This window comes from Lepus europaeus, chromosome 20, assembly GCF_033115175.1.
Source record: "Lepus europaeus isolate LE1 chromosome 20, mLepTim1.pri, whole genome shotgun sequence".
Classification (NCBI taxonomy): domain Eukaryota; kingdom Metazoa; phylum Chordata; class Mammalia; order Lagomorpha; family Leporidae; genus Lepus; species Lepus europaeus.
In genome coordinates, this window is record NC_084846.1 from 53,886,603 (window position 1) to 54,030,781 (window position 144,179).

General features: G+C 40.3%; 1 protein-coding gene across 1 annotated transcript; it reads left to right on the plus strand.

Moving 5' to 3' along the window:
- The first annotated feature begins 52,612 nt into the window (after positions 1-52,612).
- CALCR (calcitonin receptor) lies at positions 52,613-100,392 on the plus strand. The gene is made up of 12 exons (XM_062178596.1): positions 52,613-52,702; positions 59,434-59,587; positions 62,628-62,738; positions 66,962-67,074; positions 70,326-70,417; positions 80,772-80,898; positions 86,763-86,916; positions 90,182-90,242; positions 90,324-90,390; positions 92,733-92,951; positions 94,238-94,279; positions 100,143-100,392. The coding sequence occupies exons 1-12, from the start codon at positions 52,652-52,654 to the stop codon at positions 100,374-100,376; spliced, it is 1,425 nt and encodes a 474-aa protein (XP_062034580.1). The 5' UTR covers positions 52,613-52,651; the 3' UTR covers positions 100,377-100,392.
- Positions 100,393-144,179: the final 43,787 nt, after the last annotated feature.

Consider the following 144,179-nt stretch of genomic DNA (forward strand, 5'->3'; position numbering starts at 1 on the left):
CCTTGCAAATATATCTTTAAAAGGAAATTTTTTGCACCAAAATAAGCTTTTCTGTTAGCTCCATTTTCCATAAACTTTTTGAAATTCTCTCATATAAAATCTTACATAATGAATTTTTTTCTAAAAGGAAAAATACTCAGTATGCTTGACATATTTCTAAATGGTTTCCCATTAGTCTTCTAAAATTACATTTTCTAATAAAATAATTAATTTTGATATGTTTATAGACTAATTTTTAGAGCTTATTTACATGATTCCATAACATTCAAAATTTTCAGCAATTTGCCAAATGTGCTTTGAGTATATGTGTATTTTTAAAGATTTATTTATCCATTTGAAAGGCAGAGTTACAGAGAGGCAGAGGCAGAGGCAGAGGCAGAGGCAGAGGCAGAGGCAGAGGCAGAGGCAGAGAGAGAGAGAGAGAGAGAGAGAGAGAGAGAGAGAGAGAAAGTCTTCCATCTACTAGTTCACGCCCCAAATGGCTGCAGCATCCTGAGCGGGGCTGATCTGAAGCCAGGAGCTTCTTCCGGGTCTCCCATGTGGGTCCAGGGGTCCAGGGATTTGGGCCATTCTTCTACTGCTTTCCCAGGCAATGGCAGAGAGCAGGATTGGAAGTGGCACTGCCAGGACTTGAACCAGTGGCCACATGGGATGCCAGCACTGCAGGCAGCAGCTTTACCCAGTACGCCACAGTGCCAGCCCCTGAGTATATTTTCAAGCAGACAGTGGTCTAAGCTCCAACAATGCAGAGATGAGTAGTACAACAGTGAGTTTGAGCATGTTCAGGCTTTTGTTAGGTGCAAACTTTATTTTAACATGGGCTATCTTTTGGACTAACCAGAGGTCTCAGAACATCTTCTGAACAGTTTTAGAATGAGGGAAAAACACTACCATTTCAGAGTTATAGACACTGGCATCATACAATGAAACTTCAAATTACCCATTAAGTTTCATACAACTTTAATATGCTTACTAAATTAAATTTAAAAGTTTGATACTCGGAGGCATTGAATAACAATAACTTCACCCCTAAAATTAAAACTGCTCTCTCCAAAGATGCCTTAGCTTTAATCATGTTAACCCTGAAGATAGCATTTCCTTTCTCACCAGAACAAACGTAGGTAAAGGAGCAGAGAGTGCTGACTGATGAAGTCAGCCGGTGATTGGCGAAATGCTTCTGTTGTCTGTGTCCATCTCAGAATAGCTGTGGACCCTCGGGTCATTTCAGGAACCTCTACAGGGTTGTCCCTAGACTATATGAGTCTGAAGTGGGCGGAGTTTGGCTGCTGTCTTCCCACCACTGTTCAGTCCTTTGTTGAAGAGGTCTTCAGTTTTTCATCTTTAATCAGAGAACCTAAAAAGTTTAAAAAATGTGTTACTCAAAGGCCAGCGCCGCGGCTCACTAGGCTAATCCTCCGCCTTGCGGCGCCGGCACACCGGGTTCTAGTCCCGGTTGGGGCGCCGGATTCTGTCCCGGTTGCCCCTCTTCCAGGCCAGCTCTCTGCTGTGGCCCGGACAGGCAGTGGAGGGTGGCCCAAGTGCTTGGGCCCTGCACCCCATGGGAGACCAGGAGAAGCACCTGGCTCCTGGCCTCGGATCAGCGCAGTGCGCCGGCCACAGTGCGCCTACCGCAGCGGCCATTGGGTGGTGAACCAACGGCAAAAGGAAGACCATTCTCTCTGTCTCTCTCTCACTGTCCACTCTGCCTGTAAAAAATAAATAAATAAATAAATAAAAAATAAAAAAATGTGTTACTCAAATAGCTCAAAACTAAGTAAATATAAAATAATTTAAATTAAATTTTCAAAAAGTATTTTTGTAAATTTGTATTATTCATGGCTTAGAATTAATCAAAGCTTAAAATTATGCTAAGACTTGAGATCTTCCTATAAATAGAAAGATAATAGACGTAATTTAACATAACATTATATTCAACATAAATCTATGTATTAAATCATAAAGTTATGTGCAATATGTACATTTGTATAAACATGTATTAGACATTTAGTATAAAGAAATGTAAATATTGGCTGGCGCCGTGGCTCAACAGGCTAATCCTCCGCCTGTGGCACCGGCACACTGGGTTCTAGTCCCGGTCGGGGTGCCGGATTCTATCCTGGTTGCCCCTCTTCTAGGCCAGCTCTCTGCTATGGCCCGGGAAGGCAGTGGAGGGGGCCCAAGTCCTTGGGCCCTGCACCCGCATGGGAGACCAGGAGAAGCACCTGGCTCCTGGCTTCAGGTCAGCGTGGTGCGCCGGCCGCAGCGGCCTTGGAGGGTGAACCAATGGCAAAAAGGAAGACCTTTCTCTCTGTCTCTCTCTCTCTTTCACTATCCACTCTACCTGTCCAAAAAAAAAAAAAAGAAATGTAAATATTACATGAATATAAATATATATATTCTCTGAAATTCACCTATTTGCCAGTATACCTACTTGATAGATCAGGAAGAAGATATATTATCAAGTTAATTTGAAGTTGTCCTAAAATCTAAAAGCTTTAGAAAAGATATTTTCTACTTAATTACTCCTTGTAAGTGTGTGTGTATGTATGTCATAATAAATATCCAAAGCTGAGAGAAAGAATAGGCTTAAGGAAAAATGTAGACTTTTCTCCAAAATCCATTTAATTTTGGTCCTCAATTTTATGCTCCTTGGAATGATTTAATTCACCTTATATCAAAAGTAGCTAACCTAATGCTATGTATTCACCCAAAGCTAGAATTTTAGTATCCTGTATTTGTTTATAATCCATGCTATAAAATTTCTCTTTCCTATAAAAAGAAAAGTTGGGATCATAAGGAATTATGTTGAATAAATTTCTAAAACTAATGTACTTAATAATTATCATATTATCTCTCTACATACTAAACACATAGTATTATGCAATAACTGTGTTTAAACTGCATGATTTTCCTGGTGGAGTACATTTCATGAGTTATCACTTTATGCTATCTTTCATAGTCTAGGATATGTTGAAAATCTTCTGATTAGCATTCTTTATGACCACACAGATAAATAACTCATATACAGATCTATGTGATACAAAATGTCAATTACAAGTTGCAGTCTAATCTTTTCTTTCATCTTATCTCAGAGTCAATATTGGTAGTACTCCAAGTCAATACACCTCATTACACTGTCTAGAGTGGGTATCAGTCATTTAACTCCGAAGGACAAGTATCAGTGTGATGGATTGGTGTGACAAAAGGATGAGTGCCAAGGGGTGTGGTATGTCATCCATGCTCTGCTTCTATTTAGCAATGTCATCTTGGAGAAAATCCCTTTATCACTCAAGATCCATGTTTTCCTACTCAAACAGAAAAGGATCTAATTCACATAGGCAGACACTAAGTCCCTTTCTGTATCTTACTGCCACTGAGTCACTTTGGAATAGTGGCTTCTAATCAGAGTCCTCATAAGTTACTGAGAAGTCTTTAAATAGCCACTATTTGTGGTCACAATTCAACTAGATCTGTTTCCTATTTTGCATCTCACGGCTTCATAAAAATTAAAAGTGACAGTGCAAATGGAAGTTGAATTACATATTTGCCCACATATTCCACTAAGATTAAGCATTATACACACAAAGTCATTCTTTTTCCAAAACTTATTCAGTCACTTTTGAATTAACTTAATATGAAACAAGTCTCTAAACTACATAATTAATGTTACCCAAAGAAATATGTTTTAAGACAGTACTGATGTATTTTATATTCAAAGACATAATAATTTAAGGATTAATGTTCATTGACCATTATCAATCTATTTCCTAACTAGATATTCAACAGTAAGTGGACAAACTTAGTGACATAAATCTCTAGACAAAGATCTCCACCCATCTTCTCAATGAAAAAAGTCAGGATTTGGGATTACTATTTGACCACCAAATTTTATCACTAACAATAATTAAAACTTATAGTTATGAAGTGCCTTTTTGTGTGTCAGGTAATCTCTAAGTATTTCACATGCACTGTGTCTTCCAAACAACTCTAAAAGATTAATATGCACTTTAGCCTTTGACTTTTGAAGATCAAGAGGTCAGCGCTTTCAGACGTGATGCAACTTTCCCTAATGACTTCAGTTTTATAATAGAAAGTAGTAAGGACACAAATCTACATTATAGACACTTTATTAGAATTATTGAAATTAATTTTCTAGAAAAAGTAGAGTTTCATCTGCTTAGGGACAAAAGGTTGGCTATAGAGATATTAAGAATTACAAACACCTCCATGTGTATTACTTTCATTTTTCATTTCTGAGACCAATTACATATTCAAGTTTGTTGTGGGAGAAAGACACAATCGGTATGTTTATGGAACAACTAGGACGTATATTTGCTTACTTAGTCCTAGAAAGCATTTTTCTTCCCAAGCAGAAGCGTTAATAAAATATGATACATTACATTACAATTACAGTTTGATTATAACTTAGAAAAAAATCACAAATATAAATGCTTAAAAATTAGAAGGAAACAGACAAAAATATTGGAAGTAGTTGTTTGGGGTTTTAAGACTTCAGCCAGTTTTCTTCCTTATATATTTTCCATTTTATTTAATGGATGTTTGTTACCTCTACGATGCAAAATATTTGCATATAGAAATAGGAAATGTACTTATGTAGTGACATAACGAGATCTTTAAAGTTATGAGTGTACTATCTAGAATTAATTTCTATAAATATGGGCATTCACTATAGAATTTTATTTTAAAGATTTTATTTATTTGAGAGGCAGAGTTACAGTCAGAGAGAGGGAGAGACAGAGAGAAAGGTCTTCCATCCACTGGTTTACTCTCCAAATGGCCACAATGGCCAGAGCTGGGCTGATCCGAAGCCAGGAGCCAGGAACTTCTTCTGGGTCTCCCACGTGGGTGCAGGGGCTCAAGTGCTTGGGCCATTTTCCACTGATTTCTCAGGACATAGAAGAAAGTTGAATTGGAAGAGGAGCATCTGGGACTACAACTGGCGTCCATATGGGATGCCAGCACTGCAGGAGGAAGATTAACTTACTGCACCACAGCTCCAGACCCAGAAATTGTTAAACAAAAGGCACATCTGTTTGATTTTAAATCTCAGAAACTCACTACTTAAAAAAGACATACCTCATTATCAAAATATTAGATTTGGGGTTTCTAAAATCTGATTATTGGAAACTTCTTTGGATTGGCCTAAATTTTATTTCATTATAGTGGTATACACTTACAAAATAGGAAAAATCTCTGGGTTTAAAAAAGTGATCAAGGGGAATGTTTCATTCATTGACTAGTATTTTTGACGTGGTGCTTTATTCAAAGCATTCTGCTACGCACTATTTAGGGCTTAACAAGAGCAATAGTATGTGATTCCTGGTCTCAGAGAGCACCTCTTCTACTTGAATACATGAACCATATGCTATATTAGTCTCTTTTCAGGTACAGGAAAGTATGGGAAAAGCATCTTAGGAAAGAAGAGGGTTTATTTAAGCTTTCAGTTTTGGAGGTTCATAGCTCACGATCCAGCAGCCTCAATTCACTCGTCTGATGGGGATGATGAGTGGAAGAATATGTGTGCAGATGGTGAGCCAGGAGGCAGACAGAGCCTAAGCCAAACTCCACCTACATAACCAAGCCAGTAACAAAAACTACCTTCCAAAGATGTACCTCTGTGACCTAAAGATCTCCCACCGAGTTCAACTCCTAGATGCTACAGTTAGATCAGGTATCCATCCACAACCCATTAACCATTCACAATGCATATGGGGACCTAACCCCCAACACATGAGCCTTTGTGGGGTTTATGCAAACCACAACATATACCTAAATAGGAGTTGGGGGGTGGGGGAAGCAGACAAGACTTCATTCGCTGATCTGTTCTGCAAACAGTATTGAATACCTAATAGATGCTGGGAGTAGAGCATCAAGTAGAATACAAACTCTGCCCTAGAAAATGTCATAGTCCAGTAGAGGAACTAAGTAAGAAATTCAGTGATTATTGTGAGACAAATACATCTTAGTTCATTTTAATGATTTTAAGGGTCCTCTGCATATCTTACCAAGAAAGTGGGGAAATCTATGTACGGTACAGAAGCGTATCAGAATCAAGTTCCTCTTGAGAAGAATTGACTCTCTTCAGTAGAGTAGGCAACAAGTGGCATTTGAAGCTATTGAAGAGAATATTCAAAGCAATTCTTCAATGTTTTAAGTGGTAACAAAAAATAAATAAATAAAGACCTGATTAATCCAGGGACAACTCCACAAAGGAAGTGTTCTTGAGCAGTCACTTATAAATTACTGTATTTCAGGCACCAGCACTGTGGCGCAGTAAGTTAACCCCCTGCCTGTAGCGCCAGCACCCGTATGGCACCGGTTCTAGTCCTGGCTGATCCCTCTTCCAATCCAGCTCTCAGCTATGGTCTGGGAAGGCAGTAGAAGATGATCCAAGCCCTTGGGCCCTTGCACCCAGGTGGGAGACTGAGAAGAAGCTCCTGGCTCCTGGCTTCAGATCAGCCCAGCTCCAGCCATTGCAACCATTTGGGGAGTGAACCAATGGAAGGAAGACCTTTCTCTCTGTCTCTCCCTCTCAATGTCTGTAACTCTACCTCTCAAATAAATAAATTAAATTAAATCTTTAAATTACTGTATTTCAAAGAGATCAGTATTTTGAAGCAACATTTTTAGTAATGCTACTTTATCACATGAACTTCAATAATGAAGTAGTAGAATTATCTCAATTTTCTCAGCAGATTTTCCACAAATTGGAAAAAAGGATATAATAAGCTCAGTAAAAAGAAGTTGGTCATGCCCTATCCTTTGGTTTTTGCTTCCAAATATTTAACAATAGCTTGGGAGTACATGAAATTTTAAGAAAATGTGTTGCTATTTCCTAAATGCCAGTTTTTATTTAATAATATATATCATCATTCAACATGAGAACTGTAAAAAACAAGATGGGATGATGGACTTGGCAAAAGCCCAAACCACAGATAGCAATGCTAGACTTTTTCTAGTTGTTCCTATGTGTGCAAACCACCCAAGCCCTCTGTGGCTTGGTTTACCCAGCTCCAAAGTGTGAAAATTTTGAAGGTAACTATAAAAATAACTACCCTGTAGCTTTAAAGTACTTCACTTTTTAAAAAATATTTATTTGATTTATTTGAAAGAGTTACAGAGAGAGGTAGAGAGAGAGAGAGATCTTCCATCTGCTGGTTCACTTTCCAAAGGGCCAGAGCTAGGCCGATCTGAAACTAGGAGACAGGAGCTTCTTCCAGATCTCCCATGCAGGTGCAGGGGCCCAAAGACTTGGACCATCCTCTGCTGCTTTCCCAGGTGCATTATCAGGGAGCAGGATCAGAAGTGGAGCAGCTGGGACTTAAACTGGTGTCCATAAGGGATGCCGGCACTGCAGGCCAGGGCTTTAACCCCCTGCACCACAATGCTGGCCTCAAATGCTTCACTTTTATAAGGTAAATCCTTAGCAACTAAAAAATTACATGAGAAGGACAAAGATAGGTAGGTAAGCAGGTAGGTAGGTAGGTAGGTAGATAGATAGACAGATAGATAATTTTGAAATAGATAATATGATTACTTGCAGTCTCCAGTTTCTGAGAGCTCTTCAAAGGCCCAGAGAACCAAAAACTTGAAATGGAAAAATGTTTTATGCCCATACATTATCTAAAGCAAGCAATCACGGAGTATCCAATTTAATGAGAAAATACTACACTTTGTATAGAAAAATGAAATGGTATCAAATGTTTTACAAGTCAGTACCTGAGTAGCAACATTTGAGAGCTTTAAAGTAACTTTGTTTTTACTAGATTTAGCAATTAAAGAATTGGATACTCATTTACAAAAATTTATTTGAAAGGCAGAGGGAGAGAGAGGGAAAAGTAGATCAGCTGGGGCAGGGTGGGGGTGGCAGAAGCCAGAGAGAGAATTTCCATCATCTGGCTCACTCCCCAAATGGCCACAACTGCTAGGGCTGGGTCAGGCCAGATGGAGTGGTGGCAAGGGCCCCAAGTACTTGGGCCATCCTCTGCAGATTTCTCAAATGCTTTAGCAAGGAGCTGGATCAGAAGCGGGGAAGCAAGTACTCGAACCAGTGCTCCAACATGGGATGCTGGCATTCAAGCAGCAGCTTAACCCACTGCTCTGCAACACCTCCAGATACTCAGATTTTAAACTGATGAGAAGAATCTAGCTTCCTGCTTGATGTGAGTGAACTGCTTCACATCAAGATAAAAACAATTCCCACTCACAGACACACACATCCACTTAGAGTTTTGTGACACAAATGAGGCATGTTATCTCTGAATGCTTGTTTAAAAAATAAAACAAAGGTATTGAGGGAAGAGAGACAGAATTCACTGAGAACTATAAAGTGCAGAAATTTCTCTGTAGCTTTCTGATTGCTCCAAGAATGTTACCACAAAATCAGAGCCTGGTCACAGGACAACAATTTAGCAGGTGGAATATCGCAGCCCTCAGGACTTCAGTAAAGAGAAAGTATCGATAAAGCAGGTTTGCGATGGTTGTCATGGAGTCTGAAATGATTATGTAATGGATACATAATAGACCCAGAGATATCTGTGCATCTTCATCAAGGATTCTTCACAGATCTGAATTGGAAAGAGTCCCCAGAAATGTATTTATATGGATACCAAATGAATGGTTTGGAAAAAAGGAAAATCTAGACTCTATAATGAAAGCTAAAAGAAGAAATAGCCCTATAATTTTTACTTGTCAATAGCTGGTTCTCCCTCTAGTTTTTTATTTTTTTAAATTAGGAGACAACTTCTTGATGCCTTAGGTTTTTTGATTAATTTTTAAAAAATTATTGAGAAATGAGGCTATACAGTCTTTGACACGTGGCTCATTCCTCTGTTCATATGCAAATGAAGTGTCTCCTACTCATCAGTAGGGTCTGTATTGGGTACCACGTCTCACTTAGAGAAGCGGCTGATTGCCACTGGATGCGACATGTTCTCCCCAGGTGCCACAAGAGTTACAGCTTCAAATCTAACTTCAGGCCAAACCTAACTTCAGCTTCCCTGGCACCACATCAGGAAAGCGACTGGAGCTCTGAAGTACTGGAACATACGGACCCTAGAGCTATTTACTAAACTAGAGCTAAAAGTGGCGAATTGTTGGGCGTCCTCAATAACCTTACATCTGCCAGGTCAGGGGTTTAGACCTTTCACAGGCTGTGAAACACAAGAGAGAAAATATGCCTCCTACACAGGGGGCCCACCAAGAAATACCACAGGTTTGTTTTTATAGTCAGGCCTCTTAATAAACTCTATTTTTCAGGAAGTCATTGTGACCTTTCTCAAATTGCATATGTTCATTGCTAATGGACTCCAACACTGTTTAAAGTGGACATAAAAGATATAAACATAGAAACACCTGCCAAATTGTGACCTTTGCCGCTTTAAACTCAGGTCTCAGAGTGAAAGGCCCACAAGAAAATTGGACACATTGAAAGGTGGAAAGTACAGCCTGTACTGTTTACAATAAGTAAATAAAAATGGGGCAATTTATATAGGAAAAAAACCCTGCATTTCTCATCAGAATATCTGTAGCTATAGTTAGATCTCTCCTTGATAAATAAACAAATTTTTGTCGAGTTGACTTTTTCTCTTTTCCATCTATTGATGGAATTATGACGCATCAAGCAGGGTGGGAGGAGAGCTAAAACTTTGCTAGAAATAAACTTCCCAAGTGTAGCAGCATGAACTTGTACAAATGCAAACTCACATAACAAGGAACGCTGAGGACTGTGAAAAAATGGTGATGGAGGTTCTTCTGATGCAACATTTGAAACATACTGCGTCTAACTCTCCAAGAGCACATCATGGTATCAGTGAGAGGTAGAGGAAGCAGCTAGGCAAAAGGCCACGTCATTTTGTGCACATCACATTTGAGGGAGGGATGATTAACTGGCGGCACTGAGGCCTTTGTGCACCTGTAACCCCATTCCTACTGGGTTACTCAGCACTTTTTTCTCATTTTCTTTGTGAACCCACTTGGGTAATTGGGATTCACATCAATCACCTTGCTTTCTTTCATAATCGTCTACAAGCTGTTTCCCAGTCATTTCCACCCGAGAAACTGAAGATGAAATGTGGAACTCTGATGTTTTCAACAAATGAGAAGTCTTCAGCAATAATAGCAATTTATTCTTTTTTTAAACACATTTTGGAAGTTGTTCATATTTGAAGGCCACACTATATATTAGAACTTAAATAGACAATATATTTCAAAAATTTTTAAAAATATTTTTGTATATTTAAGTTGGGCAAGTTTCATGTGTTTCATATATACAAGTTTAGGAGCATAGTGATACTTCCCTGCCAAATCTCCCTCATCCTTCCTTTCTTATTTTAATTTTTACAATAACATACTTTCAGTTTTATAATCATAAGATTCACCCTCCATTAAGTAGAGAATTCAACAAATAATAATAAGAAAAAAAAGACCAGTGTTCCTCAACAATAGAGTTGAACGACTTCCAAAATGTGTTTAAAAAAGAGTAGCTATTATTGCTGAAGATTTCTTATTTGTTGAAAACATCAGAGTTCACATATCACCTTCAGTTTCTCAGGAAGAAATGAATGAATGTTCCAAAGATGGGAAATAGCTTATAAATGATTATAAAAGAAAGAAAGATTATCAGATGTGCACTGTAAATAATAATTAAGTCTCAAAATGTCAACTTGACTCCTTTACATTATATTTTTATACTCTATTAGTTTCCACAGATCAGAGAGAAAATATGGTATTTGTCTTTTGGGGACTGGCTTATTTCATTAAGTATGATGATTTCTAGTTATATCCATTTTGTTGCAAAAGACAGGATTTCTTTCTTTTTATGGCTGAGTAGTAGTCCATAGTGTATATGTGCCACATTTTCTTTATCCAGTCATCAGTTGACGACATCTAAGCTGATTCCATATCTTAGCCTCTGTGAATTGAGCTGCAAGACACATAGGGATACAGATAACTCTTTCATATGTTGATTTCATTGCCTTTGGGTAAATTCCCAGGAGTAAGGTTACTGGGTCACATGTTAGATCTATTTTCAGGTGTCTGATGAATCTCTAAACTGTCTTCCACAATAGCTGTACTAGTTTTCATTCCCACCAACAGTGGACTTGAGTACCTTTTCCCCCAGTTTCTCACCAGCATTGATTGTTGATTTCTGTATTTGACCCATTCTAACAGAGATGAGGTCAAACCTCATTGTTTTGATTTGCATTTCCCTGATAGCTAGTGATCCTGAGCACTTTTTTCATGTTTCTGTTGGCCATTTGAATTTCCTTTTTAGAAAAACCCATGTTCAAATCCTATGCCCATTTCTTAACTGGATTGTTTGTTTTGTTGTTGATGAGTTTCTAGAGCTCTTTATAGATTCTGGATATTAATAGTTTATCAGTTGCGTAGTTTGAAATTGTTTTCTCCCTTTCTGTGAATGGACTTTTCACTGTGTTAAGTGTTGCCTTTGCAGGGCAGACGCTTCTTAGCTTGATGTAATTCCCATGTGTCAATTTTGGCTTTGATTGCCTGTGCTTCTGAGGTCTTTTCCAAGAAGTGTTTGCCTAAGCCAATGTCTTGCAGAATATCCCCAATGTTCTCCTCTAGTAATTTGATGGTATCCGGTCATAGATTTAGATCCTTGATCATTTTGAATGGACTTTTGTATCAGGTATAAGGGAGTCTTATTTCATACTTCTGCACACAAAGATCCAATTTCCCCAGCACCATTTGTTGAAGACTCTGTTCTTTCTCCAGGTAATGATTTTAACTCCTTTATCAAAGATTAGTTGGTTGTAGATGCATGCATTGATTTCTGGGATTTCTATTCTGTTCCGTAGGTTTACATGTCTATTATTGGACCAGTACCAGGCTATTTTGGTGTTCACTGCCCTATAGGATGTCATGCAATGTGGTATTGGTATTTACCCACTGTGGTGTAGTGGGTAAAGCTGCCGCCTGGAGTGCCAGCATCCCATATGGGCACCAGTTCAAGTCCCAGCAGCTTCTCTTCTGATCCAGCTCTCTGCTGTGGCCTGGGAAAGCAAAAGATGGCCCAAGTCCTTAAGCCCCTATGCACACATGAGAGACCTGGAAGAAACTCCTAGCTTTGGATCGGTCTGGCTCCTCTGGCTGTTGCAGCCATTTGGAGAGTGAACCAGCAGATGGAAGACCTTCCTACCTACTTCCCTCTCGCTCTCTCTCTGCCTCTACATCTGCCTCTGACTCTCTGTAACTCTGTCTTTCAAATAAATAATCTTTTTAAAAAGATATGGCTTTAGCTGTTCAGAATCTCTTATGTTTCCATATGAAATTTAGCATTTTTTCTTCTAAATCTGAGAAGAATATCATTTATATTTTAGTTGGGATTGAACTGAATCTGTAAATTGCTTTCATTTATATGGACATTTTGATGATACTCTTTCAATCCATGAACATGGAAGGTTCTTCTATTTTTTGTATCTTATTTATTTCTTTAATATTTTTGTGATTTTCATTGTAGTGATCTTTTGTCTGCTTCATCAAATTTATTCCAAGGTATTTAAATTTTTTGTATCTATTGTGAGTGGTAATGATCTTACAAGTTCTTTCTCAGCCATAACATTGTGAATACAAAGGCTGTTGAGTTTTGTGTGGTGATTTTATATCCTTCAACTTTACCAAACTCTCTTATGAGTTCCAGTAGTCTCTTGGTAGAGTCTTTTGGTATCCATCTATATAGGATCATGTCATCTGCAAATGGATAATTTGAATTCCTCCTTCCAGTTGGTATCCCATTGATATCTTTTCTTGCCTACTGGACGTCCTTGTCTGGTTCTGGATCCTAGTATATAAATGCTTCTATCTGTTCCTCATTCACATCAATGCTGGATGTGTGTTTGTCATATATTGCCTTGATTGTTTTAAGGAATTTTTCTTCTCTACCCAATTTGCTGAAGGTTTTCGTTATGAAAGAGTGTTGTATTTTATCATAGGCTTTCTCTGCATTTATTGAGGAAATCATGTGATTTTTATTTTTCAATTTATGTATTAGACTCACTGATTCACATATGTTGAACCATCCCTGTATACCAGGGGTAAATCCCATTTAGTTCAAGTGAATGATCTTTCTGATGTATTGTTGGATTCAATTAGCTAGTATTCTGTTGGGGACTTCTACATGTATGTTCATCAATGGTATTGGTCTATAGTTTCTTGCTTTGTATCTTTTTCTGGTTTTGGAATTAAGGTGATGCCTCATAAAAGGAGTTTGAAAGGATTCCCCCTCTTTCAGTTGTTTTGAATAGTTTGAGAAGACTTGGAATTAGTTCTGATTTAGAAGTTTGGTGGAATTCAGCAGTGAAGCTCTCTGGTGCTGGGTCTGTTTTGGGAAGGTCTTTATTACTGATTCAGTCTCCATCTTGGTTATTGGCCTACTTGGTTTTCTGTGTCTTCATGGCTCAGTTTTTGTAGATTGTGTGTGTCCAGAGATCTATCCATTTCTTCTAGATTTTCCAATTTGTTGGCATATAGTTGTTTGTAGTAATTCCTGATGAATATTTTTATTTATGTGGTATCCATTATAACATCTCCTTTTTAAATCTCTGATTTTATTAATTTGGGTCTTTTTTTGATTAGTTGGGCCAATATTGTATAAATTTTGTTTACTTTTTTAAAAAAATACAGCTATTCATTTCATTGATCTTTTGTATCTTTTTTCGTTTCAGTCTTGTTTATTTCTTCCATAATTTTAAATATTTCTTTCCTACTCCTAATTTTGGGTTTGGTATGTTGTTTTTTCAGGTTCTTGACATGCATTATTAGATCATTTATTTGATGCCTTTCCAATTTCTTGATGTAGGCACTGATTGCTATAAACTTCCTTCTTTACACTGCTTTTGCTGTATCCCATATGTATTATCCCATACTGTGTTACTGTGATGTTTTCTCACTTATATTTGTTTCCAGAAACTTTTTGATTTCCCTTTTGATTTCTTCTATGACCCACGTTCATTCAGGAGCATGTTGTTCAGTCTCATGTGTTTGCATATTTTCTTTATGTTTTACTGTTGAAAGTTTGACTATAGTGTGTCATGGTGAAGATCTTTTCTAGTCATGTCTATTAGGAGTTCTATGTGCTTCCTATACTGAGATGTCCCTTTGTTTCTCTAAACTAGGGAAGTTTTCTGCTATTATTTCACTGAATAGGCCTTCTAATCCCTTCTCTCTTTCCACACATTCAGGAACTGCTAAGACCCGTATGTTGGGCCATTTGATAGTACCCCATAAATCTCAAGAACTATTTTTAATTTTTCTGATGTCTTCTTCTTCCTCCATCTTCTCCTTCTCCTCATGTTCCTTATCTTCTCCTCCTCCTCCCTCTCTTGCTCCCCTCTTTCTCCCTCTTCTTACTGAGATATTCCCAAAGATTTGTCTTCTAGCTCAAACATTCTTTCTTCTGCTTCACCTAGTCTGTTGTTGAGGCTTTCTACTGTAATTTTTATTTGACATACTAAGCTGTTCATTTCTAATATTTCAGTTTGATTTCTCATATCTCTGTCTCACAGGATAATTTTTCATCTATGTCATGTATGGATTTCTTTAACTTATGAATTCACCTTTAAAATCTGCACATGAAATAAAGTCTGAATATCAGATCTTTTTTTATATGAGTGGCAGAGAGATGGATTTCCCACCTGCTGATTCATGCCCAAGATGCTCACAATGGCCAGGACTTGACCAGGCTGCACCTGGGAGCCAGGAAGTCAAACCAGGCCCCCCAAATGGATCAGCAGGGACCCAATTACTTGAGTCATCCTGTTGCCTCCCAGGGAATACATTAGTATGAAGCTGGAGCCAGGATCTGAAAGTCAAACCCAAATATTCTGCTGTGGGCTAGGGGCATCTTAGCTGTGAGGCTAAATGTCTACCTGAAAATATTTTTAACATTTTTAATAAATAATTATTTTGAGCACATTCATGGACAAGCTAAATACAAGAAATACAATTAATGTAGATTTAGTAGGAGCAACAGACTGATTTAAATGTTAATATGTTGCCACAATTTATATTGCATTTCTATATTTTCTTACTGAAGTTTTTATTTACAGTGAGTGAATATACATTTAAGACAGGGAATGTGAAATTGAAAGATGTCAGTCACAAGATATCATATTTCTCTCCTTTCTACTCTAGCATATAGTAGCCCTTGTTGAGCATGCAAGAAAAACACATTTTTGGTGATATTTTTACATCTTAATTGAGCACAGGAATAAAATATAGACTATGTCAACAAGTAGACACCAATTCCAGCATGTTAACTACCTGTCCTTTACTTTGTGCCTCATGTAGTAACTGCCTTGAAGGTTGATAAAAATCTAGATAACTATGATTCTACAGACTCACTCTCTCTCACTGTGCCCAGCCTGTGATCTGGGGAAAAATTCTGTACTTCAGGAGTTTCTCATTACTACATCTCCCAAGTTTATTGACTAGCAGAAGGTTTGAAGCATTCATTTTTTGTTGACAGGTAGAGTTAGTGAGAGAGAGAGAGACAGACAGACAGAAAGGTCTTCCTTCCATTGGTTCACCCCCCCAAATGGCCACTACGGCTGGCGCTGTGCCGATCTGAAGCCAGGAGCCAGGTACTTCCTCCTGGTCTCCCATGCAGGTGCAGGTACCCAAGCACATGGACCATCCTCCACTGCCTTCCTGGGCCACAGCAGAGAGCTGGACTAGAAGAGAAGCAACTGGGACTAGAACCGGTGCCCACATGGAATGCCGGCACCAAAGGCGAAGGATTAGCCAAGTGAGCCATGGTTCCGGCCCCTGAAGCATTCTTCATGGCTCCTCACTGTGGCAGCCATCAAGGGGAAGGCTTTACTACTGCAGACAGAATGCAGGACAGGGAACTTTTAAGTCTTCTGTTCTGCTTATATGTGTGAAAACCACTGCTTAATATCCTTTGATTTGGGTGCTAATGTATATTCCTTTTTCTTTCCCTGCTTTGAGCTCTTATTTCAGCAAAGGAAAAAGAGGAGAAATAAGCCATGCTGGTCTGTTTCTAACTACAGTTGCATAAGAAAATTTTAGTTACAGGGTTCCAGAAAAATAGATGGCCCCCAGAGCAGCGAGAAAAGGGGAACCCAGCATACATTCCACTACAATGGGCAGGCCCACATTGGGGTCTGAATTAAAATTTTTACAAATGAGGAAAAACTCACTTGCTATGTTTATTTCCATTGTGGGTGAATACAGAACATAGCAATGGATGTATGACCGGACCTAATGACTTCAAAATTCAACCTGAAGCTGCCTCTGATATCATAGAAGCTTCACAATATCCAGAAAGAATGTGGACCTCCTACTGGAAATATTTGGATTTTAACACTTATAATTTGAAAAACAATTTCAAATTTCTTGGGGTCCTAGTCCTCCATCTGCACTTTATATAGATGGAAAGACATGAACAAGTTCCTCCTATTTGAGCCTCATGTCCCTTGTCTATAAAATGAATATTTTTGCATCTGCTGTCCCTATTAAGGCATGTTATAAGATACAGTTGTGGTCATGTGTGTGGGAGTCGTTATATTATTGCAAAATATAATGTACTGTAAGTTTCAAAGATTCAGACAATGCATTGGTAGGGATGCTAATCTCTTGTATGAATCCTGTTAACTATCACTTCTTAGCCTTTTGGCTAAGATCAAGTGTGAATCCTGCTCATACCTTTCTGTTTTCTATGGGTATGAGATACCTGTTGGTATGTAAGGAAATCAAGACTGGTTCAAATGTGCTAAGTACTCTGTAGAAGCACTGTGCTCCTAAAATACCCTTATAATAACAAAGACGTTCTTTGTCCCTTCCCTTACACAAATAGTGGATGGTTATTTTTGTATGGAGGGAAGACATAATTCCACTACAACAGACCCTCTTTATCTTGCTCATAAAACTGGAACTTACTAATTCTTTTATTAAGTGAATATGATAGCATAAACATATAACCCAGTCAGCAGAGTGGCGCAGATTAGATCTATAGAATGTTTTCAAGGCAAATTAAATTTCTCATGCCTTATTTTCAATGACTAAGACAAGAAGCTGGCCCCGTGGGTGGAGGTCAAGTGCAATTTTATAAGGAACTTGGTCTCAAAATATATTAAAGATCAGAACAACCTATTAAAGATTAGGATGCAGTTTTTTGAACTGTTAGGAGAACTAGAGGATATCGAATTTCAAGGGGCTTCAGACACCAGCTAATAAAACTTTTTCATTTTATAGATAGGAATCTCGAACAGTGTATTGATTAGCCTGAGATGAGATGAGTACAGTAAGTGGCAAAACCAAGACAAGAGTATGGGTCAATAATACTTGAATGTTATTATTTGTAATTCCAATAGCGATATATCTAAGTCTCCCTCTAATTTTAGTTATAAATGCTGTTTCATAGGTGCGTAGGACACTCTCTAAATTGTTTTCTCCTTCTCTCCATGACATGCAGCTGGCCCTATCTGTTGAGAGATATACTGAAAGGAAGTTTTCCCCAGAGAAGAGGAGCAGGAATGCTGTGACTCTGTTAGTTTCATTATTCATCTCCCCAATCTTGCTCTTCATGGCTTTCATTTGAACAGTCTTTGCTCGGTGGCTTCCAGGGCGTTGAGGGCAGCATGCCTTAATATTGTGCTCCAGGACATGCCGTGTCAATGGCATTTCCTCTCTGAGTATCTCTGTTTCTCACTTTTATGTCTGTGAAATGGGGTGATAGCAATATCTACCCCATCTATTACTATGAGGATTAAATAGATGGCATACATAAAACACTTTGAACATTGCTAATACATCACTGATAGTATTAGCTATTATTACTATTGCTTTGTTGTTAATATTTTCTAAACTCTTTCCTCAAATAATGGTAATGAGATGAATTCCAGTTTTTAAGATAGTAATAGTATCTGGAAAAATCTGACCAAGTATTCTCAATATAATATTTGAGATTATTCAAAAAGACAAGTTTGTTGGCAAAAAAAAATTCCATTGAAGATTGTTCCTTTTTAATTATAATAATTGAAGATGATATAGAAGATAGTATGTATATGAATAGAATAATATTTTAATGTGTTTAATATTCAGTTATAAAAGGAAAAATCTACCAAAAACCTGCAAAAATAGTCCACGAAATGTGCAAATTTTCCCCAACAATTTGATTGCACAAGGAATCAAAGGTGATTTTTTTAATTCTGTAAGCTCTCCAGGGACTTTCTACTTCTCTGTTTCTGCCCTTTCCCTGATTTATTAGGCTTTCTGGAGGCTACATTCTTTTTTTTAAAGATTTATTTGAGAGGCAAAGTTACCAACAGAGAGAGGGAGAGACAGAGAGAGAGAGAAGACTTCCATGTGCTGGTTCACTCCTCAAATGGCTGCAATGGCCAGAGCTTAGCCAATCTGAAGCCAGGAGCCAGGAGCTTCTTCCAGGCTTCCCACGTGGGTGCAGGGGTCCAAGGACTTGGGCCATCTTCCACTGCTTTCCCAGGCCATAGCGGAGAGCTGGATCGGAAGAGGAACAGCTGGGACACAAACCATGGGCCATATGGAATGCTGGTGCAGCAGGTGGAGGCTGATCACACTACATCACAGTGCCAGCCCAGAGGCTACATTCTTAAATTATGGTTTACCATCAAAGAGAAGTGGAGAAGACCCAGGTCACAATAAAAAATGAGTGTCTGTACATTAGATACTTAATATTTATAAGATGCTTTATGGATCTAACCTCCTCGACATTCACACAAACACTGCAAAATAAGCGTTATGATCCCATTTTTCAAATGAGAATAGAGCCTGCAAAACGTTAACTGGGTTTCCTAAGATCACATGGCTTATCAACACTATGGTAAAAATTCAGACTTAGTCACTCCAAGATGCCATGTGTAAAGTTAAATGGTCTTATTGCAAAATCAACATTTTACAAAATAGTATCTTTGGAAATACATATGAAGACATTAAGACTAAAACATAGCTGAGCAACTCAAGTGAATGGGAATAGAAAAACAGAAGAAATAAGCTTTTAAGCCAGTTGTCTGTAAAAACCAGTGGTTCTATATTGCAGCATTTGACAGTGTTCTAGGGAAAAATACATACATAGATATTTGTACACATGCACACACTTTTAGCAGTAGATGTCATTAGAAAAAAGTTTTAATTTAAACATTTATTAACATGAGTGACTAGCTTCATCCTCTCGAAAATGAAGATGTTTCCATAGTCCCTATAGTACTCCTGAGACTGCTAGTTGTCATCAGGAACTACTTTTGACCCATTTTCCTTGGAAGCCAGGACATACTGCTTTAAGACTATCCCAATAGTGACATGAGAAGAGGAGCCAGCATTCATAGACAGGTGAAGATCACATTAATAGGGTTCTAGTGGTTACAGAAGCCACCTGCACTGGCTCTGTGTCTGGACTGGGTCATGAAAATCAGCCTTAAAAATGTAAATCGTCACTCCAGTCCTCCATGAGGTATCCAGCTTACCCAAAACATCTTGCTTCGTTGTAAAGCAGGCTTTACTGCCTTCTTCCTTAGATGCTGGCTCCTGAGTATGGTGGTCATTTGTTGGAAGGAGAATGGTTATCATAACAGTGCTGCCATTTATGGAGAAAAAATGCTCATGAGTACCATTTAGAACCATGTTGTTTTTTTCAGAGATACCTTTATACACAAGATACCCTTGTGTATAAGGGACAAAGGGAGCCAGGCGACATGGTGCTCCTCCAGAACTCAAGAGTCTCTTCCACTTTGAAAGAGCTGCTGCTTTTTAATTAGACTTTTCAGGTTGTCTGTGAAAGTCACAGTAATTCATTCTTTCAAGAGATATAATTCTTTTAAATAGTTTAGGATCTCCAGCTGGACTTAATTAAGCAAGCGGGTACCCCATGCTTTGCTTACCAGATGGTTGCTGATTCCATGTAGATTTTACTAAAGCCTCATGTTATCTCCATTTTTAAGGCGCTGACTTAATTTTATTACAAACTGTGGTAGCATAAAAACAAAAGCAGGCTTTTCTAAAAAGAGGAAACAGCATTCGAGACTGGGGAAAGAAATCATGGGCTGCGGCGTCCTAAAGACTTGGACTTGAATGTAGACCCTAAGTCTTGCGAAACAGAAGGCCTGGGAGAAGTCTCTTCACCTCTCTGGGGTGTAGTCACGTCCTCAATAAAATGAAGATTGTGTGATCCATGCAGGGTGATAGTGAAAAGTGAGTAGTCTGCTGCCTGACCACACCAAGTGACCAACAATGTTGAATTCCCTTCTGTAGTGGAGACAGAGCATACTGATCCGGTCAACGAGTTAGAGGACTGAATGGCATTCCACCTAACACCACTAGTGAGACTGTAGTTACTTTGTGTTTCATCAGACATTAATCTTCTGCTAAAGAAGAGCATTAAGCTTGGCTGAGTCTAAAAAAGCGTTCCAACTGCAAGGGTTGAAACCGGTGCACTTAACTGGGGAATCAGATTGTGACCCCAGCATGCTTACATTTTAATGCTAGTAGTCCATGCCTACAGAAAAGAGAATCTTTTCTATTTGAAAAAAAAAAAAATTTAGGGGTCGGCGCTGTTGCACAGTGGGTTAATGCTCTGGCCTGAAGCGCTAGCATCCCATATGGACGCTGATTCAAGACCCAGCTGCTCCACTTCCAATCCAGCTCTCTGCTATGGCCTGGGATAGCAGTAGAAGGGGGTCCAAGGAAGAGGCTCCTGGCTCCTGGCTTTGTATCTGCACAGTTCCGTCCATTGCAGCCAATTGGGGAGTGAACCAGCGGATGGAAGACCTCTCTCTATCTCTGCCTCTCCTCTCTCTCTGTAACTCTGACTTTCAAATAAATAAATAAATCTTAAAAAATTTTATTTTGATTGTAATTAGTTTTTAACAGATTCATTGTGATTTGTATATATAATTCTAAGAACATAATGATACCCCTCTCTCCTGAGAATCTTTCCTTTCATGGGGTCCAATCTGCCATTAAGCCCATCTAGTGAATTTCTGTTTTGGATACAGGATTTTTCATACCTAAAATTCCCATTTTGTAGTTTGTTCAATTTTTTTAGAATCTCTCCTGAAATTCCCTACCACTTGATCCACTGTAGCCATCATTCACCATAGTTTCACCCACTATGTCCATAATGTAGCTTTAGTGGTTATTTTTTTTTTAATTTTTTATTTAGTAAATATAAATTTCCAAAGTACAGTTTATGGATTACAATGGCTCCCCCCCAAAACTTTCCTCCCATCCGCACCCCTCCCATCTCCTGCTCCCTCTCTCATTCCATTCACATCAAGATTCATTTTTAATTATCTTTTTTTTTTATTTTTGACAGACAGAGTGGACAGTGAGAGAGAGACAGAGAGAAAGGTCTTCCTTATTGCCGTTGGTTAACCCTCCAATGGCTGCCGCGGTAGGCGCGCTGCGGCCGGCGCACCGCGCTGATCCAATGGCAGGAGCCAGGTGCTTCTCCTGGTCTCCCATGGGGTGCGGGGCCCAAGGACTTGGGCCATCCTCCACTGCACTCCCTGGCCACAGCAGAGAGCTGGCCTGGAAGAGGGGCAACCGGGACAGGATCGGTGCCCCAACCGGGACTAGAACCCGGTGTGCCAGCGCCGCAAGGCAGAGGATTAGCCTAGTGAGCCGCGGCACCGGCTCATTTTCAATTATCTTTATATACAAAAGATTGATTAGTATGTATTAAGTAAAGATTTCATCAGTTTGCACCCACACAGAACATAAAGTGTAAAATACTATTTCAGTACTAGTTATAGCATTAATTCACACTGAACAACACATTAAGGACAGAGATCCCACATGAGGAGTAAGTGCACAGTGACTCCTGTTGTTGACTTAACAATTTGACACTCTTGTTTATGGCGTCAGTAATCTCCCTAGGCTCTAGTCGTGAGTTGCCAAGGCTATGGAAGCCTTTAGGGTTCGCCGACTTCGATCTTATTCCGACAGGGTCATAGTCAAAATGGAAGTTCTCTCCTCCCTTCAGAGAAAGGTACCTCCTCCTTTGATGGCCCTGTTCTTTCCACTGGGATCTCACTAACAGAGATCTTTGATTTAGGGTTTTTTTTTTTTGTTTTTGTTTTTGTTTTTTTTTTCCAGAGTGTCTTGGCTTTCCATGCCTAAAATATTCTCATGGGCTCTTCAGCCAGATCTGAATGCCTTAAGGGCTGATTCTGAGGCCAGAGTGCTGTTTAGAACATCTGCCATTCTATGAATCTGCTGTTTATCCCGCTTCCCCTGTTGGATCATTCTCTTCCTTTTTGATTCTGTCAGTTAGTATTAGCAGACACTAGTCTTGTTTGTGTGATCCCTTTGACTCTTAGACCTGTCATTATGATCTATTGTGACTTGAAATTGATCACTTTGACTAGTGAGATGGCATTGGTACATGCCACCTTGATGGGATTATATTGGAATCCCCTGGCACGTTTCTAACTCCACCATTTGGGGCAAGTCCAATTGAGCATGTCCCAAATTGTACATCTCCTCCCTGTTTTATTTCCGCTCTTATATTTAACAGGGATCACTTTTCAGGTAAAATTTAAACACCTAAGAATAATTGTGTGTTAATTACAGAGTTCAACCACTAGTACTAGAACAAAAAAATACTAAAAAGGATAAAGTATTAAATTGTACATCAACATTCAGAACAAGGGCTGATCAAGTCACTGTTTCTCATAGTGTCCCTTTCACTTCAACAGGTTTCCTTTTTTGTGCTTAGTTAGTTGTCACCGATCAGGGAGAATATATGATATTTGAAAGTTTTTGTCAGGTGAGTTGAGTCCAGCAACCCCATTGTCTATGAGTCTACTTCTAACTGACTTTTTCCTCTTAATTATGAATTACACTATCCTGATTCTTCACATTTAGTCATGTTTCATTGTAGCTTATCTTCACCTCAGCATATACTGAGTTTTCAATAAATTCTTGATGAATTCATTGTTATAAAAATCCATGGAAGCCTTGATTCAGATTTCTGTTATTAACAATGGGAGATTTAAACTCCCCTAAGTATTAGTTTATCAGATTATATATCACTTTACTGTTTTAAGGGGTTTGTGTTGTCTTGAGTAGATACAGAATGCTTCTTTTTTTTTTTTAAAGAGAAGTATTTTATTATTTGAAAGGCAGAGTTACACAGAGAGAGAAAGACAGAGAGATCTTCCAACTGCTGGTTCACTCCCCAGATGTCCTGCAACAGCCAAGTCTGGGCCAGACTGAAGCCAGGAGCTTCTTTTGGGTCTCCCATGTGGGTGCAGGGGCCAAAACACTTGGGCCATCCTCCACTGCTTTCCCAGACCATTAGCAGGGAGCAGGATTGGAAATGAAGCAGTTGGGACTCGAACCAGCTACAACACAGTGCCAGCCCTGCTGCTGCTACTGCTTGTTTTTGTTTGTTTGTTTGTTTGTTTTTAGACTTATCTTACTCACTTGAAGGCAGAGTTAGAGAGGTAATCTCCAGATGTGAGTATCCAAAATTTTACTTTGGCCAAAATAAAAGAAAACAAAGCCACTTTCTGCTTTGAAGGCAGTTCACCTCCAAAGTAGGAGATTGATTCTAAATTGGAATTTTTTGCTGAGTTGTTCTGAAAGTTTTTTCATTTTATTTTGTTTTTGTGCTCTATAGTAAAAGGTCCAACAGGACTTGAGGCTTGTGTTTATTTATAATGTTTGAGGTTAGAAAACCTGTTAGCTCTTAAACACCCTATTAGGGTTTTCTTCTTCCCAGATAATAGTATGTTTCTAATACTGAGCCTTAAGGAGTTGCCAGAGACCTTGAGAGAATGGTTCCCCAAATTAGATTTTCAGTAATGTGCAAGGTAAGAATTCATCATTTCCTGCCTGAACACCAATATTATTGGGGACAATTTAAGAGATTTGGAGGAAACATTTTCCCTTGGAGTGTTACGGATTCTCTCTCCCTTGTTGTCATCTGATCCAACGTGGCACCAAGGGGCCCAGCTTTGCCCACAGTCCAGTTTTCAATCTCCTAATGGCAAAGTCCAATCCCTAGAAACAAAACTTTATTCCCTCACTAAACCTGGGTCACCTTCAAGTGAAGACATTCAATCTGATTTGCTGAGGGTCACCCTCATGTTTCCTGGGCAGTTGGGCTAGTGATCCCAAGAATGACCATGAAACAAACTGATGGCCATTTCTGTGGTATAATCTTCCTTATGGTTCAACTGAGTCACAGCCTCACAGCTTGGTGTTTTCCTTTATTCCATAGTTCATTTCTGCCACACGTAACTTCTTGGATTTTCTATGATCAACAAATAGGAATCAAATAGTATTTATCCCTCTAAATAGCTAGTTCCCTATTTTCAGTTTAGGATCATTTTGTTTATAAAAAACAGAAAAGCATGCAAATACTTTCCTCCCTTCTCTGGTTCTCCTCAGAGAAAGATCTCTCAGGAAGTGGAGGGCAAAAGTAGCATGAAGAGCTAAGAGAGAAAGAGATCCAGCCAGCTGCGCCCAGCAACTTCCAGTATGTTTCCTTATAAACCCCTGGGCCACGCCCACATAATCAGCATCTTGAGGGTGGCCCCAGGAAGCTGGTGTGCTTCTGAAGTTCTCCATGTACCTCTAATGTGGAAGCCCTGGAGTGTCCAAGGGTGAGACAATGTTGATTCTGTCCCATGTCCCCAGCCCGCACCTCCTACTCCACATTATCTGTGTTGATATTGTCTGTACTGTTTCTCTAGCTAGACTGTTGAGATGGTGAGTGATGACAGCCACTCTACTTTTTCATCATAAAACCACAAGCAAAAATGCTTACCTTCCATACAGCAGTTACTGCTGTTTGAAGATGTTGTGAATGCGAATCAACTCAGTGGAATTTGGATGACCAGATTACTGTTTCCGTTCTATATGCTCTGTCATAATTAAAACTCACAAGTTATTTAATTATTGCTATACTTTGATTTATGTTAGTTTTTTTTATTCATTCATCAAATATTCATAGAATATAGCTCATGATATTTCTTTATTTAGAATATTCCATCACAGACTCACGGATCCTGGGGCTAGAAGGGACTGACTGCAGTTTTTCTAATTAGAAGATGAAAATAATTCAGATCCATATGGATGTTGTGATTTATTCAAGACCAGTTATACCAGGTTAACATAACTAGTTAGTGGCAGAACTAGAAATAGACCTTGACACTTTTCTTTATTTTTCTGAAGCCATTGAGCCATATTGTACTACAGTTCTCCGTGGCTGTACAACCAATCACCTACTATATAGCAGTTTGAAACAATAAAAATAATTTGTCTCTCTCAGCAAAAGCTGGAAGACTTACAGGGATGGACTTGTAGACCCATCTCGGAGCTCTTTGCTCACAGGTGTAGCACTTGGTGCTTGTACTGTCAATCAGAACACCCATACTTAGCCCTCACTTGTGTTACAGCCTGGGCTTCCTTGCAACATGGTGGTTGGGTTCCAAAGGTAAATGTATTAAGGAAAAGAGACAGCCAAGCAGATCTCATATTGCCTTTTATAGATGAGACCAGAAAGTCGTGTTTGCTGTATACTCTGTTGGTCAAATAAGTTACTCACGTGCAGCATTGTTATATTTGGGGCAACACGGCACAGTTCCAACAAGAAGAAGGCCCTGAGAAGTCTGAAGCCAATCATACTTTAATGCCATATGCCCTCAACATTTAGTGTTTTGATTTATGTTATATCTTCATGCTCTGGCTCGTTAATGCAATACAAATTCTTTAGATGGTGGTAAGAGCCTTCAGAGAGCAGAGAATAATTTTTTTTCCCACAATGTTTGGAAAGAGAAAGTGACTTCAGCAACTCATAGGATGTTGGATGTGCTCCTGGAATCTAGAACTTTCCCCTCCATCATACATTTCACAACCGACTTCCTATTTTCTTCCCCTTATTCTTTTGCATAATAGCTCTGAGTCGGAGTTTCTTGTGCCTTTCTCTTTGTGTTGTACTTGTAGAACCAGAAGAGTCTTCTGCTAAGACATTTTATCTATTTTCAGCAATATTGGTGGGGGTATGTGTGTGTGCATGCTAAGAAAAATACCAAAATACTTATTTTTATTTTGATTATGTTTCCTATTATGTATTATGGGACTGTAGAATTTTTTTGGCTTTGTTTCCAACTTGAGTAGGTTCATAGTCCAAACACATGAAAGATTTATTACACAAAGTGAAATTAGAAAATCTCTCCTTATTCTGTAATCTTAAGGAATCTATACAAATACTGAGATTTAAGAATCATTAACAAACAAGGTTTAAAACTCAATGATATATTTTCTATTGTGATTAAAACAAAGTAATCAGAGGGGCGAGCGTTGTGACACAGCAGTTAAGCTACTCTCTGCAGTGCTGACATCCCATATGGGCGCCGGTTTGGGTCCTGTCTGTTCTACTTCTGATCCAGCTCCCTGCTAATGACCTGGGAAAGCAATGAAGGATGGCACAAATCCTTGGGACCCTGCTCCCACATGGGAGACCTGGAAGAAGCTCTTGGCTCCTGGCTTCAGCCTGGCCCAACCCCTGACCATTGCAGACATTTTGGGAGTGAACCAGTGGATGGAAGATTCTCCCTGTCTCTCATCTCTCTTTCTGTAACTCTTTCAAATAAATAAATAAATCTTAAAAAAAGCATCATAATCAGAAAAGTTAAAACACATTAACTAAATGGTTTTTATGATAGATAAACCTTAGTTTTTATTTATAAAACTGACTTTATTGACATCTTTTTTTAACAAAATTATTGTTTTCAACACTGTTTCTTGGTCATTGTGCCAATATCAACATATTTTGGAGAGGTAGATTCAAACATGCAATTGCCAGTTTGGCTACTGACATGGTAGGCCCTGCTAGCTTATGCGAAAACTGTTATATTACATGTAACTTAAATGCATGGGTAAAGATATTATTGAAAAGTGTGGGAGCCGGCATTCTGGCGTAGCAGGTTAAGCTGCGGCCTGCAGTGCTGGCATCCCATTTGGGCGCTGGTTCGAGACCCAGCTGCTTTACTTCTGATCCAGCTCTCTGCTATGGGAAAGCAGTAAAAGATGGTGCAAGTGCTTGGGTCCCTGCTCCCGTGTGGAAGACCCAGAAGAAGCTCCTGGCTCTGGATGGGGGCAGCTCCAGCCATTGCAGCCAATTACATAGTGAACCAGTGGATGGAAGACCTCACTCTCCCTCTCTGGCTCTCTTTCTCTCTGTGTGTAAATCTGACTTTCAAATAAAGAAATAAATCTTTAAAAAAGAAAGAAAAGTATGATGACAAATCTCCCTAATCCTTTCAGTTTAATGCCAAAGTAAATTTATTATGTAAGTCCTGAGGAAAGAGCATCCTTACTAACTTGTGGTTTCTAACCACTAAATATATAGCTGGCCTAAGTCTTTGTTCTCTCAAACTTCAAGGTTTTCTGAATGTATTGGGGGGGGGAATTATTTTCTAAATATTTTAAGAACTAAAAACAAAGCCCTTGAACAAAAATATGTAGCTGGGACAGAGGCCTTATTTAAAGAATCATTAATTGATTAACCCTAAAGTCAAACCTCAACTGAAGAATTCTTAAACTTGAATTCTAAAATACATTCTTAAAGAAGTACATATATAAAATATTTAATCTTACATACTATGATTAAATGTAATGTTGATTCATAGTTCTTAAATCACCCAATCGTGACAATTATATACTACATCTTATAAAAAAAAACTTTTGATCATATATGTCTTACTATCATTCATCAGAATGCTGTACTCTATGATTTTGATTTATCTTAAGTTTAAAGACATTTTTTAGAAACAATCTGGTACTTTGATTTTTTAAATGAAGATCAGAAGATTTTGTAGATGGCTTGTGAAATTTTCTCTGTTAACATCAATGTTTATGATTTGTTTGCATGTAATTATTGTCCATAGTTTTATTGTTAGCCAGGACTAATAACACATTTTTTCTGTCAGTTCTAAAAAGAATATGTAGGGGCCAGCGCCATGGCTCACTTGGCTAATCCTCCGCCTGCAGCGCCAGCATCCCATATGGGCGCCGGATTCTGTCCTGGTTGCTCCTCTTCCAGTCCAGCTCTCTGCTGTGGTCCAGGGAGGCAGTGGAGGATGGCCCAAGTGCTTGGGCGCCTGCACCAGTGTGGAAGACCAGGAGGAAGCACCTGGCTCCTGGCTTCGGATCGGCACAGCGCTGGCCATAGCAGCCATTTGGGGGTTGAACCAATGGAAGGAAGACCTTTCTCTCTGTCTCTCTCTTTCACTGTCTATCTCTATCTGTCAAAAAAAAAAAAAGAATATGTATATAATGAGTGTTCATGTGTACTGCCACATGCAACAGAAATCATAAATGTGTGAGACAGAAAAGTCTTGAATTTCTGCAGATGAACCCAGGTACCTAGTTTGGAAATGTGAAACTCACATCCATATAGTATTGAATGCCTGGTTTGCTTCACTTTTTCACTTCATTGATTGATTCAGTCTCTTCTGGCTCATACTTTAGTAATGTAGTCTACTTGAAATTAATTTCCAAATGTCCTGATTGTTGAGGGTACAGGTTGTTTTGTGGCTACTGAGGAGGCAGAAAAATCTTAGCCAGTTTTTTGCTGTACTGAGTACTTAGTTTATTTCATTTGAGCAAGAGAATAGGAGGAGACAACCCATATTCCCGATTATTAATCACTTATTTAGAAACTACTTCTCTGAAATCAGGGTGAAGTTACTGGGTAATCACCAAGTACGAGGGCTCTAAGATCTTAGAGACATGTCACTGAGTTCTAGCTCAGAACCCTCTCCCATGCAACCCCCTCTCTGGGGCTGTTGAGAGTGTTAAATCAGGTAATGAAAATCAAGAGCTTAAACATTGCTCCAGGCCCACAGCTATTATCATAAGAAATAACTACAAAGGCCAGCTGCCAGGAATCTTAGTTCTTCATCTGTAATGCCCATCACCAAACATTCCTTTCAAACAATATTAATGAAAAGTGAATCAATACCTGCTAGACCATTCAAATACTATTTATAGTCATAGTCCTCATGTCCAGTTTGTTTATTGCTACATGAAAGTACAATGTCAGTAGAAGCAAAAGTAAGGTTTAAATTCAAAGTGGCATCAAAAAGTAATCCCACTTAATGCTTTGATTGTGTTAAAGAATCTACCTTTTCGTGAATTCACATGTACTCAAATAGCCACACTTTCAAGAGAGTAGAATGCCCAACTGGAAATACATTGCATTTTGCTTTGATTCATCCCTGCCTTATATTAATTAAGTACATTGAAATTGGGATAAAATATCCAGTGTGTCCCCATAAATTAGAAGTCTGTTTTGTCAGTATTGGTGTAATAAGTATATATGTATTTGTCTTTGGATATATACCGAATGGCAATTAAGTTTTGTGTTTAAATTATGATTATAATTGTGTTATGTTTCTGTAAGATTCTCTAAGAGCATCTTATAACCTATTTCACACTGACTTGGAAACTTTTTTTTTTTTTTTTTGACAGGCAGAGTGGACAGTGAGAGAGAGACAGAGAGAAAGGTCTTCCTTTGCCGTTGGTTCACCCTCCAATGGCCGCCGCGGTAGCGCGCTGCGGCCGGCACACCGCGCTGATCCGATGGCAGGAGCCAGGTGCTTATCCTGGTCTCCCATGGGGTGCAGAGCCCAGACACTTGGGCCATCCTCCACTACACTCCCTGGCCACAGCAGAGAGCTGGCCTGGAAGAGGGGCAACCGGGACAGGATCGGTGCCCCGACCGGGACTAGAACCCGGTGTGCCGGCGCCGCAAGGCGGAGGATTAGCCTGTTGAGCCACGGCGCCGGCCTGACTTGGAAACTTTTAACTTAATCAGAGATTCTGGCTTTCACGAAGTTGGAAGTATTGATTCTCACAGAGGAAAACAGAAAAGTTGCCTTTTTTCATCAGGGTGTCTGTGAACACTTAAAAGTAAAGGCAGGAGGAGTTGTGTCACAAAGGATTAAGCCGTTGCCTGAGAAGCCTGCGTTCCTTATCAGAGGGCCTGGTTTAAGCGCTGGGTTCTCCATTTCTGATTCAGTTTCTTAAAATGTTCACTGTGGAGGCATCAGAAGATGACCCAAGCAATGAGGCCCCTGCCACCCACATGGAAACCCAGATGAAGCTGTAGGCTCCTGGCTTTGGCCTGAACAAACCTTGGCTGTGGCAGACATCTTGCCTCTCCCGCATTAAAATCAAAGCCTCTGGGGGCTTTTATAATGTGTTACGTTGTGTGGGCCCCACCACAGTGCCACACACTGAGTAGTTTAACCAACATTTAGTTTGGCAACATCAAGGTGTCCAGTCTCTTTGGTCTGTAGATAGCCGTGTTCTCTCAATGTCTTTACATAGTCTTTTCTCTGTACGTCTAAGTTCCTCTTCTTATAAAAACATGAGGACCCAGACACCAATGACTTCATTTCATCTTAATCACCTCCGTAAGGGTCCTAACTTCAAACATAGTCACATTCTGAGAGCTCAGAGTTAGAACTTCAAATAAGAATCTTAGGGAGCAGAGGGCTTGGGCCACTATTCAGCCCATAACGTATGGCTTGTGCATGGTCTGACCCCAGCTCGCAGGGATCTTGAATTCCCTGATACTCTGCAGTATTTTTCCTGTTGTTTCTGGAACCAGGAGCTCTGTCCCTTCTGCTTGGGTAAACTGCTGTTCCCTCAAAGCTAACTTAATTGATGCTATTTGGGGGAAATTCCCCACCTATGCTTGCTGCTTTGCCAGGTAAACTCCTGCCTTGGAGACTACTAGATCTCCAAGAGCCCTCTGTAGCACTTACTATAATTGGGATTTTACATTTATCTCTCAACTCCCTTCATTATTGTGTGTCACTTTGTAACCCATGCTGTCAGGAATCTCCTGTGCTCTTGTGTAGCATTGCTTTTCCATTAATTAGCACGAATTAGAAACTCAACAAATATATTCTTATTTCAATAAATGAATTGACTCCACAAGTTTCCTGTGTTTGTTAACTATTATAATCAATTGAATAAAGTAAGCATAAGGATATAGTGTACCTTCTGGAGCTTCTATTATACTATAACACTATAATAGGAATAAAAGATCAAGCAAAATTTAACATAGGAATCTGTTTCTCACCATTATTGGACTCCCACAGGCCATGCATCTGTAATAATTAAGCAATTCATTCATGACTTCTTTTGACTCAGTTTTGTTGAAAATCCCTGGCTGGTGCCGCAGCTCCCTAGGCTAATCCACCGCCTGGGGCACCAGCACCCCAGGTTCTAGTCCCGGTCGGGGCACCAGTTCTGTCCCAGCTGCTCCTCTTCCAGTCCAGCTCTCTGCTGTGGCCTGGGAGGGCAGTGGAGGATGGCCCAGATCCTTGGGCCCTGCACCCGCATGGGAGACCAGGAGGAAGCACCTGGCTCCTAGCTTCGGATTGGTGCAGTGCGCCGGCCGCAGCTGCCGACCGTAGCAGCCACTTGTGGGGGTGAACCAATGGAAAAAGGAAGACCTTTCTCTCTCTCTCTCTCTCTCTCTCTCTCTCTCTCTCTCTAACTCTGCCTGTCAAAAAAAAACCTCTTTACTTTATGACTTAATTTTATTGATGCTTTTTTCTGTCTTTGTAATGCTAACTTCACCACTCTCCATCCAGATGCTTCTTGACACAGAAAACCACCCCATCGAAGCATTTTCATGACACAGCATTGTTTCTGATGGTTGCTCCAGGCAGCATATGTACTTGTTGCTCTTTCAGGATGAATTCTGTCCAGACCATGTCCAAAGGGAAAAAACGAAGAGATATTAAACTAACGCCTTGATTCAGTGACTTTTCTTTCTTGGCTGCATCCCAGAGTCCTCCAGAAGTGGCACCCTCTTAATTCTTTTCCAGCCATCTCTGGGGAAGTAAGGCATCGGCTCCTCTCCAACCAGTGTCTTTGTGTTGAGCGTCATTGTTTGGGCCGTGGACACCCAAAGCAGGGCGTGATCTTGCCTCTTAGGGAGACAGAGAAAGGTACAAGGTGTCCTCTAGGTTCTACAATCCTATTTATAACAGAGGATTAGTCTGTCACTTGCTAGGAAGTCTTTTTTTTTAACTATTTTTTATTTTATTTTGACAGGTAGAGTTATAGACAGAGAGAGAGAGAGAGAGAGAGAGAGAGAGAGAGGTCTTCCTTCCATTGGTTCACTCCCCAAATGGCCGCTATGACCGGCACTGCACTGGCCCGAAGCCAGGAGTCAGGTGCTTTTTCCTGGTCTCCCATGCAGGTACAGGGGCCCAAGCACTTGGGCCATCCTCCGCTGCCTTCCTGGGCCACGGCACAGAGCTGGACTGGAAGAGTAGCAACTGGGACTAGAACCCAGCGCCTATATGGGATGCTGGCGCCGCAGGTGGAGGATTAACCAAGTGAGCCACGGCGCCGGCCCCAGAAAGTCTTTCCTGCTTCTTCTTCCCACCATCCCTCAATGCTGAGTATTGCAGTGCTTGTCTTCAATTTTCTACTCAGCATTGCCCAACTTCATAGAATTTTAGAGTTAGCAAAACGTATGCGAGTTTATAGTACAGTCTGTCATATTCATGTCTGAAGTCCACATCTTTCCCCAGACCACGCAAGTAGCCAATAGCAGGGCTGGATCTTGGATGCATATCCAGGTACCCACTCACCGTGCTTCTCTTAGCCACCACCCCACCAGTTACTTTCCCTTCCCCACTGTTGCAGTGTGAACTCTAAGTTATGCTAGTTATTTGGAGCTTTTTCCCCTGATATTATTATCATTATTCTTTTTTTAAGATTTTATTTATTTGAAAGAGTTACAAAGAGGAGAGGCAGAGAGAGAGAGAGAGAGAGGTCTTCCATCCAATGGTTCACTCCCCAGCTAGCTGCAGTGGCCGGAGTTGCGCTGATCCGAAGCCAGGAGCTTCTTCTGGGTCTCCCACGTGGGTACAGGGGCCCAAGGATTTGGGCCATCTTCTACTGCTTTCCCAGGCCATAGCATGAGCTGGATCAGAAGAGGAGCAGCCAGGACTAGAACCAGTGCCCACATGGGATGCCGGTGCTTCAGGCCAGGGCTTTAACCTGCTGTGTCACAGAGCTGGCCCCTATTATCATTATTCTTAATTGTGGTAAAATACATATAAATAATTTGTAATCTCAACCATTTTTAAACAAAAGTACATTGCTACTAAGGGCACCAAATTTTTGCATCCTGCAAAACTGAAACACTTTACCACTTCTATAATAAGTTCCCATTCCTGTTTCCTCCAGCCCATGAGTTTGACTACAAATACCTCATACAACTGCAGTCTTGCAGTGTCTGTCCTTTTTGATTCACTTTACTTAATATAAAGCCTTCAAAGTTCATCATGATATACTACGAGTCAAAATTTCCTTTCTTTTTAGGGTTCAGTTGTATTCCATTGTCTGTATATGCCACATATCACTTAGGCATTCATCTATTGATAGATACTTCACTTGGTTGGACCTTTGGCTATTGTGAAAAATGTTACTGTAGGCCTGTGTATACAACATCTCTTTGACATCCTGATTTCAATTACTTTCACTATTATACCCAGAGATATGATAGCTAGATCATTTTGCAATACTGTTTTTAGTTTCAGGAGGACCCAACATGCTCTTTTTGATAGGAACTGTATCATTTTATATTTCCACCAAGAATGCACAAGGATTTCAAATTCTCCACATACTTGCCAACATTTATGTTCTATTTTTACTTTGTTCTTATGTATGATATCCATCCCAGTGAGTGTGAGGTGGTATCTCATTGTTTTGATTTACATGTCTCTGATGACTAATAATGTGAAGCATCTTTTCATGTACTTATGGGCCATTTGTATACTTTGGAAAATATCTAGTCATGATCTTTGCCCACTTCTAAATTTTCTTTTTAATGTTTTGATGGGATTTTTTTCTCTTTTCATAGCTTATATAACATCTGTTTCCTCTTAAGAAATGTCATGCTACAAAATATGATATCATGATAAAGCATGGTGGAAAATCACTGAAAATCATCAATCTGGAATCTTTGGTTGAAGATATATCACAGGTGTAGCACAGTACCTGAAATATAGTAGGTACTCTAAATGTTCATGGAGTTCATTCTTGACTCTTGATCTCATGTCTAGATCTAGAAACAGCCCAGAGAGATACATAAGATAATGAAAGCAATTTATTGAAAAAAGAATTAATCTGGTGCTAATTATTAGAATCTTAAAATAAATTTTTGAAGGAAGCATTTAAGTCTACATAAACTGCACCAGTGAAATCAGTTGACTTTATATATGGTATGAAGATTATACCCTTACAGGCATATATTTCTAAATGATCTATTAGGTCTGTAATTCAACATTTTTACACCTACTGAAGGGACCCTGGTTCCCGTAAGCAATGAAAAGATTTTGTTGTAATAGAGATCCAATTTATTTTGTACAACAAAATCACGTTCCCATATATTTTCATAAATTGATAGTTATTTGTGCCCATATCCTTCAAATAATCATCTGAAATATTTTAAAATGTATTAGTTCAACCAAGTGAAGGTCATTATATCTCTCATTCAACAAATCAGAGAGCCATCTACTTTTGTTTGGCATTGGATCAGATAAGATCACAATTTGGCTACTCAAAGTGTATTTTTAAAAATAGGCTATAGTTCACAGTAAGTGCTGGCTTATGTCTTTGCGTCTTTTCTGGTGGTAGTTCTGTCAGCTTTACTCTTGGGAGGGAAATGGGTTGTGGACAGTGCAACACTGAAATTGAATCACTAGAGCCCTTGTGTGAGTGTGGTCTGACCTTTTCTGCTTGCATGAACTTGGACATGTCTCAGTCTTCCCAAGAGAGTATCAGCGAGGAATAACTAGACAAATTTTACTTTAATCTTATGGTATGGCATTATTTTGTGTCAGGGAAACAAATTCTCTGCTGTACCAAATTGGAAAAGAGTATGAAGTTTTGCATGGGGAGAGTGGAGAAAAGAGATGGTAATTGAGGACATTGAACATTTTGGACATTTATTTCTCCTAGATCTTAAAACCTTAAGTCTTCTGGCAGACATAGACACTGATCTTATTCGCAATAATCTGTGAGTATCTGCCCACAACGTCAGATCACACATTTTACATACAGCAGGAAAAAGAAAAAGATAGTGCTGAACAAAAGAAATAATGTGGTTAAAGAATTCCTGCTGGTGTTTTTAAGTAGCAAATATTGCTGAGGTTAGATATTGTAACTATCTTATGATCTATTATTTTCCAATTAGGGATTTCTTTATTTCAAGCGCAGATGTTGCAAAATTTAACTGTTTTTTGCCATAGTTAAATATGTTACAATGATAGTGTATAGTAAGGAAGGCAAATGTGAAATGTAAGATAGAATTTGTTGGTTTCTGTTTGTTGGAAATTTCCAAAGAAGCAAAACAGTGATAAGAATTAACCAGGGAAACTCAGGTAATTTTCTCTGATAGCACTGAATGTTTTCTGTATGTGTTCGTTTCTTGTTGGGAGTTGCTATTTGAATGTATTATGACTATTCATTGGCCATGGAGATTTATTTCCTTTTATAGTTTTGAAATTACACCTATGAAATAATTTTTAACACCTAACAACAATCAGGGCACTCTTAAGAGATGTAATTAGAAAGCCCATCAGACATTCCATCTTAAAAACACTGCTAATTAGTACCAAGGTTTTTTTTTATTGCTACTTGCTGTTGGTCCCATGAATGAAGCTCTAATTATAGAGAATGGTTTTCACTGAAATGGCATTCCCCTTTGTTTAAGTGCCTTTCAGTTTGTGTATTGGTTTTCACTGAGGATTATTGTCTTATTTTTAAGATATAGACTTCCAGAGACTGGCATTGCGGTTCAGCAGGTTAAGCTGAAGATGTTACAGTGATTGTGTGTATTAATAAGTACAGGCCAGCCACTCCTCTTCCAAATCCAGGTTCCTGCTGATGTACCCGGGAGGCTCCAGATGATGGCTCAAATACTTGAGTCACTGCCAGTCACATGAGGAAAAGGCATTTGGGGGGGTGGACGTGTATGGAAGACCTCTCGCTCTCTCTTTCTCTGCCCCTCTCCCTCTCTGGCACTCTGCCTTTCAAAAATAAATATTTTACATGTTTATATAATATACCTTATGTATTATATTTCTATATAGCTCTAGTTTACACATCATACATTTAAGTAATATTTATATAATATATGTTTTTACTTCCATTTACCTGATGACAGATTGACAGGACAGGTGTAGCTTCTCCTCCCGCCTACCACATCCTTGGTTTGCTCAAAAAGTGACTGCACAGGGAGCAGTCCTGGCCGTAACCGCTGAGGAAAGCACCAGCAAGGGCCACGGCCTTCGTTTGTCTCTTTTGCCCCGCTTCTGTCTTCCAGAGTGATTCTTGTATACTGTGAAAATTAGAAAACAGAGGCAAGCCAAAGAAAATAAAGTTGCTGTGATCCCAGAGAGGTCCCAGTGCCACCCAGATCCTCTGTCACCCTGCTGTGGAGACCTGTGTAAAATTTCTCCCTCCTCCTCCTCCAGCTACCACTACCACCACCACCACCGCCGCCACCACCACCACCACCACCACCACCACCACCACCACCACCATCTCCTCCTCCTCCTCCTCTTCCTCCTCCTCCTCCTCCTCCTCCTCCACTATCACCACCCTTCCTCCTCTTCCTCCTCTTCCTCCAACTTCTTCACCTATCACCAGCCCCGCCCCTCCTCCTCCCCTTACGGCGCAGTGCTGGCCGTAGCGGCCATTTGGGGAGTGAACCAACGGAAGGAAGACCTTTCTCTCTGTCTCTCTCTCACTGTCTGTAACTCTAACTTTTAAATTAAAAAAAAATGAGATAATGCTATGAATCCAGTCGATAATTCCTTTTTAAGTAATGACATACAATGAACATTAATCTAGGTGATTAAATACTCTAATACACAATTTTTAATGGTCACAGAGTATTTGTGTAGGTATACCACATGTTATTTAACAAATCCATTATGTTGAGTGCTTATTCAGAATTCCACTACAGTGGAAAAGTTTATAATGAATATTTCTACAATCAAATGTGGGCAGTTTATAATTATATGCAGAGGGGAAAACCTTGGTCAATGGGTCTGGATGCTTTAAGAATTTTGACACCTATTATAAATAAAAATCATAATTTATAAGCTTAGGTAGTTAATAAAGCAAAACTTAGCCTGAATTTGGCTACATTTCCCTATTGCTATGATTTCCATATTTAAAACTTCCTAATGGCAAAACCCATTGTTGTGTGAAAATCTAAGATTCCTTATATTGAAGTATTTTTTCCTGCCTTCTTTATTTTAGCTCCCCCAGAAGTCATTATCAAAACAACTCATTTTAGCCAGCGCTGCAGCTCACTAGGCTAATTCTCCACCTGCGGCACCGGCATCCTGGGTTCTAGTCCCGGTTGGGGCTCTGGGTTCTGTCCCAATTGCTCTTCTTCCAGTCCAGCTCCCTGCTGTGGCCCAGGAGGGCAGTGGAGGATGGCTCAAGTGCTTGTGCCCTGCACTCACATGGAAGACCAGGAGGAAGCACCTGGCTCCTGGCTTTGAATCGGCGCAGCGTGCCGGCCGTAGCAGCCATTTGGAGAGTGAACCAACAGAAGGAAGACCTCTCTCTCTCTCTCTCACTAACTCCGCCTGTCAAAAAAATAATAATTTATTTTGATATCAGGGAAAATGTGCTATATAAAATAGCATCATCTGGTGGAGTAGTAGGACGCACTTGAACTGCAGACCCCAGCTGTTCATAGGACTGAAATATGTGATAATCAGACTCTTCTATACTATCTTATTTAAAAAAAAAATAGGCCTTATATTTGTTTTTCAGGAAGCATTGAGTTACAACTTAAAAAAAAAAACATTAAAGACACTTCAGTAGGGCTGTCATATACACCCCTCTCTCTTATGTAAATCAAAGAAACAGTCTAGGCTATGTTTCCTGTTCCCACAAGTATCACCAGACCATGGGATCCTGTGTATTCTCTTCCTGTCAATCAAGTGTGTATGTGTTGATAGATGGTATAGGTGTTAGAGTAAACTTTTTAATGCCCCCCCCCTTTTTAAAAGATTTATTATTTGAATGGGTTACACAGAGAGAGGAGAGGCAGAGAGAGTGAGAGAGGTCTTCCATCCAATGGTTCATTCCCCAATTGACTGCAATGGCCAGAGCTGTGCCGATCCGAAGCCAGGAGCCGGCAGCTTCTTCCAGGTATCCTATTTGGATGCAGGGACCCAAGAACTTGGGCCATCTCCTACTGCTTTCCCAGGACATGGCAGAGAGCTGGATCAGAAGTAGAGCAGCCAGGTCTCGAACTGGCATCTATGTGGGATGCCAGCGCTTCAGGCCAGGGCGTTAACCCATTGCGCCACAGCTCCAGCTTCTGTCCCCCCCTTTTAAAAGATTCATTTATTTGCAAGGCACAGTGACAGAGAGGGAGAGCCAGGCAAAGACCTTCCATCCACTGGTTCATTCCCCAAATGGCCACAATGGATGGGACTTGTCCAGTCTGAAGCTAGGACCCTGGGACTCCATCTAGGTCTCCCATCTGGGTGCCAGGAGCCCAAGTACTTGAGTCATCAACAGCTGCTTTCCCAAGTGCATTAGCAGGGAGCTGGGTTGGAAGTGGAGCAGCTAGGACTAAAAAGGGTGTCCATATGGGATACTGACATCGTAGGTGGCAGCTCAACTCGCACCACAATGCAAGTCCCTGTTTGCTGCCACTTTTAAGCACTGTCTGTTATATGCACAAAGCCTTATGAAAAATAACTTTCTGTTCTAGAAAGACAAACCATAATTGAACTGCAATTAATCCAGTGACAGACTGTGAACCTCTATACTACTAAACAAAATAGTAACTGATGACAGTGCGAGGAAATTACTCATAAAAGTGTTGCTCTTTATGTTTGAAAATTCCATTGAGTTATGCATTTGTTCTAATGCACTTCTCTCTTTAACATTTCCTTGGCAATGCTTAATTAAGATAATTCTAAATTAATATTCAGTATGGGCCAGATGGGAGCATTTAGCTGGCTATATTTTCCATAGTACTTTGGTTTAGGAGGAAAGTGGGAGTGCAGTCTGTAGGCATTAGTAATTTATATTCTATTAACTATTATACTTTACACATCATGGGGGGGGTGTGGCAGACAAAGTTAAGAAAATCCTTGGGCTGGCGCCGCGGCTCACTAGGCTAATCCTCCGCCTACCGGCACCCTTGGTTCTAGTCCCGGTCGGGGCGCCAGATTCTGTCCCGGTTGCTCCTCTTCCAGTCCAGCTCTCTGCTGTGGCCCGGGAAGGCAGTGGAGGATGGTCCAAGTCCTTGGGCCCCTGCACCTGCATAGGAGACTGGGAGGAAGCACCTGGCTCCTGGCTTTGGATCGGCGCAGCGCGCTGGCCGTAGCAGCCATTTGAGGAGTGAACCAACAGAAGGAAGACCTTTCTCTCTGTCTCTAAGTTTGCCTGTCAAAGAAAGAAAAGAAAAAATCCTTGATAAACTCACAAGTATTTTCATTTGGGTTTTATTATCTTTGGTTTTATAGGCTCTACATTTCATTCTGATAAAATGAAGATGCTATAGTATTCTAGTTTTAAGTCACGTACTATTGGAATATTGAAAGAGTTACATCAAGGACTATTAGTTGGAAGCTAGCCCAGTAACCCATTGGCCGTTCTTAGACGTGTCACAATTCTGCAGAGACCAACTTTGAGACTGAAATTGAAGAATTTGTGAATAATTATTTCAATAGAGTCCAATTAGAAAAAAATCTGGATAAGTATGTAAGTTAGGCTTTTGTGTCTTAAAAATATTTATTTATACGTTTGGAAGTCAGAATTACAGAGAGAGAGAGATCTTGTATCTGCTCAGTCACTCCCCGGATGCTTACAACAGCCAGGTATGGGCCAGACCCAAGTCAGGATCCAGGAACCGCATTCAGGTCTGGCACCTGGGAGGCAGGGGCCCCAGTACTTGAGGCATCATCAAGGGCCTCTCTAGCACACTAGCAGGAAGCTGGGTTGGAAGAAGAGGAGCTGTGACTTGAACCAGCATTCTGATACAGCATGCAGCTTTCCCAAGTCTCAGCACCTGTCAGGCTTTTTGTTTCTTTAATTAAAATATAGGGTAGGAGCAAAGTAGGAGGGAAGGTTTATTTCAGCTTACAGTTTGGAAGTTCATGGTCCAAGCTCAGGGGACCCATGGAATTTGGTCTGGAATTTGGTAGCGGCTCACAAAGGCAGAACATGGGTGGAGGTGATCCCATGGTGATCCAGGAAGCAGAGACACAGGAACCCGCTCCTCTACTCTGCTGTGTGGTCTCTCCTCCTAATGCCTGCATCGTTGACTCAGGTGTCTCCACCCAAGAAACCTAACCTGATCTGATAACTTCCCAGAGGCCCCCATCTTCAGATGCCATATTGGCAAGGTCAAGCCTCCTCCTGAATCCATCAACTGTTAGCATTAATCCATCAATTTGGGGTTTCAGCCTCTCTCTCAGTTTGGGGAGCCACATCTTGTTCAATCCATAACAATGATTTACATTTGTCTCACAGTAATAATCATTCCAAGGTTTGATTATCAGTTTAAATGCATGGTTTATATAAAAGTCAACAGTCAGTATGGTTGTCCTTGGAAAAGAGCACTTGCCTATGTTTTTAAAATGAGTCACCATAAATCTCTTATTGCCTTTTAGATGTGAGCCTTATTAGAGGTTTTCACTGGATCTAATGGGTTGTTAATGAGAGGCTTAACCTACTACACCACAGTGCAGGTCCCTGAACTTCATATTTTTCCTAAATAAAAAATTAGAATCTTTAAGGGGCAGTCAATTAAAGAGAGAAATCATTGATAACTTATTTTCAGACTATCATTACCCAATATTTATTTTAAATATACAGGTTTCTAGAGTCAATGTGCAATATGGGAAGAGAATAGATTTGGAAGTAGGAGCTATTGTTGAATTCATTCTCTGCCATTTACTGACTGTGAGATCTTAGCTTATTTAACCTCTGTGAACCTCTTTTTCCTTGTACATAAATAGATATAAATTGCTTGCTTGCATTTGATCTGAGGATGATGTAATATACATGATTTGCTTGGCTCTTTGTACGTGCTCAGTTCATTTTAATTCCCTCATTCCTTTCCCACTGGTTCCCTCTACTCTCATCCCTCTGAGAAAGGAATTCGTTTTATTTATTTTTAAAAAACATTTATTTATTTACTTGAAAGTCAGAATTACACATAGAGAAGGCGAGGCAGAGAGAGAGGTCTTCCATTCCAGTGGTTCACTCCCCCATTGACTGCAACAGCTGGAGCTGTGCCGATCCAAAGCAAGGAGCCAGGAGCTTCTTCCGGGTCTCCCATGTGGGTGCAGGGGCCCAAGGACTTGGGGCATCTTCTGCTTTCCTAGGCCACAGCAGAGAGCTGGATCAGAAGTGGAGCAGCTGGGACTAGAACTGCCACCCATATGGGATGCCAGCACTGCAGGCAGTGGCTTTACCTACTATGCCACAGTACCAGCCCCAGGAATTCATTTTAATATAGTTTAATTTGGCTATAGATTACCGTATAGTCTTCTGTATTAATTGACCAGGAAAACAGGTGACTTTTCTTTATAAGCACTGGATTCCCCATACATCTTTGCAAAGAACATTGCAATTTCCCTGGGCTGAGAACAGAGGAAAAGGGAAGAGTTCTGTTGCCTGTCATATGCCTGCCCTCAGAGAGTTAAAGTCCCAGGGAAACCTCCTCATTATCACTGCTGCCATTAGCAACAGTGGGGGAGCAGTGAGCTTATGTTAAAGCCAGCGTGTCCTTGGAGAAGCTGTTGTTAGTCGGGGTTGCTTTAGAAGAGAGCTGCAGCTCCTCTTCAGGTTCCTTCTTGGTCACCTTGCCGTTCTACTTCACTTCATCAGCTCTGTAGTTCCAGCTCTTCTGCACTGCTTGCTCTGGCTCCTCTCACTGAAGCCATACCACCACCAGAGGGAGGCATGGGGACACAAAACGTCCTGGGAATGTAGTCAGATCGCAGGAAAATATGAATGGGAATTGCCCATGGACCTGAGGGACCTCAGTGCCCCAAGACACATCCTGAAATGACAACTTTGGCAGTGTATGCTTCTCCGTTCTTATCCCATCTTCGTCCCCAAACTAAATCACGTCAATTAAGATGACTTATTTGGCATTCCTAATTAAGCTTGTTGTTGGCTAACTCTGGGTGTACACACTCTAACTTCTTAAAAACTCATTTTTTGAAAGTTAGCTGGCAAGCTGCATCATATGTCAATTCCTTATTAATAAAATGGATGCTCATTTCACCTGACGAGCTAAGTTGACACAGTGACATTGACTTTGACGCCAGCATTTTAGGTAACAGACCTTCAGGTCAGAGCTTGACTATTCTCTTTGGGTGATGGTGGGCAGCAACTGCTATGATGAACACTATTTGCATCACAGCTGATGTTCAGAGATCCAACTCTGCTGGCCATCGCTGATGTCATTAATCCCACTTAATCTCTCTGTTTTTCAGGGAAATCTAGCTAATTTTGCAGAACCTTTTGAATTGTTTGCACAGCCCAGCAAAAAAGGATCATTTCCAAATCATCCAAAGTTCAGGGAAATGGATCATTTAATAGGAAGAAAAGCAAAGTTTGATTAAGTTACATTCGGTGGTGCTTTTTCTCTATTAGTAGATGTGTGCTCCAGAATGGGAAATGCAGGAGCAAGCTTGTCCCTTCAGAGGTTCACAATGAAATATCTTTGGAATCCCACAAGTGGTGAGAGGATTAGAAGATGTGTATGTTAAGGGGGTGATAAGGATAGCACCCCCTTGTGCATTCACTGCAGTGCATAAAGATTCCATAAGACTAAGTACTGAATCTGACTCAGTAGATTTTTGATGAGTGAATATATAAATACAGTGACCCCTGCCTCATTCCATCCCTCCTCTGTGACAGCAAGCACAAGTTAGAAAGATAGATACACAATGGATAGCAAGGTCGTGGGGGAGAAACGGAACGTAAACAATGACAGCAGATGTGTGCTTGGTGGATGTTTCAGTAGCATTAAATATTTTAATGTCCCACAGGCCTCTATTTAACAATTCAACTCAAGTTTAAGTTCCTTCTATCCTGGCCGGCACCATGGCTCACTTGGCTAATCCTTCCCCTGTGGCACCGGCACCCCAGGTTCTAGTCCCGGTTGGGGTGCCGGATTCTGTGCCGGTTGCTCCTCTTCCAGTCCAGCTCTCTGCTGTGGCCTGGGAGTGCAGTGGAGGATGGCTCAAGTCCTTGGGCCCTGCACCTGCATGGAAGACCAGGTGGCTCCTGGCTTCGGATCGGCACAGTGCACCAGCCATAGCGGCCATTTTGGGGGTGAACCAACGGAAGGAAGACCTTTTTTTCTCTCTCTCTCTCTCTCACTGTCTAACTCTGCCTGTCAAAAAAAAATTATTTGTATCCTAAGATATCCTTGACAAGAACATGCAGTTAGTTGAAATCTAGGATAGAGGTTTGACCAGAGCTCTTCCATTAACTTTCCCACAGAAGTGACAGAAATTATTTCAGCCCATTTTCATTAGCTCTAGACATGAGAAGCTTAGGATATTTAAATTCTATGATAACTTCCAGCTTCAGCATCTGATTAAATCAGCCATACCAAGATTCTTTCAGCAATGTTTGTATAAGGACACAATATATTATGGTTGGTAGAACTCTATCTTAATCCTACCATTTAAAATTCCTATTGGTAGTTATGGAATAGTTTTATGTATGTGTGGAATTGAATACTGTGTAAATATTTTAAAATTTGGCTTAAAAATGTCAACATGTTTGTCTGCCACTGTAGTCTCTGGTGTAGAAGAGAATGCTTTTCAAACCTCTAAATTTGTGGGGGAGGGAAACACTCATTTAAATCAATCATATCTTCAACAGTTTCAAGAAGCTAGACAAGTATGACAAAGTCTATCAATCCTATTCCAATGTAATAAAGCTAGTAAGTCTACAACATATGCCTTTTATTATAGCCTGTTTTGCTAATCAAGAGAGTAATATATCTTTCATTCATGGAAATCAGTGGAATTCAACTATTAACGAAGCTTGTCTATTCAATCTCAGTATTTGTTACATATTAATATTAGTAAATACAATTAGAAAAAGCAGCTAATTGAAATGAACTTACTGAAAGAATCCAATGTTGCAGCACTTCTCAGAACCTTGAGTATCCAAACATTTATGAATTTTCCAGAAAAGAGCATATGATAGTCCACATGTCTCAATCTTTGTTACAATGAACTCTTTCTCTTTTTTTGTTATTAAATGAGTATTCATTGGGGCCTGGTGCTGTGCTCACTTGGTTAATCCTCTGCCTGCAGTGCCAGCATCCCATATGGACACCAGGTTCTAGTCCCGGTTGCTCCTCTTCCAGTCCAGCTCTGTGCTGTGGCCCGGGAGTGCAGTGGAGGATGGCCCAAGTGCTTGGGCCCCTGTACCTGCATGGGAGACCGGGAGGAAGTGCCTGGCTCCTGGCTTCAGATCAGCGTAGTGCCGGCCATAGTGGCCATTTGGGGAGTGAACCAACGGAAGGAAGACCCCTCTCTCTCTCTCTCTCTCTCTGTAACTCTGCCTGTCAAATAAAAAAAAAAATGAGTATTCACAAGAATTGTATTTTTGAGAACACAATGTTGAAAATTCTATTTTCACTTATTTTCCTTAGAAAATCAAGTAAACTCAATAATTATCTATAAATTGCTATCCTGTTTACCAATACATTTTTTATATTTTATTGAAGTTCAAATTATAGCACGTGTTGGAATGACAAGGACCCTTAATTGTGGTTCAATTGTCTGATTTTATAACTATGAAATAGATGCCCAGAGGGTACAGGAACATATTTAAGAGTTATATAATGAGCTTGAGATTATTCTGGGTTAAGAATATGAATCCTTTATTCCTTACCCTAGTATTTTTTTTATTCTAACTCCATGAATCTTTGTTCCACACTTGCCATAGCTGATCTCAAAAGTGCTGATAAACAAATATTGAATATAAGACTCTATAGAGAATTGCAATATTGTAGATTTTCCAAATAAAAAGGCCTTCCTGACAATTCAAATTCCATTTATCCTCAGATTAGTTTTAATTAGCCAATTTTAAGCTAGTTATTAATAATATTAATTTGAGGATTGGCATACTTTTGAACTCCCAGTGATTCTGAACCATTTCTCTAAGATCTTCTCGTTTATTAATGTTGCCTTGCCAACTGCTTAAGGCCAAAGCATTTGGTTCACTCAATAAAAATTTATTGAGCACTTACTATGAGCAAGGCTCTATACTGCACCTTATAATAACTATTCTGTTAAACAGGTTATGGTGCCCAGAATAAAAGTAAAATATTTTTTGAAAGCTTCCATCAAGCCAGCATTCATCATTGTTTAATTTTATATATTTTAAAATCTTTTTTGTTTCCAAGTAATAACTGTGTTTACAAGTACTTAAATAGATTTCAGAGTAGAAAATATTCAAGGAAATGAAACCAGTAACTTTTAAAAATATGTCACATAATTTATAATGTCTCAACCTGGATTAGTCTATCACCTTTTTTTTAAGATTTATTTATTTATTTGAAAGTCAGAGTTACACAGAGTGTTGTGAGGCGGGTGGGGAGGGGTTGGTCTTCCATCCTTCCATCTGCTGGTTCACTCCCCAGATGGCCGCAATGGCCAGAGCTGCGCCAATCCGAAGCCAGGAGCCAGGAGCTTCTTCTGGGTCTCCCATTGGGTGCAGGGGCCCAAGGACTTGGGCCATCTTCTACTGCTTCCCCAGGCCATAGCAGAGAGCTGGATTGGAAGAGGAACAGCCGGGATTAGAACCGGCACCCATATGGGATGCCAGCACTTCAGGCCAGGGTGTTAATCCTCTGCGCCAAGCGCCGGCCCCAGTCTACCACCTTATAGTATCTTTCTATCACTGTTCCCTTAATAACTAGAAAAATATGTCCATGCTGAATTATTCCCACCAGTAATCCCTGAATTGTTGGCTTTTGATCCTTTAACTTTTAGGCAGTGGTAATAGAAACATCATTTTTGTGCTTAAAAATAACAGTGAAAAATTACTTATATTGAATTGATGAACAGAGCAGGAGTGATTTAAGACCTGCACTGGCCTTGAAACCCTGGAAAGATATGAAGAGTGTGACTGTTACATCTCCCTTTCCTTCATACATACAATGTCTGATGTCAAAGGCCTTGGACTCTTTGTAGTGAGGGCTATCATTAGGACATAGTCCTTGGCCTCAAGATGTAGGTTAGTAGCTGGGAAAACAACTCTGAGGCATTAGAAGGGTCTTGGAGCTGTAGTGAGAACACCAGTTTATGCACTCCATAGTTGCAGGAATAGAAACTGATCTCCTTGAGTCTTCATTGGCTCATCCAAAAACTGAGCATACAAGGAGAATCTACAATATTTTGTTGAGAGGACAAAATTGAAAAACACATGTAGAATTTCATAGCATTTTTTGCAAAGATGAATATAGTAATTATCAAATGCTACTTTAAATGTTCATACCTAATGTAAGGTGGAAATGATTAAGTCTGTAATAGTTTTGTGAGCCTGACTCTAATGAAAAACTACATGGCTAAGTTAGGTCATTGACATAAAAAAGTCAAAAGTCTCTGTCTCTCAGTATGCATCATTTTTATTCTAATCATCTGTCATCTGAATTCTTTTTTGTACCTGTGTGCCATGCTGTTAACTAAGTGTAGCTCTCCAATGCAGAGAGTACCAGAATTTTTATCTCCTAGACTTAGAGCTTGGATTGAGATGGACAGTTTAAACTCATGATGAGAGGCAGGAAGTCACTCTGTTTTGCTTAATGTGGCAACATAAACTGAGCTTGTGACAACATTAGGCCTTGGCAAATTAGTTGCTGTCATAATGAAAAATGACTTTCAAATGGGTTATATAATCAAGGAGTTGTCCACATCAGATATGGCCAAGGCAGCCAAACAGCCTCCCTTGTGGTCCACAAAATTCACTTACCTGCTCACTCACAGTACATCCAACAGAACACATTAAATGGAGCTGTCTTAGAAATGCCACAGTTTAATTCTTAAACATATTCTAGAGCTTAGGTGACAAAAGCCCACAATTGTCTCTAAGCAACGCCTGCCTCTTCCTTTTTCCTATTCTTTTCCCATCCACCTCATCCTACTCCTTGTTTTCACAGCCAGTCCTGGTAGAAAGGTCCTTGACAAATAATGCTGCAAAGAAACCTATGAGATGCCTATTGTAACTTTTGGCTTTCTAACAAGGCTAGGGGATGTTGAAGACCTCAGAGATTCCATTTTTGCTCCACAGAGAAGCCACAAAGGGCTTATTGAGTAAAAGGGCAGCTCATTCTCATGTCTTGGAGGCTTAATCAACTAGGGTAGATTGGAAATTGCCAATGAATGAAAAGAGCATTTCCCAAAGTATAGTTTATTGATGGGCTATTCATTGTTATCACCCACAAACATGGTGAGCGTTTCTTGATCAAGCACATTTGGGGAATGAGGAGTTAAAAGTCAAATGCTTATTTTAGTATAGGAGAATTAGAGTATTTTTTTAAAGATTTATTTATTTATTTGAAAGTCAGAGTTACACAGAGTAGAGGCAGAGAGAGGTCTTCCATCCGTTGGTTCACTTCCCAGTTGGCTGCAACGGCCGGAGCTGCGCCCTTCCGAAGCCAGGAGCCAGAAGCTTCCTCTGGGTCTCCCACGTGGGTGCAGGGGCCCAAGGACCTGGGCTCTCCTCCACTGCTTTCCCAGGCCACAGCAGAGAGCTGGATCAGAAGTAGAGCAGCCAGGACCAGACCTGGTAGCCCCTATGGGATGCCAGGGCTGCAGGCCAGGGAGTTAACCCGCTGTACCACAGCGCTGGCCCCCAAATTAGAGTTTAAAGTGTTAATGTCTGTAGGAAATCTTTAAGAAGACTATTGGAAGTGCATAATTTCCTTATCTTATTTGGTCATGGTAACTGCTTTATACTGCTTCTCATGGGATTGCTACTCTTCTATGAAACACACAGTTAGAAATGCTGATCTATGAAAATAGATACTGTTTTCAGACATTGTCATTTCATTCACATAAAATAAAAATAATATAACCATACTTTGCAAGGAAATTTCTTCCCCTTAAGTGGTGATTATTATATTCAGTCATTATCATTGAATTAGTGATTTAGACTCTCAGGAAGAATGATTCCTACTGAGCGGCCCACTCTTGCCACCCAGGAATGCAACCTTCTAGAGAGAGATTAGTGGTGAGTGCCCGCTTGTGCATCTAGAGCAGTGTGCAGTCTGCTGTCCCACCAGAAGTGGGACCTCTGGCAATGGTTTCACCTGTGTGTTCTAAATCAGCCTCCGTAGTTAGGTTTTCAGCACCACAGTGGTCTGGTTTAGCTACAGACCTCCCACAGGAGTTTTTGTTTGAAAAGTGACTAGAAGATACACTGGAAAACACTACCCTAAGTTATCAGACTGCCAAGAAGGTGCAGGGGGTCCATATGCTTCCCTTGTGTAAGTTCCTCATCATTCTGCAGGTAGGATACTGGCATAGAGGCTCTTTGCCACACACTAGAGCAATCATAGATGCAGAAGCAGAAATTAAAATTCCTTGGCACAACAAAGAGGGCTTTTTTAAAAGACAAATTCTTCTGGTCCTACTAGATTCCCAGATTGTCATTCCCTAGCTTCTGCCCCCATATATCCCATAACCCAAGCAAGCAGGCTTTACTGAGCATTGACGAAGTTCCAGGCTCTTTTCTAGGATCTAAAAGTGCAAGGGTGATCAAAGTCTTTGTTGGGGAGAAGAGTCTTCATTAGGAAGCAGGTAAACAAATAATCTGATGTAAAGTTAAGCCTCATCTTCCCTGCTTACCAGGTGACTGTCTCATCACTGGTCATCTGTCACACCTGTTTTTGTTCCAAATTGAATGTTTCCAAGGCTGCATTTTATCTCCACTAACTGCCATTTGTCTGATGTCCTTTCTACTTGGACCTAACTTTCACACTCTAAGCCTCAGGTCACAATGACCTTCTCTTTGAGGTCTATCGCGAGCGCCTACTATCACGCAGCTCTACAGTAGCAAGTGCGACGTACAACTTGTCAGTCATGGGGAAGAAAGGAACACCAGGACACAAGACTGTCTTTCCAATGAGATTTTATTGCTTACACACCAGGACCAGGTTTTGTTTTTTTGTTTTTTTATCACACTACTCATCGGCATGCTCATTGAGGTCAATACACTTATCAGTATCAATATACTTATCAGTCTATACTATTTACTACACTTATCAATAAACTTAACACCACTACTTAATCATGACTTACTTAACTACTTAGCTTAACATAACTACTTAGCTTAACTACTTAGCTTAACATAACTACTTATCTTCTACTTAACTTACTTATAATACTTAACTATCAGAGCTCCACCGCCTCTCCTTATTTCCTGCTTCTGAATTTCTTTACTCTCTATCCTTTTACCAGGCTAGAAACCCAGGAGATAGTTTTAATTTCTCTTTGTTTCTCTCCATAATCATATCAGCATTTGATACTATAAGAGTGCATATATATATATATATATATATATGACATATAAGATACTATATTACTCTCCTAACCAAGTATTTTAGTGCATTTACTTAGATTGTAGGGAATTGTCAAAGAAGGACATAATTATACTCATTTGGTATGGAAAATATATATGTTGTAGATCAAGACCAGAAGCAGGGAAACTGTTCTGGAGGCAGGATCCTGGCAGGGTCTGGACAAGAACCATGATGGAGAGGTGTCTATTCGCTTCTCTGCCTTGTGGCTGAGATCAAGTGTGGAGAGGCGTGGACCTTCTCAAGAAGATAACAAAATGAAGATACAGTCAGAGAGTCTGGAGACCAGATGTGGCAATGAAGAAGTGGGTGAAATCAAGGAAGGTTGTTTCCTAGTTTTGCATTCAGACAATTTATGAATAATTGTACAAGTCACTGCTATGGTAAATGCAAGAAACCAGATAAGGAAAATGATACATTCAGTTTGCTAATGTGGTGTGGTAAGGATGCAATTGTAAACGTCATAGTTCTCAGTTTCATTTAATTTATTAGCTCACAAATCACCATCATTATCAATAATAGTAATAATCATATGTAATCAATCGTGTGAGATGCCAGAGACATAGATAATTATCTAAAAGGGATTTAACATCAAGTAAGGTTGTGAGAATGTGTGCATACAAAGTGCTCAAAGAGTGGCTTGGGTAGTAAACTTCCTAAACACACAACATCTGATTTGCTAACTTTATTTCCACATTCTGAGAGGCTCTATACTCCAGCTAAATCAAACTATTGTATTCATTATTCTTAAGTGACCCTAAAGTCTCTAATATCCATATATTGTTTTTGTCTGCTGGCTTTGCCTACTAGGTCTTCATTTTGCAAAAATACTAATGAAGTTTCAAATTGTATCTCAAGGTGTAAATCTGCCCTACTTCCCCATCCCACCCTCCTCCAGTCAGTTATCTGGCTTCTCGAAAGAAGCTCCTTATGTATGTAATTTTCTTTAACTTCTTACCTAGTCTGTTTTACCACATCTTGTATCATTCGTCCCTACCCTGTCTACCCAACATGTGCTCAGCTGCTTGCCATGGAACCATTCCTCACCCAGCTCACCCATATTTACATCCCAATGCACCTTAGCATGTTTTAGGTGTATATTTGTGTTTTTAATTTACTGTGTAGACTGGAAGTGAATCAGAAACAATGAATAATGATCAGCACATAAGATGACACCATTTCCACCATACTGATAAATAGATGAAATATAATTTGCTCTTTAGAGGGCAAGTATATTGGGTACACATTGTAGATCCCTAGCTGAATATATAGAATCTGTGACACAATTAGTAGTGCAAGAAGCAGCGACGTGACCTACCATACAGTCGTAACCACAAATCCATAGTTGAAATATGGTTTCACACCAATCCTACTAACAAAAAGAAATATAGGTTAAATTGTCACCCTGTATAATATTATTTGCAGAGTAATGACAAACTGATACTTGTGGCAAAGCATCCTATTCTGTTGTGTTCTTGAGTAGGAATGGTGAGTAGTTAGGGGACATACTCAATCCTTGCTAAAGAAATTTTTTTTTTTTTTTTGTAACAGCAACTTGAACCTTCAAGAAATAGTTATTGGAAAGAAAATACTCAAAGCTCTAAATAAGACTATTTTTACAGTTGACATTGATTAGTTAACTACCTTATTCATTCAAGAGTCAGAGAGAGACAGGGTAAGACAGAGCTTCTATCCACTATTTCAGCTGCAAATGTCTGCACCAACCAGGGTTGGTCCGAGGCGTAAGACTGGGACTAGGAACTCAGTTCAAGTCTTCCACGTGAGTAGCATGGACCATTACCTGAGCCATCACTACCACCTTCTAGTGTCTGATTTAGCAGGAACATGGAGTCAGGAGCTAGAGCCCAGCACCAAACCTGGGTACTCTGGTATGAGATTTAGGCATCTTAATTGACATTTTTACCACTAAGCCAAATGTCCACTGCTTAAATGGCATGCTGGGCTGAACTATTAATCCTTCTCACCCCAGCAGAAGGAGCAGGCCATCAAGGAGAGAGGCACCTTTCTCCAAAGGGAGGAAGGAAACTCGGCTGTGATACGGCCTTGACTAAACAAGTTCAGAGTCGGTGAACTCAAGGGGCTTCCATAGCCTAGACAGCTCATAGCAAGAGTCTCAGGTGATTGCTGACGTCATAAATAAGAGTGCCAATTGTTAAATCAACAACGGGAGTCACTGGGTACATGCTCCCCACGTAGGATCTCTGTCCTTAATGTGTTTTACTATGAAACAAAAACAACACTACTAGTCAAACAATACCCTATACCTGTGCGGTTGTGTGAATGCAGCCTGTTGAAATCCTTGCTTAGTATATACTAAGTTGATCTTCAGTACATGAAGGTAATTGAAAATGAAACTCGATGAAGGACAGGATGGGAGAGGGAGTGGGAGAGAGGAGGGCCATGGGATGGAGGGAGGTTGGGGGGGGGGAACCACAACAATACAAAAGTTGCACTTTGTAAATTCACATTTATTAAATAAAAAAATAACTATATAACAAACAAACAAAAAAAATCCTTCTCAAAGGATTTGTGTTTGTTCATATCCAGTGAGGTGACTTTTTAGATGTCACTATTGCCAATGTCAGCAGTTCTGTTGATAATACATGCTCATTGAAGTCAACATGGATTATTCTTGAATCCTTAGAATTCCTGTATTTCCCTTTTGATGGGCAAGGGTAGCTCCAAAATTTCTTATAGGAGAGTCTTATGAACAAATCTTATTGGCAAGAAGGACAATGGAACCTGTGACTGCATTGGCATTACAAGTACATAATTCTTCCCTGCATTTCATTTAGGGTGTCTGGGGACATTCATCTTATCCAAGCCAAATGGAAAGGAGAGAACAAGCCACAGTTGAGATTAGAGCTACAGTAATTTAAATCTTTGTTACTTTCATATTTTTCTAGGACAAAGAGAGATCTTCAGAAACCAAAAATGAAGTTCACTCTTACGTGGCGGTGCTTTGCACTGTTCCTTCTTCTACATGTGAGTAAGACAAAATTATTCTGAGTCACTTTAATTAAAAATGCTGAGTAAGGAAGGATGGTCGGGGTGTGGTGGAACATTTGCTGGGAACGCATTATTCCCCGTAAGCCAAAGCTAATTTCCTCAAAACTATAGTTTTCCTTACTATTTTATCAACAAATCTCCCCTCTACACTTTCACTAATTTAAATATGTGTTATGGTTTACCCAGAAATTTGAACCTTGTTTGTTTACGGAAATTTAGTATTGATCTGAGAAATCCTCATATTGTTATGGAAGTTAACATAGATGGTTAATGATGTTCTTGGATAAAATGTCTTTTGTTCTTGGATAAAATGTTTTTTGTTTTTCTGTGTGTTTGACATGTGGATTTGAATCATAGTTTCTGGAGGACTTTTCAATATCTGTACTCAGTCTTATTACTGATTTCAAATGTATTTCTCTATCTTTATATTCCACTATCATTCCAGAACCCTTTCTCCAGCTTTTAAGATAATGTTCAATTAATGTAATTTATATTGTTTTATTCCTAAAGGATTTAACTAGTTACAAGTATAATTATTTGAGAAAACACTATCAAATGCCTGTTTACTTATGTCAACATTTTTAACCCACCCTCATCACATCAAATTCAAAAGTACGTGAAAGGGAGATGAGTAAATTTTACTTGACTCAGTTTGTAGTTATCTTGATCCTCATCCTTTTGATCACATCAAAATAATATTTGCCAATGAATTACAGCTGACAGTGAAGACCACTCAGTATCTTGTATTGTGAAACTGACCCAAGCAAAGCTTACATAGGGTTCTAGAATTTCCGTTACTCATTCATGTGTAGGGATAGGCTTAGGGTTCCACCTAAACTGTTTCTCTTTACATTATTCAAGAAAAAACCTCACTGCTGTTCCACAAATGTTAATTTAATTTGTAAGGGAATTTTTATTTTGTAATGTGATAATCACATAAGTAGCATATGGGAATGATTGTTAATGCAACCCTTTTACACCTATATAGATAAAGGCATAGATTCATTTTATTATCTCAGACTATCATATTTTAACTTATGTTTTTCTTTATATAAATTACAGTATAATTTTCTAAAACGAATCCAGTATTTAGAAATGTGGGTTACTTTATGCCATTTGAAATATAACAAAAATACTTAAACAAGAAAATTATGTAAACTAATAGAATATTTTAATTTCTCAATAAATGCCAAAGTTTTATATACTATAGATGCAGAAATATTGACGTACATTATTCATAAATTTATATTGTTATTTCTTATAGTTCAAATAAAATTAAATGTTAGAGTACATATGAATATTTCTGAATAACTGTTTAATAAAGCAAATAATTATATTGGCATAATAGAAGAAAACCTAAAGAAACCACTAAATACTAACAAAACAGAATTGTCTAATCACCTTTTTTTACTATGAAGACTATAGATAATTGTTGGTATATTAAACTAAAGTCATTCACAGTCAAAGCTTTCACTTAGTATATAATATAATAATTATATATTATAATATATAATAATAATTCAAATACTGACAAAGTGCGTAGATTTCCATGGGCCATGAACAGAATGCTTTTTTTGGTTGGTTTATTTTTTTGGTTTGTGGACAGCCCATAGCAGCTAACCTAACTAAACAGAGCACTTAAATGCCTATGTGCTGCCTTTGCTGTGACAGAGAGAAATGTGCCTCTCTGGCTTTATTTGAATAACATATTTAATTTAGAGAACTTGTTCATAAGACAGAATTTAACACACCAATTTCCTTCAAAGAATTGGAAATGTTCTGCAGTGATGCTCATCAAAGAAAAGGCAAATTTTTAAAATGACAATGTTCTTATAATTAATCTCAAATATGATTTTTAGACAACATATTATTGTAAAAAAACAGTATATTTATTAAATTCTATTGATTTGATGTCCAGGTGGCCTATGATGATCAGTTTCAGCCCTCACTTCTCATTAGTCTTCTCCATTATCACAAATTACTCATTTCCTGTCCCTGCTCAGAGGTAATACAACAGGCTCAGAGCAGTGGTTGGGCACAGAGAGCACCAAAACACGCTCATGATGATGACAGTTTTGGTAGTATTGTTTGTTTCCGTAGCTGTCTTTCCCCAGGATGTATACAGGGCACCTACAGCAAGATCCAGAGCTAATATTTTACAAAGTTACATTTTATCCCTGTGGTATTTGGAAGTGTAAGTACATGGACACCACAAGTAATTCTAACCAGTAGTATCATGACTGTATTAAGGATAGTGACATAGAAATCCTGTTGGTTACATCCATTTGTGGATTCTGGATTCTCATTCGTTTAGAGCAGTCTATAGCATATTAGCATACGTCTGAACGGCACAGTCAGTGGGCTTGAACCTAAGAAGTGATTGGCCATTTGTCAAAGTTCCAAAAGGACCATTCTGTAACTCTTCTTTGTGCCTCTAGAAACCACCTGTAACCCAATAGCAGATTTACTGTCTTACGTAAAAGTAAGGAATTTCCAAAGCACATGGTAATTTGAAATCCAATGGTTTTCCTCAGGAGTACATGATTAATGCAGATGAAGCTGTCTAGTCTGTAAGCTCCATGAGAGCAGGGACCTTGTCAGTCTTGTTCACTGTTGAATTTCCAGAAAGTAGAACAGTGCCTGGTATGTGGAAGGCACTTAAAGTATGTATTGTGCAAAAGAACCAGTGTGATGTTTGTGCTGCTTGACTACCTGTTGGTGGCAGCTTGGTGGTCGTATGTGTGGTGCCATTCACTTGAACCTTTAGGGGTGACATCACATATACGGTGGCTAAACTGCTACAAAGGACAACGAGTGTTTGTTTGTAGAAGAATCACATAGATGGTTTGCATGTGAAACACTGAACTCATCTTTATTCATGCAAGCAATATGCCCCCCATGTCTCATTTCTATCTTTGAGCACAGAATCATATATTTATTTAAATCCTCAAATAAACAGTATAGACTCATATACAGTATTCCACTTGGTAAGTGGAATATGTATGTCTTTTACATTGCTTGGTAGTGTTTTTTTTAATATATAATCACTAATGGTTTTATTTTGCCTCTTCATTGATGAAACCAATACCACTTAACTAGCATTTTTTGTTTGCATGAAATTGTCAGCAAAATGTTTAATGTGTTTATGAACTCTATGCAGTTTGTATATTATTTTAAGCACTATTAATTCTGTAATTGAAGTTGTATGTATTTATATATTTATGTTATCTATCTATAAAAAGGATGCTCCAATGTGTACATTATTTTAGGAAGAAAGTCACGGAGACATTTCAGCTACCACTGGTTGAATTCCATCCTCAGTGCTCAAATGTGGTCAAGACCAGAAGTGGGCTCAGCTGACTGTGGCTCTCCTAACAGCAGAGGTTCTGATTTCCCATTCCTTCAGTGTTGAAACATCCTCTATTGAACAGGGCTTTCAACCAAGTTCACTGGAGTTTGTTTCAATATTGCAAGAATGATAAGATGGAAGCTACTGTCATCGGCTTGAACTATTCCTACTCTTACCCAGATGACCATATCTCCACTGTGACTGATGTTAAAACTGCAATAACCAAATAAAGATATGATTGAAAACCCAAGTGTAGAGTTTTTCACTTGCTGTCCTTGCACATACTATTTCCCAATGGCTTCCATGAAATCCCAGGAACAGTTCTTAATTAGTTGTCAGCCATGTAAAGATAAAACTCATAATGATACTTTTGTAAAGAAAGCCAACCTGTGCGAAATAGTCCCTCATGTCCAAATTACATAGTACAAGTGGCACAGATGGTTTATATGTGATGCTATACAAGAGAGAGATAATATTCTAACTTAATTTGAAGATGGTAGGAATATGGCCCAGAAATTGAACGTTTGTCTTGATAATTCTCATATCAACTGCAGATTCTAAGAATACAGCTACAAAAGAAGAATCTAAAGCGTATACATACACTAAACCAACTATTACTCTCTCTATTGTGAGAGCATCAGGATCTTTCCCTACTTTGGCATTTCAAGATATTTAGTTGAATTTTGAAACACAAACACATACGCATTTATACAAATATCATCTAATTAAACATAAAAAGAGGCCTTAACATAGAATCTCTTCAAAATACTTTTCTTTAAATTTCTTAAACCATGTTCCAATTCCTAACTGAGTATCTGAGAATTTTATGGCTGACGATGATTCTTTGTTGTTCACAATTGCTATTGTCAGGGAACTAGTGGTCTGCTTGCTAGCGTGTAAGCTCTGTGAGCACAGGACTGTGTCTTCTGCATCTAACAATGTTTGGATCATCATATTGCCAGCCGATGGGTCTGAAAGCCGGTGGGCAAAAGAGCAAAGTGGCAACAGAGTTGTCTTCAGCTACACTGCTCAAGGATTTGCATATTTTGAAGTCATTTGTGTGGATTCATTTCTCTCTCTCTCTCTCTCTCTCCCTCTCCTTCTCCCTCTCCCTCTCTCTCTCCCTCTCTTCCTCCCTCTCTCCCTCTCTCCCTCCCCTCTAACCCCCCTCTTTTCCCGCCTCCCTCCTTCCTTTCCTGCTATAACATTCACAAGGCATGACAATCAGAACTACTGTACACATTTAAAGTTGTGACATTTAGAGTTACAGCAGTAGTAGTCTAAGGGTAGTACGCGTCGCTCTCCTTTGTTAGTCATCTCTGCTGAGATGGTTTGCTGGCCTCTCCAAAACAGAACTTGCCTTCTCCATCCTAATTAGGTTTGCCTTCCCCAGCACCTCCCCTTTCCTAGGGCACTACCAACCTTTTCCCAATTATATAAATTAAATATCTGGACTTTTTGATTGTTACTGTTCTCTGTGTTTTACATTCAGATACACCACCTTGTTTTTATTATTTGTTCCCACATAGGGTGATCTAGTCCAGGTGTCAACTTCTTGGCTGTCCTCCCCGATTTTCACCTGTGGACTTCTGATGGCTCCCGCCTGAGTTTTTCTAAAATTCTCCTTTCACAACCTTCACTGATCAAAAATCTGGAAAGCATGTTTATTTTAATATCACTTTTCAGTATTAACTGAAGGGTACTGAGCCATTCATATCTCAGGCACTTTGTTTTCTTGGTTTTTTTTTTTTTTATCCTTATGTCATCCATAAAGGATAAATATTAATATTGCTATTCTCATTTAACAAATGAGGAATTGCAGGCTAGAAAGTTTTCTAGCCTGTTCAAAGTGACAAAAGGAGTTTTACTTCTTTCCCTCCCTTGCCTTTTCCCTTCCCTTTCTTCCTTTCTTTCAAGCATTCAAGGCTCCGCGTAACCCGGCCCTCCCTGACGCCATTTATTCCGTATGGTTACTCTACAAGGTGGTTCCCTGCCAGTCTCACAGGTGCCAATTCCAGTCTCTGGACTTCTGTGCATCCCATTCCTTCCCTTATGAAAGTCTTCCTTCTCCTCTCTGCTGATTCAGACAACACCTGTACCCAAGGTCCAGTCCAGATTCTGCATTGACTCTGTAGCCCTTCCTGGCTCTCTTTGCTCCGTCCTCTCTCCCACCTCTGAATTGTGGTTGTGTTGTATACTATATCATGTAGCGATTAGTGATATGCTGTTACATTGAACATACACAGTGAGGTATACCGGAGAACACTGAGACTCCACCAGGATTAGCCTGGGTAGACAGGTCAATTTAGCACGATTTTTGTGTTAGGTACGGTGGATAACGTACAAAAGAACATAACACTATTACTGCCAGAAATACACTTGGGAAAACATCAATCTCGGAACAATGTTGATAGATTGAGGCCAAATTAGTGTGTATTTCAATGGGTATAGTAGAGAGCAAGCAATATTCCTACATCAGAAGGAAAACTAGAGCAGGCTGAGGTTGGAAGGTTTTTTATCCCCCCAAGAAAATCTCTGTACACAACATTGACTTCAAAATATCACAGATTTATGAGCATCACCAAGAACATCAGTCACAGCCACAAAAGAAATTTTAAATCTATATAAATATGGGTTAGAAAGGACCGTATGTCAGACAGTATTTTTTTTCACACACACATATCTACTCTGAAAGAGCTCTGTAATGGTGATGATGATTAACTGAAACTCAAAGAACTAATGTCAATCTGTAGCAAAAATGCTACAAGTGCTCACAAAACCAATTTAAAGAGATTAAAATCGATTATCAGAGGCAGAAAACACATTTTGTGTCCTCTGTGAAATAAATAGGGTATATTTCTGGCAGTGTACACAATCCAAACACAAATAAATTTTAGCTGAAAAAAAATTAAAGAAAAAGCATATTTACTATGTTTTGTCTATGCTTAATAACTTGACCTATGATTCTTTAGAGTTCCAAACAAGACAAAGTTAATGTAATACTGGTAATTTTTTTTTTTGGAAATTAGATTATTTTCTTTGTTTACTCTAAACTTTACAAGGATAATAAAATTCAAATCATCTGTAGATGATAAAGAGTTACATGAGTATGTGTGGGTGTTATGTATTTTTAACAGTAAATGGAAAATAACACAAATACTAAATTTATAAGTGTAATTTGTTGATGAAATGTAAATATAATCTATGGTTATGAAGCAAAAAGACATTCTCCATGGAGGCATAAATAAATATTGCTTGCTTAAAGAAAAAAATTAATGTTTTCCATGTTTTGATTGGCTCATTTAATGCTCATGCATTCCTCTTCTCTGTAAGTGACTGATTTTCCTTTTTAACACAGCAACCAATGCCAGTTAACCCTGCCTCTTCAAATGACACCCATCCAACAGTTGAACCTGAGCCATTTCTGTACGTCATAGGACGCAAGAAGCTGATGGATGCACAGTACAAATGCTATGACCGAATGGAACAGCTACCTCCGTACCAAGGAGAAGGTAAAGAGAAGGATGCGTGTGGACCTGTCTGAAACATCAGTGAGACTTGTTTTCTTCCATGGGTAAAAACGTGTTGAATAATTTAAATGTAATATGCCTGTGGTTTTCACACGATGGTAGGTGTGTTTATCTCAAGCAGCAGAAATGCCTGCTTCCAATGCTCAGGTTCATCTGCCTTCCGTCTGGCTAATGTCTTCTCTCATGATAAAATTACTGCAATAAGTCCATATTCACACCCAGCGAGCAGGAGGAAGACAGGACTTGGTGAGGAAGGGGAAGAGGGAATTGTGAGCAGAAAGCTTGCCTGAGGTAGAACCTGTGAAAATCCTGTAGGATTGGGTCAGTTAGGCAGTATCTGCCCTTAACTGTCAATTGGCTGGCAACCCATGCCATTTCTTCCCCCTTTTCAAGAGAAGTAGAGATAGATACCTCCTAGGCAGACATTGTTTATCTCTTACCTTCTCTAGAATGCTTAGTGTGACTGCCCAAATGTGTTCAGGGCTAAGCATATACTACTCCCTGGAGACGACCCAGAGGAACATGACAGGAAGATGTGATGGCCAAGCATGGCAACATCCATTATGTTCTCTCTGGCCCTTAACCCATTTAAAGACGGCCCTACTCAGTAGAGAGCAAATGGCCAAGTATATTCTGTAACCACACATGGTTTCCTTTCAAATAGTTCAAGTCTTAATTTGTAATTCCTACTTTTAGCATTTCCTTTGCAACAAGCAGCAAGTCCATGGAAAGATGGCTACATATTATTCTTCAGTTTGCATCATTTCAGTGTTTATCAAGAACTGAAAAGGCATTGGATGCAGCTGTACCCAAAGGATTTCTCTAAAGTAAATGAGACAAGAAAAAAAAAAAAAAACAGGCTGGGAGGGGACGAGAATACCTTTATATTCTTAGAATGATATCCATGAACTGCACTGAATCTTTTCTCTTGGTATTAATAGCACATTAATAGGGAAAAAGTGAAAAAAGAGAACTGAACTGGTATTTTCAGAAACCAAGTGAGTTCAGTCTCTTTCACTTAGATCTTGGCCAACTTGGAGAATTGAACTTTTTAAAAAGTTTTTATTTATATAAGGTGAACAAATTTCATGTATTTCATATATACAGGTTTAAGAGCCTAATGATACTCCCATCATACTCTCCTGCCTGCCTATGCTCCCACCCCACCTCCTCCTTCCTTTCTTATTTTTTTCTTTTAATTTTACAATGATGAACTTTCAGTTTATAATAGTAAGTTTAACCCTTCACTGAATAAATAATTCAATTCAAAATAGTAACTAGAAAAGCCACTTTTCCTCAAGAGTATAGGAAAGAGCTGTAAACAATCATCAAATCTCAAAATGTCGTATAGATTTCATTTTTTTGTCTGTGTATTAGTTATCACAAATCAAGGAAAACCTATGATGTTTGTCTTTTGGAGACTGGCTTATTGCAGTGAACTTTTGTGTTGCCTGGACTGCCTTCCAACACTCTTGCTCATTCTTCTGTATTCTGTTATTGAGGCAAATCTTGATGTTTTAGGTTAGATTTAGTTTTGAAACCAGCAGGAAAGCACTTGGAAGCAGTGTTGATTAATACATACATGATCAAACTGGGTATTCTTTTATTCAGTAACAAAGTATAATTCTAAAATATATGATTCATTAACTACCTGCAAATGCTTGTCCATTCAGAATTTGGAGCAATGACCTCACCCTTAGATTAAAATAGAACTGTACAAGCAATTCCTCTGAAGGCAGTAGTAGGTCCGAGTGTTCCAAAGCCATTTCAGCTTTTCAAGGCAAGCCTCTATCCAGGGCTGAAATCACATACACTTTCACAACAGTCCCTTTGTACCATTTCTGGATATATGAGGGGTTTTCAAAATGTTCATTATGAAAATACTCAGCATGTATCTGAACATTTTTGTACCAAAATATATTTATCTTTTCGCTCCATTTTCCACAAATGTTCTGAACTATACTCGTATTTTAAAGGAATGTTTTTGGAGGAAAGAGTGAATACATAGAGCATGTGCAACAAGAGCAAACAGAGAAACTCCTACAAAGGTGTAAATTCCATTAGTGCAGGTGAAGTGGACGCCTTCATTTTGCTGCTGTTTTTCGCTGTCTCCGTGCCCAAGTGGAAAGTCCCAGAAGAACATATGCTCAGTGTCTATGAGCTGTGAAATCCTGTTGAGGATTCCACTATTTTTTGACAACTTTTAAAGTCTCTTGTTTAGTTTAAACCTGGACTCCAAATAAAATATTTGGTTGTAAGAACCAGACTGCCAAGGACAAATTCCCTGGAGAAAATTCAGGGACCTTTTGTCAGTTCCTGGATTTCATTGTTTCCGAATAAAATAAATAACATATAGAATTAGTTTTCTCATTAATATTAATAAGTGATCAAATGCAAAATGCTGATAAATGTTGCAAAATCTTTTAACAATATCCCCACCCTTGATAAATGTTGCAAAATCTTTTAACAATATCCCCACCCTTGAAATTTTTTTCAAGGTACTGAATAAGTAATTGTCATCAGTTTTGTCAATATTGTCTTATAGGATCATTCTTCAGATCCTTCTGTCCATAATGATGTAAAAACAGCACCTCTTACAGCAACTGCAAGACCTATTAAACCAAATCCAATTTAGTTTAAAGGATAAAGTGTTGGGAAATTACAACTTAGCACAAATCTCAAAACCCACTTGATTAATATCCAACCTATACCCCAGAGTTACCTCACTTACTATTTAAGAAATAGCAGAGTGAAACATAATCGTTAGGGTTGCTTGCTCTTTGAGAAGCACAGTTTGAAACTTCTTACAAAGTAGGTCCTGAAAACTGCTTGTTATCCAGTGAGATCATTTCATGGGAGATATGCTAAGGCTATTTGAAACTTTGTTTCCAAAATAAATGACTTGGTTTGAAATGTGGGCAATGAGCGAAATAGATGGTTCACCTACCTGTAAGATGTCTGGGATCCTCTTCTGCTGTTAAATCCACATGCCTTCAATATTCATTTGCTTCTCCACGGACAGGTCCCTACTGCAACCGGACCTGGGATGGATGGATGTGCTGGGACGACACTCCGGCTGGAGTCCTGAGCTTCCAGTACTGCCCAGATTATTTTCCAGACTTTGATCCAACAGGTATAGTATTGATTTCCACTTTGTTTTTCCTATGAAGCTTGCAGAGTTTCCATGTTTCTGAAAAGAAAATCAAATATAAAATGTACCTACCTAATCATACTCCACATTTTAGCACATTCTGAAGGTGTTCTGTAATTCAGATATTATTCAGTCGTACAGACATGGCCCGTTGTCCTTAGTTTTAGAATTATATTGCTGCTCAGCTGTGCATATTGTTATCAAATTTTGGTTTATAAAATTTGTTTTTTTAAAAAACCTTGTGAATAGCCTTATTTAAATGTGGGGCTTTTAAAATGTTTTTAATTGTCTCATATTTGTCATATGCAAATACTTGACCTTGAATTTGTTTATACTGTGCTGGCATAACATGTACAATGAAAACTTTAAATAACCTTGAAAATTAAATTCAACTGTCATGCTTAATGGAAAATAAAGAAGGTGTAACTCTTGATATACCATTTCTGTTCCAGTAGCAGATTTTAAAATTCATTTGGTAAGAAAGATAAATACCACAGTGATTGGTCATACCAACACCCAGTTCTGTGCCTGGGTTGACTGGGACAGATGTCTGTTATGTAAGTGAGTGGTCCCAAATTGACTTGAGTTGTGGAAGTTATAAAGGAATGCTTTTCTTTCAATATCACTTTTTCAAAATATTTTCACACATGTTTTCTCATGTTAAACTCACTAAGTTGGACACAGAACTGCAAGTGAATTTAGTCAAGACTTTACAGCTAATACCTGACCTTCTCTATATAATCAAGCACAGCAGTCTAGAAAGTCATTTGTGGAATAGTATTTCTCAATCTGTGTACAAACTTGTACAAGTTGAAATACTTCTAGAACATTGAAGAGCGGACTCCGTATTCCTTGAGGATCCAGGTGGCCATACTGGTTTTGTTAGGAGCTAGACTGGGGTTCTCCAGCAAGGTGAAGGTGTAGTAGAGTATGAGATTCTGAGTGGAGTGAGCAGTGAGGGGGGTAAAGTTGTGCATCTCAGGCTCATCAGGGATGCAGACCCATGGGAGGTCTGCAGTTGGAGGCTTCCCCATGGTGTGTGCTCAGCAACCACACACAGGAACTTGGGTAGGTTGTGTGACAGCCCCAATCCAGAGAGCAGGCAGATGTACACAGTGAGTGATTCTCAGCTTGGCTGGGAAACTATAAATGGAGAGATTGAGAGATTGAGAGATTGAGAGATTGAGAGATTGAGAGAGAGAGAGAGAGAGAGAGAGAGATTGAGAGAGAGAGAGACAGAGAGACAGAGAGACAGAGAGAGAGAGAGAGAGATTGAGATTGAGATTGAGATTCCTAATGCTGAATAGCCCCCCCCCCCCCCTGGATTCTGATCTAATTTGTTTGGAGATCAGGACTTTTGAAAGTTTTACATGTGAATAAATGTGCAGCCAAGATGAAACTGTGTAGTCAACAATGAAATAAATCCCAATGAGAAGGTGGCCAGGACCAGGGAGGCTCAACCAAGTGCATTAAGTAGCTGTGCCAGTGGGAGCCAGAGCCCAGCCTCAGATGTGACTGATACTGGGAACAAGGAAGGGTACTTCAGGGTGGGGTTGGGGAGGGGGTGTTAGCAGCCCAGATCCAGGAACCGGGTTTCAGGGACAGAAAAGTTTTGTTTTAAGAAACCAGATAGGAAATCTGCCTGATTGCAATACATCTGGGGTAAGGTACTGAAAAGGGGTCTAAATCTTAGTTATAAAGGAGACCCAAGTGCTAAAACAAGTGGAATCGACAACAAACACAACATGGAGTCCTTGTTGGGGGAGAGATTTGTACTCAAGGGGGAAGTAATCCAGAGCCAGCAGAGAGTGCTTAAATTGCTCTAGGATCCCAGTTAGAGCAGAGAGAGGAATCTGCATGAGATGATGTTTGGAAAATGCTCTTTGGACTCTCCGTGGCCACCACCACCTCACTGAGGTATAGGTAAAGGAAATGGGATGGCAGAGGGGCTCTTTCCAAAGCAGAGCAGGCCAGAAACTTCTGGGAATGCCCCTTTTGGATGGCAAAGTTGGGACGTGCAGAAAGGGGGCTCGGCTCAGCGCCTGGCTCCGCGCTGCATTCCTGTGAACTCACTACATACCATTTGATGATAATGCTTTAGGCTCTCCCTCTCTCTCCCCAATAATGGATGCTCCGTTATCTTTGATTTGACAACTACAGTAGAGGTAACATCAATGGCTCAAAGAGCAGTGCTGCAGTTGAGGCTACTTGGCCAGTTCCAAAGTGGCAACCATCTCTCGCCAAAGCAGCTGTAACTGTCGACCGAAGGGCAAGGTTTTGATCAGCAGAACAGGGATCTCCAGGCAGAGATCCATCTTCCAGCCTGGTTTAGATAGCTCGCAGCTGGGGGATGATCCACATCAAAGGAAATAATAACGTGCATTCAGTATGTCTGTTCACAAAGCTGTATCTGATCCAACGCACTCAAATAAAAAATAGGGCTTTTATTATTGACTTGAATTCTTTTTTTTTTTTTTAAGATTCATTTATCTGAAAGGCAGAGGGAGGAGGAGCGAGAGAGAGAGATTGATTTTTCATCTGCTGGTTCACTCCCTAAATGGCCATTATAGTCAGGTCTGGGTCAGGCTGAAACCAGGAGCCAGGAACTCTATCCAAGTCTCCTGAATGGGTAGCAGAGGCCCAAGTACTTGGCCCATTTTCCACTGCCTTTCCAGGTGCATTAGCAGGAAGCTGCATCGGAAGTGGAGAAGAGGGGACTCAAACCAGTGTTCCAATGTAGGATGTAGGGGTTGCAAGCAGGGGCTTAACCCACTGCTCCACAACACCAACGCGTATTGACCTACATCTTAGTGATGCACAAAACACGTTAGCAAAAATGTCAGGGATTTCATTTTGAAAAAAAAAAAAGTGATTGATAATAGAGTGAATAATACTGAAATTCAAAAGAGCTGACAGGATGAAGGAAGATGCAAGAATGTAAAAACCAAAGTTTCAGAGGAGTCATTTGCTTAGAGTAAAATATTCAATTAACATTCTTCAAATATTGAAAGAGTTGTCAGGTGCAGGAGGACAAATTCTCCGTAAGTGCAACAGTTAAAATGAGGAAATGGCTCAGTCCAGACTTCCGTTAAAGCAATAATGTTTCTTCCAGTTTAATCCATGAGTGGAACGGGCTTCTTCCCCCATACATGGGTGCATAACTTTGTTAAACCAATTTATTTTCATCTTGATTTTAAAATAATACATTCTGGGACAGGCATCTGACGCAGCAGGTCAGATGCTGCTTGGGAGAACCACATCGCATATCTGAGTGCCTGGGTTCCAGTCCTGGCTGTTCTCTGGATTCCAGCTTCCTGCTGGTGTGCACCCTGGGAGGTAGCAAATGATGGCCCAGGGAGTTAGGTCCCTGCCACCCACGTAGGAGACCTAGACTGAGCCCCAGCCTCCCCAGACCTAACTATTGTAGGCATTTGGGGAGTGAACCAACAAACGGAGATTTCTCTTTGTCTTCTGTCTCTGTCTGCCTTTCAAAATAAATAAATTTTGAGAATATTGCTTTCTTACAAGATAACAAAGTGTTGCCATTACAAACACCTTTTTAAAATCACAGGTAAGATTAGATTGGTTATCATCAATCCCAGGATCTTTTCTGTGATATGAAGAGAGATGATTTAAGTGAAATCTTTATGAGAGGCAAGAAAAATATGACTTCCTGACATATCTTTTAGTTTTGAATTTCTTTGTTCTATTGGCTTTAACCATAGGAATTGCTAATCTTTGACCATTTGATCCACAAAAACTAATTTCATGCCATTGGCCTAATAAAAACATTGCATATAAATGAAGTAAGCCATGGTTTTGATCTTCTCATGTAGTCCCTACTGTAATCAGAAGTGAGTCTGTTAAAAATTGAATTCAGGTATAGCTATATATAACTTTGGAGTCTGATAGCCTTGGATTTAAATTCTGGCTCAGTCCTAGTGATGTTTTTAAAACTGTAGAACCTCTGCCACTATTTGTAAAGTGGAGTTGGCGATGCCTGCTTCACAGTGAGCCTGCTGCAGATGGCATGAGACGAGCATATTAACTCATCTGGGATGATACACGACTCATGTAGTTTCTATGAGCTTATATTCACATTCAAGTGAATACACCTTTGAAATGGCTTTTAGGATTTAACTGATTATTTTTCCTTCTTGGAAAATTTTTGGTATACTAATGGAACTATTATGTTTCCTTAACAGAAAAGGTTACAAAATATTGTGATGAAACAGGAGTTTGGTTTAAACACCCTGGGAACAACCAGACCTGGTCCAACTATACTATGTGTAATGCGTTCACTCCTGAGAAACTGCAGGTAGGCTGGGTTTCACATCTCAGCGTGGGGTGAGAATGCCATTAGGTGTGCATGGAAATGGATGCATAACTGTGCAGTATCTGCTACCCAGAAGCCAGGATTCTTTACCAAAGGAAATCAGATGATGACCTGTTAAGTTCTAGGTTCTCCATGCAATGGCATTAGAGCAAATAATGTTTCACTTCTTGCTTGTCACTCAGTGACAATGGACATTCCATGTGCAGATGGAATCAGGTGATTTATGGCAAAGGAATTGTGTCCACAGAGCAGTTGATGGGATTCTCACTGACGCCAGAAACTAGGTAGCATTTTCAAGGGCTCCCTAACATCTCTCCCCTTCCAGAAGACTTCTAAAACTACAGATTTTTCCACAAGGCACAAGCTAATGGTTGCCTCTCCGTGTTGGAGACGGTGTTAGTTTTACTATCAGACTTCGAAGAAATCCCTAAAATGGGACTTCTTGTCAGCCCATGGATACAGGGTGGCTGTTTACATTATTTCCAGAAGGAGCCCATTCTGATTTGTTAGCACTTATGTCTTGGTGGCAGTTAAATATTTTGACATCATCTCTGGTAGAAACATTTATTTAAGCAAATGGGGGGGGGGGGAGGAGAAAGCCCAGATCTTCGATGAGATCCATTGGAAATGTGAAAAGATCACTAAGCCTGCAATTAGCCTTCCTAGTCCATGGACCTGGGAGAAACAGTTAGTCAAGTTTCCCTATCTCTGAGAATCCTGCCGGCTGCAGCAGAAACCTACAGTAGTGTTCCCTTCAAGGTGGGGCAGTGAACTCATTTCTGGGCTGGAAGCTAAAAGCACATCATGCTTCTGTTTTCTCTTAAGAAGCATGGGAGTATAGGAAACTTTCCTTTTATTAAAAACAGAACAAACAACAGCAAAAGGTAAGCAAGTTGATTAGATTAGCCACCAGTTGATTGGAAGGACCCCTTGTCACAAGCATAGACAGAGAGCACTAAAGCCAATGACCTCTTCACAAACTGCCGAGTCTACCCTGAAAATCAGATGCATGTCTACACCCTAACGGAGAACTGTTGACTTGCTAAAGTCTGATTGAAATGACAGGTTACAGTTAGGAATTTCCTAAATGAGTGCTGGATGTGACTTCACAAATATATATGTGTATATATATATATATATATATATATATGTATGTATATGTATATATTTAGTTAATATATGTATATATATTTAGTTAACGCTATATATATATACATATATATATATATATATATATATATAAAACCATGTTAACTGAGTTAGAAATAGTGCAAGTTCAGATAAACAGTTCTCGAGTGTTGCCATGTTTGACCTTCTCACATTGGTCTCATCTGAGAAGGAAGTAAAGAATTCTAAGATATGTTCCCTTCTATAATGTTTAAAATTATTTACACAAATCTTCCATATAAATATTGTCACAAAAACTGAGGAAACCAACCTAGAATGTAATTTTTAAAAATTTTATTCAGTCCTGAGAGACAGAAAGATGGCACCTGAGTTATGAGCTGCTGGTTTAGGTTTAGTCTCACCCAGTCTGACCCTAATTCAGAGGAATACGTTTGTTTTTTGCTTTTTTAAGTGAGGGAAACTTTATATTTTTAAGTGAGGGCAACTCTGAAGGCAACTAAAACCAGGAGTCCATTTATAGAAGTTGTCTTTCAAAAATAGCTGGGAATTATGTGAATTTTCTTGGAAAATAGCCAGAAAACAAATTCCTGGGAGAAAAGACAGACGCTGAAAAGACTCTTAAATTCTACCGACCCAAGGAAACTATCTGAATGTGTTTTTTTGTTTCAGCTCCAGTTATAAACCAACTATTCCAACTTTGTTATCATTATTTGTGAGGATTTAAATACTGTTAGGAAATTGATATCAACACAGAAAATGGGCACCAATATGTAAATGCCCCGTCAGATGGTATAATGGGCACAATTCAGGAGAAGCTGATTAGTCCACTTGGAAATTTTGAGGACTAAGCAGGGAATATTTGTCTCAGGACAGCAATAATGCACGTAACCAAAGAGTTCTATGAGCTTTGAGAGTGTCTTACTAGAATTGGTGTTTCAATCTCAGACCTTTCACAAGGCGATTAACAAGAATGGGAATGTTCCAGGTTATGTGACTCTTCCATATTTATCTACACTACATTTGTGTTCATACCAAGACCCCAATAAACTGTGGAAGAAACTTCAAATAAGTCAAGCAGTAAAAACACAACTACAACATTATACACAAAGTATGCTTCATTAAGAAAAAGAGCAAGTGAAAACAAACACCCCCAGCTCCAACAGATTCCTCTCTACTTCAGTTATAACTGATGAAATGAAATAATACTAATTGCAAAAGCTGGTGTCAAAATTGTGTGTGTATGTATGCGAGAGACAGAGGCAGAGACCGAGAGAGATGGATGACTGGATCAATCTCTTCTTTTTGTATGGTGAAAATGAAATCTCTTCTCTCTGTATGATGACTAGGCTAAAGATGCTATGGTATGCCATTAATGAAGGAAGACATTCTTTTGGAGGCAACTAACATACAACTATAAGCGAAGAACTAACATTAAGCATGACTATGGGAAAAAAGAATTAACAAATGGCTGTCAAGGAGAAAAGTTTTGGTTCTTCAACCAGCTACATTTTAATGATACTGTTTTTTTTATTTTTCAAATTTCCTTTTTTAATTGACATATAAAATTGTTTGTATTTTAATCCTAGGTTAAGCAAAATCACCTGCCACCATACTTTCTGCTCCCTCTGTTTATACCTAGTGCTGAGAGACAGGAGAATACGGATATTAGATTACTATTCTGCCAGGTCTGTGAAGTAGACATGGCCAATGTCTATGATAAGACTCCCGAAATTAAACCTAGCCTGCATCATTTGCTGGGCATAAAGAATGATAATTTTTAACGCTTTGAAAACTTACATATAATTTTTATGTGTCTGTTAAGAAACTTGAAAATAATAATAATAAAGCTAGTTCTGAAATATATTTTTAAATTAGTTTAATTCATCTCAAGCCACTTTATTCTTTAAAATCAATTGTTTCTATTAAATAATGAGTAAAGATTAAAAATAATTTCATTCTCTGAAATATTTGTTGTAATTTTAGTATCCTTTTTTAAAGGAGGAAACAATGTATTGATTTATACTTGTATTTAGAAGCAGAAGCTATTTCCCCTTTTTATAATTATTTACTCATCTGTGGCTTCTACACTTTTTTCTGTGTTCCAGAATGCATACGCACTATACTATCTGGCTATTGTGGGTCATTCTCTGTCGATTTTTACCTTGGTGATTTCCCTGGGGATTTTTATGTGTTTCAGGTGAGTACGCGGACTGCCTCTGCTTTTTATTCTAAATTATTGAAGTAATTGGTAAATTCTGCAAGAGTGAGGTTGAGGATTACCCGCTAATCACAAGAAACAGGCAACTGTAGGAGCCATGAAGTAGCCAGAAAATTAAATGAATAACATGGTTTTTTAACCCCATCTTTGAGGCTAACAGGGCATGCTCGCTATCACTGTCAAAGGCAGTATTCCTCCTCAAAATCATACATCATCCTTGTGAGCCCGGGAGTATACTGTGGTAAGAGAGTAAAGGTACCACTTACTGTGGCTAAGGCTCCTCTTGGGGATCTTCCACCTTCTCTTATCCCCACTCAAATAGAGGAAGACCACAGACACCAGTTCAGATGCACTCTGCCCGCAGTGAGCTATGTCACAAGGAGATTTGGCCAGAAAAGAAATGGGGCTGGGAAGGCCAAGAAGGGGTTGCCTGGGAAAGAAGCTGAGTCCCGAGTCTCTCTGCTGGCATTAGCTCACACTGTGCGGAGGAAGGAGAGCTTCTGGAAGATGGCAGCATGTTGTCTAGGGTCAGTTCTGTGCCCTTGCAAGCCTATTGTTGTTAACCACAGTCATCTTCCAAAACTCGCCAATGAGCCTGTGATTATAAAGTAAATTGAAATTATGTTATGCAAAAATTGAAGGAACAAAAAAGAAAGAAATGAAGGAGACTGGATTGAGCAAGGGAGAGAGGGAAGTGTGGTTATCTTAGAATTATATCTATGAAATGCATTAAATCTGTTTTTTTAGGTTAATAAAATTTTTAAAAAGACATTAAGAAGAATAAAATTCCAATGAGGATTTAGAATGAGACTGAGTCTATGTACTTGACTGATTATCTACAACAAAATGATTAAGCTAATACCGACACTGATTTTACAAAAATGGAGAATTTAGGATGTTGATTCTAATTTTCAGGAAAGACCTCAAAACGATGTGAGGCAGTAACATTGTTGTGTTAATTTGGTGTTATGTCTTTAAATGAGAGGTCTGAGGTATTACACTAACCCATTTTTTGTTGTTTGTGTAGTAAGTTTTTATTTATATAAGGTGAACAAATTTCATGTACTTCAGATACACAGATTTAGGAGCTTGGCGATACTACCCACCCTACCTCCCTACTGCCCTGTGCCCACCCTCCCTCCTCCTTCCTTCCTTAGTCTTTCTTTTAATTTTTACAATGGCATACTCTGTTTGTTTGTTTTTTTAAGATTTATTTATTTATTTGAAAGTCAGAATTACAGAGAGAAAGAGAGGCCAAGAGAGAAAGAGAGAGAGGTCTTCCATCCACTGGATCACTCCCAAATTGGCTGCAACAGCTGTAGCTGCTCTGATCTGAAGCCAGGAGCTTTTTCTGGGTCTCCCACGCAGGTGCAGGGGCCTGAGGATCTGGGCCATCTTCTGCTTTCTCAGGCCATAGCAGAGAGCTGGATTGGAAGTGGAGCAGCGGGGTCTCAAACTGGCGCCCATTTGGGATGCCAACACTGCAGGCGGTGGCCTTACCCACTATGCCACAGCACCAGCCTCTCTCTGTTTTATACTCATAAGCTTAACCCTCCACAAAGTAAAGAATTCAACAAAGAGTAAGAAGAAAAAACACTGTTCCTCAACAGTAGAGACAAGGGCTGTAAATAATAATTAAACCTCAAAATGTCAGTTTCAGTCACATATATTACATAAATTTTTTGTACTTTACTAGTTATCACAGATCAGAGAAAACATATGATATTTGTCTTTTTAGGACTGGCTTATTTCACTAAGTATAATGGTTTCCCAGTTGCATCCATTTTGTTGCAAAAGATAGGATTTCACTCTTTTTTTACAGCTGAGTAGTGTTCCACAGTGTATATATATTTACATTTTCTTTACCCAGCCATTAGTTAGTAGACATCTGGGTTGATTCCATATCTTAGCGATTGTGGATTGAGCTGCGGTAAACATGAGGGTACAGATAACTCTTTCATGTGCTGATTTCATTTACCTTGGGTAAATTTCCTAGAGTGCGATGGCTGGGCCATATGGTAGACATGTTTACAGCTTTCTGAGGTATCTCCATATTGTCTCCACGGTGGCTGCACCAGTTTACCTTCCCACCAAGAGAAGACTCGGGTACCTTTCTCCACATCCTTGGCAGCATTCATTGTTGATTTCTGTATGAGAGCCATTCTAACTGGGTTGAGGTAAAACCTCACTGTGGACTTATTTACATTTCCCTGACAGCTGGTGATCTTGAGCATTTTTTCATGTGTCTCTTGGCCATTTGAATGTCATTGCCCCTTCTTGCAAACACAGACTAAGTTCTACACTACTATGGTATCTTACACTTCTTACACTTTCATACTTTCCCTCTCCTACAGTTTCTGCTTTTCAATGTGGAGAATGAAATTGGCTAGGAAAAAGAATCTTGATATTCTGTTCTCTATTGTTTGGATTTGGTGGCAGCTAAATAGCTAATAAGTACCTGTTCAGCTAAATATCTTACATGTGTGTAAATATCTGATATGGGAACATGCCTCATGGACTTATATAGGCAGAGGGACTGTTCATTTTGTTCAAGCTGAAGACTCCTTCATCAGAGATCCCTACAGGCATGAGCTAACTTAGGTGGGGATCAACAAGCTCTAGAGCCAAGATAGCTCTGACAATCGCTGTCTGATGGTGCTGCTCAGCTAACACTCCAAGACAATACTGTTTGGAGACGTCAGATTAAGAAGAAAACCATCAGAGTGTGTTTCTACAAAACTTAATTCACAGATGCTTGCTTCTTTAGGTTTTATGTCTACATGATTATACTAGAAAGCGACATATGAGAAAACACGTAACAACTTGAATACTTGAAAATGTTTGTCATCTTTAGAGCAATGTAAAACCAGAGCTTTTCAGCTAGCTGTATATTTAAGTGAAACTGCAAAATATGCTTGAATCACAGCAAACCCTAGTAATAAGAAAGCAGGCATACCCCACACTGGCTTTCTAAAGTGTACTCACAGATGTAGATTCAGAGTGAGCTAGCCACGTGTTCTTTAGAGATGTACCAAGTTTAGTAGTTATGCTTGAACGTGAAATCAATTCTATAGAAATAATACAGGTAAGGTACCTGGATTCGTGTCTGACACAAAACAGGTGAAGTGCAAGAATTTGGTATCACTATTAGGATCATCATTTTTTTGGTACTGATGATGGTTGTGGTGGTGCAATACAAATGGTGAAGAAAAGCTTGTATAGGCTCAGACTACTATAAATAATGCTCCGTACTTCCAAGATGTGTATGTAATTAAATATGCAATGATTCATATGTCTTAACTTGATTTTTATTAAAATATCACCATGACTAAACTAAAGAAAATTAAACCAAAGGGAGAAAACCACCTACAAACCTGTCCTTAGCACATTCACTATTTCTTCCAAAACCGTTTTAACTTTTGTATACATCTTGGTCAAGATTCTTATGCTGGGTAAGCAGTATAACTGAACATTAAATAACAGCGTAAATAAACAATGAGGTTCTCCTAGAAGTGGTTTAATAGAGGAAATATCGATAAACAAAGCAACAAGACATGAGTTATTAATTACTAGAATTAGAACAGAAGAGTACTTTCAATTATAGTGGTCAGAACACAGCAGTGTAATCATCACATAGCATGATTAGTCTTGGAATGTTGGTTCATTTTTTAATGCATTTCACCATGATGAATAAATACATCACCACACAACCTTTGTTAAAAAGGCTTCGGCTAAAAGTCTGTTTTTAAGGGATTCTTAATGTGATCATAAGAAAATTGAAAGAAAAAAAATCCCTGAAATTTATAAGCAAGCAACTGATAAACATAGTCCAGACTTAGGTCAGTTTGAAGGGAGCATTTCTTAACTTCTTATTTTTCTAGTCACTTAAGTGATAAGATGTGAGAGTCAAGGAAGAATGTTTTTTTCCAAGTATCATCTATATTAAGCGACTAAAAGTGAGTGTTTAAAACTGCAGCACATAGACAAATTAAGACATTTCTTAACTCCAGTTGGTCCCAAAGCAATAAGACTTCAGTTAAACCCTTGAGAAAATAAGGGGAAAGATCATGTTGGAAGCATCTGATTTTGTCTCGGTACCTCTCAGTTCCAAGAGCTCGCCTGAAAAACATCTCAAATCTGGGAAGGGATCATAAGTTTTATCAGTTTAAAATCTAACTCTAATAAATAATGAGAAGATATAAACTTAAATAGCTAGGTCTCCAAAGAAGAGACAACAAGAAATGAATAAGATATGAAAAATACATGCTAAAATGCCAAATAGGTTCTTAAACCTTTCCAAACTAAAAATATCAGGGATGTCTGTTTTCTTAAGAAGTGAAGTATGTTCTTGACTTCTTCAATTTTCTTTAGTATTTGGATGACAGAAATATTAGACATGACTGTTAAAGTAGAAAGTTATTTGGATTTATCAGTTGACTTTTAATTAGCAAAAGTTTCCCAGAATTTTTGTACAGACACACAACCTGTCCTTAAGATTTGTACTCTACATTCTGAGAGTTTTGGGTTTGTGCAGTTAAATGGCATCACCTGTATGAAACCTGAGCAAAAACATAATCGGCACTTTCTTGCTTTTTTCCGTATTCCCAGAGTTGTTATTTTGCAAAATCCAGTCAATTTCATAAAATTTTCATGAAGACAAAATGAGAAGTTACGCAGTTCCGCTTCTGAGACCTGATGCCGCGTTCATAATCATCCCATTGAAATCTCACTCAAAACTCTGCAAATGGTCCTTAGAATGTCTGTAATGAGGAGTGACCCTGCAGGTGTCCTTAAACCAGCAGGTGAAGGGGTCCTGCAGAGGAATTTAAAGTCACTGAATATACAGGAGGTTATGGAATGGCAATCTTCACTAGAAGTCTTGGAAAATTACTGAGTGAGATCGTTAAAGGATGCCTCTAATCTTAATGAGATTTTATTCTGAGTATGCCAAGGAAGGTAAAAGTCAGGCTTATGTAACCCTGAAACAAATAGGAATCATGCTCCCTGTGCTACTGGAAAATTAATGTAGAGTGCATATCAAAAGTCTTTGTTATTTAGAAGAATAGAATTGAACTTCTATACCTTCTTTAACCTGGAGAAAAAAATATTTCAGTGATTCAAATCTTAGAAAAGGCAATACTAAAAGTCATAACTGTATAGAAATTTAAATAACTCCAGGATGATATACAGGTTATTTCTGGTCCACCTGTCAAATATAAAAGACATTCAGATAACATTCAGTTTCAACATTTGCAGGAAGAATTGAAGTAACAACATGGAGAAGGATTGACCATGACCATCAAATTAGTTCAGCGAGAGCTCTCACTACTAGATGCCAACTATAAATGTCACAAAGAGAGCTAAGATGAGGATCCTTTAGGGGAGAATAGTTCGGGAAAGTCACAGGAGTAGACATTTATTGTACTTTAGTCCTATTTTCAGGAATTTTACAATCAGTCCACTTACCCCATGATTGCCACTTACAATTTATCAGTTTTCATTTCTGTAGAATAATTCTAAATACTGTGCTCTTTCAAAATAAACAACTTTCATTGTTATTCATCATGATCAATTGGTATCCATGTCTTTCTAATTACTAAATAGTTTAAATATCTGTTATTCCTATGTGAAAGTTGCTGGAAATGCATGTTGGAAATCAGTGTCTTCATTACATGACAAAAAGTATAGGTAGTCACAGAAGTTGTAGAAGGAGGCTTCCACTAGGGCATCTAGATGTTCTACCACCCACTCAGTGTGCCGTACAATTCTGTCCATACGTTAGATGAATAGATGGTGTTCAGTCCCCCATTATACATCTTTGACTGCCTTCCTGTTCTCCCAGGGAACCTGCTAAATCAAAAATATCAAAAATGGCATCCTTTCTTCCAACTTGCCATGGACAAAAGATATCTGTTGGTCATATCATGGCATATTGTTCACCCATGGAACAGTTGTGATATGAAAAAAAGCAAAAATCATTATCATAAGGGAATTCCTTTAAGATAAGCATTCTGTGCTCAGTCTTAAGGCATAAAGTCCCTTTCCAACAAGAAAGATGGAGGATTTTTTAGGAGTATTAATGCAGTTTATTCCTCATTATTCCCTCTCTCCTCCTCTCCTTCCTCAATTTTCATTTCCTTTGTGAACAAGGTATGAAAACGAGGTAAAGAAAATCTTAAAATGTTATAATGGAAGGTACAACTTGGACTTATACCAATTACAGAAAATGATTTTTAATTGATGTTTTCCCATGCACCAGTAAATTTATGACAATCTTTAATTGTTTTATTATTTGCTGCTTTCCTCATTTACTTCAAATGTAACTATAATCAAAGTGTATTCTATAGGAGCAAACCCTGCTCTTGCTCACCTTGTGATGGTAAAGTGATCTACAAGACCACAAAACCAAGGCACACAAATGCCTTCTCATACAACTGCAAGCTCTCAAAAAGCACACACACATAAGACAGAGCAACTTGTTGAAACAAATCCTAATGTGAAAGATTTATACCAGATTAAATACAACTGTAAAAATGACTACTAGCATTAGCCTTAAAATATGACATCTTAAGGTTCACACTCAAGTAGGTCATTATCTCTTCTTTGCATCTGAATGACACTTTGGGTCAAGACAGAAGTACATTATGTTGTCTTCTCTTCCCACTTATGGAGAAGCTATAGTACTTAGGCTTTGCTGTCACAAATAATAACCAATGTTCTTTCCATCTGAATGCCTGTTTTCTTATCAGGGGAATAAAGTATAGATAACATCAGGTTTGTGCTATTTCAACTTAAGACATTTCAGGTTTGACAGGAAAATGTTGTCAGTTTCTCTTATGCTCATTTAAGCAAAAGAATGTATGTGCTGTTTTTTAAATGTTAAATTTAGTTCATCCTCTCTAGCATCGCACTTTTTAAAGTAATTTTTTCATTTCTCATGTTAAGGTAGTATTAATATGAAGAGAACAAACTCAATGAAGTTTATAGATACAGTTCTTCTTTTAAAGGTTATTTATTTGAAGGCAGAGTTGCAGAGGCAGAAAGGGGTGGGGGGAGAAGGAGAGAGGGAGATATTGAGGTCTTCCATCTGCAAGTTCACTCCCCAGATGGCCACAATGGCTGTAGCTGCACCAGTCCACAGCCAGGAGCTTCTCCCCAGTCTCTCCCACAAGTGCAGGGACTCAAGGACTTGGGCCATCTTCCAAGGCTTTCCCAGGCCATAGCAGAGAGATGGATCAGAAGAGGAGAAACTGGGACTAAAACTGGCACCCATATGGGATGTTGGCACTGCAGGCAGCGGCTTTACCTGCTACGCCACAGCACCAGCCCCCATACATACAATTCTAAGAATATAATGATACTCACACCTATGTAAAGCCACTATCACAATACAAGTGAATGAGCAGCTGTGGGTCATAGAGTCCCTGGGATTAGAAGCTGCCTATTTGTCTACCATTGGATCCCTACGGTCTCCCACAAGGCCTGGATCATAAGCAGTGCACAGGAATATGTGTTGGACCATTGATTGAATTTTGATATATTTAAAGTATCTCACTTCAAAAAGATGAGTGTAAATGTCATTGAGTCAGTATAATAGCAATTTTAGAACTCAATAAGCAGAAATTGTATTGAAATGTCCAAAAAACAAACTCATATGCAAGCCTTACTCATGCCCTTCCTTTAGAGACCAAACTTTAGACTGCCATTCTCTTTGTCCCACTGATGAATGTTCCATGTCTCTCATATCCATTCTATACTCACACAAGTACACAGTACTAGAAATATATTTTTGCTCATGTTCAGCAAAAGAATAATGTTCAATAGTAGTGAGTACCTAACTGAAGGCAAATGCCCACTATGATACAGAGTATAAGTTATAAAACACCACTGAGTATAATTCTTTGATATACTAGAAGCACTTTCAGTGGTCAAAGCTCAAAGAAAAACAACAAAAGACTGGCTCTCAGTTCTTAAAAAAAAATCAAACTTAATTGGCTTTACAACAGCACAAAATGTAGGTTGCAAATGAAGACTTGAAAAGGTTGCCTGGGTGAAAGATTCCATCCATTCCCTGCAGGGGACTCTTCCATCTCCATCGCTGCATTTGGCTCAGCTGCATCTGTGACTGCCACCTTCTGCACAGTCCTAACAGCATGGGGGGTGGGGGGGCAGAGAGAGAGACAGACAGACCCCTCTGGTTCACTGCCTTTTGGCTACAAGAGCCATGGCTGGGCCAGATCAAAACCAAGATCCAGGAGCTTCCTCAGGGTGTCCAATGTGGGTAGCAGGGGTCCAAGCACTTGGGGCCATCTTTTGTGGCTTTCCCAGGCCCTTAGCTGAAAGTTGGATTGGAAGTGGAACAGTCAGGACTCAAACTGGGGCCCACATGGGATGCCAGTGTTGCATGCAGTGGCTTTATCCATAATCACAATGCTGGCCCCAAGTTTGGTTTATTTCAGAAATTTCCCTGTTGCTACTTTATTTAAGTAGTCCATAGTTGGAGGTGGGAGGCAGATACTGAGCAAGCGAGCTATTCTCTAAACCCCATCTTTACCATAGGCTGCCTCCAAGATATATACTTGTAAAGTTCTTCATTCTATCCCAGCTCAACAAATTAAAAATGTTTATTGGTTGCCTATTAATGGGGCTGGCGCTGTGGCACAGTGGGTTAAAGCTGCAGCCTGCAGCACCATCATCCCATGAGGGAGCTAGTTCCAGTCCTGGCTGCTCCACTTCTGATCCAGCTCCCTGCTAATGTGCCTGGGAAAGCAGCAGATGATGGCCCAAGTCCTTGGGACCCTGCACCCATGTGGGAGACCTGGAAGAAGCTCCTGGCTCCTGGCTCTGGCTTAGCCCAACCCGGGTCAGTGCAGCCATTTGAAGAGTGAAATAGCAGGTGGAAGATCATTCCCTCTGTGTCTCCTCCTCTCTGCCTGTTAACTATGCCTCTCAAATAAATGAATAAATCTTTTATAAAAAATTCCTACTAATTCTAAACCTTCTGAAAAGTTGGAAAATGTAGCTCCGTTCATCAAAACCTGCTCAAACATATGCCCTTAGTACTAAAATTTACTTTTTACTACAGATAATTGAAGCTCACTTTCCTGAGTTGTAAACATAGGGAAGTAATGTAAGCAAACCCAAGTCATCTCCATATTTCATCTTTTCCTAGAATTTCCTTTCCTAGTCTTATTTTACACTATCCAGTTTTTAGGAACAGTTACATAATGAGTGATTGGCATCGTTAGGTTTTAAGTTTTCACATGGTGAATACATCATAGCAACATTTTTTTGACTGGATCAAACATGATAAAACACATTTTTTGTTCATCTAGAATTATCATTTCAACTTTGATAGCCATGATGCAACCTCGCTCTATTGTATACAAAAAATGAAATACAACATGCAAACTCATGTTTATTGGTGTGAATATTCACACCAACATATGTGTACAGGTTTGTGAGACAGAGGATGAAGAAATAAAAACCTTAATTTCTTGATACCCAAAATTACTCTCCCAAGAAGCAACAGCATTTCTGTAATTCTCATCAGACCCAAACTATCACATACCTCACCCCAAGGTCAAATTTGAGTGTATCTGGAATTTCCTGCCCATGTGTGAGCTCTACCATCAGAAGGGTGTACAGCAATGATTCCAAGTGGAAGAGGAGCTCTAAGAAGATGCTACAAGAAATGGGAGAAGAAAAGGAGTTAGGAGAAGCAAAGCCTGCACATGCAGTGGCCCGAGGACATGGCTTCAGCCCCTCATCACAGCAGCCTTCGTTCTGACATCACGCTCTCTTACCCCATTTGCCATGTATTTTTTGCCTGGTTACAGCAATGAACAACAGATTTTTTTTCCTTTGAAGCACACTCCAAACCCTTATGGGATCTCAGTTTTAAGAGCCCTTCTCTTAATTAATCTACAACATTGGTTATAATTAAAAGTGATTTTATCACTCATCAGTTATTGTATAAAGTCACCCTGAGGACTGAAAAAGATGAGCTACTATGACTGGAGAGCTATTTTTAAAGCTGTTTCAAAAATCAGACAGAAAAGCAGTAATGAGGCTTAAAGATGAGACTGGCCTCACTCATTTATAAGTTCATGGGAAAGTTGAATTAAAGGATAAGTTTATTTTGTTGCAAAGAAAAATGGAATTCATGCATAGTTTTTTCATAACATGCATTTCCATCATCATTTCAAAGTATCATAGTATGTTCCCTCATCTGTTGCTAAGAAGAATAGGAAAAAGATTACTCAATGGCTCTTTTTCCAAGTACTCCAACATTTCGGCACTGATTGATGCTCTGTGTCTCTCTTGGTCCCAGGAGTCTTGGTTGCCAGCGGGTGACCCTGCACAAGAACATGTTTCTGACTTACATTCTGAACTCTATGATTATCATCATCCATCTGGTTGAAGTTGTGCCCAACGGTGAGCTGGTGAGAAGGGATCCGGTAAGCACTGCACGGTTCTGTCTTTAGTTCTTTTCTGAAGGATATGGCGCCTGTAAACAGTGAACAGGGTGCTCGTGTTTGATTTAATCAGAGTTTTCTGCATGTGATCGTATTGACTTTCACAGTGGAATTTTGTGTTAAGCCACGTAGTCCACTTCTTTGTAGTTCTTGGAAGTAGTTATTACATGTTTTGTTAAAAGGCTGGGGATATTTGCATCATAATAAGCACATGGAAATGGTGAAATAAATCATGAATTTTTTGTGACTAATAATTCATTAACATCTATGAGAAGTGTACTGAGCACATCTTGTGGACCTAGACAACACCGTGTACATTAAGGCAGTGCTTCCCACTGTCCCCGGTGTGCCTAGATGCTGACCCCCTGGTGCTCTGGTGCCCAGCTGGGGTTGGGCTGGTCTCTTCAGCTGTGAGCAGCTGTGCACATACTCTAATGAAATGTATAAATGTCGATCTCTAAGTCCACATACTTGTAAAAAGATTTGTACTACAACAACGGATCACAAAAGGATTTGGGGGCAATAGGACATAAGTCCATGCAATTCTTATTCAGGTATGCCATGGTCACATGCAAATCTTCCCATTTGAGTAGTCTAGAGAACACAAGGGCTGAAATCACAGCTCCACACTGAGAACCTCTCTGGATCCCTACTCCCGGAAGTGTCCCAAGAGTTGTTCCCAGCAACTCAAATCGGTCTCCAATCTGTCTCTTTATCACCAACTTTGTGGTTTCCATAGTGGTTCCCAAACCTGGCTGCACTTCAGAATCAACAAGGGAACTTATGTAAATACTAGGTCACTGCTGTTTCAGGATGCTAGAGATTCGATAGGTACCAAGTGAAACTGAGTTGGGAAATCATTGGCCAAAAGGTACTTGCAGAGGAGGGCAGAGGAGAAGGACCCTGCAGCTTTGCTGGTTCACTGATATCAGTCCCTGAAAACCACAACTAAGAGCGATGTGGGAGGTTGTTTTGTCCTGGCTCCTCATTTTACAGATCATAAACCTGAGGATGAAAAGACAAAGTGATTTGCTGAAATCTCATGTAGCATGGGGAGCAGGGAGTCAAATCGCTGTTTCTTGCTGTCGGCTTTTTGTTCTCCGATACGATGGTGTCTCCAGTGATGAGTCAGTGAGGACTTAGCAACACCACACTAGTTGACTAGGTTTCCACATCTAGAAGACTGACTCTTGGAAAGTGCTGCAATACCAAGGAACTACTTACTTTACATAAAGGCCCACTTATCCGTTGACTGTACAAGTGATGCACAGTGGTAGGTTTTATTCATAGTAATTTTGCCCTCAGCAAACATGTCCATTTCAAAATATCCACAAACACTTCTCTGCCACCTTCTTTGCCAACCTCCCTTCCTTCATTTTTGACAGTACATCTTTTCCTTACCCATTAATGGTCTGCACTTGAATTCGATGACCCAAATCAAGTTAGTAATGTAACTATTTATAAGATTGCTTATGAAGGGATCAAGATTTGATCATTTTTATCCTGCAAAATCAAAATCCCTCTGTTTCGTACAAATATAAATATGTGGCCAGCACAGTGGGGGCTAGCAGCAGCAGGGACAGTCTCCACCCCGAGGCTGAATGGATGGTGGCAGGGAAAGATGTAGGGCTGTGAAGGCAGAGAGGTGGTGTGGTGAGGACTACCCTCCAGGACTTGAGACGCACCCAGCCTGCAGCAAGCCCACAAAAGGAAGTGGGAAAATAAATAGCGCTGTTCACTCCCTTCCATCCCTCAGCTCTGCTGATGGACCTCATTAACTGAGCTCAATCAGAAACCAGAGGGCAAGGGAGCCCTGTGAGACGCAGAAATGTGTTTCTCTGGGCCCAGGGCAAGGGGAGCAGGGTAGGAAGTGCGTGTGGAAGAACACACAGAAGCTCTGTAGCGCAGTGAATGGCCAAGGGATATTTTCCTTTGTGTTTCTCTGCTCAGCTGTGTTATGCAAGCATCTGTGATAGCCTCATCTTTCAAAACTGGCTTTTGACAGTTCTGCCAACTCCATGACGAAAATGCGTAAAGTCTGCCCCGAGCGTGCATCCTGCGTGACAGCGGCGTGGCATGGGAAAGCAGCTGCAATTGGCTTTGGATGGATCCACAGTGTTAATAACTTTTGCAGTGTGATTATATCCAGACAGGCATTGAGATCCATCTTTACACCATGATACCTGTTATCAGAAGCAAAGTCCAGTCACACGCAGAATAATGGACCAAATGGGTTTACCGTGACAAATACGCTTTTTTTTTATGTTGACTGACTTAAGTAAAATCCATCCCATTGAATTTAATCCTTACAAGACCCAGCTGAGTGGTGGATTTCATCCCCATGTTGAAAGCTAAGAAAACTGCAGTTGGGTGCTCCCCACACTGTGAATAGTTGGAGATGGGATTGAAACACAGACGTGTGTCACACCCAGGCCAGCCTCTCCTTTCTAGCCATGTGGTGCTATCGATGGTCTTTGTCCCAAACAATATCATTTGTTTAAAATTACTTTAAATGAATAATTTGAAATATTGCATTTTACTTGAAAAACTGATATTCCAAAAAATAGTAGATTAAGGTTTTCCCTAGCCAAGAAAAGTGGAGATAAAAAAAAAAAAAAAAGGCAGAAGGAAAAAAAAAGGAAGCTATTGGACTTTGACTTTGTCACTCTACAAATATTTATTGAAATTGCAACATGAAAACCATAGAAGTCATAATTTAAAGGAAAACATGGCCGTCAGCATTTCTCTATGATTCAGGCGTATGGCTCCTTTAAAAGCAAACAGAATACATAATTCTTAGGCACTTTCTTGCTGCAGCTAGAGGTTTGGGTTATTTTTTTCATTCTGACCCAACTCTCAGGCCACTTAGTCGGCAGTTGATAGACAAAAAGATCTGCCTTCCCAAAGCCCATGGAATATGTTGAAAGGAAATAAGCTACTCCTCCATGAGGGAGGCCACATGGTCACCATCCCCCTGGTGTTGCACTGCCCTAGAGGAGTTTTTGAGGGAGAAACAACAAAAACCAAAACCCTGAATATCCTCGCTCCTCCATGCAGAATTCCTGGGGTTTATGTGTCTTTCTCATCAAAGAGGTCAGTTTCTTCGCTCAAATGATTTTTGCCAAAGAAAAGAATCTTGTTTCTTTACATTCTTTTCTTTCTCTCATTCTCTCTTTTTTTAATGTAACTCAAAATAGCTTATGACATCAGTGAGAACTTCACAGACCCTCAGTTGACTGAGTGATGTGAAAATTGGCCGTTGTCAGTTGTGTCCCTTGAGCACCTCATTTCTGTAATATCTGAAACTTCATTTTTCTTCCTCAGCCAGCTCGTTCTGTGGTCCTCATGTGCAGTCAGGAGCCAGCATTAAAAGCATCGTTCCTGCTGCACGTAGTCTTCTGATACTGGTAGATCCTCATCGTTTTCTAGAAATAAATGTCTTTCTGGACTTTGAATCTGGATTAAAAGGGACAATGCAGGGACAATCCAGCTCTGCTATGGCCTGGGAAAACAGTAGAACATGGCCCAAGTCCTTGGGTCCCTGCACCTGCGTGGGAGACCCGGAAGAAGCTCCTGGCTTTAGATCGGCACAGCTCCGACCGTTGCAGCCATCTGGGGAATGAATCACCAGATGGAAGACCTCTCTCTCTCTCTAACTCTGTCTTATAAATAAAATAAATCTTTAAAAAAATTATTTTTCATGGGTAGGGGAAGACTAGTGAAAATTAATAATTAATGGCTCCATGAAGTAGGACCTTTCTCAACAATTTCTCAGGGTATTAATTTTCTAAGGAAATGCAGTTTGGGATGGTGGGGGTGGGAAAAGGGGACACTGAGCATGTTTGATTCAAATGAAAGCTTGTTTTTTTTTTTTTTTTCATTGAAATGATAAAGGGAGCAGCAAAGAGACATGCTTTCCAAGTAACTTCCTGTAAACATGGCCATGGTAGGAAAGAGTTTCGATTGCATACGTAAACAGTCCCTCAATGGAGAACATCCATCTTAGTGTCTCTTGTAATTGAATTCAGCTGATAAATAAGCTCCACATCTCTCCTTTATGAGAAAAAAAGTAACTGTGGATTTTAAATGCAAAAGTTCAAGAGCTTTGAAAAGTTCTGCTTCATTTACATATAGTATAAATAATTGAGGAATGCGAGCCGCTGTTTCACAGTGCAAACAAGTGTATTTTCAAAATGAAACTACCCGTGCTATATTTTTAAATGTTTCATTTGAACGTTGTTTCAACAGCAGAAAAGTATTAAAGTAATCTGCAAGTCATGAAGACCGGAAATGTTCTCAGGAATAAGGGCTACAAGTAAATAAACTAAAAAAAATACAGATTACTTCTGAGCTAGTAGAAAGACTAATAGGGTCAGAAAGTTAAAAATCACTCAATTATTCATACATACAATAAATTATTAGGGTCCAAAGCAAATACATACTGGAAGGAAGAGGACACTTGAAACCAGGAGCAGTGGATGAGTCTCCATTGATTTATTGCATTTACCCCTTCCTAGGGTATCTAAAATTCAGAGAGGAAACCTTCAGATTTACTGAGGTAAAGAATATAAGGTGGCCAGCTCCGTGGCTCAATAGGCTAATCCTCCGGCACACAGGGTTCTAGTCCCGGTCGGGGCGCCGGATTCTGTCCTGGTTGCCCCTTTTCCAGGCCAGCTCTCTGCTATGGCCCAGGAGTGCAGTGGAGGATAGCCCAAGTCCTTGGGCCCTGCACCCGCATGGGAGACCAGGAGAAGCACCTGGCTCCTGGCTCCAGATCAACACGGTGCACCGGCCACAGCGCACTGGCCACAGCAGCCATTGGAGGGTGAACCAACAGCAAAGGAAGACCTTTCTCTCTGTCTCTCTCTCTCTCTCAATATCCACTCTGCCTGTCAAAAAATAGTAGAATTTAGGGTAACAACGAAAGTCAAGGAAAAAATTCTCAGAAAGAAGAGAGTCAGAGAACAGGGGCTCCAAAATATGTGTATGGTCTTGTGTCCAGTCTTTGGCTGACGTCCTAACCATGGGTAGGCAAAGTCCAAAAGCATAGCTAAGTCTGACTTAAATACCACCAGCTCAGGGAATTTGCAGATTAGATTTAGCCAGCTCCGCCTACTGAAACAAACTAACCAAGATCAGAGGACGTCAAAGCCATGCGACAGAATATGGGGCATTGTATTAGGCACTTTAAATAATAATTAACTCTATAAGATAACAAGATGTAGTTCTAATTCTCTACAAGTGTAGCTCCTATAGCTGCACTGAATACTTGGCGAGAATGCCTACCTAACTGTGCCCAGAGAAGACTTGACAAACACTTGGATCCCAATGTAGACACCAAGGCTCCCATAGGACAATGAAACCATGAACATCATCATCTAGGTTCAGCAGCCTGGCTCCTGGTCCTCAGATCTATCACCTGATTTGTCCCTCTTGATTGCTAATGAAACATCACCAACAGAGCACTGGACTTCAGGACCAGCACTAAAAACATCTGGGTTGTTTAGGGCCATAGAAGTCATGTCACAACTCCTTGGATGCTCTCTAAATTTACAGTCACTGTGCAGAAAATGAATAGTCCACATCGATCCCCAGAATGTAATGGGGAAAGAACATTTTTGGACTGGGCTTCCATTGGCCTCTCTGGCAATTTATATGCAATACCAAGGATGTGAACACTCACTCTGACCTGTGGATCCAGGCAGCACCACATGTTGTCAGGTAATGGAGGCAGCTGCCCTGCCAGCCCAATGCAGACACCTTGGCTTGTGTTCACACGCACCCCCTGTTCATTGCCAGATCTTCGCCTGTGTCTTGCACTGAGCATCTTCCTTTCTCTCTGACAGGTGAGCTGCAAGGTTCTGCATTTTTTCCACCAGTACATGATGTCCTGCAACTATTTCTGGATGCTCTGCGAAGGGATCTACCTACATACACTGATCGTGGTGGCCGTGTTTGCCAAGCAGCAGCACCTGCGCTGGTACTACCTCCTGGGCTGGGGTAAGCACCTCCTCTGGCTGAGTCCTCAGCTACTTTTGCCTCTGTGCGTCTGTGTGTCCAGTCTACATCTTACTCAAAGTCTTCAAGGAATGATGCTATGCAGGGATTGCCAGGAGCTCAGTCTGAGAGAGAGCTTGGTGGAAGCCCTTTAACAGTGTCCATCAAGCTGTGACCAGTTGAGGGTCAGCACGGAGAAGGGAGGGTATGACCATGAGCATGTCTTCAGCAGATGAACCCGGCTGAGGCACGGACACAGATCCAAGCTGAGACGAGCCCTGAGGAGGCCCCCTTCTGCCTTCCTGGTTGTGCGTTTGTACAGCACAGGAGAAGTTCTTGCTGTGTACGGTGGACCTCCCCCACCCTGGCCCCAGATCCCTTTCAAGGATTTTTCTTCCTGTTGGTGCAGCAGCAGGATCGCCTCGTGAAAGGTTGGGAAGTAGAGTGGAGCTGCCAGACAGAACCAGAGGTCTCCAAGCAGACTTTCTGACGTCATCACACGTGACAGGAGCTGTGAAAAGCCTAGGGATTGAATTGTTCAAGCTGTGGCTGCTTCTGCCCACACTAGATAGGGGTGGAGATCCCTTGGGATTCGAATTCCCACCTCCCACCCCCACCCAGGGCACCCAAGATGCATCCACTGGAGGGGGTGGGGGCAGACAGGACTGGGGAGACGGGGAGGCACTGGGACTAGAACACAGCTGCCCTATCCAAATAGACGCTGACACCGAACCCAGGAGCCATCCCACACACACCAGAGCGCCCAGGGCCTTGCTCCCTAAATCCACTGATGGGGCAGCTGTGACTCTGAGCAGAGGCTGCGCATGGCCTTCCTCTAAGGCGGCCCTTTGTGCACCGGGGTGAGCAGCCAGCACCCCAGATCTGACCAGAACACAGTCAAGATCGCCTTTGATCATTTGTGCTTTTTGCTCCAGCTTCCACAAGAGGCTAACCTTTCCCTCACAGGCCGCCTCCTCCTCAGGAGGTAGAATCCTGAAGAACATTACACTCAGTGAGGTAAGCACAGGATAGGCAGCTGCTACTCAATACACAGTCAACGTAACACAAGACAAATAAATCCTACAGATCCTCTGCAACACTGTGCCTTCAAATCAGCATTGCCCACTTAAAAACCTGTTCAAAGGATAGATCTCATATTGTAATGAAATTAACAATCCTACAATGAGGATTTACATTTGATAGATTTTTAGATAGACAGTTAACCAAGTGATTCTAAGATGTGACTTTAACTTATGGCTCAGTCTTTCATCCCCCACTACCACACACAAATATGTCCCAACATTCTACTGAATATTTTTCAAAAGTTGGTATTTGAGAGACGAGGTAGGGCGGGGGGAGAACGAGAGCATGCTTGCATCTACTGCTTCACTCCCCCAAATGCCTGCAATGGCCTGGGCTATGCCAGACTAGCCAGGAACCAGGAACTCAATCCAGGTCCCCAACGTGGGTAGGAGGAACCCAATTACTTGAGCATCACCACTGCCTCCCGGGTGTGCACTAGCAGGAAGCTGGAGAAAGGAGTCAGGGCCAGGAATCAAACCTGGGCAAACCAAAGTGGAGCACAGGCATCCAAAATAGTGTTGTAGCTGCTCAAATGCCCACCCCCACCATACTTTTTAATCATTGAAAAGTTACAGTGCCAAAAACATGTTTTTTTAAAATATTTATGTATTTGAAAGAGTTATGCAGAGAGAGGAGGAGAGAGAGAGCGGGAGAGAGATCTGTCTGTCTTCCATCTGCTGGTTCACTCCCCTATTGGCTACAAGGGCCACAGCTGCACCAATCCTGAGCCAGGAGCTTCTTCCAGGTCTTCACAGGTGGGTGCAGGGGCCCAAGGACTTGGGCTGTCTTCTGCTTTCCCAGGCCGTAGCAGAGAGCTGGATCAGAAGTGGAGCAGCCAGAACGTGAACTGGTGCCCATATGGGATGCTGCCATTAGTGGATTTATCCGCTATGCCACAGTGCCGGCCACCAAGTGACATGTTTAAAGAAATAACCTCTAGGCTGGTTTAACAATTTGACACTCCTGTTCATGGCGTCAGTAATCTCCCTAGGCTCTAGTCATGAGTTGCCAGGGCTATGGAAGCCTTTAGAGTTCGCTGACTTTGATCTTATTCCGATAGGGTCATAGTCAAAGTGGAAGTTCTCTCCTCCCTTCGGAGAAGGGTACCTCCTTCTTTGATGGCCCCGTTCTTTCCACTGGGATCTCACTCACAGAGATCATTCATTTAGGTCTTTTTTTTTTTTTTCCACAGCTCAGTAGGCTAATCCTCTGCCTGCAGCGCTGGCACACCAGGTTCTAGTCCCAGTTGTGGGGCTGGATTCTGTCCCAGTTGCCCCTCTTCCAGGCCAGCTCTCTGCTGTGGTCCGGGAAGGCAGTGGAGGATGGCCCAAGTGCTTGGGCCCTGCACCCCATGGGAGACCAGGAGAAGCACCTGGCTCCAGATCAGCGCGATGCACCGGCCACAGCGGCCATTGGAGGGTGAACCAATGGCAAAAAGGAAGACCTTTCTCTCTGACTCTCTCTCTCTCACTATCCACTCTGCCTGTCAAAAAAAAAAAAAAAAGTAATTGACAGGCTGCATTGTTAGTTATCTGCATTGATGAATTTACTAATTCCAAGTTGATTTGTACCAGTACCTTGGGATTAGTCAGGGAAGTGGACACTCACCTGGATATATTCCTAAAGTTTCAATAGCCAGAACTTACAGAGAGTAGGGGCGGCACTGGCTTCCCTGCAGCATTGGTGTTAAAAGGAAGCAGGATCAATGCATGTGTTAGCATCAGAAAACAAAAAGCCAGAAGAAATAATGTGAACAGCCACCAAGGCTTAGGAGCAACAAGACCGTGGCTTCCATATGACATCCAGAGTGCACATCTATCCAGAGTGCCCCAGCTTAAGAAAGCCACGTTCACCCACAGTGGAAAGACTTTCTGGTCTCAGTTTAATCATTATCATCACCTTCATCCTGATCACAGGCATCACAGTGCTAGTCATAGTGTGAGCAAGAGTGCCTACTCTCCCAGGTCATTTGCTAAAGGCTTTTAGTTGGATATTCTTAACCAAACTAACCAGGAACAGTTTTACCTGGCATGGAGAAGGAAAATTTATACAACATTGAGGGGGTATCTTGAGAGAAACACTAATGGGCAACTATTTTTGCAAGTATACTAACATCTTCCATGCAACTACAGTTACGACTTGTGACCAAGAGGCCAAGTGTGATGTGTACTTTTCACACTTTCAGGGTTCCCACTGGTGCCGACCACCATCCACGCTATTACTCGAGCAATCTACTTCAATGACAAGTAAGCATCATAGACTTTCTGTGTTAGCATATTCGTGGGTGGAAGGTGTCCGTGTTGACCTGGTCCCTTCTGTTTTTTCAGCTGCTGGATGAGCGTGGAGACCCATCTGCTTTACATCATCCATGGCCCAGTGATGGCAGCTCTGGTGGTGAGAACTGCTTTTTAAGTTCATTATTACTAAAGTTCTCTCTTGGTCGGGATTTCTGTATACAACCTATATCCTGTAACTTAAACTAATTGAGTGACATTCTATAACAACGACTTGATTTTAGAGTCTTTAAAAAAAGCCTTTTGTTCACACCTAGGTGGATGGGTTATATAGTATAGTTGCTGCACACACTATAGCAGCTCTGCAGCTAGTTTTTAAAAACCTCTATGACTAGATTCTTCAAGGAAAAGGTGAAGGCCAAGGGGCTACAGGAATGGTGAAAAGGTGTTGCTGATAAAAAGTAAGAGACCATAGAGTCACCCCCTATGCCTTTTTCCTCAGGTTCTGCAAAACAAAGCCATCTTCTGCTCCATCTTTGGTACATGGATCCACTGGTCAGGCATTTCCCATACATTGTCTTGTGGTTCCTAACACCAGCCCTATTCTATCAGGAGGGTTCACTCTTTAGAAAAGACTAGAGTGACCTCAAAGTCACAGAATAGTAAGAGGTTGGGATGTAGAGAGATGCAGATGTTTCTTAAGTCTACTCATGGTTTATGTCATGTTGACCACATCAGAACCATTAAATGTAGTATTTAGATAATTTCCTATTAATCTCAAATACAGCATTTTCTTCAGTCAAGGGTGAGAATAAAAGCAGTCTTAAGTCATAGAGTAGATTCTGCTTCTACACTCAACAAGTATCATTAGTAATTCATCAGACTAGGTTATCATTCCAGGCAGTCTTCTAATTCTCCTGGCCTTAGAGTTTCCAGAGCAGTGATTTACTCGTTAGCACAGCCATTCTCATGAGGACCCACTAACCTGAGTCTTGAACCTGTGCAACACACAAGAATTCAACTATTATCCAAGTTCTCTTTTCTTGAATTTTTTGGGGGTACCACTAATTTCTATTCCATGTAGGAAAAAAAAATACTCATACCACTTTTAAATTAGCAATTAAATTTTAAAAACAAACTTTCTTTCAAAACTAGCCTTCCCAGCCAGAAAGAGAAGCTTGTGACCCAGAATGTTAATTTCTTTTTTTCTTCAATTTCTCTAGACAAATAATTTATGTATTTTGAACCAATCCATATAATATTGATCAAAGATTAGTTTTATTTTTATAAGATGGTATTATATATTCTGTTTTTATCTTTGATATTGTCTTGTAAATGGGCACCCTTGTTGCACCTGATAAAATAATTCTTAATACCTTTGGTATTCAGAGAAATGTGCTATGTGGAATTTATTCTTTCACCCAAAGTTTCTGCCAAGGAGAAGTTTGTTATAAACATCTAGGATCTTTGAGAAATTCTTTACATTTATCAGATCCTCTTTGACATGCCCAAGTTTTAGTTTGGTGAACTCAAGTTTCAGAAATTTCAACATTCAACACAAGCTCAGTGGAGTGAGTTGGTGATACTTGGGGAGTGAACCAGCGGATGGAAGACCTCTCTCCTTCTGTGTAACTCTTTCAAATAAATAAAATCTTTAAAAAATATTGGTACATGCTAAATAATACTCCATTCCCATGTAATGGAGATAGCAGTTCCCTGAGGTGGGGTGTTGAACGCAGGGCAGTGGGAGGGAACTGCTGGAGTGATGTTCTTTATCTTCTTTGGAGCAGCTGTTACCCAGGTTCTTATTTGCCTAAACTCAAGTCTAAATTTTTCAGTTTTCATTTCACTGTCAGTTGGTGGAAAAATATTGATAATGCAAAGGGAAGATTTCGAAGTGCATGTCATCTGCTCGGCTAGCTCAGTCAGTAGAGCACAAAACTCTTAAAAGTGAATGTAGGCCTCCCCTTTGAAAAAATTACGAAAATGAAAATAAGGCATAAACACCCTTTGCGAGTTGATTTCAAAAGTCAACATTTCAAAAATGAAAATAAGGCCTATCACCAACTCACTCACTGAGCTTGTGTTGAACATTGAAATTTCTGAACCTTAAGTTCACCAAACTAAAACTCAGGCATTTCAAAGAGGATCTGATAAATGTAAAAAATTTCTCAAAGATCCTAGATGTTTATAACAAACTTCTCCTTAGCGAAACTTTGGGTGAAAGAATAAATTTCACATAGCACATTTCTCTGTATACCAAAGGTGTTATTCAGTTGAACCTAATGTATTGACATTACAGGAGAAATATCTCCATTCAGAAAATACAAATCCAGACCTGAGGGTCTGTGGTCCGCAGGTGCAGGAATGCCGAGTGAGCCGTGTGACGCTCGGGCAGACTCCACTGTTCTCTGCCTGTAATCGCTCCTCCCCACACTGGCTACACAGAAGCAAAGATAGTGGCACTCATCCGGCTGATGTGTTTGACCTGTATCTTTGCAGGTCAATTTCTTCTTTTTGCTCAACATCGTCCGGGTGCTAGTGACCAAGATGAGGGAAACCCACGAGGCGGAGTCGCACATGTACCTGAAGGCTGTGAAGGCCACCATGATCCTGGTGCCCCTGCTGGGAATCCAGTTTGTCGTCTTCCCCTGGAGGCCCTCCAACAAGATTCTTGGGAAGATCTACGATTACCTCATGCACTCTCTGATTCACTTCCAGGTAGGGATGCCAATGCCGTATTTTGTTAATTACTTGTATTGCGAGTTGATTTCCAATTCTAAAGCCCATGACCTTAAATGTTGTAATCTACAGCCTCCAATACAGCAGGCCCAGCCATCATTCTAATGGAGACCAGATTTTTGTTTTGAGGCACTTTTAGTGCCTGCTTTCCCAATATTCCTGGATCCTCAGCTGGTCACACCCCTACCTACTGTGGTTGTCAGAACTTCTTTCCCTAAATCAGCACTGACTCTGGGGAGATAAGGAGTAATGAACTTGCACAGAGCTGCCTGTGCCTCCTGTTCTATCACCCTCCCATTGTCAGACAAATGTCAGGGATGCATCCACGCCCATTCACTGGCTGTAGAAGGAAGCTGTCCCCAGGTTTGTCCTCACATAGGAGAGAATGCAGTAGGATCTCAGGTGCTGTGCTAGGCCAGCTGGTGTCTTCCCCCCTGGAGAGAATGGCTGCCCTATTTCTGTTCACTCTGCCCTAGATGACCACTCCCCACCCTGGAAGGCTAGTAGTGCTGGGTATTTTGGAAGCAAGATGGAACACAAGAGGTCCTAAGGCAGAGAGGATTCTACTACAAGCTGTTAGGCCAGCGTTTTGCCATCTCAATTTCCAATTAGTTTTATTTTCTACTGATGAAAACAAATCTTAGTATGAGAAGGTGGTCAAAACGGAGTTCTAAAAAGAAAATTTAAAGATTTAAATAATCTGAGCTATTGTTTTTCCCATAATTAAAGCTTGGACACATGGAATCTTGAACAGTGATGAAGACCTCAGGGGTTCCTTAGTCCATGTCTTTGAGGCCTGAATTTGGATGTGGGTACAGTGCTGCCCTAGTACACCTTGGCAACCCAGGACACAGGCAGGCCCCCAGTCACCTGCTGTGATGCTTGTGCTTATAGATTTCTCTACTGAACAACAGGATCTCAGTTTTAGCCATTTTTAAGTACATTCTTTACAAAGCCACTGCGATCAGCATATTCTGTTGTAAACCTCTGTGTTAAAGGAAGCAGCACATTAACCAGATGTAGCAGAGCTAGCCTTGTACGCAAATGATGGGATCCTAACAATAAAGCACACGGTGCAGTGTGGTTGCAGTGCACTGCTGAATACCAGTGGTAAGCATCTTTTTCTTGCCTTTCTATTTCATTGAGCCTTGACTTGCTATTGCAGTAGCGAAATGTTCCTCTCCAGGAATTCTCCTTCCAGTGATTATTAAACAACATAATGCATGCAAAAACAACTTTGACTCTGTTTTTCCTTTTCTTTTCAGGGATTCTTTGTGGCGACTATCTACTGTTTCTGCAACAATGAGGTAAAGTCCATGTTAAAATTCGATATCGTACAGTTTCCCAAGGGCCTCTGTACACATTTCATTTGCTCTCACACCTGAAGTTGACCTCAGAGCTGTGTTTTTTCTACCACTCTGAGCTAATCTTATCTATGGATATGTGGCACAGTTTTCCAGGCAGGCAGCTAACTTCTAAGTTCCTTGGGTCATATCCTAACGGCAATAATAAATATTCTGGATTCCCACGGAAAGAGAAGCCATGTCCCTCTTCCCTTTAGTGGGCCCAAACCTTTGGTAGGGCAGAGCCAATATCTAGCCAACTTGTTCACTGATTTCGTTTTGAGTTGCTTATTCCACATCTGGAAAACTGCTCTAATGTTAAGACTCAGAGGATTCTCATTTTTTAAGAAAATTACTTGACTATTTACAGTAGTAGGCTCTAGAGATCCTTCACGGTATCTGTAGTCACCATACCTTACTTACAATGAAATCTTGCCTGGGAGACCAGTTTGTGAAACATAATTTTCAGGTGAGAAATCTAAGCTCCATAAAGATCATGGGACTTGCTGAATACCCCAAACATAGTCGGGGTTATAAACGAGGAATGGAACCCTTCTGACTCCCAGTTAAATTCTCTAGTATTCCTCCAGGACCTTTTTTTCTAAGACTACAAAACTTAAAAATCCAAAATGCTTTTTCATTAATTCCTATTCTGAATAGTTTTTTTTGGAAGACCAATGTCACCGTGTTTCCCTGTTAGTAACTAGGACTATTTCTATGCATTACCAGCTGATGCTTTTTCTCTATTCCTTATTTCTTTAAACATTATGCTGCCCTATGACCTGTTGCTCATCTCCAACGTGGCAAGGTTTTCATATTTTCTGTTTCCATTGGAACATTTAATTCTATCCTTCCTTCATTCACTATTGCTAGGGGCTAGACTAGGTTCCTAAGACAGAAGTAAGACCTCTTTTTAATGTGAACTCTCCCTTTCTGAGAATAGTAAAGACTAGTAAGCATATATAACTTGAACCTGACTTATGTTAATTTCTGTGAATATATATGCATGTATTCGGAGTTGTTACAGTGGTCATGCAAATTTTTTAATCTGAAATAGTTTACCAGGTCTCACACAAAAATCAGATTCAGGAGGGGAATATCTTGAAAAACACGAGAGGCTCACAAACATTTGTAAAACTACTGCAATATTTATTGTGTCAACTGTGATGCTGTCATTGGAAGTATCAAACAGCAAACAAACCCAGAGGTACTCCTAACAACTGAAATGTCTCAAATTCATTCGAGTATGTTAACGGTTTCTTGAAATAAAGAAACCATTAAGTTCCCTGTTACAGGAGGAACGTACAAGTGTGACATTTCCAATAATACAGAAACTGTCCCATGCCAAAGGCAATATCACAGCCCCAGTGATTTCAGGCATCTGGGTCTCAGCTGGGTATTCTGTACACATCACCTCACCGTGTGAATACAGGCTGGGCACTCCCTCTTGCAGGAAGTTATTTCTGGCTGCAATTGAGGTAGAGCGATGATGGAACTTCGGCTGAATAGAATTTTAGCAGGGATCAAGGGGCTAATATATTAAAATTTGTATCTCCCCATTGCACAACTGATATATCAGTAATGTTACCAGTGAATCTTATGAAAATGGGTCTTAGAGGGTCCATAGGTAGACTAGAAGCAGGGAAAGAATTTGGAGAATTAAAATAACAGGAATCAAGAGCTGTCCATGAGGGAATACATTTTCTACCACAGTTCTTCCAGGTGTATGGGCATTTAGGATCCAAATATAACAGTAAAATTTGAGGCATCTAAGAGACCTCAGAAAGATAATGGCAACAAAGTGGTTTCCAAATAGCAGCTAACAAGAGAGATACTAACCACCCCTGGATTTTGATCCTTTCTTGTGTTCCTTGCTGTTGTCCATGCCTTATGGATCGTTTGTAGGTGAACGTAGCATGATTGGAAGAATCTCACCTTAACATCACAAATTTTCATGTCCCCTGTTCCACCAGCCTCTCTGGAAAAAAATACACTTCAAAAGCCTTTGTCCAGAAGTGCCACTGATACCAAGTCACGCCAGCACCCACTGTGGAAGTCTTCACGTTGTAGCCTTCTTGACCAAGCCACTATCTTATTTCAGTTCCAGATTTCTTTGCTATGCACCACTTAAGAGCTGCTTCATGCCGTGCATACTCTGACATTGCCACTCCATTGCTCAGTCACCAGTTGGACGTAGTACCAGGAACAATATGACACTTCTTTGCAGGGCTATCGGAATCAAAAAGACGGACCTGCTTGAATGGGGTGTAACTAAGAAAGCAAATTAACCCTCTCCCCACTTTCCCAGCTGCTTCATGAGAATGCAAGGTCATTTCTCAGGACCAGAAGGGCTCTGTACTCTCACTTCCCTTCCTATCTCAGAGACTCTCCCTAAGTCACACCTTATATGTTCTCTGTATCATGGCTTCTAGTGAAATTCAATTTTCAGATCAGTAAGCTTTTCACTACATATGCAAAGAGCTTTCCTATTTAGAAATTCTTTCTCTTGCTCAATAAAACCTAGTTTTCATAACTATTGTTTTTCCATAGACAAGAAAATGAGCTTTTGGGCTCAAACCCAAGCAATAATTTCTTTGTTCTGAGTATCCTCACACTTGAGTGTGCATCAGAATCATCAGGAAGGTTTGCTGGGCCCCACCAGCAGCAGGTCTGGGATGAAGATAGATTTCTAAGTTCCCAAGGTAGTACTTACAGTGTGGGATCTAAACCCAGCAGCATAAGACTATTCTTTTAGATAGAATCCAACTTGTTCTTGAAACAATGAATGCTCTTGGCTTAATGGGGGAGATGCAGGGGCGTGTTATTAGAGAATATTATTTAGGAATAGATTGATATTTAAAAATGTTTAATTTTTTGAACATTATATATTTTAGAATAAAAAATATTCCACAATACAGGAAAGTAGGTAATCAAAGGGAATTAAAAGCCCTGTTATTACAATGACATACTTAAATATTTCAAATTATAGAGCATGTAAAGTCTCTAGAAGTAGAGACAAGTAGAGATTTTGCTAATAAGCACTCCAAAAGGGTAAAAATATTAACTTTGTCAATAGTAGAAACATCCCTGAGCATCTGATTAATAAGGTTCCAGCTGCCAATCATAAAACCACTTAAAATTACAATTCCTTTCTAACTTCCAAGTGAATTCAGTGCTTTTTAAAATTTTTAACTGAAATAGTGAAGAAGTAGACTTACATCTTTTCATTCATTAGATAAAAACTCCCAAGATAAGATAAACCTTACGTTCTAGTCAGTGTGCATGACTGCAGGTATGTAGGGTGCACCTAACAGAGAAGGGGCAAAGTTAAAACAACTCAAATCCAACCACAAAGATTCCAACCTGATTTTCTTCCTTTTGTATGTAAGAACTGAGCCCAAACATACCTACCTTCTATAGCTTTTTTTTTTTAAATTAGAATTCCTCCATCAGTAGATCCAGTCCCCAAATGCCTGCAATGGCCAAGGCTCAGGAAACTCACCCTCATTTGTAATAGTCAGCTGGAACAATGTCTTCAAACCATCAGACCGTGGCTCGCTCTTAAAGCTGTAAATACATCTGTACAGTCAGGAGAAAAAAGTAAAGCAATTTGTGTTCTTAAATGAGTGATGAATTTATTTCATTCAAAACTTTATATGCTATATATCTCATTTGACAATTCCTAATATTTCTATTGCTTTGGGGGAGCAGCTAGGTGACTCCTGTTTTTGTTGTTGTTGTTCAAAAGGTTCATTGCCCTTTTTCTTGTCAACAAAGCAGTTTCAGGCTCAACCTGTGGGAGTGCAGGAGGTAACTCCCCCTATTTAACTATTGAATGTCTTTTACAAATGGAAGCAGATTGTCATCCCCACGTAAAAAGATAGGTTATAATCTTGGGATGCAATTGGAGAAAGTAATGAACCTTTCTGTAAAAATAATTTTGGAAAACTAGAAAAGGCTCTACACCTTTTGTACTCAAGCTTAACACGTGTGGGTCTTCTGACGAGGATTATCTTGAAAGGACAGGACAGGTAAGAAAACAACTATTTTATCTTCTGGGCACTTCTGCAAACTCACTCTAAACTTGTCATTGTCTACCTTGGAATACCTGTGTAAGTTTTAGCTATGAGGACAGTGTTGGTATTTGGAAGATAATGAATTCATGGAAACTATTGATTTCCTTTACCTGGGATCATTGCTAATCCAAAAATACATTGAACCAGTGTATTTCCCAATTCTTCAGACAGACATTTGATGGTTGCCAGGTCCTAAATAGACAGCACAACCAAAATAAAATTGGGCTTCACTTGGGACCGCCACATTCTCGCTGTCTTACTGCAGACACATTACCCAACCTCAGCTACTCATCTACAAAGTGAAGACAGTAATAGTGCCCGTCTACAGGGCTCTTGTGAGGATCAAACAACGTAACAAATCCAGTGCTTGCACGGTGGTGCATAGTAAGCCATCGGTAGACAGTCACTAAACTTCTACAATGCCATCATCCTTCATTCTGTGTGGTTTCTGTCAGTGCCAAGTTCAGTTGCATGATACACCTCACTCCTTAGCACTGAAACATCTGGTGTTTGTCTCTTAAATAAAATTAGAATTCCAGATTATGCCAATTACCATTTGTCATCTTGAATTTTGCTTTGCTGTGTGAAGATGCAGCTCCACTTAGAAATTCGATGCCTTCTTGACTTGCTTTTCCTGGATCATTGAACTTTGCTTTCTCCTAAGATATTTAAAATCATATAACAATTATATGCCTCTCAGACAATGTTACTTTTAATGTGTACAAAGTCCATTTGTCACAGAAGCATTCAGTCTTAAACAGTTTTGTGCCATTAATAGGTTTTCCTGTCATTTTTTTCTTTTTATATATTTACAAATGTAGGTTTCCATGATCAGCTAGCTAGATGACTTATATTTCTCCCAGATTCTCTCTCCTATGTAGCAGGTATACTTGACTTTAACAGCAGAATGAACCATGGAATGACACAAATGTTTTATGTACTAAGCAATAGAAACTCAGAACTACAGAGGAGATAGTATTGAAATCTCCCAAATTTTAGTTTTGTCCAGCTATAGAGAAGAGCAAGAAGTTTGGGATAAGGATGAACTGGGCTACTAAATTAAAGAGCAAAGCTCAAGAAGCAGGTTCCTGGTCTGTGCTGGTTGGAGTTTTTAGAGTTTCCCGACTTCAGCATCTTCTCTCCTTGTGTTCAATAGGTAGCTTATCATATTTATAAAACTGTTTAGCAACCTGCTTATGGGTTAGAATTCTTTCAACAGGGAGATTGAGATTTTTGTTCTTAAAAAATTGCCACTGCACTAAAACCAGAGTTTTATCTGGCACACTGCATCACAAGCCATGTTGGATAAGTGAAAATCCACAGGATGAGGCCCTTACCATCAAACCCAGAACTGTGCCGGATACATATTTTCCTGACTATTAAGCGGATTTAGATAGGAGTGGCCAGGAGATCCTCTGCCCTCTAAATGGTTTCCCAAACCTTTCCCCGATAGCACTCGTAAGCCACATCGTGAAAACAAATCAACTTCCATTCATTGGATTTAAGAGCTCAAGAAGCCTGTGCTCCAAAGTAGCAAATAGCCTTACCAGTGGCAACTCAGTCCTCCGGCTTGCAAAGTCCGCTTCCAAGAGTGCGTAGTCCACAGCCACAGCATACACCACACAGCCCTTGAGATCAGAATTGCAGCTCGGCCTCCCTTGGCCTCTGATGGGTGTTAAGTGTGTGCTCATAACCTTCACGTGGGTCATCCGTAACAACCATGTGGAAACGATGCCCCTTCTCTTTTCCAGGTCCAGACCACCGTGAAGCGCCAATGGGTACAGTTTAAAATCCAGTGGCACCAGCGCTGGGGAAGACGCCCCGTCCACCGCTCCGTTTCCCGCACTGCAGCCTCGGCTGAGGAAGGCGGCATCCCCGCTTACATCTGCCACCAGGAGCCCAGGAACGACCCGGCCCACAGCCTAGGCGAGGAGGGTGCCGAAATCATCCCCTTGAACATCATCGAGCAAGAGTCATCTGCTTGACTGTGAAGCCAACACAGCATCGTCATCACTGAGCCTTCATCACCTGGGGGGAAGATAGACCCTGCATTTAAAGTGACCCCCTCCTCCAGGAGCTGAGCATATCATTTGTGAAGAATTAGTAATTGAATTTGTCCATAGTGAATCTGGAGAGAGTTATCCTTGGTACTATTGCTCTGGGAGACAGTCTAGGAATGGAGTCTCCCACTGCAACTTGTGAACTCCATCATTCATCCAACACTGAAATGCAGATGACATAGCAGTGCAAGCAAGGTATCCAAGAAAAACACAAATTGACCTAGTGCAGATACAGGGTGCTCCTTGTTAATCTTGAGCCATTTATACCTTTGAAAAAAATCACTGTCAATATTTTTTCTTTTTAACTCTAGATTTTGAATCAGACTTTCTGTATTTGGCTATGGATCTGATTTTTAATCTTTTTATTTCAATCAATTCTGATGTATTGAAATGTTCTACCATCCATACAGTGTAAACTGCACAAATTACACGACCTCTGTGGACACAGTGGCTTTCTAACATCAAGATGACTAAGCATGCGGGGGAAGAGACCTGCGTCTGGCAGGAAGACCTAATGCTTTGAAAGACAAATTTAGATTCAATTTGCTGGTAATAGTACATGCTCAGCTTGGCTTTGGATAAGCCTGTCCATTGGGCAGGCCCAGAGTGCTGTAAGGAATTGGTCCAATATTGACTGTGCTTTGTTTGTGACCTCTGTTTATAATGACAGCAAAGAATCCATCACAAAATTTTTCAGAAAACTGTCAAAATCATAATTCTTCATGGAACAAAATGCTCTCTTAAAAGAGTTTTCCACTTTCCTAAACTCTAGGATTTGTAAAGCAAATCACTCCAAGGTTTATAAAGCAGATTACCTCTTGCCCTTGGGTGCTATCTAGCAGTAAAAGACAAATTTGTTTAAGACTGGTAATTACAAGACTCCATATAAGTCCATTAATTGCCTTCCACCCTGCTTCAAAGCTTAACAAGATCTGGCGTTCCCAGGTAGATTCAGTAGTGCTAATTGGAAATCAGTTTGTGGTTGACCTCTTGTTTGCTGCTATTAGCAAATCAGGAGGGGAAAATGTAATTCCTACAAGTTTAACCATATTAATTCATGTTCAAAGAGTTTCTCATTAAAACCCAGTAGTCAATCCACATCTCTTTAGTTCCCAGCATAAGATCTTTAAAATCCCTGAATATCATTACTGGCATCTGAAATTAATTTGTGAATTTGCAACAGTAATCGGAGTTCTCATTATTTAATTTGGATGCTAAATAAGTAGAAACTTTCCAAATCTCCAATCCCATCTATATCATTTATGCCACTGCCTTTCAGAAGCGATTAAGTTGTGGAAAAACAATCAGTTGATTTGCTCTGGTTACACATTTAGTGCACCCAGAGAAAAATTATATTTCTCCAGTGAAAATGTATTTTGGATACTAAAGTAGTTTAAGTCTCCTTTACTGCATGTAAGGGAGGAATTGAAAAGAAGGTATTTTTTCACTCACAGTGTTATGTATTAACATTCCTATTTTTGTTTACAGACATGAAAAACAGTATTTCAGGCAGCTCTAGTACAAATGTGATAATATATTGCTAAAATATTTTAGGTGTTATTGTGCTAATATAGTAGGGGCTGAAGAAAACAAAATAGCTTAAAATAGAATTGTAATTGTGCCAAATGATGTGAAATATATATATGTGTGTGTATATGTATAAATTAATAGAGTATGTGAAAAGCAAAAAGATGTATATTTGCATTATTTTTCTACAGAAATATATTGTTCATCTCTTCATTCATTCATCTTGTCTTCTGATCATTCCATGCTTGCCTTTGATTTCTGCCATGGCCCTGATATCCCATCTTGTTCGTAGTGCAACAGGGGGCTAATCCAAAAGCATAGATTAGAAATCCTGTGCAAAAATATCAAAGTCAATGTCTTGTAACCACCTTCAGTCTTCAATTTGATTATAAACTTAGTTCTCATACCATTGCTAGCACAAAAACCATACACAACTGTCAATGTATATTGTTTAGGCTTGAGAGAGAATAGCAAAGAAATCTAGGGTAAGAATGCTTTACATCCTTTTATTTTTTTCATTATTTTGAGACCAGACTTGTTCTGTCCAGCATCGTATTAGAGCTTAAAAACTGATTGCAACAGTTCTAATATAGTTTTGGAGAAAGACTAAACCTAATTAAATATAATGAGAATGCATAAAAGCCACTGTTGGAAAGATTTTCATATCTGGAAAGCATGAATTGGAAACAGCCAGGATGAAATGAAGGCCATGATGAACTAAGAAAGGGAAACAGGAGCAATCGGTATGCTCTTCGCATCTTGGGGACAGCATCTACAGTTGTTGCCTTGTGAGATCTGGGTGATGCTTTTAGAGAAAGGATGCATAATGGCTCCATGTTTCCCCTGTATGTGCCAGAGGGCACTCCTAGTGGATACTATTCATCCTTGTGATAATGAACAAAGGTAATTTCCCAACATACCATGAAATCTGATTCAAGAGAGTAACTCTTTCAGAGTTACTACACTAATCCCTACTACAAAGTGACTCAGAATAGGTCTTTGGGTACAAATCAATATCATGGTTCCACAAAGGAGGAAAGGTGTTGGAAAAGACATGACCAAAATGCTTATCATAGAGCTGCAACCCTTCTCATTTATTCATCATTCATTCCTCACTCATTGATTCAACAGATGTTCCATAATCTTCCATTGCCAATGAAGCAAATGCTTCTTAAGAGTAGTTATCATAGCAAAGTTTCTTTGCAACTGTGACTACTCCTTTCCTGTGTTGGTGGTAAAAAAAAAAAAATCAGAACCTGCTAAGTGAACCATCACCCTAAGATCCTAACCACTGGTAATTTGGGGCATGGGAAAATACGTGCTTCCAGGTGAAATCATTTGTGCTCATCAGCGCTGGTCAAGAGAGCCCCAGTCAAACAATTCACACAACAGAATCTCACGGTTCTTCCACTGGCTCCATTACAGCTCAACTACTTATCAAGCCACTTAACACATTAGGGTTTAAAACAACATTGGTCATGAAGAGGAGATATCAAAAACCCTATCTAGAGAAACAATCAAGCTAACTCAGAAGGAAATGCAATCTGTTAAGGAGAAAGTAAAATACCTTACTTCCATAAGTTCAAACTTACTTACATTCTTAGACTAGCTTAAGCTTATTTAAAATCGATTTCACTGAATAACATGGAACGGTGGGGTAGTGGAAACAAAGAGTATGATAATATGTGTACATGCAAAGGAAGGTAGAGAAGTCACATTTGAAAATTAAGAATGAATTCTATTTCTGTAGGTTTTTGTTCTTGTAGACATGGAATTAACATCTGTTTAATATCTATGAATAACATGAAACATTTGAAGAGAAAAAAAGCCATTGAAAGTGTAACTTACTGCAAAAGTTAGATGATCTTTAGTGTATCTTCCTCCATTCAGATTCACAAGCATCTCTGAAATTCAGATTTTCTTGATATAAGAAGTAGCCATCAAATCTCCCAAGTCACTAATCCACGTCCATTTTCTATTTGCTGAGATTCAATGTCTTCTATGTAGCTTTCCCAGAAACCCTTCCCCTGAGACAAACTGCTCTACCTCTTTGCCTACAGGCCAACAGCACCACCTCATGTCTCTGATGTCTGCTTTGTGTAGGAAATCTATTATGTTAACTAAGAAAAGCTGCCTCCAAATAAAATCTCAGAATATTTCTAGTGAAATTCTAAACAAAAATTCAATAAATCCAGTTGGTATGTCTTTAATAAAAAATTCAGGAACTCTGTCCCCATTTAATCCTGCTAAACTGGCCGTTCAAAGCTAGCACACTGGTCTCTCACCCAGAGACCATACACTTAAACATAGAACTACAAACTCCCAAAATATTCGCCCAGAAAGCTGGGTAGTCAATCAGACAGGAAATATTTCTTTGAATGCAGTCTTCTCCACTGTACCAATGATGTGTATGGTCCTCAGGAGATATTGTGGACTCAAAGTAACGGAGAACATCCGTTCGATAGAAATGACTTAAGAATAAGAAGAGGGCTCTCCACCCATCATTGAAACACTAACACTGTACTCAATATAAACAGACCCACTCCTTATAACAACTAATCCTCTATCTATCCTCATTTTCATAGTGAGAAAACTAAGTACAAGAAAAGTTGAGTAACTTTCCTGCCACAATTACACAGTCAGTAAGTGGTCAAGATAGGATTTCTATCAAGGTCACTCAATGACTGATCTGGAATTGCCATTCCTGATTGGTCCTAACACACTATCCTGCCTCTCAACGCAAGATTGTTCTCCTTTAATTCTAGAGGCTATTAGACATCATCTCCTGTCAGTTGATGGTACAAGAGGGACTGCATGCAACATGCATCTTCATTTGATCAAAATTCATTTATGGCCCCCAGACTCCTTCAAATGTAAGAGGTATTTGGATGAGATTCAGCATCCCTTAGTTTCAAAGACTTCTTTTGGTAGTGACATTTGTCTTTGGTTAGCCAGAATTTTCACATACAGTGCCAGTTTGCAGCTTCTCCACTTCAAATGTCATTTTTGAGCAGATATTTGGGAGACAAAACATGTTTTTGGGAAACTTCCCATGGTCTCTCAATTAGGTATCTCTAACCTGAAGCCTAGGCGTAAGTAGGCAGAACTGCACTTAGCACTGTCTAGCAAGACTACAACTGATTGGCTTCAAGAATTGGGACCTGATGAGTTAGGATGGTAATGACCATGAATATTCATTTACCAATCAACCATGTGCCAGGCAATGAAGAAAGGTAGAGTGTCAAGAAAGAATGGAACTGGAGGCACAATAGGGCTAGCCCAGGTGGCTGGTTCCCTCTCCAGCTATCAACCTGGAAGAAATCTACAGAACCAGGGAGGACAAGTGCATTTCAAGAATCGGTCATTTAAAAAAAGGAAGGGCGGGGGGAGTGGCTGGTGCTGTGGCACAGCGGGTTAATGCCCTGGCCTGAGGCACCGGCATCCCATGTGGGCGCTGGTTCTAGTTTGCTATGGCCTGGGAAAGCAGTGGAGGATGGCCCAAGTCCTTGGGCCCCTGTACCCACATGTGAGACCTGGAGGAAGCTCCTGGCTTCGGACCAGCACAGCTCCAGCCATTGTGGCCAATTGGGTAGTGAACCATCGGATGGAAGATCACTCTGTCTCTACCTCTCTCTCTCTCTCTCTCTCCCTGCCTCTCCTCTCTGTGTAACTCTGACTTTCAAATAAATAAATCTTTAAAAAAATAAAAATGGGAACAAACAGAAACGAGAAAACCCTAAGCTTCATGAACCAGCGTGCGTTTTGAGGTGGGGAGGAAGGTGTCCAGACAACAAGGCAGAGGCCAAAGGCAATAAAAACAAGATGTGTTCTGCACTCTACTCTCCAATACTTTACAGTATTGCCTGCTGCAGCAGGTCTGATTGAGGTTCCAGTGGTCACTGAATACTCTCATGGCCATGCAAAAGCTCTACAGGATTAAGAAGTTTATAGAGGCCAGCGCTGTGGCTCACTAGGCTAATCCTCTGCCTGCGGTGCCAGCACACTGGGTTCTAGTCCCAGTTGGGGCGCCAGATTTGGTCCCCGTTGCCCCTCTCTGGTCCAGCTCTCTGCTGTGGCCCGGGAGTGCAGTGGAGGATGGCCCAAGTGCTTGGGCCCTGCACCCTCATGGGAGACCAGGAGAGGGCACCTGGCTCCTGGCTTCGGATCGGCGCAGTGCGCCAGCTGCAGCCCGCCGGCTGCAGCGGCCATTGGAGGGTGAACCAACGGTAAAGGAGGACCTTTCTGTCCACTCTGCCCATCAAAAAAAAAAAAAAAAGAGAGAGAAGTTTATAGAAACAACCCAGTGTTTGCACTAAGCAGCACTCACCGTTATTCTTTCTTACACCCCTCAACTCCACAGGACTGCTGTTATAACCTGGGGAGGTTTCTTCACCACAATGATCTCACTCTGCAAGTTTTATAAGGTTTAGGTTTTCCTGGTACCTCAGCAACAGAGAAAGATCAAGGACACGTCTATGGACCTGGGTCTTTACTGGGGGATTCCTTCCCACCATTATTCAATTCACCAGGACCCACAAAGGCCTGGCCTTTGGCTTTTCCCTAATATATATTATAGACCAACTACTCAAGGGACAGGAGCCCCAAGGACAAGATAAATAGACATCTAAGACACACAACTATTCAAAGAGAATTAAGAGACTAAACAAAGAAAGTCATCTACCAGAGTGATTGGAAATCACTGATGAAGAATTCCAATTAAGCCTGAAAATGTATTTTGGAAGACTTGAATAAAGATATTACAACATACAAAGAAACAAGAAATCACACAAAAAAGCCAGTGGGACCACTGGTTATGAAAATGCAATAGCTGGGCTGGCATAACAGAGGCATAACACGTTATACTATGCCACTGCAATGCTGGCATATCATATAGGCACCAGTTCAAGTCCCAGCTGCTCCACTTCCCATCCAGCTCCCTTCTAATGGCCTGGGAAAGCAGCAAAAAGATGGCCCAGGTACTTGGGCCGCTGCCACCCACTTGGGAGACCTGGAAGAAGGTTCTGGCTCCTGGCTTTGGATTGGTCCAGCCCCAGTCGTTGCAACCATTTGGGGAGTGAACTAGCGGGTGGAAGATCTCTCTATAACCCTGCCTTTCAAATAAATTTGTTTTTAAAGAAAAAAAGAAAGTGTAATAGCTGATATAAAACAATACATAATAGCTTAAATAAGAATATCAAGAGAGGGGCAAGTGTTGAAGTACAGCAGGTTAATCCACCACATGGGATACCCACATCCCATATCATGGTGCTGGTTTGAGTCCTCGATACTCCACTTCCCATACAGCTCCCTGCTAATGTGTTTGGAAAGGCAGAAGATGGCCCAAGAGAAAGGATTAGAAGGCCTACTCAGTGAAATAACAGAAAGCTTCCATAATTCAGAGAAAGAAAGGGACATCCAAACACAGGAAGCACAAAGAACTCTTCATAGAGATGACCAGAAAAGATCTTCACCATGTCACATTATAGTCACACTTTCAACAATAAAACATGAGGGAAAGATTCTAAAATGTGGAGAGAAACACCAGATTAAATTCAGAGGATCCCCAATTAGATTCAGAGCTGACTTCTCATGAGAAACCCTACAGGCCAGGAGAGAATGGAGACATAGCCCAAGTCCTAAAAAAAAGAAACTGTCAACCCAGAATAGTGTACCTAGCAATCTCTCATTTATAAAGGTGCAATAAAGACCTTCCAAAACAGAAATTGAAAGAATTTGTCACCACTTCCCAGCCTTACAAATGATTCTTTAAAAAAATTTTACTTGAAAGTCAGAGTTACACAGAGAGAGAGAAGGAGAGGCAGAGATAGAGAGAGGTCGTCCATCCACTGGTTCACTCCCCAGTTGGCTGCAACGGCTAGAGCTGTACCAATCTGAAGCCAGGAGCCAGGAGCCTCCTCCAGGTCTCTCACACAAGTGCAGGGGCTCAAGGACTTGGGCCATCTTCTACTGCTTTCCCAGGCCATAGCAGAGAGCTGGATCAGAAGTGGAACAGCCGGGCCTCAAACTGGTGCCCATGTGGGATGCCAGCACTGAAGGTGGTGGCTTTCCCCATTACACCACAGCACCGGCCCTACAAATAATTCTGAAGGATGTGTGACACACAGAAACAAAAAAGGTAGTAAGATCAGAATTAAATGGATTTCAGGAAAACTCCAAGATGGTGGAGTAGGGAGGGAGTTTACTGTTCTAGCCTAGGGAAATAGTTAAAAGTGGAGAGTAGGCAATCCAAGGGAAGGGTTAGGGAGAAAGCTGCAGTGGAGATTCCACGGAAGGAAAAGGGATGCTGTAGTTCTATGTGAGGGTGTGGATGCACAGCGTAGGCATGGACACAACACAGGACTCAAAAACTGAGAGCCTCAGCACCAGCTTTAGAGAGTGAGGTGACACCAGACTGCAGCAGTCTAATGAAATCCACATTGACATGAAAGAATTTTTCCCACAAAATTGAGATGTTGAATAGAAATCAAAATGAAATCTTGGAAATGAAGATTTCAATAGAACAAATAAAAAGTGCAGTGGAAAGCCTTGACAAAATCAGTGCACAAGAGAAAACGTCAGATTACTTTCAGAGGCTCTCCCATTAGACTTACTTCGGACTTCCATCAGAAACCATACAGGCTAGGAGAGAATGGCAAGTTATATTCCAAGTCTTTAAGAGAAAAAAACTGTCAACCAAGAATACTGTACCCTGCAAAGCTCTCACTTATGAATGAAGGTGAAATAAAGACCTTCCATACAAACAGAAATTGAATGAATTTGGCACCACCTGTCCAGCCTTACAAAATATGCTTACAGGGGCCAGTGCTGTGGCATAGCAAGTAAAGCCACCACCTACAGTGCCAGTATCCCATATGGGCACCAGTTCCACTCCTGGCTGCTCCACTTCCAATCTAGCTCTCTGCTGTGGCCTGGGAAAGCAATAGAAGATGGCCCAAGTGCTTGGGCCCCTGCCTCCCATGTGGGAAACCCAGAGGAAGTTCCTGGCTTTGGATCGGCACAGCTCTGGCCATTGCAACCAATTGGAGAGTGAACCAGTGGATGGAAGACCTCTCTCTCTCCCTCTACCACTCCTCTCTGTAACTGCAACTTTCAAATAAATAAATCTTTTTTACAAATATGCTTAAAGATGTGCTACATACAGAAAAACAGAAACATGGTTATCACTATGAAAGAAGGTGAAGGCAGAAAATCTCCCAGTAAAAGTACAAAGGAAATCCACAGTAAAAATTAGGAATATTTGTAAAAAATCGTAGGGAAAGTCGTTACTTAACCAATAGTTATCTTAAATATAAATGACTTCAACTCTCCAATTAAAAGACACAGACTGGATAAATGGATTTAAAAAACAAAACCCATCTATTTGATGCCTACAAGAAACACATTTCACCAAGAAAGATACCTGCAGACTGAAAGTGAAAGGATGGAAAAGATATTCCATGCTTTCAGAAACTAAAAAAGAGCTGGCATAGCCATTCTAATATCAGACAAAATAGATTTTAAAACAAAAACTGTTGAAAGAGATAAAGAAGGGCTTAAGTAATGGTTAAGGATCAATTCAACAGGAAGATGTGTGTATTATAAATGTATATGCACCTATTTACAGGGCACCTGGCTATTTAAAAGAAAGGTTAACAGATCTAAATGGAGACATAGACTCCAATACAATAGTAACAGAGAATTTCAATACCCCACTTGAAACAATGGGCAGATCAGGGTTCTTGCTTCAAACTTGTCCATGTGAAGGGGCCGGCGCCGTGGCGCAGTAGGTTAATCCTCTGCCTGTGGCACCGGCATCCCATATGGGTGTTGGTTCTAGTCCCAGCTGCTCCTCTTCTAGTCCAGCTCTCTGCTGTGGTCTAGGAAGGCAGTGGAGGATGGCCCAAGTGCTTGGGCCCCTGCACCCACGTGGGAGACCAGGAAAGAAGCACCTGGCTTCTGGCTTTGGATAGGTGCAGCTCCAGCCATTGTGGCCATCTGGGGAGTGAACCAACGGAAGGAAGACCTTTCTGTCTCTCCCTCTCACGGTCTGTAACTATCTCTCAAATAAATAAAATCTTAAAAAAAAAACACTTGTCCATGTGGAAATCCAGTTTTCCTAACATTATTTGTTAAAGGCAGAGTCCTTTCCCAGAGACTGATTTCAGCTTCTTTGCCAAAGATTAGCTGGCTGTCCATGCATGGGTTAATCTCTGGGGTTTCCATTGTGTTCTTTGGGTATTCATGTCTATTCTTATGCCAGTACCTGGATGTTTCTATTAGAACATCCCTGTAAGTATATCTTGAAATCTGGTTGTATGATGCCTCTAGTTTTGTTTTAATCTTTAAGATTGCTTTGGCTAGCCAGGGTCTTTTGTTTTAAATTTTTTTAACTTTTTTTTTTCCTTTTTTTTTTTTTTTTTTTTTTTGACAGGCAGAGTGGACAGTGAGAGAGAGACAGAGAGAAAGGTCTTCCTTTTGCCGTTGGTTCACCCTCCAATGGCCGCCGCGGTAGCGCGCTGTGGCCGGCACACCGCGCTGATCTGATGGCAGGAGCCAGGTGCTTCTCCTGGTCTCCCATGGGGTGCAGGACCCAAGCACTTGGGCCATCCTCCACTGCACTCCCTGGCCACAGCAGAGAGCTGGCCTGGAAGAGGGGCAACCGGGACAGGATCGGTGCCCCGACCGGGACTAGAACCCGGTGTGCCGGCGCCGCAAGGCGGAGGATTAGCCTAGTGAGCCGCAGCGCCGGCCAATTTTTTTAACTTTTATTTAATAAATATAAATTTCCAAAGTACAACTTTTGGATTACAGTGGCTTTTTCCCTCCCACCCGCAACCCTCCAATCTCCCACATCCTCTACCATTCCATTCACATCAAGATTCATTTTCAATTGTTATATACAGAAGATCAATTTAGTATATATTAAGTAAAGATTTCATCAGTTTGCACTTACACCAAAACACAAAGTGTAAAGTACTGTTTGAGTATTAGTTATAGCATTAATTCACATTGTACAACACATTAAGGACAGAAATCCTATATGGGGAGTAAGTGCACAGTGACTCCTGTTGTTGACTTAACAATTTGACACTCTTGTTTATGGCATCAATAATCTCCTTAGGCTCTAGTCATGAGTTGCCGAGGCTATGGAAGCCTTTAGGGTTCGCCGACTTCGATCTTATTCCGACAAGGTCATAGTCAAAGTAGAAGTTCTCTCCTCCCTTCAGAGAAAGGTACCTCCTTCCTTGATGCCCCGTTCTTTCCACTGGGATCTCACTCACAGAGATCTTCATTTAGGTCCTTTTTTTTTTTTTTTTCCCGCCAGAGTGTCTTGGCTTTCCATGCCTAAAATACTCTCATGGGCTCTTCAGCCAGATCTGAATGCATTAAGGGCTGATTCTGAGGCCAGAGTGCTATTTAGCACATCTGCCATTCTATGAGTCTGCTGAGTCTCCCGCTTGCCATGTTGGATTGTTCTCTCCTTTTTAATTCTATCAGTTAGTATTAGCAGACACTAGTCTTGTTTATGTGATCCCTTTGACTGTTAGTCCTATCATTACGATCAATTGTGAACTGAAATTGATCATTTGGACTAGTGAGATGGCATTGGTACATGCCACCTTGATGGGATTCAATTGGAATGCCCTGGCACATTTCTAACTCTACCATTTGGGGCAAGTCTGATTGAGCATGTCCCAAATTGAACATCTCCTCCATCTCTTATTGCCACTCTTATATTTAACAGGGATCACTTTTCAGTTAAATTTCAACACCTGAGAATAATTGTGTGTTAATTACAGAGTTCAACCAATACTATTAAGTAGAACAAAAAAATTACTAAAAGGGATAAAGTAGTAAGTTGTTTATCAACATTCAGGACAGGGGCTGATCAAGTCACTGTTTCTCATAGTGTCCATTTCACTTCAACAGGTTTCCCTTTTGCTGCTTGGTTAGTTGTCACCGATCAAGGAGAACATATGATATTTGTCCCTTTGGGACTGGCTTATTTCACTCAGCATGATGTTTTCCAGATTCCTCCACTTTGTTGCAAATGACCAGATTTCATTTTTTTTTTACTGCTGTATAGTATTCTATAGAGTACATGTCCCATAATTTCTTTATCCAATATACTGTTGATGAGCATTTGGGTTGATTCCAAGTCTTAGCTATTGTGAATTGAGCTGCAATAAACATTAAGGTGCAGACTGCTTTTTTGTTTGCCAATTTAATTTCCTTTGGGTAAATTCCAAGGAGTGGGATGGCTGGGTTGTATGGTAGGGTTATATTCAGGTTTCCGAAGAATCTCCAAACTGACTTCCATAGTGGAAGTCATGTTCCTTCTATACCCAGTTTGCTTAGAGTTTTCATCATGAAAGGGTATTGTATTTTATCAAATGCTTTCTCTGCATCTATTGAGAGAATCACATGGTTTTGCTTCTGCAGTTTGTTAATGTGGTGTATCACATTGATTTTTTTGCAAACATTGAACCATCCCTGCATACCAGGGATAAATCCCACGTGGTCTGGTTCTGATGTGTTGTTGCATTCCATTGGCCGGAATTTTGAGGATTTTTGCATCTATGTTCATCGGGGATATTGGCCTGTAATTTTCTTTCAATGCTGCATCTTTTCAGGCTTAGGAATGATGCTGGCTTCATAGAAAGAATTTGGGAGGATTCCCTCTTTTTTGATTGTTCTTAGTAATTTAAGAATTGGCTCACCTTGCGCAGGGGCGGGCAGCGAGGGAGGGCAGCTCAAAGCCCTGACGCCAGTCTACTCAAGTTACCAGAAAAAAAATCTGAATAGCGCCTGCAGGAAGAGAACAGGATCCAGGGGGCGAACTGAGGGATCAAAAACACCAGGATCCTTAGGAACCACCCAACCCACAATCAGAGCTGCAGCGGGCAGAGTGCAGCCATCCTGTTTGTTTACATTCGGGCTTAAAGGAGGCTGGCCTCTGCTCCAAAGGGGTAAGCAGCAGGGGTGGAGTCCAAAGGTGGTCTGGAGCTACTTGACACTCCTCATGCAGGAGGTGCAGTGAGAGAGAGTGGCTGACCAACGAACCCCAGGCACAGACACGTAAGGGCAAACATAGGAACAAGGAAACCGGCCCCTAAGTAGCAGAGATTGGCACCTCAAAGCCCTGACACTAACCCACACAAGCTACAAAAATAAATAAAATTAAAAAAAAATAAGTAAAAAATAAATAAACTCTAGAAGGCAGAGCAGCCTGCTTACACTGGATATTGGTGCAGACTCACAGCAGTCTATAGCAGAGGGAAATCAACCGGAAAAACCACCCAGACAGAATGCCAAAAAAACAAAACAAAAACCCACAATAAGAATACAGAAGAACATATAAACTCGCCAATGGAGCAGACTAAACCAACCATAACAGAGGCTGAAGAAAAATTTGAAACCATGCCAGAAAAAGAATTCAGAAAATTAATAATCAGATTACTTAGAAATAATGAGAAACAGTGTCGAGAGCTGAACGAAAAACAAGCCCAAGGATTAGAGATCCTAAAGAGAAGCCAGAATGAAATACTGGAAATGAAAAACTCAACTGACCATATAAAAAACACCATGGAATCCCTCGGAAATCGAACAGATGAAATAGAAGGCCGAATATCAGAATTTGAAGACAAACTTCCAGAAATAATACAGTCAGTTCAAACGCAGGAAGAAGAAATTAAAAAATTAAAAAATATGGTCAGAGACCTACAAGATTCAATCAAACGGTGTAATGTTCGGATAATAGGAGTCCCTGAAGGGGTGGAAAGAGAATGGATTGGAAGGTGTTTGCAATGAAATAATATCAGAAAACTTCAAACAAAGGCAGCTGGATAACAACAGGCAAATTCAACAGATAGCCAGGACTCTGAACAGGGTAGACCAAAAGAGAAATTCACTGCAACATGTTGTGGCAACACTCAGCTCAGTGACACACAAAGAACAAATCCTAAAATGTGCCAGAGAAAAACAACAAATCACATTCAGGGGTAAGTTAATCCGACTCACCCCAGACTTCTCATCACAAACACTACAAGTAAGGAGACAGTGGCATGATATATTTCAAGTTTTAAAAGACAAACAATGCCAACCTAGAATACTATACCCTGCAAAGCTATCATTTATGAATGAAGGGCAAATAAAGATCTTCCAAGACAAACAGAAACTGAAAGAATTTGTAGCCACACGTCCAACCCTACAACACTTGCTCAAAGACGTGCTGCACACAGAAATACAAAAACAAGAGTTTCACTACAAAAAAAAGTTAATGTAGAGTAACCTACAAACAAAGTTCAAAATACATAAACAGCTCGTTTCAGGAATCATGAATGGGAAAAGACGGTACTTAACAGTAATCACACTGAATGTGAATGGCCTTAATTCTACTACCAAAAGACATAGACTAGCTGATTGGATCAAGAAAGAGAATCCATCCATATGCTGCCTTCAGGAGACACACCTTATCAGCAAACATGCACGCAGACTGAAAGTGAAAGGATGGAAAAAGACACTCCAAGCTAACAGAAATGAAAAAAAGAGCTGGTGTGGCCATCCTGATATCAGACAAAATAGACTTTAACATAAAAACTATTAAAAGAGACAGAGAATGGCACTTTATAATGATTAAAAGATCTATCCAACAGGAAGACATTACTATTATAAATGTATATGCACCTAATTACAGTGCGCCTGGCTTTCTAAAAGAATTACTAAAGGATTTAAAGGGAGATATAGATTCAAACACAATAGTAACAGGGGAGTTCAACACCCCACTCTCACCAATAAACAGATCAACCAGACAGAAATTCAACAAGGAAACAACAGAGTTAGTTGACGCTATAGACCAAATAGACCTACTAGATATCTTCAGAACCTTCCACCCCACAGCCACAGAGTTCACGTATTTCTCCCCAGTACATGGAATGTTCTCTAGGATTGACCATATGCTAGGCCATAAATAGAGCCTCAACAAATTCAAAAAAATTGAAACTGGAGCGGAGCCAAGATGGCGGAAGAGTGAGGGCACACACAGCAGTTTGGGAAAAGAAATTTTAACAAGGGTGGAGTTACTGTACCCTTAAGAAGAGACTCAGAGGAAAAAACTGCAGAGGAAACTCTTCCGGATCTAGTGGATGTGACAGGAGGACCTACGAGGAGAGTAAGGTGGCCCACTGCCGCGCCGCGCCAAGCCCTGCCGAGCCGCACGGAGCCGCCCTCAGCCGCACCTAGCAGCGCCCAGCTGCGCCGTGCCGACCCGACCCGCAGTGAGCCACGCCACAGACACGGGGGCCACTAGAGTTGGGAAAACAGCGAACTCAACTACAGAAGCCCACCCACAGAATTTGAGCCCCGGCGCTGGAAGCACAGGTAACCCGAGACATTGGCCGTGAAGGTTAGACCATGGTCCGAGCTCACGCGGGGGGGAGGGGGAACTACACCAGGCTGACTGGAAGAAAAAAAAAGGGGGGGGGGGAAACAGCTGGGACACTAGCCTCTCTGCACTCTCCTTACAAACCCCAGAAAGACAAAGAGCAGGGACCACTTTACATAAGAAAAACAAACTCTTTAGCCTAGGCAACACTGAAGAACCAAACAGAGCTCTTTGGCCACACCTCCAAGATGCCAAACAAACGTAGAAACCAAGGTAACAAGAGCAAGGAAGACACTATAATGCCCCCAAATGAAAAAGGAACCCCAATCCAAGATTATGAAGATGATGAGATAGAAGAAATGCAAGAAGCAGATCTCAAAAAATTGGTAAGATCATTAAGAAGCTCTCAAAAACAAATTCTTGAACTACAGAAATCCTTAATGGACAAGATAGAAAACCTCTCTCGTGAAAATGAAATATTAAGGAGGAATCAAAATGAAATGAAACAACTAGTAGAACATGAAACTGTGATAGTGACGAGAAACCATAATGAAATGAAGAATTCAATAGATCAAATGACAAACACATTAGAAAGCCTTAAAAACAGAATGGGCGAAGCAGAAGAGAATATCGGAATTAGAAGACAGAGAACAGGAAAGGAAACAGTCAAACCAAAGAAAAGAAGAAGAAATCAGAAATCTAAAAAATATTGTCGGGAATCTACAGGATACTATTAAAAAACCCAACATTCGGGTCCTAGGAGTTCCTGAAGGCATGGAGAGGGAGAAAGGATTAGAAGGCCTTTTTAGTGAGATACTAGCAGAAAATTTCCCAGGTTTGGAGAAGGACAGAGGCATCCTAGTACAGGAAGCTCATAGAACCCCTAATAAACATGATCAAAAGAGATCCTCACCACGACACGTCATAATCAAACTCACCACAGTGAAACATAAAGAAAAGATCCTAAAATGTGCAAGAGAAATGCCAGATTACTCTCAGAGGATCTCCAATTAGACTTACAGCTGACTTCTCATCAGAAACCCTACAAGCTAGGAGAGAATGGCGAGACATAGCCCAGGTACTAAGAGAGAAAAACTGCCAACCCAGAATATTATATCCTGCAAAGCTCTCATTTGTGAATGAAGGTGAAATAAAGACCTTTCACAGCAAACAGAAATTGAAAGAATTTGTCGCCACTCGTCCAGCCCTGCAAAAGATGCTTAAAGATGTGTTACATACAGAAACACAGAAACACGGTCACCAATATGAAAGAAGGTAAAGGAAGGAAACCTCACACCAAAAGATCGCAGGAATCTCAAACCAGATATTAGAAAGTATCTTTGGCAAATGGCAGGGCAAAATTACTCCTTCTCAATAGTCACATTGAATGTTAATGGCTTGAACTGTCCAGTTAAAAGACACCGATTGGCTGATTGGGTTAAGGAACAAAACCCATCTTTTTGCTGCTTACAAGAAACTCATCTTTCCAACAATGATCCATACAGACTGAAAGTGAAAGGCTGGAAAAAGATATACCATGCCAACAGAAATGAAAAAAGAGCAGGCGTAGCCATCTTAATATCAGACAACATAAACTTTACCACAAAAACTGTCAGGAGAGACAAAGAGGGGCACTATTTAATGATTAAGGGATCCATTCAACAGGAAGATATAACGATTATCAATGTATATGCACCTAATTACAGGGCACCAGCTTATTTAAAAGACTTGTTAAGGGACTTAAAGGAGACTTAGACCCCAACACAATAGTACTGGGGGACTTCAATACTCCACTCTCAGAGATAGACAGATCAACAGGACAGAAGATCAACAAGGAGACAGTAGATTTAAACGACACTATAGCCCAAATGATTCTAACAGATATCTACAGAACATTTCATCCTACATCTAAGGACTTTACATTCTTCTCAGCAGTACATGGAACCTTCTCTAGGATTGACCACATACTAGGCCATAAAGCAAGTCTCAGCAAATTCAGAAGAATTACAATCATACCATGCAGCTTCTCAGACCACAAAGGAATGAAATTGGAAATTAGCAACTCAGGAATCCCTAGAGCACGTGCAAACACATGGAGATTGAACAACATGCTCCTGAATGAACAATGGGTCATAGAAGAAATTAAAAGAGAAATCAAAAATTTTCTGGAAGTAAATGAGGATAACAGCACAACATACCAGAACCTATGGGATACAACAAAAGCAGTGTTAAGAGGAAAGTTTATATCAATAGGTGCCTACATCAAGAAATTGGAGAGGCACCAAATAGATGAGCTTTCAAGTCATCTCAAGGATCTAGAAAATCTGCAGCAAACCAAACCCAAACCCAGTAGGAGAAGAGAAATAATTAAAATCAAAGAAGAAATCAACAGGATTGAATCCAAAAAAACATTACAAAAAATCAGCCAAACGAGGAGCTGGTTTTTTGAAAAAATTAACAAAATTGACACCCCATTGGCCCAACTAACTAAAAAAAGAAGAGAAAAGACCCAAATCAATAGGATCAGAGATGAAAAGGGAAACGTAACAACAGACGCCGCAGAAATAAAAAGAATCATCAGAAATTACTACAAGGACTTGTATGCCAGCAAACAGGGAAATCTATCAGAAATGGACAGATTCTTGGACACATACAACCTACCTAAATTGAGCCAGGAAGACATAGAAAACCTAAACAGACCCATAACTGACACAGAAATTGAAACAGTCATAAAGGCCCTCCCAACAAAGAAAAGCCCAGGGCCAGATGGATTCACTGCTGAGTTCTACCAGACATTTAGAGAAGAACTAACTCCAATTCTTCTCAAACTATTCAGAACAATTGAAAAAGAGGGAATCCTCCCAAATCCTTTCTATGAAGCCAGCATCACCTTAATTCCTAAGCCAGAAAAAGATGCAGCATTGAAAGAGAATTACAGACCAATATCCCTGATGAACATAGATGCAAAAATACTCAATAAAATTCTGGCCAATAGAATGCAACAACACATCAGAAAGATCATCCACCCAGACCAAGAGGGATTTATCCCCAGTATGCAGGGATGGTTCAACATTCGCAAAACAATCAACGTAATACACTACATTAACAGACTGCAGAAGAAAAACCATATGATTCCCTCAATAGACGCAGAGAAAGCATTTGATAAAATACAACACCCTTTCATGATGAAAACTCTAAGCAAACTGGGTATGGAAGGAACATTCCTCAATACAATCAAAGCAATATATGAAAAGCCCACGGCCAACATCCTATTGAATGGGGAAACATTAGAAGCATTTCCACTGAAATCTGGTACCAGACAGGGATGCCCACTCTCACCACTGCTATTCAATATAGTTCTGGAAGTTTTGGCCAGAGGCATTAGGCAAGAAAAAGAAATTAAAGGGATACAAATCAGGAAGGAAGAACTCAAACTATCCCTCTTTGCAGATGATATGATTCTTTATTTAGGGGATCCAAAGAACTCTACTAAGAGACTATTGGAACTCAAAGAGTTTGGCAAAGTAGCAGGATATAAAATCAATGCACAAAAATCAACAGCCTTTGTATACACAGGCAATGCCACGGTTGAGGAAGAACTTCCAAGATCAACCCCATTCACAACAGCTACAAAAACAATCAAATACCTTGGAATAAACTTAACCAAAGATGTTAAAGATCTCTACGATGAAAACTACAAAACCTTAAAGAAAGAAATAGAAGAGGATACCAAAAATGGAGAAATCTTCCATGCTCATGGATTGGAAGAATCAATATCATCAAAATGTCTATTCTCCCAAAAGCAATTTATACATTCAATGCAATACCAATCAAGATCCTGAAGACCTTCTTCTCAGATCTGGAAAAAATGCTGAAATTCAAATGGAGACACAGAAGACCTCGAATAGCCAAAGCAATCCTGTACAATAAAAACAAAGCCGGAGGCATCACAATACCTGATTTCAGGACATACTACAGGGCCAGTTGTTATCAAAACAGCATGGTACTGGTACAGAAACAGATGGATAGACCAATGGAACAGAATAGAAACACCAGAAATCAATCCAAACATCTACAGCCAACTTATATTTGACCAAAGATCCAAATCTAATCCCTGGAATAAGGACAGTCTATTCAATAAATGGTGCTGGGAAAATTGGATTTCCACGTGCAGAAGCTTGAAGCAAGACCAATACCTATCACCTTACACAAAAATTCACTCAACATGGATTAAAGACTTAAATCTACAACCCGAAACCATCAAATTATTAGAGAGCATTGGAGAAACCCTGCAAGATATAGATACCGGCAAAGACTTCTTGGAAAATACTCCAGCAGCACAGGCAGTCAAAACCAAAACTAACATTTGGGATTGCATCAAATTGAGAAGTTTCTGTACTTCAAAAGAAACAGTCAGGAAAGTGAAGAGGCAACCAACAGAATGGGAAAAAATATTTGCAAACTATACTACAGATAAAGGATTGATAACCAGAATCCACAAAGAGATCAAGAAAATCCACAACAACAAATCAAACAACCCACTTAAGAGATGGGCCAAGGACCTCAATAGACATTTTTCAAAAGAGGAAATCCAAATGGCCAACAGACACATGAAAAAATGTTCAAGATCACTAGCAATCAGAGAAATGCAAATCAAAACCACAATGAGGTTCCATCTCACCCCAGTGAGAATGGCTCACATCCAGAAATCTACCAATAACAGATGCTGGAGAGGATGTGGGGAAAAGGGGACACTAACCCACTGTTGGTGGGAATGCAAACTGGTTAAGCCACTATGGAAGTCTGTCTGGAGATTCCTCAGAAACCTGAACATAACCCTACCATACAACCCAGCCATCCCACTCCTTGGAATTTACCCAAAGGAAATTAAGTTGGCTAATAAAAAAGCCATCTGCACAGTAATGTTTATTGCAGCTCAATTCACAATAGCTAAGACCTGGAACCAACCCAAATGCCCATCAACAGTAGACTGGATAAAGAAATTATGGGACATGTACTCCATGGAATACTATACAGCAGTAAGAAACAACGAAACCCAGTCATTTGCAACAAGATGGAGCAATCTGGAAAACATCATGCTGAGTGAGTTAAGCCAGTCCCTAAGAGACAAATATCATTTGTTTTCCCTGATCGGTGACAACTGAGCACCAAAGGGGAAACCTGTTGAAGTGAAATGGACACTATAAGAAACAATGACCTGATCAGCTCTTGTCCTGACTTTAGATGTACAATGTAATACTTTATCCTTTTTAGTATTTGTTGTTGTTGTTGTTGTTCTAGTACTAGTGGTTGAACTCTGTAATTAACACACAATTATTCTTAGGTGTTGAAATTTTAACTGAAAAGTGATCCCTGTTAAATTTAAGAGTGGAAAAAGAGAGGGAGGAGATGTACAATTTGGAACATGCTCAATCGGACTTGCTGCAAATGGTGGAGTTAGAAATGTGCCAGGGGATTCCAACACAATCCCATCAAGGTGGCATGTACCAATGCCATTGCACTAGTCCAAGTGATCAATTTCAGCTCACAATTGATGGCTCTGATAGGTCTAAGAGTCAAAGGGATCACACAAACAAGACAAGTGTCTGCTAATACTAACTGAGAATCAAAAAGGGAGAGAAAGATCCAACATGGGAAGCGGGATACACAGCAGACTCATAGAATGGCAGATGTCCTAAACACCACTCTGGCCTCAGAATCAGCCCTTAAGGCATTCGGATCTGGCTGAAGAGCCCACGAGAGTATAGTAGGCATGGAAAGCCAAGATATCATGGAAAAAAAAAAAAGACCTAAATGAATGATCTCTGTGAGTGAGATCCCAGTGGAAAGAACGGGGCCATCAAAGAAGGAGGTACCTTTCTCTGAAGGGAGGAGAGAACTTCCACTTTGACTATGACCCTGTCGGAATAGGATCAAAGTCAGCGAACTCTAAAGGCTTCCATGGCCATGGCAACTCATGACTAGAGCCTAGGGAGATTACTGACGCCATGAACAGGAGTGTCAAATTGTTAAGTCAGCAACAGGAGTCATTGTGTACTTGCACCCCATGTGGGATCTGTCCTTAATGTGTTGTCTAATGTGAAGTGATGCTATAGCTAGTACTGAAACAGTATTTTTATACTTTGTGTTTCTGTGTGGGTACAAACTGATGAGGTCTTCACTAATTATATACTGAATTGATCTTCTGTATATAAAGAGAATTGGAAATGAAAAAAACAACCTGGTGTTAAATTGGAAATGGCATAGAAAATTAATTAATTTTTTTAAAAAACTATTATGTAGGATCTCTCTCTTTAATGTGCTGTACATTGTTATTTAATGCTATAATTAGTACTCCAATGGTAGCTTTTTCACTTTATGTTGCTATATGGGCAAACTCTTGAAATCTTTACCTAATATGTACTAAACTGATCTTCTGTATATAAAGAAAATTGAAAATGAATCTTTATGTGAATGGAAGGGGAGAGGGAGTGGGAGGGGGGAGGGTTGTGGGTGGGAGGGAAGTTATGGGAGGGGGGAAGCCATTGTAACCCATAAGCTGTATTTTGGAAATTTATATTCATTAAATAAAAGTTTAAAAAAATTGAAACTATACCATGCAGCTTCTCAGACCATAGCGCAGTGAAACTCGAAATCAACAACCCAAGAATCTCTACACCATATGCAAATATATAGAGAATGGACAACATGATCCTAAACGAACAGTGGGTCATCGAAGAATTAAAAGAAATCAAAAAGATTTCTAGAAACAAATGAAAATGATAACACAACCTATCAAAACCTGTGGGACACAGCAATAGCAGTGCTAAGAGGAAAGTTTACAGCAATTGGTGCCTTCATCAAGAAGCTGGAAAGGAACCAAACAAATGAACTCTCCATGCACCTCAAGGATTTAGAAAAACAGCAAGTCAAGCCCAAATCCAGCAGGAGGAAAGAAATACTAAAGATCAGAGAAGAAAAACAGAATTGAAACCAAAAACAAAAACAAAAACAAAAACAAAATCAAACAAACAAAAAAAAACACACAAAACCCCAATACTAAAGATCAACAAAACCAGGAGCTGGTTCTTTGAAAAAATAAACAAAATTGACACACCATTGGCCCTACTAATCAAAAAAAGGAGAGAGAAGACCCAAATCTGTAAAATCAAAGAAAGTGGTAAGTATAAATACACAACCGATCAAAAAGATAGGGTATGTGTCAAAGAGATTTCACAAATAAGACCAGTGTAAGCAAATAATGAAGGATAGAATTAAAAGGGAGAGAATGATCCTGTGGGGGAAGGACACACAGCAGACTCATAGAATGGCAAATGTCAAAAATAGCACTCCTGCCTCAGAATCAACCCTTGGGACGTTCAGATCTGGCTAAAAAGTCCATGAGAGTCTCACAGGCATGGACAGCCATGACACAGTGGCAAAAAACAATCTAAATGAAAGACCCTGGTGAACAAGACCCCAGCAGAAGGAACAGGCCATCAAGGAGAGAGGCGCCTTTCTCTGAAGGGAGGAAGGAACCTCCACTGTGACACGGCCTTGACTAAACAAGTTCAGAGACTGTGAACTCAAGGGACTGCCATAGCCTACACAGCTCATAGCAAGAGTCTCGGGTGATTGCTGATGTCATAAATAAGAGTGCCAATTGTTAAATCAACAACGGGAGTCACTGGGTACATGTTCCCCATGTAGGATCTCTGTCCTTAATGTGTTTTACTATGAAACTTAAAAACACTACTAGTTGAACAATACCCTATACCTTGTGCGGTTGGGTGAATGCAGCCTGTTGAAATCCTTGCTTAGTATATACTAAGTTGATCTTCAGTATATGAAGGCAATTAAAAATGAAACTCGATAAAGGGCGGGATGGGAGAGGAAGAGGGGAGGGCTACGGGAGGGAGGGAGGTTGGGGGGGAAGCCACAACAATACAAAAGTTGCACTTTGTAAATTCACATTTATGAAATAAAAAAAAAAAAAGATTGCAGCCATAAAACTCATGTTGACACTCAGCTGTTTTACAAAAGCTTTTCATTATCTGAAGACAAAACCAAAAGTGCCAGAACTAACAGTGCTTCCTCCAGCCCATCAGAAACGTGCGGCTGAACTCCAGGGATGTCAACAGCAATGCCGCGGGATTTACATACGCAGCACGCAGAAGGCACGTGTGCAAAGCGACCAGCGCTGGCCCCAACCCTCAGGTTGCCCACCCCGCTGGGCTCACAGAGTAGAGGAAAGCGAATAGGAAGAAGGAACCCACTGTTCTCCCCAGGAGCAGACCCCATACCATGGCCTGGGCACGCAGTCATGCCATGAGGGCCCGTGGCACTGCACACAGTGAGCACAGGCCCTCAGCCTGTGGTGCTCTGCACCTCGTGACCCTGAAGCCTGGCAGCTGCTCGCTTGCTGGACACAGACGGAACCCTTCAGATACCTCAAGAGTCTGTGACTGAAGAAACCACGCATATTTTTAGCGATGTATCCTAGTCAATTAACAAAATCTTCCAAAAGCCATAAGCCTGGGTGTTACACATGCATGTAACACAGCACAACACACAACACAGCACGCACCCGAATGAGAGCGAGGAAACCTGATGCAGAAAGCCAGCTCTGTCTACTCAAGGACCCAAGTGAAAGGCAATGGAGCCCACGAAGCTACAGCAGCTCCTAAGGAAATGATGGTAGGGATCTTTTTCTATCAAAACTATTTTATCTGGGGGCCAGTGCTGTGGTACAGTGGGTAAAGCTGCTGCCTGCAGTGCCAGCATCCCATATGGGCACCGGTTCAAATCCCAGCTGCTCCACTTCCAATCCTGCTCTCTGCTATGTCTAGGAAAGCAGTAGAAAATGGTTAAAGTGCTTGGGTCCCTGCACCCACATGGGAATCCCAGAAGCTCCTGGCTCTTGGCTTCAGATTGGCCCATGTCCTGCAGCTGTGACCACTTGGGAAGTGAACCAGCAAATGCAAGACCTCTCTCCCCCTCTCAGTAACTCCACCTTTCAAATAGATGAATCTTAAAAAAAAAAAAAAAGCAGCAACTATTTGATCAAAGTAGGCAAAGCAAAAAGCTCCAGAACATTAGTATTGTGATGTATTTTTTGAGTGAAGGCACATTGATGGACAAAAAAAAAAAAAAAAAGTAAACTATGACAAAATAAATAAAAGTAACTCCCATACTGTCCTCAAAATGGAGTTTGCAATTAATGTCAGGTTCATCTTTTCAAAAATCAGTGCTTTCCATGTTCAGTCAGTGTAGCCAGTAGAAATTTCTCATCTACTATGCATAGATTCCTTTGGAGAAAAAAAAGGCAAAAGCTAAAGAAAACAAAATCACGCAAACTAATTAAAAAATAAAGATCTTGTAAGGTAAATAATGCATTTAGCATTATGCATACATTATTTTCATATAAATATAGAAAATACAAAGAAATATATTATAAACTTTGGGGCCAGCACCATGGCATAGCAGGTTAAGCCACTGTCTGCAGCACTGGCATCCTATACTGGCACTGATTCGAGTCCTGGCTGCTCTGCTTCTGATCAGCTCCCTGCTAATGTGCCTGGGAAAGCAGAAGATGGCCCAAGTGCTTGGACTCCTGTACCACACAGGAGACCCAGACAAAGCTCCTGGCTCTGGCTTCAGACCAGTCCTGCTCTGGTTCTTGCAGCCATTTAAGGAAGTGAACTAGTAGATGGAAGATCTGTCTCTTCCTCTAACTCTGCCTTTCAAATATATATGTATATATATAAACTTTTAATATATATACATATATATGTATATAAACTTTTAATATATATATATACATATATACTTATATATGTATGTATATATAAACTTTAATTAATTCAGTATGATACCAGCACAAAGACATATAGATTGAGCGGACAGAATAGAGAGCTCCAAAATAAATCCATACACGTGTGGTCAACTGATTTTTGACAAGAGTGCCAAGAACACATAGTTCGGAAAGGACAGTCTCGTCAACGAATAGTGTTGAGTAAATCTAGTATCCACATGCTCAAGAGTGAAATGAGACCCTTATCTTAAATCAGATGCAAAAACTAAGTCAACAGAACTTAAGTATAAGAACCTGAAGTTGTAAAATTATCACAAGGAAACCTAGGCCAAAAATTTGGCAATCATACTGGCAACAGTCATTTGCACCAAAAGGCACAGGCAGAAAAAGCCAACAGACAAATCAAAGTAATAAGCAGGGAAACAGAGTGAAGGGCAACCCAGGGAATGGGAGAAAATACTAGCAAATCATAATGAATAAATGTTAATACCAAGAATACTTAGCAAACTCCTACCAATTAGTAAGAGAACAAATCCAAGTTTCAAGAAGTGTTAACGACTTCAGTACACATTTCTCCAAAGACAGCATACTGATAAGAAAAGATGCTGCAAATCACTAATGACGAGGGAAATGCAAACAAAACCACAAAGAGATGTCACCTCGCACCTGTTAGGACAGCCGCATCCCACATCAGAGTTCCCGGGGCAATTCCGAGCTCTGATGCTTGATTCCAGATTGCTGTTCACGTGGACCCTGGGAGCTAGAGGTGATGGCTTAGATAGTTGAGTTCCTCCTAATGACACAGGAACCTTAGTTGGGTTCCTGGCTCCCAGCTTTAACTACCTGAGTATTTGGTGAGTAAACCAGCAGGTGGGAGCTCATTCTCTATTTCTCTTTGCCTCTCAAAATTCCAAAGAAAAAGATAGGGATACAGAGAAATTGGAACCCTTAATCACTGGAGGTGAGAATGCAAAATGGCACAGTCGCTGTGTAAAACAGTATGGAGATTCCCCAAACAACTACAGCACTATGTGCAATATCATGATGAAGAACCAACCTAACTGTCCATTCACAGATGATTGGCAGAGAAATGTCAGTAACTATTAATACAGTGGGAGCCTGCATTGTGGCACAGATTGTTATGCTGCCACATGCGACAGTGCCACCCTGTATTGGAGTGTTCTTGGCTGTTCAACTTCTGATCCATCATCCTGCCAATGCATCTGGTAAAGCAGCAGAAGATGGCCCAAGTCTTTGGGCCTCTGCAACCCACATAGGATATCCAGATGGAATTCTCAGCTCCTAGCTTTGGCCTGGCCTAGGCCCAGTTGTTGCAGATGTTTGAGGAGTAAACCAGTAGATGGAATATCTCTATCTCTGCCTCTCTGTCACTATGCCTTTCAAATAAATATTTTAAAAAATAACACAATTGAATAATATCCAGCCTTTAAAATAATAGAAATTCTATAGTTTAAGACAAAATGGATGGGTTTGGGTGGTTTCATGCTAAGTCAAATAAGCAGTCTCAAAAATACTTCATGATTGCACTTAAACATAAAATAGTCATTCTCATCAAATCAGAATAATAGTGGTCACCAGAGGTTGGGGGGTGCTGGCAGTTGCCAATCGGCATAAAGTCTGTTACTCAAGTTGCATTAGACATTTCCTGTAGAACATGGTACCTAGCATTAACATAATGTACACTTAAAAATTTGTTAAAGAGGGCAGATCTCACATTAATTGTTTTTACCACGATAAAATTCTTAAAATGACAGGTCAGTCTTGTGATTCCAATTTAAAGTATGTACTATAATAATTTATTTTGACTTGTAATTTGTTAGAAATCATACTAAATTGATATGTAGTATGTAAATAATTACTTAAAAATAGACTCTAAATTTGTGTAAGTTGTAATGTTACTCAGCAGTATAAGTATACAATAAACCTGATGAATCAGAGAGAAAAATCAAATGCATTTAAATATATACTTTAAAACTCTGAGGTTAACACTAAAAATTATCCTTAAATTTTATTGTTAAAATTTGGTAGATTTGGGGATAGAGTAATATGATTTTTTAGCTGAACTGAAATGCACAAAGAATTAGACTTTTGAATTTATAATTTTAACCAGTTGAATAGTTTTAAAAACCAATCCAAGTTCCAAACAATATTTCAAAAGCATGACAATGGCCCCTGAAGGTACCACAAACCTTTAATTCAGTATTTCTGTAGTGGAGAGAGTCTGATCAAAGTTAAGATAAGTAACTGAATTTCTGACAGACCAGAAATTGCATCTATACTTGAAAGCCTAAAATGTGTAAATTTTTAAGGATTTCCAGTTTGATAGTTTCAAAGCTAAAAAATTAGTCATTTCACATTACCATTTTTTTGTGGGAAAATATAACCTAGTTACAAAAGGAAAGAGGACATACGCAGTTTCTCAAGCAGTGCTGAACTTCTCATTCTCAGGGGGAAATGACATGATTACTATGCAAAATGGCAGCAAAATGGGATGAAAAAATATACATATACAGGGGTGGTGTTGTGACACAGCAGGTTAGGCTACCAATTGAGATAAGCACATCCCAAATCAGAATGCTTAGGACCAAGTCCCTCCTCCACTTCAGAACCAGGTTCTGGCTAAAATGCACCCTGGAAGACAGAAGATGATGGCCAAGGACTTGGGTTCCTGCTACCCAAAAGAAGACAGAGTTCCTGGCTCCAGGCTTTGGCCTTGCCTTGGCCCAACCCCAACTGTTGCAGACATTTGGAGAATGAACCGGAGGATGGAAGATATTCCCCATACCCCTGCTCTTCCACATCGTTCTTTCAAATTTAAAAAAAAAAAAAAAAACTTTTTAAAAACAAAAGAAAAAAATATGAAAATTTTTAGAACACTCAGGTTCTCCAGAGCCTTAGTATAATTGCTACAGCCAAAGAGTATCCAAACCAAGCTGAGAGGTGGTGACTGGGGACACAATTTTCTTTCCTTGCCCTGAAATACAGCCCCAGGAGGTCATCTAAAGCATTGTCTTTCAAATGTTCATGCCCATTCACCCTGACTCCAAGGTAAAAGACAAGTTCTTACTTAGCAGATCTAGAGTGGGGCCTGAGATTAGACCTTTCATAAAGATCTCAAATTGTGGAGTAGCCATTTGGCCTGGCAGTCAAGATGGTGGCATCCCATTAGACAGACTTCCTGGATTAGAGTTCCAGCTCTAGCTCATGACTCCAGCTCCCTGCTATTGCACATCCTGGTGGGGTATCAGGTGATGGTCAAGTAACCTCGTCTAGCTCTAGTTATTGTGGGCATTTGGGGAGTGAAGCAGTAGATGGGAGATCTGTCTTTCCCTCTCCTTCCTTCTATATTTCTCCATTCCTCTGCCCATCTCAAAATAAAAAAAGACACAAACATGATGCTGAGCCACCAGCTAGTTTCATGGACAAATGCACCTGGAGAGAAGTCTACAAATGCTTAGCACACAATAGTGAAGGAGCAGATTTCCTACAATTATGTACTTTTTAAAAACACTGATAGGTGTATTTTCACAATAAAAAGTGTTTTGATATATTTCTATTATTCACTTTATCTCAAGTATTTTTAATCCCAGAAGATTATCAGTGAAGTCACTGATGGTGTTTGTAATTCAAGAGGACTACACAAGAAAAACCCATCTCCATTTCCATGTTAGCCACAGCACATTTCCATTCAGTCCCTAGTTCTCATCTCATGTCTGTCTATGACATTTCCACACAGGAGTGTTGTTCAGACTTAATGCTATTCAGTCACTGTCATTGAAACCAGTGAGAGTTTTACATGGAAAATTTCTTCCTAGAAGAAGGATTACAACCCACATTTCAAAGTTTGAGATGTGACCATTTACTGGGAGGATATATTGTTTGTGAATGCAGTATACTCCTCCTGCTGGGAGAAAATTTAGTTATTAGGAAGATGGGGCCTATCTTTGGTTGGAATCCCCAGTATCAAAGTAAGACATGACATCTGTCAATAAATATGGTATCACCGGACTCTTACCTTGTCATCACTACAAAGTGCTCTGCGACATTGTCCTAGTATGTGGCTACCATGTCCGATTCACAGAAATCTCGCAAGCCGAGATGAGCTTGTCTATGGCACACCAAGAACTTCTAATGAGATACTTTGGCTTCACCACCATCAAAGGTTGTCCTCTGTGATCTTCCAATTGACAGAATTTATTTATTTATTTATTTATTTATTTATTTATTTATTTATTATTTTTATTTGATAGAGTTAGACAGTGACGGAAAGTCACCTCCAATTTGTAATAGCCTTTTAATTTTTATTTGAGAGGCGCAGAGAGAGAGACAGCTCCCACCTGGTGGATCACTCTCCAAATGCCCACAGTAGCCTAGACTGTGCTGCCCTGAAACTGGGAGATAGGAAGGCAATCCAGGTCCCCCACATGGGTGGCAAGAACTTGAGCCATAACCACTGCCTCCCAGGGTCTGCAGTAGCATGAATCTGGAGTCAGGAGCCAAAGCCAGGACTCAAATCCAGGTACCTCCCAAATGGGATGCAGGTTTCTCAACCAGTAACTTAACCACTATGCCAAACACCTGCCCTACAAGAACAACATTTTGGGGAATTAAACATTTGGGACAGTTTAATAATCGCCTAACTTCAAGCTTCTTTCAACTTAATATCTTCCCTCTCTGGGTCCCTCAGTCCCAGCATCCAGCAGACAAGACATATTGGATACTGGACACTTAACATGTTGTTTGTGGTCACTGTACTCCCAGTTAATATCGGAACACCGACAGTACTAGCTGGCATTCTAACACTAAACAACATATACTGGGGTCTTCAAAAAGTTCACAGAAAATGTGTGTTTAATTCCACTTTTCAATGAACTTTTTCAATTACCCTCATATGGATATGAATTTCACAAACTTCAAATTTCAAAAACACAGCTACAAGTATAGAATATAATTTGGGGCTGGCGCTGCAGCTCAATAGGCTAATCCTCCGCCTGCGGTACCAGCACCCTGGGTTCTAGTCCCGACCAGGGCGCTGGATTCTGTCCCGGTTGCCCCTCTTCCAGGCCAGCTCTCTGCTATAGCCCGGGAAGGCAGTGGAAGATGGCCCAAGTGCTTGGGCCCTGCACCCACATGGGAGACCAGGAGAAGCACCTGGCTCCTGGCTTCGGATCAGCAAAGTGCGCCGGCCGCAGCGGCCATTGGAGGGTGAACCAACGGCAAAGGAAGACCTTTCTCTCTGTCTCTCTCACTATCCACTCTGTCAAAAAAAAAAAATAATAATTTGGTTCCAATTTATCTCTGCCATTTTAATAACAGTGAACTATATTCCTTATGTATTAGATGAAGATCAGAGAATTAGGTTAGGTAATATATAAATAACATTACTGACATGTGGGCAATCAACAAATCAGCCTTTTCACTTGCCAAATTTGTCAGATGGATACTGTGGTTGCTACCTTCCCAATGATATTAAGTCAGTAACTAAATGACACAGACTCAAACCAAGCCCTCACACTCCAAGTCTCACTGCTTTCAACACATGGACTTTGCTTTCTGTGAAAAAGCTTGAGAGATTTTGGTAGATGTTTGAGAAACGGTTTTCTCCATGAGCTACTCCTGGTTTGCAAAGCTTAGTAGAAGTGGCTGAAGACACATTACTAAGCCTACTCTGATACTCACCTGGTGGTTAGGCATCACATATCTCAAGGCAGCCTGTTTGTGTCAGAATTTTGATTGGTTAGCAAATACACAAAGTTTGAAAATCGTAGCTCTGGAAACGCCTATAAAAGACTATATTTAGAGTTTAGTTTACAGAAAGCACAACTTAGTTTTACCAAGTTCCAAACACCATCATTAAGATTTACACGTTTTTGCACCCAGGCTTTTCAAATTTTTCACATCTATAGGAACTTTCAACAAAAAAGTAAATGAGACATTGATCTCTGTGTTAGCGTTTGTGTTACCTTAACTTAACTAATTGTGAGGAGCTTCTTGGTATAGAAAAGGTATATTTCAGCTCACAGTTTGCAGGTTCACAGTTCGGGAACAGGAGGCCCCATCAGTCTGGTGTGTGCTGGAGGCTGCAGCTAGCAGAGCGAACTTGGAGAAAGAACCACCCGGTGAGCCAAGGCGCAGAGAGAGAAACCAGGCGGAACTGGGCTTAAATAACCCGCCCTCTAGGGCAAATCATCTTCCGGAGTCACGCCCCCAGTGACCTAAAGACTTCTCACCAGGCCCACCTCTCCAATGCCATAAACAGATAAGTCTCCGCCCTTAATCCCTCAACCCTTAGCCCAAGACTTTAGAGTTAAAACACACGCATGAATTTGGGGAGCTAAATTCTAACCCCTAACGGTGTCATAGACTTACTTATTAGCACTACTTACATATCCACAGGCTTAGAGACTTGAACAACAACAACAACATCAAAACAGATTGAAATTATAGAGGGCAGCATTTGGTTCTCCCTTCAAAAAGGCCTGGCAGCCCAGGTGTGGCTTACCTGACCCCCTCCAGTTCTGCGTCCTCTTACCAGCTGAGCAAGCACTCTATCAGGTGGCAGCAGCATAATCAAAAAATATTGAGTTCCCCAAACTGAAGTCCAGAAGTTAAATTGTGCAAGAGAAAAGCTCAAAGAGCAAAGTACGTATAAATTTCTAGCATTTCCTCAATCTTTACCATTAACTTATGTATCATTAATTCAACAGTATTTTTATAACTCATTTATCATTATTGTCTCAAAACATTTAACTTAGTTTTCTTAGAAATAAGCATCTCTTTTCACATGTATTTGGTTTCATGTGAAAGGTATATAACTACTAAAGCAAGAATAGCTGGAATCAAATGATTCTGAAGCAAACACTTACTAAGCAGATTTGTCATAGGCGTCTTCAGATTTAATGTGTTTCTGAATCACCTGGACATTGTTAAAATGCAAATTCTTATTCCGCAGGTCTGGGGTGGGGTTGCACTTAGCTGGGTAATCCTCCAGGTGATTGTAATCCTCCAGTGTTGGTGGCCGGCCCCACCTGGTTGTGAAGCTTCTAGCCCAGAGTATGGGCACTCACCACAATGTTTTACAGAGAGGAGGAACGTGGACCATGGCTTCGCCTGACAAGTCAGGGAGATTCTTTAATCATAAGTGAGATTTTACTTCGGACGCACACTTCATACACATTATTTCATGTAATCCTCTGAAACACTATATCCAGGAAGGCCAAATGAGGGGACTCAAACAACTCATGGAAAAATGGAATTATAAGTATGTTTGCTACAAAAAGTTTTCAAAATCAATGTATGATTTTTTTCTCATCACACATTTTCCATGAGCACTTTGAAGGCCCTTTGATTCCCATGTTGTGGATCGTAACACTAAGGCTCAGCCAGTTATCCAGCTCAGTGTCTGTGTGAGACGCACTCTAAGAGCGGCTGCCCTTTGTTTCCATCTAGGGAGTTTAACTAAATGGAAGAAGACTTAACCAGGACTGTAGTCTAAAGAAAGGCCCAGCCCATGTCCCACTTTCTTTAGATTGCAGTTCAGGGAGTCCCTGCCCCCCTACCTCCACCACCAACTACCCCAGAAAATGGGAAGCAAAAGCAAGAATGAACAAAGTGTTCAGATTTTTAGACTTTTTTTTTTTTCTTTACAGGCAGAGTGGATATTGAGAGAGAGAGAGACAGAGAGAAAGGTCCGAAGGCAGGAGCCAGGTGCTTATCCTGGTCTCCTATGGGGTGCGGGGCCCAAGCACTTGGGCCATCCTCCACTGCACTCCCGGCCATAGCAGAGAGCTGGCCTGAAAGAGGGGCAACTGGGACAGAATCCGGCGCCCTGACAGGGACTAGAACCCGGTGTGCCGGCGCCGCTAGGCGGAGGATTAGCCTATTGAGCCGAGGTGCTGGCCCATAGATTTTTAGACTTCTGAACAGATTCTGTGTGAGTTAAACCCATGCCATACTTTATTCACTGAAGAAAAAATTCTCATCCTTAATAATAGAAGCAGTTTTCATTGCCTTGAAATTCTTCTTTGTTAATTCATGTTTGCAGATTTTTAATGCTCATAATCAAACAGATATATCACATTTACCTTAGAAGGTGATGTCAAAAATGACAAATAAAAGTAAGCAACCAAACTGAGACTGAGTTTTGCTGAATCATACATGTTTCCAGTGTTGCTGAATAATCCAGCCTTTAGAAAACCTGGTAATGGACCTAAAGGGAAAGAAGAGCCATTTCTATACTTGATCCTATTCTTTGAATCAGCATCTGACCACCTATAATAGGAAAAAAAAAAAAAAAAAGGAACATGATAAAGTAGGACCATGCTTCAAGAAAGCAGAATTCAGATGTTTAAGATTGTTTCTGCCTAACAATAGTACAATGAAAAGCAATTTTTGATGCCATGAGAAGTTTCTACTTCAGGTACATGAATTACTAGTTGACAGAATTTAAAAGAATTCGTTTAAGTTCATAACACACTCTGATAGAAAACATTCTGCAGAAAGTAATGTCAGTTTATTGGGTGTCAGGTATTTATGCCAACTCATATTCAAGTTGGCAAATCCATGAATGCCTATTATTGCCTTAGAAATGATACAGCACCATGAGGCCTAATCTGTTTTACAGTTGGAGGAATTCAGGGGCCTGCACACTGGATTTAATCTGCAGTAATCAACCCACTCTCTGGTTCCAGATCACGGCTGTTGCGGGTATTTGGGGAGTGATCCAGCAAACAAAAGATCGATAAGCCTCTCTCTCTCCCTCTCTCTGCCACTCTGCTTTTCAAATAACTAAAATAAAAATTTTAAAAATGAATCCCTCAGAGGAGACAGGAAAGCAAATTTGATACAGTTTTTAAAATACAACTTATAAATAACGTGTTTTCCTTTTTTTTGAAAAACAAAGGCGTCTTTCAGCAAAAGAAAAAATGACAGATAAATCTGAGCAGGTGGAGGTTGCTGAACTGACCAGATTTGGAGTCTAAACACTAACGTTCTCATCTCGGTTTCCACCTCTGAAATGAGACTCTTTCTGGCTTTACAATTCTAAGGGCACAGGAGAAACCTCCCAAGAAGTGATCAAACTTTCAAAAACATAAATACAGTGATTGTTTTCATTTTACAGCATCTATCTTCTATACTGAAATGATAGTTACGAAAAGTTAACAGAGGCTGATGGACTAAACTCTTCAGGGATTTTTATTTTTCTTCTTTAAATTATTTTTTAAAATTTCACAGTGAGCACATATTACTCCTACATGCAGAAAATCACTGCAAATTAAGGAACATAAAATGAACCGCGTGTTTTGAACAGTATGTGTTACATGACATTCATGACAGTTCCTCCCCATACAACTCCAGTGGTAGAGCACGCATGTTATTAACAACCATCTGGGCCACCATGGACATATGTTGCATCATTAATGTTTCCTTCAATAAGAAAAATTAGAAGTGAAGCACTTTCTTCTTTTCAAAGTGGCTTGATAAAACTGGAAGAGAATGGGCTTTTTCCATCCCGTATACTTCCCTAAGAATCCCAACCTTCTTGCTTCTCAGCTGTGACTCTGGGTAACCTGGCCAACATTTTTGAAGATGGGGTAGGGCTACAGTGTGGAATGCTGGTGACTGTCTCTTGCTGCTAACCCTTCTTCTCTCTTCCACTCTGAGATGCTAAGTCTGGGATCTTACAAACTACATATCCCAGGATCATTTGCAGCTGGATGACAATAAAGATTTGCTAATATAAGTCACTGGCTGGTGACTGAAAGGTTCCTAGGCCCTTCCTGGCTAGATGCAGATGACAACTCCAGCTCCAGTTTCTGGCTTCTGTCCACAGGCTGAGCACCCACTGCTTGGCTTCAATGGTCCAAACACCTGGCAGTGTGAGCCGCAGAGGCGTCAGCATCAGCCACAGAGCACACATCCTACCATACACTCTTCACAAAGACCCAAATGCTCTTCGATGGTGGGGTGAGTGGGACAGTGAGGAGCCTTCAGATCTCCCACTGATTTCAGAGAAAAATGTGCCAAAATTTTAGCAGTTTTAATGATTTAATCAATCAAGGCAAATATAGTTAGAGGCTAGCTGGTTCTGTGTGGATGTCCACTGTCCACAGGCTATGATTAAGCATTTGGCAAAGGTAGAAAGCTCAGCAGTATTTGACAGACCAACTCTCTCCCTCTAACAGACTTTTCTGACCTGCAAGTTAGGGAATGAGGGGGGGAAATTGTTCTCGATAGTGGATTAAGGGGCCTAGCAAAGACAGACCACACACTCTCCTTTAAGTTATTGAAGTACTAAGGGTTCCCTCGTCTGAGGACATAACCCTATCCCCTCCAGAGTGACCACTGTATATTCTTTGCCTTTTGTTATTTGAGGTTTACAACATGATGTTACGGGATACATACAGATAGTAAAATGGTTACCGTCGTATAGGAGATTAACGTAAAGGACTTTAAAAGTTCATGAGAAATGTGTACTATCTTAAATCCATTTGTTCACAAGCTTTTTGACATACCCTCATGTCTATCATATGATAAAGTTATTTTGTGACGACAGCAGCTGAAAATCCGCTTAGTTGGCAAACATCCCCGGTAAAATACAACTTGATTAATACAGTCTTGTCACCTGCCCCTCCTCGCTGGTCCCAGTGTCCCACTGGACACCCTGTCCCTGGTGGGGTGTGCAGAATGCCCTTCTGCATTCAGAAAAGTGGGAACAAGGCTCAGGAGAACCTGAGTGGTGCTGTTGCAAAGGAAGACAGCCAGGCCCTAGAAGAAGTAAAATCCAGTATGAAAACCAGTCCCAGGGACACAGCACGTCGTCGTGACCTGCAAGGAAATTCCTGTATCCTCAGGGGAGAGGACTAGATCCTGTCCCAGAGAGGATGGGAGCTAAGCCACTCTGGTCGGAGAAGAACCAAATCCCTCATGAGAAGGCAGGGCAGGCAAGCCCACCTCTGCCCCAGAGACCCCCATTCTAGTACCCAGGAGCGAGACCACTCCCTGTCAGCTGTGATGATGCCTCTGAGGACACGATCAGCCACTCTTCAGCTCACCAGAGCTCATTCTTACTTTGCTGTTGTGGATGTGTCCAGGGCCTGACAAGTGGTAGAAATCTTCATATGACAGAATGTTCTATGCCAGGAGCAAGCAAACTATGGACTGCTCATACATGAGCATCAGCACTTTCCAGTGTTCTAATCAACTGTTTCCTTTTGTGTGGACTGGGAATGGACCACACTTTCTTTTTCCCAAAAATTAGGAACTAAAATAAGTATCATAAAATGACTGGGACTGCCGATAATTTTCCACATTTCAACTCAAATACTACCTCACCTCAAATATTACCTCTCCCTCTTGCCAGTTGTCATTTAGATTTGTAGCTTCTTTTTATAGTTACACATTCAGTTTAGAAAGATCAGCTAGAAACGTAATTCTTTTAGGAGAGATTTTCACAGCACTGTTTCTCACATTCAGCAAATCTAAGTCAACAGTTGCATTATATTACTTGTAGCCAGGAGGAAGAAAAAATAGAGATGAGGGTTACAAGTGAGTTCTCCTCCTTTCAGATTTAAAAATTCGGTGCTAACAATTTTCATTCCAAGCTAGTTGAGTCCAAGGTTTCAGCTACCTAGAAATCCCTCAGGGGCTGACCAAGGTCTAGCACCCAGGAAGGGAATGATATGCTCTATGTCCTGCTTGCTCTGATTATAGCAACCATGAACTTTATCATTGCCAGCTGGCGTTTTCCCATGGCCCACATGTGTTTCACAGTATAGCACTCTAGTACTCTAACTTGGAGATCCAAATGCCTTCATTTCAGTCTACAGTCCACAACCTCTCTCAACAAGGACTCTCTGTCTGCATTCACCTAGCAGGGCTCCAGTGTGAAATATGTTGTTTAGAAAGCAAGAAACAACATCCCAGAGGACAACTCAAGGCTGCCTGTGTTCTTTTTGCCTCTACTTTTGCAAAGCACATGGACAATGGCTGTATTTTAGTCTCTGAGAGAACCCCTGGCCCACTTTCCTATCCTCTGCCTATTCCTACTCCAAACCACCAGAGAGTAGATTTAGGCAGAAGAGAGCACCAGCATACTTCAAAAGCAAAGCTAGAGGCCAGCATTGTGCTGCAATGAGCTAAGCTGCTGCCTGCAATGCCAGCACCCCATACTGAAGCACCAGTTTGAGTCTCCGCTGTTCTGTTTCTGATCCAGCTCCCTGTTAATGTGTGTGGGAAAGCAGCAGGGGATGGCCCACGTCCATGGGCCTCTGTCACTCACATGGGGGAGATCCAGATGGAGCTCTAGTCTTCCGCCTGCACCAGCCTTGGCTGTTGAGGACATTTGGGGAGAGAACAATCTCTCTCTCTCTCTCTCCCTCTCTCTCTCTCTCTCTCTCTGTGTGTCCATTCAAAAAAGTAAACCTTTCTCTTATAAAAAAAATTCAGTCTACATCACATTTGTACAGCCTTCACAGCTAAGATAATCATTTCCCTCACCACTTTTTGCTATGACAGGAAATGTACCATTCTCAAAACATGGTTGATAGTTAACCATCTACCCCTTTTATCCAGGATATACCTGAGCTACAAACAGCACTGTACATATTGTCCCTAGTTTGGGAAACTGGTCAGCAACACAGTTGGAGTAAACTAGTGAATAACTAAGCAGGGGCAACACCAAGCCCATGGTCGAGCATGTCTCCCAGGAACCTTCCGATCCTACACCCATTCACAACTGGCCTGTTACTGAAGGTGAACTCTTCTCTTTACCTGCAGCGCTCAGCTTGACCTGCCCTATCAGTGCTGGCCCCAGGCAGGAAGCGTGCAGGGCCACAAAGAAGGTGTTGGAAGGTGGAAATGAAGACACCAGATTCTTGGAGAGCCTAAGGAAGGGAAAGGAGTACATCGTGTTTCTTGTTCTATTATATTTCTCTTTCTCTAGAGAACACAAAATCTTCCCTGCCACTTGACTCAGAAGAGCTAAAATCACATGAAAACTCAAATGTTGCTTTTGATCTGGGTCTAAGGATTGAGACCAACTTTGCTATTTCTCCATGAACCAAGCAATGATCTGAAAATGGCATCTTTGGAGCACAGCGGGCTGCTGTGGCTGTACTGAAGAGTCAGTGAAAGGAACTCAAATGTGATACGAAGAAAAGATTTCCACAGCCCTAGAGGGCAGTAGCATAATGGAGGCAAAGTGGAAGAAATCAGGAACATCCATCCAAATTAGGAGAGTTTGTACTAGGCCAAGCAAGAGGTATTAAGAACTGGAAATTAGGGGCCAGTGCCATGGCGCAGGGGGTTAATCCTCTCACTCTCTGTAACTCTACCTCGCAAATAAATAAATAAAATCTTAAAAAAAAAAAAACAGAAATTAGTCAAAGACAATGTTAACGAAAGGAAGTAGCAAGTATGAGTAGAACGTTGTGAATAGAACCAAGCAGAAATTTTATTTCACAGGGTATGGAAAAGGAAGGAAGTTGAGGATTGAAAATGGCCTCGAGATTTCCAGCTAAGGGGCAGGCACTTAAGACACCACTTAGGACGGCTACATCCCTGAGTGACCTTGGCTCGAGTCCTGGCTCCGCTCCTGATCCGAGCTTCCTGCTAAAGCTCACCAGCAGAGGTTGAAGACCCACATAGTTGAATCCCTGCCAACCACATTAATATCTGGATTGGGTTTCTGGCTCCTGACTAGGGCCTGGAGAGCACTGGGCTGTTGAAAGTATCTGGTAGGATGACCCAGTGAATGGCAGCCTCCCTCCCTCTCTCTCTCTCTCTCCTCCTACCTTTCAAATAAATAAACACATAAAAATAACAATATTTCCAGCCAGAAGACTAGAAGGATGCTTATGCCGTTAGCCAGAAGAGATCTGGGGAAATGGAGAGGTTTGGAGAAGGAATGTAAGTGGAGAAAATCTTGGGTCTATTTAAAATGCACTTCAAATAAAACTGAAAGCGTGAACAAAAGGGATGCAAGTTTATCAGGCAATTTAAAGATTGGCATTTTAATCTTTTTCTTGATGAAATTTGTAGTCTTACCAAAACCCAGTCCTTATGACAAATGTTTGACTGAAAATATATTAAACCCATTGTCCCTAAGGCTCTGTTCCCCTCTGAGGGAGATAACAGCTGACAAGTGAATCAAGATGCCTGGAATCACACAGTCGAGTAGTTCATTAACAAAATCATAGTTTCTCAGGATAACCAAAGAGGAGTAGCCTACAGATCACACTTCTCTAATAGCCCATAACTGTAAGTAAGTTAGAATATGTGATTTCCTATGTTATTAAAAATAACTTGTAACAAGCCAATGGGAATAAGCATTCTCACAACAACAGAAACATTCTACCTCTTTGTTTCCAAAGATCAGGGTGGACACAGAGAAAGAAAACTCTTCCTTATAGGATACTCTTGTTTAGGCTTCCTTTACAAACTTAACTCTTGTATATAACACACATACATTTTATAAAACAGTGAAGGTTTTCAAAATATGATCCAGCACATTCTATCGATCTGAAGCCACAGTCCGTGTCAGATTTCTGCAGCAATAAAGATGTTTCTGCTTTCAGATTAAAGTGCGCAAATATCTCCCTACACAAGGAATATACAAAAATACTTCTAGAATAATGAGTTTAGTGAGGTACCAGGAAACAAGGTAAACGTTCAAAAATTACATTTCTATATACTACCAAAGAAAACATGAACAAAATAAAAAATATAATACCAATTATAATCACTCAAACAAAATGAATTTATAGACGCCAAATATGCACAGCACTTAAAGGATGAAACCTCCAACATGTTTCTGAAAGAAATCAAAGAAGTTTTAAATAAAAAGAGTGACATACTGTGTTTATGGACTCAAAGACTCAATTTTGTAAAATGTCTCAATCATTCTCAAATTAAAAGACAAGTTTAATGCAATTCAAATAAGACTCCCAGCTAGATATTTTGTAAATATAGACAACATTGTTCTAAGATGTTTATGGAAAGACAAAGGAGCTAACATAGCTAAGAAAAATTCGAAAAGAAGAATGAAGTAGTAGGAACTAATCTACCTGATTTCAAGACTTAATACGTAGCTGTAATAATCCATACTGGGTTGTATTGCTGCATAGATCAATGGGACAGAATACAGAATCCAAAAACAAAACCAATTATAATAATTAAAAAAAAGAAAGAAAGAAATGGGAGCCTGGAATTCAGTTCAGGTTTCCCATGTTCATGGCAGGAACTCAAACATCTGTGCCATTGCCTGTTGCCTCTCAAGGTATGATTAGCAGCAAGCTGGAATTGGGAGAAGAGCTGAGACTTGAACCCAGGCTCTCTGATGTGGGATACAGGCATTCCAAGCAATATCTTAATTGTTGCACCAAACACCATCCCCTTATAAGAAATTTTAAAGCCACTCAAAGGCTGATTTGTCTCATTAAGCAACATTATCAAAAAAAAGAGCTATTTTTTTCTCCAAAATAATCTAAATTTTTTATTACTAGAACGGTTTTCTCTGTAATTGGAAATCACAACTGCTTTTTATATTTTTAAAAAGTTCAGGCCCTTGAAAAATTGCGTATAGGATGGAATCATCCCAAATACTTTCATAAATATAATAAATTAAGTAAAATAGGAAATAAATGAACACTACAATGTCATGATGGCTTTGTTCACTTTTGCTTTTGTTTGAAATAATTGCACAAAAATATGTAAAAAAACAGCATACATTTTGGAACATGGCTTACCTGGTCCCGATTTCCTGGGATGTTGCCAACACATGCAAGACCCTTGTGCAAACTAGAACAAGATGCCCATCTGGGTGGGAAATTTACAGCTGCCCCTTCCTCCACACGGCACCTTGGAAAATAGAAGCATCCTGTTGGGTTGTTCATGGAGGTAAAGAAGAGTTTCCATTTTATGAGCCGTAACTGGGTGGTAGGATAAGGAAATCTCTCATTTTTTCTCATGGAGAGTCACAAACAGACTCTTAGAGACCCCGGTCCCAGTTACACCTTGAAATTGCTCACTCAGTACCAAGTATCAGGAAGTCAATGAGTCCTTAACATGAGCTTGCTAGCTTCTTCATGCAGTTGGAAATGCTCAACTTTGTCCGCTCTACAACCTCCCAGAGCTCCCACACTGGCTCTATTATGCTTCGTTACCTCCAGCGTGCTCCTTGTTCCCAAGGCCCAGCCATCCTCCTGTGTCTACCCAGCTTCCCAGTCATTCCAAGCAGGTGTTATCAGAGAGCAGGTGCTCCTACTCCCATGCACACTAGTACTATTATAAAACTGCTGAATCACCTTCTGAGAAGGAGAACATTATTTAGTACTATTGCTAATATAATTACAGGCCTGTAGGAGAAAAGAGCATGTCATATGGATGCCCAAATCCATCTTCCCACTCAGAATCAGGTTTGGGAATGTATGGGATTAGCTAAGCGAAACAAAGTGACAGAACATGATAGAAGAAAGGGGTGAGGAAAGCCCTTGGAACATGTGCCTTGACAGAGCATGTGTTTCTATATGGCTTATGTTCAGGCATGGGGCATCACTTAACATGATGATGAACCAAAAGGTACCTCTCTGGTCTGAGTTGATCTGTTGTGCAGGCTCCAGTTGCAATGTTGGCTGCAGCCAGTTCAGTCCAGGCTTCTCAGGAACCTTGAAAGGGCAATTCAGATTCCCCACCCCCCACCCAGGAAAAACAACTGTTATGAGGTTGCAAGTTACTATGCAACAGGCGGGTGAATGACTGTTGCTGGGTTGTTAGTATGGTAGGTGGCCACAGGAAGCTTGCTGTTGAGCATGGGGAGGGGTACTCTTTGTTGCCCATGGTTTCACAGGCTATATGCCTTTCATTCTGTCTTTCCCTGTGGATGAGATGTTTAAGACTGTTTCATGTCTGCCACTGATCTCTGAACTCCTCCCATCTACCAGATAATGAGAGGGCCAGGACTGAAAACATTACTCACCAAGTAGGGAGTGGGTCCATACTGCCTCCCAAGAGGAAGGTGGAATGCTCAGGTGATGTTGCTTAGCAATTTTTTTAAAAAAAGAAATCTATCTCCCGTTTAAGATTTGAATATAATTTTGTCTGTTTATAACTAGAGTTGCATCTCTGCACGTGGATTTATTTATCCTTCCAGTTCAAAATTTGTGAAAGTATTTTGCCAGATGTCTTAGCTTCAGTTTTTAGAGAGTATCACCTTATTTGTATATTTCAGTATTTTTAAAGTTCATTTATTTCTTTTTATTTATCAGAGAGAACTTCCATCCACTGATTCACTCCCCAAATGCCCCCAACAGTACTTTTTAAAAAGCAAAATCTTTCAAGATATTCTACTAGAGAGTGCCCCAGGAAAACAATTTACATAACACATTACTATGTATTGCTTCTTAAAAACAGGATGGAAGGCTTTATAATTAACCTTTTGCTCAAAGACAGCATCAAGACAGAAAATGTTTTGTAAATCACATAGTCTTTCACTTCTTTATCAGGGGGAAAATACTCCCAAGAGTATCAGATTATTTGCTCTAGTCTTAACAATTTGAATTATGGAAGTACATGTAATTTTAAAGTCTTTAGGAAATGTCAAGTAATAAAAATAATTTTTCAGGGGCCAGTGCTGTGGCACAGCGGGTTAAAGCCCTGGCCTGAAGCGCCAGCATCCCATATGGGTGCTGATTCCAGTCCCGGCTACTCCACTTCCAATCCAGCTCTATGCTGTGGCCTGGGAAAGCAGTGGAGGATGCCCAGGTCCTTGGGCCCCTCCACCCACAAGGGAGACCCGGAAGAATCTCCTGGCTCCTGGCTTCGGATCAGCACAGCTCCAGCTGTTGCAGCCAATTGGGGAGTGAACCAACAGGTGGAAGACCTCTCTTTCTGTCTTTACCTCTCTCTGTAATTCAATCTTTCAAATAAATAAAATCTTTAAAAAAAATAAAAATTTTTCAAAGAATGTTATGAATTCAAAAGGTATGTTTTCTTAATGATTTCTTTAAGAATAAGAAATCAGTTCATGTAGGATAGTAAATTCCTAAAGAAACAAAAACCACTGCTTCTGTCAAAAGAAAAGCAAAATAAACAAAGAAAAACCTTCATATCCCGGTTGCAGAGGAAGACAGAATAAGGTCATTCCACCCAAGATCAAATATTTTACCAACAATAAATACATGCACAGCCATTAAGAATGTTCTTTAGCAGGGCCCACACTGTGGCACAGTGGGTTAAAGCCCTGGCCTGAAGTGCTGGCATCCCATATGGGCGCCGGTTCTAGTCCCAGCTGCTCCACTTCCGATCCAGCTCTCTGCTGTGGCCTGGGAAAGCAGTAGAAGATGGCCCAAGTCCTTGGACCCCTGTACCCACGTGGGAGACCTGGAAGAAGATCCTGGCTCCTGGCTTCAGATCAGCACTGCTCCGGCCATTGAGGCCATCTGGGGAATGAACCAGTGAATGGAACACCTCTCTCTCTGTCTCTACCTCTCTCTGTAACTCTCTTTCAAATAAATAAAAAAGAATGATCTTTAACAAAAATTATGAAAAACAAGAAATTGTGATGTAATTGCTCTGCTGAAGATTATACCTTTGGGGGATACCAAACATGGCATTTATCAACACTGAAAGAAAACAAAAAAATTTTCACAAGCAGAGAATACATCAAACAAACATTTGCTTGAATATATCTGGCAAGGAGGGTTTTCCTGTTTTCAAAAATCTAATAAATCACAGTCAGACCCTGGCAAAGAGTGACACCAATTCATTTCACTTAACTGAAGTATTGACTCATTCTTTACCTAAAAATTTCAGAATATTCTATGTCCATTACCAAATGGTAGATCACATATAATAAAAATAGATTAACACCAATCACCCTCCTAGGAAAGACGTGAGTGGAAAGTAATTTAGCTTTTATGTTTTTGATCCAAAACTTGTGTCTGATAATTGGTTTATTTTTTACATGGATAGTGCAAATAGAGCA

Excerpts from the sequence above, each read along its gene's own strand:
- CALCR (XM_062178596.1), top strand. The coding sequence starts at position 52,652 with ATGAAGTTCACTCTTACGTGGCGGTGCTTTGCACTGTTCCTTCTTCTA. Across the intron at positions 92,952-94,237 it reads ACTCTCTGATTCACTTCCAG|GGATTCTTTGTGGCGACTAT; the intron begins GTAGGGATGCCA and ends TTTTCTTTTCAG. Across the intron at positions 94,280-100,142 it reads ACTGTTTCTGCAACAATGAG|GTCCAGACCACCGTGAAGCG; the intron begins GTAAAGTCCATG and ends TCTCTTTTCCAG.